The sequence below is a fragment of the Oncorhynchus mykiss genome, chromosome 1 (genome assembly GCF_013265735.2).
Source record: "Oncorhynchus mykiss isolate Arlee chromosome 1, USDA_OmykA_1.1, whole genome shotgun sequence".
Classification (NCBI taxonomy): domain Eukaryota; kingdom Metazoa; phylum Chordata; class Actinopteri; order Salmoniformes; family Salmonidae; genus Oncorhynchus; species Oncorhynchus mykiss.
The window spans coordinates 45209094-45322177 of NC_048565.1; the positions used below are offsets into that span (position 1 = coordinate 45209094).

Here is a 113084-nt window from a genome sequence, read left to right on the forward strand (position 1 = left end):
TCTTATGGACTTCCCTCTTCAATTAAACCACAGGTTTTCAATGGGGTTGAAGTAAGTTGAAGTCCTGAGACAGATTGCAAAATGTTAATTTTCTTTGTGGATTTTGATTAGTGCTTGGGGTTATTGATTGCTGGAAGATCCACTTGCGGCCAAGTGTCAGCTTCCTGGCAGAGGCAACCAGGCTTTTGGCTAAAATGTCCTGGCACTAGGTAAAGTTCATGATGCCAATGACCATAACAAGGGCCCCAGGACCAGTGGATGCAAAATAGCCCCATAACATCCAAGGTCCACCACCAAATATTACCATAAATATGACGTATTTTTCTGCATATCCTTCTGTTTTTCAATGCCAAACTCACCACTGGTGTGCGTGGCCAAAGAGCTTGGGACAAGACGGGATGGGATGGGATTGCAGGGATGGGACAAGACTAACTACCAATTGGATGTCAATTGGATCTCATAAAAGTACACAAAAAACAACAACAAAAAACAACAACTAAAAAAACACGCCAGCCCACATCAATCTTCTTCACCTGTGGGTTCGTCTTAGACCAGCCACCCGGACAGTTGATGTAAGTGTGGGTTTGCACAACTGAAGACTGTCTGCACAAACTGTCAGAAACCGTCTCAGGGAAGCTCATCTGCATGCTTGTCGTCCTCGACCTGACTGCAGTTCGGCGTCGTAACCGACTTCACTGGGCAAATGCTCACCTTCGATGGTCACTGACACGCTGGAGAAGTCTGCTCCTCACGGATGAATGCCGGTTTCAACTGTAGCAGGCAGATGGGCGAGCGGTTTGCTGATGTCAACGTTGTGAACAGAGTGCCCCGTGGTGGCGGTGAGGTTATGGTATGGGCAGGCATAAGCTACGGACAACAAACACAATTACATTTTATCGATGACAATTGGAATGCACAGAGATACCGTGGCGAGATCCTGAGGCCCATTGTCATGCCATTCATCCGCCGCCATCACCTCATGTTTCAGCATGATAATGCACAGCCCCATGTCACAATTCCTGGAAGCTGAAAATGGCCTAGTTCTTCCGTGGCCCACGTACTCACCAGATATGTCACCCATTAAGTATGTTTGGGATGCTCTGGTCACAAACAACAGCCTGATCAACTCTACGTGAAGGAGATGTGTCACTGCATGAGGCAAATGGTGGTAACACCAGATACTGACTGGTTTTCTGATCCACTCCCTTACCTTTTATTTTTAAAGTATCTGTGACCAACAGATGCATATCTGTATTCCCAGTCAAGTCAAATCCACAGATTAGGGACTAATGAATTCATTTCAATGGACTGATTTCCTGATATTAACTGTAATTCAATAAAAATCTTAGAAATTGTTGCATGTTGCGTTTATATTTTTGTTCATTGTAGTATAGTGTTCTACTGACAAGCTGTTCCATGTCATGTCTCCCTGGCAGACAAACAGGCCTCCGCCTCCCTCTCATAACAAAAGCATGTCGCACATCTTTGAGCTGGGCCCAGAAGTCTCAAATCAAATCAAAACAAATGTTATTTGCCGCTTGCGCAGAATACAACAGATGTAAACCTTACAGTGAAATGCTTACTTACAAGCCCTTAACCAACAATGCTTTAAGAAGTTGAGAAAAGAAATACAAATAAGTGTTAAAGTAAAAAAAATAGATAAGTAGAAAATAAAAGTAACAAATAATTCAACAGCAGCAGAAAAATAACAAAGGAGGCTATATACAGGGCGTACCGGTACAGAATCAGTGTGCGGGGCACCAGTTAGTTGAGGTAATTGAGGTAATATTTACATGTAGGTAGAGTTAAAGTGACTATGGATAGATTATAAACAGAGAGTTGCAGAGGTGTAAAAGAGGGGTCTGGGTAGCCCTTTGATTAGCTGTTTAGGAGTCTTATCGCTTGTGGGTTGAAGCTGTTAAGAAGCCTTTTGGACCTTGACTTGGTGCTACGGTATCGCAGAGAGAACAGTCTATGACTAGGGTGGCTGGAGTCTTTGACAATTTTTAGGGCCTTCCTCTGACACTGCCTGATATATAGGTCCTGGATGGCAGGAAGCTTGGCCCCAGTGACGTACTGGGCCGTACGCACTACCCTCTGTTGTGCCTTGCTGTCGGAGACCGAGCAGTTGCCATACCAAGCAGTGATGAAACCAGTCAGGATGCTCTTGATGGTGCAGCTGTAGAACCTTTTGAGGACCTGAGGACCCATGCCAAATCTTTTCAGTCTCCTGAGGGGGAATAGGCTTTGTCGTGCCCTCTTCACGACTGTCTTGGTGTGTTTAGACCGTGATAGTTTGTTGGGGATGTGGACACCAAGGAACTTGAAGCTCTCAACCTGTTCCACTACAGCCCCGTTGATGAGAATGGGGGTGTAATCGGTCCTCCTTTTCCTGTAGTCCACAATCTTCTCCTTTGTCTTGATCACATTGAGGGAGAGGTTTTTGTCCTGGCACCACACGACCAAGTATCTGACCTCCTCCCTATAGGCTGTCTTCTCGTTGTCAGTGATCAGACCTACCATTGTTGTGTCATTGGCACACATGATGATGGTGTTGGAGTAGTGCCTGGCCATTCAGTCATGAGTGAACAGGGAGTACAGGGGACTGAGCATGCACCCCTGAGGGGCACCCGTGTTGAGGATCAGTGTGGCGGATGTGTTGTTCCCTACCCTTACCACCTGGGAGTGGCCCGTCAGGAAGTCCAGGATCCAGTTGCAGAGGGAGGTGTTTAGTCCCAGGGTCCTTAGCATAGTGATGAGCTTTGAAAGCACTATGGTGTTGAACGCTGAGCTGTAGTCAATGAATAGCATTCTGACATAGGTGTTCCTTTTGTCCAAGTGGGAAAGGGCAGTGCTGAGTGCGATTGAGATTGCATAATTTGTGGATCTGTTGGGGCGGTATGCAAATTGGAGTGGGTCTAGGGTTTCTGGAATAATGGTGTTGATGTGAGCCATGGCCCACCTTTCAAAGCCCTTCATGGCTATAGACGTGAGTGCTACGGGTCGGTAGTCATTTAAGCAGGTTACCTTCGCTTTCATGGGCACAGGGACTATGGTGGTCTGCTTGAAACATGTTGGTATTACAGACTCAGTCAGGGACAGGTTGAAAATGTCAGTGAAGACACTTGCCAGTTGGTCTGTGTGCATTCCTGTAATTTCTCACAGGTCTCGTATTAGTGTCAAGTGGCTGAAACAAGGAGTGGGTCACCTGGGGTCAATGAAGGGATTATGCTAATTTGACACGAGATTACAGAGGGGGGACAGGGAGGACAGAGGGCAGATTTGACTCCTCTTTCAACGAGTTGCTGAAAAGGCACGTCAGCTTTTCAGCACTGACTAGGCCAGTCACCCAGGAGCTAAGGGTCAGTAGGGGCCTGGGGTGCTACAGCTGCTTTGACTGTAGCTGACACTGGTTTATGTATAGAGTCTCCAACTCTGTTGATCAGCTCTGTTCCTCTGATCTGAGAGTCAAATCAAATAGTCACAGCAGACTGCAACTCCCACCAGTAGAGTCCAATCAGTCATGAGCAGGAGATTGTAATATCGCTGTATCATATCTAGATTCATATCTGAGTTTTGATTTCAGATTGTGTGAAATGTTAAAGTTTATGCGGGAAAACAGTTAACTGTACTCATTTGTAGCTTAGTCAATAGATTGGCTTTTCTTTTGAGCTGCTAAAGACGTGTGGTGGTTATGCTGTGTTGTTCAATAGAGGTTATGGGTTGTATGCCTGGCGGAGGTTGACCTGTATAGAAGGTGTAGGTCAGGGGTCAGGCCCAGTCTGATGGATGTCCCAGGTCATCCCACTAAATACCATTGTCACATGATACATTTACCAATTTCACCCAAGAATATGGGCAATTTGATCCTTGTTTGGGTTTGTAGAGCTCACAATTAGAATCCATTATTAAGCTTAAACAGGTTTAAAACCATGACATGCATACATAAGGTATATTATTTCATAGACCTCGTGTATATCAACCCAAAGCAAAATACTATTATTTTGTTGTAAATTGTTTGTGTTAGTACTAGTTTGTATGGTGCAGTTTGCTCTTATCTAAAAAACATATTTGTTGGGTGACTAGCTGGCTCCGACCACCACCCCCACCGCCGGTGCTATTTGGTAAACCGGGTATGGCACAGGGAGGATATTTCCCCTCCCCCTCCCCCCTCCCGCGCAGCCCTGCAGGCGCTTTCTCTGCTAATGCCCTACACCTGTGGATAAGTAAAACCACTGATGTTTTATGACACTCACATCTTTATGAGCCAGCGAGAGAGTGGGAAGAGAGAGGGAGAGAGAGTGTCAACATACAGTGCATGTTTTTGTGTAGGCCCTGTGTCAGTCAAGTTTCACTCTGAAGGGACACAGTGTAAAATGGTTATCAGAGTTCTTGGCTTTTGACCTCTGGCTCAGCCTGAGCAGGGTACCTTTACTTACCTTTGTATCTTTGGAGCCTTTTCTATTATAAGACGTAGCTAGTCTAAATCAAAAGTTGTTCGTTTGTATTCTGTGTGGTGATATACAATGATCTTGTCAACAACGTTGGACTACATTGAACAGTGCACAGCTGAGTTGAACTGATCTATTAGCACTTGTGCATCTCAGATCGGGGATAACTGTGTTGTCAAAAGTGAAAATGGAATAACCATTATGTTTCTGTTGTGTTCCCAGCAGGCCAGAGCCAGCAGCATTAGGAGGATGGGTTCTGGTCCCGTGGGCAGGGTGGCCCGTAGATGCAGCAGCGCACACAGACCCCTCAGAGCCCATACCCAGGTAAGCTGGAACCTACTGTCTACATTATGGTCGTATAGATCAGGGGTTCCCAAGAAAAGTCAAATTCTTTTGACTCCTCGCCTTTGGAAGGTCGTATCTCAGCTTTTGAATGTCATAGATATCCCTATGTGCATCAGTGTTTTTTTTACCACTTATTTCTAGCCTAAAGCATCCCAGAGTAATGCGTCGTTATAGATCGGTATATACAGTCACACATTTTTTTTCAATATATATTTTTAAATGTACCCCTCAGATCAAGGCTTGGCGTTCCAGTAACTGGGCTTCTCATTCCAAAGTGTCTTCAGATCCTTGCTCTATTTGCTTTTGGCTTGATAGATTTGATACCTGCTGACAGAAGTGTGGTTGTCTTGTTATTTTTAGTTACAGGGATCACCACTCATATTTAGTCATCATGATATAATGATGGATTACCTCTGCTTCCAGGATGACAAACAAAGGAAAGTGTAAATGTGCAGTACCAGTCAAACGATTGGACACCTACTCATTCAAGGGTTTTTCTTTATTTTTGCTATTTTCTACATTGTAGAATAATAGTGAAGACATCAAAACTATGAAATAACGCGTATGGAATCATGTAGTAACCAAAAAGTGTATTTTATATTTGAGATTCTGTAAAGTAGCCACCCTTTGCCATGATGATAGCTTTGCACACTCTTGGCATTCTCTCAACCAATCTTGAAAGAGTTCTGATATTTGCTGAGCACTTGTTGGTTGCTTTTCCTTCACTCTGCGGTCGAACTCATCCCAAACCATCTCAATTGGGTTGAGGTCGGGTGATTGTGGAGACCAGGTCATCTGATGCAGCACTCCATCACTTTCCTTCTTGGTCAAATACCCCTGGAAGTGTGTTGGGTCATTGTCCTGTTGAAAAACAAATAGTAGTCCCACTAAGCGCAAACCAGATGGGATGGTGTATTGCTGCAGAATGCTGTGGTAGCCATGCTGGTTAAGTTTGCCTTGAATTCAATATAAATCACAGACAGTGTCACCGGCAAAGCACCCCCACACCATCACACCTCCTTCTCCATTCTTCACGGTGGGAACCACACATGCGAAGATCATCCGTTCACTTTGCGTCTCACAATGACACGGCGGTTGGAACCAAAAATCTAAAAACTGGACTCATCAGACCAAAGGACAGATTTCCACCAGGTCTAATGTCCATGGCTCGTGTTTCTTGGCCCAAGCAAGTCTCTTCTAATTGGTCTCCTTTAGTAGTGGTTTCTTTGCAGCAATTCAACCATGAAGGCCTGATTCACACAGTCCCCTCTGAACAGTTGACGTTGAGATGTGTCTGTTACTTGAACTCTGTGAAACATTTATTTGGGCTGCAATCTGAGATGCAGTTAACTCTGGGTCTTCCTTTCCTGTGGCGGTCCTCATGAGAGCCAGTTTCATCATAGCACTTGATGGTTTTTGCAACTGCACTTGAAGAAACTTTAAAAGTTCTTTACATTTTCCAGATTGACTGACCTTCATGTCTTAAAGTAACGATGAACTGTCGTTTCTCTTTGCTCATTTGAGCTGTTCTTGCCATAATATGGACTTGGTATTTTACCAAATAGGTCTATCTTCTGTATACCAATCCTACTTGTCACAATACAACTGATTAGCTCAAAAGCATTAAGAAGGAAAGAAATTCCACAAAGTAACTTTAAACAAGGCACACGTGTTAATTGAAATGCATTCCACCTCATGAAGCTGGTTGAGAGAATGCCATAAGTGTGCAAATCTGTCATCAAGGCAAAGGGTGGCTACTTTGAAGAATCTCAAATATAAAATATATTTAGATTTGTTTAACTTTTTTGTTGTTGTTTACTACCTGATTCCATATGTGTTATTTCATAGTTTTGGAGTAAAATAAAGAAAAACCCTTGAATGAGTAGGTGTGTCCGAACATTTCACTGGTACTGTACATCCCAAATCAAATGGGTCCAATTAATATTTTGTAATGAAGAGATGAACTATTAAACATTGAACAGTAATCTCTTCTTGTTGTGCAATCAACTGTAACAACACCTCCTGAAACGATAACCCTCACAGCCTCACTCAATTTGAATGTGTTGTTGTTCGCAGTGACATATTTATTGTCTGTAAAGGCAAGACTGGACCACTTAATGGAACACAAATAAACCAGAGAGCTGCCTGCCTATAGTGCCGACTCTGTCCCTGGGAATTAATTCTGTGTCTGTGGGCAGCTTGGGAAATCCGGAAGCCCTGAGCATGTGTGGAGGAAAATGACAGTTCCTCTTTCTCTGCATGCAGACCAGTGTCGGCCCCCTCCCTACTCACAAACCCTGCTCAGCACTACAGAGGAGATGTATTTATAATCAGGCACATCCCTGGCAGCCCCACAGAGCTCTGCCCTCTGACACACCAACCGACCTCACCCCCATTGGAAAGACCATCCATGGTCCGAGACTAGAGAGGATGAGTCACTCACTGCAAGTTTCAAGTTGTATTGTCACGTGCACAAGTACAGTGAAATGCCTCCCCTGCTTGCGCTTTCCCAACAATGTTGTAATCAATATCAGTAGTATTACAAAAAACGAATAAAAAAGGAAAGTAGAACAAAAACACACGAGAAGAACACAAGAAAGTAAGTAAGCTATATACAGGGTCAGTTCCTGGGTCAGTGCCAATACCATATTTACAATGTGCAGGGATACTGGAGTGGTAGATTTAGATATGTATAGGAGTAAGGTGACTAGGCATCAGGATACATGAGAAATGGAGTAGCAGCAGCGTGCGTATATGATGATTGTATGTGAATGTGTGTTTGTTATGTGTGCGCAAGCGAATTTGTCAGGAGCCCATAAAACGTCTGCTATCCACTGCAGCACCATCTTACATTGTGTGTGTGTGTGTGTGTGTGTGTGTGTGTGTGTGTGTGTGTGTGTGTGTGTGTGTGTGTGTGTGTGTACCGGGGCCCCCGAGTGGCGCGGCGGTCTAAGCCACTGCGTCTCAGTGCTAGAGGCGTCACTACAGACACCCTGGTTTCATTCCAGGCTGTATCACAACCGGCCGTGATTGGGAGTCCCATAGGGTGGAGTACAATTAGCCCAGCGTCGTCCGGGTTTGGCCGGTGTAGGCCGCCATTGTAAATAAGAATTTGTTCTTAATTAACCGACTCGCCTAGTTAAATAGAGGTTAAATGAAATAAAATGTTTTGGCGGCCGTTCAAGCCTTGTGTATAGAAATCCACATTGTTTGGGTGTTGTAACCTGATAGTGGATGCTGCTCCGTGGGATGATTGGTGCTGTCATGTGTTAGTCTGCAAGCATTTACTTTCCATGTGATCCAAGCCAACCTGACTGACAGACAAACATGTTTTGGTGATGGAAATCACATCGGTAACAACATTTGACAGCTTGCCAGGGACAACCTGACTGCTACTTAAGTGGCTAACTAGCACGACAGGTATTTTTTTAATCACCCATTCTTTGTATACTGAGCAGATAAATAGGGAGGGGAGAGTTAGTAAGATAGTAAATAATGTGAAGCTCATTTCAGCGTTCTATGTAATAACTATTTACATGACTGTTGGTTATTTTCACTCTGAACTATGTGAGAAAGTGTTTCATGCCAGGCGGCGCCTCTTCACCACCATGTGTCTCCGGGCTGAACAAGTTGTGCTTCTGGTTCATTCGCATTGTTTTGTGCTTCGCTACTTAACAGGTGTGCAAATAAGTCAAGTCAACCATCCCTCTCCAACAAACGCAATGTAATTACAGACACAGATGACTGTATTTAAGACTAACTTTATTCATGAAATATGCGTGACAGCTATAACCGCCATTTTAAATGCACAACTAACAACGACACAGGCGCCAAAGAGACTAGCACACTTGTTTGCCTTACTGATTCGTTTGCCAGCCCCACGATCACTCCCGCTTAACTGTACTCATGAAAGGGGGATTATTATGAAACATACGGTAGACTAACCCATTAGAGAGGCACAGAGAGTTGATGCATGGGAAGAAGAGACTGTGTGTGTGTGTGTGTGTGTGTTCAACAAGAGTGTCATATGATACAGCACTGCTGTGTGTTCAGAGAGGTGGGAGCCTGTCTCCTCTCCTGTTCTCTCTCCCCTCTGAGCACCGTGGGAGGAGATGTACAGTACAGGTTCACTGGGTCCACTGGGACCAGATTAGGACATGGCTAGCAGTGATGAGAAGGCTGAACACGCTTTAACTCTGGAACCTGATCACTCACCGTGTGTGTGTGTGTGTGTGTGGTTCGGTAGCACACTCATCCGAGCTGTAGTTATTTAGGGAATTCCTAATGTGTTCAGGTGTAAGGCTTATGTAACCAACACACAACAACAATAAAGGGGAAGACAGCAACATAGGGAAATGGGGGATAGGATCCGTGATCAGAGAGCTAGCTATTTTATCTCTTCATTGCAACAAAGGAGCAGCGGAGCTCGATGGGAATATTTGTTTATTGAGACGATACAAACTGCACAGGACAACCAGAGCTGTTTGCCAAGAGTAAAAGCCACGAGGGAACACACAGATAGCATTTTATGGATATTTATAAGTGTCTACCTCTGCGCTCCCATGACACCCTATACAACAGTTACCTTAATTCTTTATGACATCACTCCTGATTTCCCAGTATTGGCCTGCTGTTCAGACAGGCTACCGTCTCTCTGAAGACTAGGAACAGAGGGAAATTCAGACAGCGCACATTCTTGGAATCCATGATTCCACGTGAAGCATGGAGATAAGTAATGCAAATTGTTTCCTGCTGTAGGTTTTTTAGATTCAGGTGGGAAAAGAGGGAAGAGTCAATGAAGTGGACAACTTACCGATACTTTGGAAGGCCCCACTTGAAGAGAGCAAAGAGTAAATATCTGCCAATGGAAGGGCGTGTTGACTATCACACCCACCTGTCAATCCAGAACATGATCAGTGTCAACGACCTCCAAGCTGGTCACTGCAGTGGTAAAGGTAGAGCCCCTCTCAAAGGTCCTCAGACCTGCCTAGACCCTCTTCCCAGCACACCTGTAGTCTCACCTCCTCAACAAAGCCCTGTAAACAGGATGAGAAAAGAGCAACCTCTGTCCCCTGGGTGCTGTTACATACCACATGTCAGAGGAAAAATGGAGTACTTGACCATACACCTTTTCAGAGCTCAGCTAACTCATGGTGACTACTATCCCCTTCCCAGAAAAGGGACAATGTTTCTTATCAACTGCTAGATAGTGTAAATGTATTTTATTTTTTTGTAGCCATTTATTTGGTCTAACTTCAGCTATTTGGGGAAAGTCCTGCTGCTGAGTCAAAATCCCCTCCCTCTCACCTTTCGTGGTTTCTGCTGCAGTGCAACTGAATTGAAACGATGCATGCCGAGTGTGTTTTTGAGCATGAAGGTAATAATTACCTACTTTGTCTAATGTGGTGACGTGCTCCTCTCAGGGCTATAGGAAAACTGTAGCAACCACCATTATGCTCCTACGTAGCCTAAATGTTTAAGTAGATCCAGTAGCCACATTCAGCCATTGTGAATTGTCATACTATATGGATTTATGGCCAGTATTTTCTTGGCAAAGGAATGTCTTGCCCTTGGTGTTGTAGCTAACTCAGATGCTGTTGTAATGTTAGAGTACTGGAGTATCACATACAACAAAGCATAGATTCAGCTCTGGTAATCCTTCATAGTTGTCCCGGGAGCTGAAATGTAATATGGGAGTGAAAATTGCATCTCATCCCCACAGGTCTGTTCCACCTGTAGTTCTGCCCTGTCCTGCAATCGCTCCACCGCACTCTTACCCAGCCATTCACAGGCTTTCACATCCAGGTTACACACGGCCAGTGTTGCGCTAGAAAAGGCTTCTCAGTATCACTCAGTACCACTCACAAAGGTGTCTTTGTTCACAGCAAGATGCAATATTTGGTCCTCTGTGTGGCAGACTCTTTCAAGTCCTCAGGCCCCCTTGACACATGTAGGACTTTGTGCTGGAACATGTCCTGTCACATGTGTCATAAACACAAGGGGCTTGTTGTCACACCAGCTCCCGCTCTCCCTCCCTGGCGCTCGAGGGAGCCAGGCTGCCCAGCACTACACACTCCTGCCACCATCATTACGGACACCTGCTTCCCTCGTCACGCACATCAGCGATTCATTCCACTCACCTGGACTCAATCACCTGTGTCATCACCTCCCCTATATATGTCTGTTCCCCAGCTCTGTTCCCCGCTTCAGCATTAATTGTTGTATGTCGTTGTGTTACCCGGTTCTGACGCTGTTCCTGTCCTGTTCCATGCCTATGCCATATTAAATGTTCACTCCCTGTACTTGTTTCTCTACTCCAGCATTGGTTTTTACAGAATGCTGAAGCCATCGAATGAGGCGTCGTGGAGTGCTGGCATTTCAGGTAGATGGTGACGTCGGGTCCGAGGGCCGCCTCCGATAGAACCGGGGGTGCCTCAGCCGGCTCGCCGAGCTTCCACGCCCTGGCTGGCTCAAGAGGTTTCCTTCCCCCGGATGGCTCGGCAGGCGCCCATCTCACGTCAGGCCGCCGCTGGATTGTCAAGGTTTTACGCCTCAGCCGGCTCACCAGGCGTAAAGCCTCAGCCGGCTCATTAGGCGCCCACGTCCCAACGGGATCATCAGGCTCCCACGCCTCTGCTGGTTCGCCAGGCTCCTACGCCTCTGCCGGTTCGTCTGGCTTCTACGCCCCAGCTGGCTGGTCCAGCGCCCATGCCTCGGCCGCCTGTCAGGCTAGTCCAGGTGGGATGTCGGGTGGCGCCCCTAGGGGGAGGGGGTACTGTCAAGACAGCTCCCGCTCTCCCTGCCCAGGCTACCCAGCACTACGCACTCCTGCCACCATCATTACGCGCACCTGCTTCCCTCGTCACACGCATCAGCGATTCATTCCTCTCATCTGGACTCAATCACCTGTGTCATTACATCCCCTATATCTGTCTGTTCCCCAGCTCTGTTCCCCGCTTCAGCATTAATTGTTGTATGTCGTTGTGTTACCCGGTTCTGACGCTGTTCCTGTCCTGTTCCATGTCTATGCAATATTAAACGTTCACTCCCCGTACTTGCTTCTCTACTCCAGCATCGGTTCTTACAGGGCTTGCATAGTGACGAGGAAGAGAGCACAACAACACTCCTGTTTCCCTCCTCATTCTCAGGAGGTAGTGTCGCTGTCAAACACTGTTAGACTTTCTCTCATCTCATGTCTGTCAGCCCCGCATGAGGATCTCTGGAGCAGTGTATTTCTCCTCTTGCCTCTTATGTAGTGCTCTGGAGCGAGGCGGGCCAGGGCCCCTGCTATTCAGGATTAGCTGTCAGCTCAGACATGTGTAGGGCCCCTGGTCTCGCCATTCTACCAGACTGGACCAACCTGCTGTCTCCACTGAGGTCAGTGCTGCTTGGGCCTCCATTGTCTGCCGGGCCAGACCGACTCAATGGCACTGGCCCACTCTTATCACTTATTAGCGCCAGCACATGGCTAGCTAAATCCAGCGTGGCTAAACTGTTCAGGGTAATCTCTCCTCAGTCCGCTCTTCTCTCCACCCAAATGGATCAGCTCTGACAATGGGAGCTAGCCTAACGCGATGTGCAGCAGCTGTTTAGCACGCTGCAGGCCGCACATCAAAACCCAACTGTTTATCCCCTCAAATAAAGAGGTATTAATGACATGCAGGGGGAAAGCCAGGGCTCCATACTGGGGTGACAGAGCTTGAAAAAGGCATTGTGACATGAAGATTTAATTCCAATGTGTATGGAGCTTGATGCATTTGCTGTTAGTGTCATGTACAGTGCCTTCAGAAATTATTTTTTCCACATTGTGCTGTTTTACAGCCTGCATTTTACATTTATCTAAAAACCTACAGTAGAAAACTGATAGCCCTATGCGACTTCCACATTTCAAAGCTTCACATTTGTATCACTGATCTACACACAATACCCACTCATGTCAAAGTGGAATTAATTAAAAATGAAAAGCTGAAATGAAATGTCTTGACTCAATAAGTATTCAACCATTTTGTTATGGCAAGCCTAAATAAGTTCAGGAGTAAAAGAAGATGTGCTTAACAGGTCACATAATAAGTTGCATTGACTCACTCTGTGTGCAATAATAGTGCTTAACATGATTTTTAAAGGACTACTCCATCTCTGTACCCCAAGCACAATTATCTGTGAGGTCCTTCAGTCGGGGAGTGATTTTCAAACACAGATTCAACCACAAAGACCAGGGAGGTTTTCCAATGGTTCGCAAAGAAGGGCCTATTGGTAAATGGGTAAAAATAAATCAAATATAATTGAATACCCCTCTGAGCATTATGCAGTTATTAATTACATCTTGGATGGTGCATCAAGACACCCAACCACTACAAAGATACAGGCGGCCTTCCTAACTCAGTTGCCAGAGAGGAAGGACACCGCTCAGGGATTTCACCATTAGGTCAATGGTGACTTTAAAACAGTTAGAGTTTAATGGCTGTGATTGGAGATAAATGAGGATGGATCAACAACATTGTAGGTACTCCACAATAATAACAAAAATAACAGAGTGAAAAGGAAGCCTGTACAGACAAAAAAATATTCAAAAACATGCATCCTGTTTGCAATAAGGCACTAATAATACTGCAAAGAATGTGGCAAAGAAATTAACTTTTTGTCATAAATGCAAAAGTTGTTTGGGGCAAACACAGCACATCACTGAGTACCACTCTTAATATGTTCAAGTATGGTGGTGGCTGCATCATGTTAAGGGTATGCTTGTCATCGGCAAGGACTAGGTAGTTTTTTAGGAGAAAAACAAAAACGGAATAGAGCTAAGCCCAGGCAAAATCCTTGAAGACAAATTCAACTTTCAGAAGGACAATTACTTAGCGCACAAGGCCAAATATACACTGGAGTTGTTTATCAAGACAACATTGAATGTTCCTGAGTGGCCTAGTTATAGTTTTGACTTAAATCGGCTTCAAAAATCTATGACAAGACATGAAAATGGCTGTCTAGCAATGATCAACAACCAATTTGACAGAGCTTGAATATTTATTTCAAAGAATAATGTGTAAATATTGTACAATCCAGGTGTGCAAAGCTTTAAGACTTACCCAGAAAGACACATAACAGTAATCACTACCAAAGATGATTCTAACAGGGAGTTGAACACTCATCTAATCAAGATATATGATTGTTGTATTTTCCATACATTTTTACAAAATGTTACAATATTTCTTCCACTTTGACATTACAGAGTATTTTGTGTAATCCCACTTTTAACACAACAAAATGTGAATACTTCTGAAGGCCATGTGTGTATGTCTCTACCACTCTGAATATACCATTGACATAGATGTACTGTATGTGTGTCTCTCCATCCTTAATCATCTATTGGATGATGAGCTCTAAATATAGCATGAGCGGAGCCATATCAGGCTATGCTTTTCATTAGGTGCTTTTAATTAAAGCTTCAGTATGACACAGTTGTCCATGTCTATGTTCATTAACGTGGAGTAGACTGAGGATTCCTTTGAGGCATAGTTGCTGTATTTACTTAGTAGCAGGACTTGGGGCCCTGTGATGTTCTGTAATCCAGCTCCCACAGCATGGTTTCACCTGAGACTTGTTGAGAGCAGCTCAAGGCTCCATCTCCAGGCCCCCTCCGGACCACCACATGCCAACCAAAACCCCTACAGCGTCACAGGCTCCACCATTGTCCCCAATGCCCCCAATGCAGCAGCATTAAACCTTCATTATAATTAACGTCGCACAGCCATTGTGTTCTTCTTTTAGAGGAGTCTTGGGGACTGGGGGGCATTGTGTTGCTATCTGACACAAGTGTCTCATTCCCCCTCCGCTCTCTGATGCGTTGTGCGTCACAAATGGAGTGTGCCCTTCAGTGTTTTGGCATTCAGAAGTCTTTTGCGTGAGAAATGTAAAGTGCTCGTAGAGCCCGAGGACGAGGAGGGAGAGAGCTTCAGCAGCAGGCGTCTCAGTGCTTTTGATGCTCTCCTCTGGTTTGTTTTTTCGAATTCTTCCTCTGTGGAAGAGCGATTTCTTTTGCATTTTATTTTAGCATTAGGCTACACGCTCTGTGCAAATCTTTTCAGTCTGTTATGTGTCGGCGAACTCATTGTGTGTGTTTTGTCCATGTCTCTACATTAATACTCTGTGAACATTTTTGAAGGACGTTGTTAGAATAACTTGTTTCTCGACAATACACATCTCTTGCCTCTTTCAGCCTCTCTTTATCTAGACTTGCCGGCTAGCTTCTGTTGATTGTAGTTTGAAAGGGCAGAAGTGCAGCGCCACAACACCCAGTCCTGTCAGCCCCATTTACTCACTGGTTGAGAATGTCTTTGTTACTGATCACTCACTTTTCTCTTGTGTCATAAGGAGCTGTCATCAAGATATCATGGCCTGAATGAGACTACCAACCCCTTCAGGAACACTCGGGAGTCCCATCTCATCTGAGAAAGGGAGGACCTGCATTTGATGGTACTGTTGTCTATCACTATGCCCCCCCAAACTCAACACAGACTACTACAGATTAACACTACATTACCAAAAGTATGTGGACAACTGCTCGTTGAACATCTCAATCATGGGCATTAATATGGAGTTGGTCCCCCCTTTGCTGTGATGATGGGCACTGATGTTGGGCGATTAGGCCTGTTTCGCAGTCGGTGTTCCAATTAATCCTAAAGGTGTTCGATGGGGTTGAGGTCCGGGCTCTGTGCAGGCCAATCAAGTTCTTCCACACCGATCTCGACAAACAATGTCTCTATGGACCTTGCTTTGTGCACAGGGGCATTGTCATGGGAAACAGGAAAGTGCCTTCCCTAATCTGTTGCCACAAAGTTGGAAGCACAGAATCGTCTAGAATTTAATTGTATGCTGTAGCGTTAAGATTTCCCTTCACTGGATCTAAAGGGCCTAGCCCAAACCATGAATCTCCCTACGAACAGTTCTTGTGCTGACTTTGCTTCCGGAGGCAGTTTGGAACTCGGTAGTAAGTGTTGCGACCGAGGACAAACTATTTTTATGCACTATGCACTTCAGAACTCGGCGGTCCCGTTCTGTGAGCTTGTGTGGCCTACCACTTGGCTCCTAGACGTTTCCACTTCCCAATAAGAGCACTTGCAGTTGACTGGGGATGCTCCAGCAGGGCATACATTTTACGAACTCACTTGTTGGAAAGGTGGCATCCTATGACAGTGCCGCGTTGGAAGTCACTGGGCTCTAGTGTAAGGCCATTCTACTGCCAGTGTTTGTCTATGGAGATTGCATGGCTGTGTGATCGATTTTATACACCTGTCAGCAACCGGTGTGGCTGAAATAGCCGAAACCACTAATTAGAAGGGGTTTACACATACTTCAGTGTATATAGTATATATCCCATGAAAAAGTTTTAACGGCACATACAAGATCCAACCTAATCACCTAATCACTGCTCATAGTTCTGAATATCAATGTCCTAGGAAGGCCATTCTGACATGGGGGACTTCACTGCTCCATATCCCCTACCCCATGTTGTTTGTTCCACCACTGCTACCCAGTGATTCAGCACTCTCTGGGTAATAGAGCAGTGAGTTTTTTATCAGTCAACCCTCTGGTGTAATAACAAGGTGACAGTTGGTGGGATTTTCTGTGTCCCATATTCGCAAATACACATCCATCATATATTTTAGTACTGCATGTGGGAGTGTGTATTTAGTGCTAATCCTACTGCTGGATTTCATTGGTGTCGCTCCAGTGGAGTCGTTTGTTATTTTTGTGTCTCTTGTCTTCGTTCTTGTAGAGACATATGTTTTTATTGTATAAATACATTTTTTTTTTTGAAATAATAAAACATTAATAACCCCTCTAATGGTCAGTCATAATTTATTCACGAGGATGTCTCGATCTGAGGGTGGGCAAATGTGAAGTCACCAGCTGCTCTTCTATCTGTGGTTTGCATTTCTTACGAGGAGGATTCTCTTCTATAGCTCAACTCAATACAACAATACATGAGACTAGAAATGGAAAATCTCTACACGTATAAAGAGGGAACATGTTTTCTTATGCTGAAATGTGGTGAAAGTGCCACTGTTGGACTTCACAGATTCTGTAATAGGTTAAAGAGGAGTGGGGATTGGAATATGTAGAAAAGGTGTTAGTTCTGTTGACTCGAGAAGAAGGGCAGCCAGTCTGTTGAGCTAATGTGTCTTTAGGCAGCTATTTTAGGCAGCCATTTACCTCTAGACCCTGGATGTTTGACCAGAGGCTCTCGTTCTTATGTTTTCACTGCAAAAGCACAGTGTGGGTGGTAGAGTTGACTGTATGTCTGCCATTAAATGTTTGAAGAAAGGCAATCAGCCCCTGTAATTACCTGAGGTGTATGTAGGCAGCACTACACAAACACATCCACAACCATACAACTGCGTCACCTTGACGAAACAAACTGGTGACTGGCAGACAAATGCTATAGATTTAACCTGGGTAGTTTTCATTCAAACCTTTTAAGTTAGGTTTTTTTGTTTGTTATTGTGACAGTTTTATTGTGATTTAGTGATCCTTCCTGTCAGCCCACAAGAAAAACTAAGTCAACTGGAAAAGCTGCTGATTGAGGGGTGTGTGCTTTCAACACACTATCACAGCTTATTGTGCAATAGACACTAATTACTTATTTGACATTTGTGACAGGCACACGAAAACGTCCACCATTTTCTTAATGCATTTCGAGTGTGTTACACAATTTTCTTTCTTCATAACTCATTTGTGACTCACCACCTGGATTCTGTCTTATGTAGCAACATTTGAATCTGTTTATTACATTGGATTAAAGTAGAGACTCAGAGCTACAAAATGGTATATCATACACTGCATTTGAGGAAACAATGGGAACATAATTCTGCTTTGAAAGTTGATCAACTTGTAAACTCACTTTTGAGAAAACCGTCTTTCAATGTTTTGGTCCTACTATTGGAGAGCCCTTCTTTGTCTACACCCATTCAACATTGTTCACACCCTCTTAAGCCATAGCCCCACCCATCTCTTTAAGGGTTGATCCATGCGTTCTGTACAAACTTGCAAGCTACTTCCAGACATCTAAGAGAGCGAGAACAGCTCACTGAACATTACTCACCAAGGGCAGAGCTGGTTAGGCTGTTACAGTATGCTATCCAGAGCGTTGGTGACTGCAACTGTGCTGTCCGATTGTCAGTTCGTAAATTCAGAGCGTTTCCCGTTCAGAGCGCACACTGGATGCTCTGGCCAATAATAGGCTGACTACACGGCCCGAGTCGCGTGCGAGAGCGTTGCAAAAATAAATGTAGAAATCTGTATTACTCAATTATGGCATCCTCACTGCTCGCACGCGCCAACGAGCGTCTGTGTTGCCAAGGGCTAAAATAGAAGTCAGTTCTATTTCTGACACAGATCACACTGCAAGTCCTGCCTCTCCCATCTCCTCATTGGTTTATAGAAGCAGGTACCCACGTGCCATCTCCTCATTGGTTATAACCACGTGGGTGACTGAAAGACGAAATAGGTCAGTGGCGGTAATGCACCTAATTTATGAAAGTTGCCTATAGCAATATAAAGTCAAGAGAAGAAAAAGCCTGGAAGGAGGAGAGATGACTAGAATGATTTGGTTGACCGTTTTATGTGTGGATTAATTGGTGGAGAAGAGGTCCTTGTGCATTTCAGGTAAAATAACAACTCAATGTTTATATCCAAGGACAAATAAGCTGGCAACAGCCAGCTAGCTAAATAGGACAAATTAGCTAGCAAGTGCAAGCTAGCTAACTAAATTGCCATAAATGTTTAATGCTTTTCGACCTGTCCCCAAATTAATATAATTGGTTCAGAGTTTGTTTTGATATTTTAACCTGCGTGTCATGATCGCATTTGGTGTGGGGGGGACAAAATACATTCATGCACGATGGCGCACGATGACGCAAGTGCGCAGCCGGTTTGGGTTCCATGTTAGTAGGGTTGGTCCGAAAGCTCTGACCTCACAATGACAGTCATGCACCCAAGCTAACTGGCTAACATTGGCTAGCTACTTCCAGACACATAATGAGAGAACACCCCACTCTGACCATTTTACTCCCCCTATCAGAGCTGGTTAGGCAGTTTTCGTGTTATCCAGAGCTTTGGTGACTGTAACAGTGCTGCTGGCAACAATTTAATTATGCTTTGTTGCCGATGTTAACTGACACCAGACATATTCTACGGGTGTTGAGCTTTCAAAAATTCTTCAGTTATTCTGCGCTCTGGCACACTTAGACGAGAGTCTTTTGTTAAGAAATATAGCTAACTATATAAACAATTAATCCCGACGCATGATGTAATGTTAGTTAAAGAGCCAGCCAGCTAACGTTAGCTAGCTAGCTGACAGTACACTAACTTGAAAATTGAAAATTGTCAAAATTAGAGTGTAGTCTTTTGTTAAGACATGTAGCTAGCTAGCTAAACAATGGACCATAATCACAATTCATGACGTTACTACCCTGCATGAATCTGCAGGTAGCTAATCAACCAGGTTGTATGGCTATAACTAGTCAAGCAAATGTATCTGAGAAAAGAAGAATAAGATCACACACAGCGTTAGCTAGCTAACAGTACACGTGAAATGAAACCACTTTCTGTCTAAATTAGAAATGTGTAATATCTGAAAATGTAGTTAGCTAGACTATTTTACCAGTATACATCATGGTTGGTATACAGTATACATCATGGTCTGATGCCATGCATGGTTGCCTTTAGTTTGACGATGTAATCCAGACGGGTGTTTTCTCCATCTCCTTAGCTATCATATTTCAATTCCAAATCTCAGTCCTCCAAAAAGTGGAGAACATACACATAATGTTAGCTAGCGAGCCACCCAACTAACGTTAGCTTGCTAACAGTACACTTTAACTTGACATTAGGTTTATGCAGTTTTACTACGCAATAAAAAAAATGTAAAGACGTTTTTGACACGATTACCTAAACATACTGACCAGCTCCAATAGACAGACACACATATGGCAGAACAATCCAAACTCATCTCTCGGCATGCCCAGCCCACTCATTAACTCAGCCAGTCATGCCTAGCGGGAAGGTTGCTCTATTTGTCTGTGGCTAAACCAACTAGGCTCGTAATTTAACAATTTTATTTGTATTTACAGATGGCATACAAGTTTGATATTAAGGCACATGAAAGTTCACATGTTCGATAAGGCGTTTCTGCCAAAAAAAACGTGTTTTGATAAAAACATATTTTTTACGTTCAAACAGCTCTCCTGTGAAGTCGTGACTTGCGACATACACGTAGTTTCCTGAATTGGGTCACAATTGTGTACATTACACAAATTATAATTTGTTGTGGCTAACGTTAGCTAAGCTAGCTAGGTGGCTAACATTAGCTAGGGGTTAGGGGTAAGGGTTAGGGATTATGGTTAGGTAACACGGTAGCTAAGCATTTAAAGGGTTGGCTAACTAGCTAATTCGTTTTAAAAAGTATTAAGTTTTAGGGTGTTGCCCAGAGTGTCACTTAAATCTCGCTGGATTGATCTCACTGGATACTCTTGTGACTCTTTCAGACTCTTGCTTGTGCGTGTCGTTTTTTTGTTTGTTAACGTTACGAACACGGAAATGTTTGTAATGACCTGTCAAACACACCCCGGTAATGGCTGAAATGGGCTCAATGCAATACATTATCTTTCCATTGCATCTAGAAGAATGCTAAAGTTTCATTGGGGGTTTAACACTTCATCTCGATACTTCCTCACAAGAAAGGGAAGAAAGGTAACTTTATTTTGATGTGTGGAATTGAAAAATAGTAATAAATTGATACAGTTGAAATGTTTACAAATTAGATGCGCTGAAATGAAATGAACTTCCGAAAATGAACACTCGGAGTATAGTGATATTATGTCTGATCTCCAAAACAATGTAAAGTAACGAGTCTGGTGACCTGAATGATTTACTGCTCTCCCGAGAACAGGCCTAGATCCCCATGATTTGCGTGAAGAGAAGGTGGAGAAAAAGGGACCAAAGGGCGGGCTGCCTTCTGAGAATTTGAAGGCGATTCTATAAACCCCCACTTCCTTCCACTCTGCTAGTAAACATGAAATCTTTGGAACATAAAATAGACAACCTACGCGGAAGATTAAACTACCAACGAAGACATTCAAAACTGTAATATCTTATGCTTCACGGAGTCGGACGACGACACTATCAACATACAGCTGGCTGGTTATACGCTGTACTGGCAGGATAGAACAGCGGCGTCTGGTAAGACAAGGGGCGGCGGACTATGAATTTTTGTAAATGACAGCTGGTGCACGATATCTAAGGAAGTCTCGAGCTATTGCTCGCCCGAGGTAGAATATCTCATGATAAGCTGAAGACCACACTATCTACTTAGAAAGTTTTCATCTGTAATTTTCGTAGCTGTTTACATACCACCACAGACTGAGGCTGGCACTAAAACCTCATTGAATGAGCTGTTTTCCGCCATAAGCAAACAAGAAAACGCTCACACAGAAGCGACGCTCCTAGTAGCTGGGGACTTTAATGCAGGGAAACTTAAATCTGTTTTACCAAATTTCTATCAGCATGTTAAATGTGCAAACAGTTGGAAAAAAACTCTGGACCACCTTTACTCCACACACAGAGATGCATACAAAGCTCTCCCTCGCCCTCCATTTAGCATATCTGACCATAATTCTATCCCCCTGATACCTGCTTACAAGCTAAAATTAATGCAGGAAGCACCAGTGACTCAATCAATAAAAAAGTGGTCAGATGAAGCAGATGCTAAACTTCACGACTGTTTTGCTAGCACAGACTTGAATATGTTCCTGGATTCCTCCGATGGCATTGTGAAAAAAGTGCATTGATGACATCGACACCACAGTGAAAGTACATACATACCCCAACCAGAAGCCAACCAGAAGCCATAGACTATAGGCAACATCCACACTGAGCTAGCGGCTAGAGCTGCCGCTTTCAAGGAGCGGGACTCTAACCCGGAAGCTTATAAGAAATCTCGTTATGCACTCCGATGAACCATCAAACAGGCAAAGCGTCAATACAGGACTAAGATCAAATCGTACTACACCGGCTCTGACGCTCGTCGGATGTGGCAGGGCTTGCAAACCATTACAGACTACAAAGGGAAGCACAGCCGAGAGCTGCCCAGTGACACGAGCCTACCAGATGAGCTAAACTTCTTCTATGCTCGCTTTGGGGCAAATAACACTGAAGCATGCATGCATACATATCCACCTGTCCAAGTAAAAAACCAGGCTCATCAGTTGGTATGAGTACGCTGGTGGAACATACTGGGAGTCTTCTAACTCCTATTACTCATACCCCTTTCCATGTTATCCTGCTGTGGGGTGACCAATCTAAATCTCTCCTGGTGCTCATTGACTCTGGGGCTGATGGGCTGCTACTCTAGTATCTGAGCTGGGTATTTCCACACAACTCCTCTCTTTTCCCATGGATGCCAGAGCACTGGATGGATGCACCATTGGCAGGATCAGGCAATCACTGTGAGTCCTTACAGCTTCTACTTATTGAATCTCCCCATATTCCTGTTGTTTTTGGATTTCCATGGCTCCAGAGGCACACAAGCTCTGATTGACCGGACTACTGGTTCTATCATTTGTTGGAGCCTGTTCTGCCACTCACATTGCCTTAAGGCGGGGCAGCTTGCCCCGGGACGTTTTCCTATGGGCTCTGGAAAAGCCTCAGATTTCTCCACCGTTTCCCGTGGAGTACCAGGATCTCCTGGAGGTTTTCAGCAAGGCTCTCGCCACCTCCCTTCCTCTGTATCGTCTCTACGATTGTACTATTGATCTCCTCCCGGACACCACACCGCCTCGTGGGCGGCTATATTCCCTGTCTGGGCATGGAGGAGTACATTGAGGACTCTCTGGCTGCTGGGAGCATCCGTCCTTCTGCCTCTCCTGCCGGCACCGGTTTCTTCTTTGTGGAAAAGAAGGACAAGACCCTGCGTCCGTGTATCAACTACTGGGGCCTTGATTACATTGTAAAGAATCATTACCCTCTACCACTCCTCTGTTTGTTGCTGATTCGGCCCCCTCCCCGGTCCTGGAATGGGACCATTCCTCAAAGCTTACCTGTCATTCCGGCTCCTGCCGAACCCTGGCTTTCATCCAACAACGTTTTTGATGACCCACTATGGTTTCTGACGTCTCCACATTCGTCGCCGCCTGCACTGTGTGTACTCCGAACAAGACTCAGCGGCAAGCTCCGGCTGGCCTCCTTCAACCACTCCCTATGCCTCGCCTTCCCTGGTCCCATATTTCCCTTGACTTTGTCACTGGTCTCTCTCCATCTGATGGCAACACCACCATCCCTACAGTGGTGGATATGTTTTCTAAAGCTACCCATTTCATTCCCCTCCCCAAGTTACCTTCAGCCGAGGAGACGGCCCAGCTCTTGGTGCAGCACTTCCTGTCAACATGGTCTCCGATCGCGGTCCTTAATTCTCATCCTGATTCTGGAAGGCATTCTGCACCCTCATTGGGTCGTCTGCCAGCATGTCCTCCGGGTTTCATCCTCAGTCCTACTGCCAGTCAGAGCGTGCCATCTGGAGACGACTCTTCCGTGCCTCGTCTCGGCCAATCCCACCACCCGGAGCCAGAAACTTGTGTGGGTGGAGTACGCCCGGAACACCCTTCCCTTCTTGGCCACTGGGTTCTCGCATTTTGAGTGTTCCCTGGGTTACCAGCCTCCGCTCTTCCCAGACCAAGAGGAAGAGGTCACTATTCCCTTAGCCCAGATGTTCATCCATCGTTGTCGGCGTACCTGGGAGAGAGCCCGGTCCACTCTTCTTAAGACCACCTCCAGGAATCGGCGACAGGCGGACCGCCACCGGACCGCGGCTCCCCACTATCATCTCGGGCAGAGGGTGTGGCTCTCCACTCAGGATCTGCCCCTCAGGGTGAAATCCTGTAAACTTTATCCCCCACTTTATCAGCCCCTTTCCCATCTCTAAAATCTTTAGTCCAACAGCTGTTCGTATTTTGTTGCCCCGCACCCTCCGTACACATCCCACATTTCATGTGTCTAAGATTAAACCTTTGTCTCACAGCCCTTTGTCTCCTGTTTCCAGGCCTACCCCCCTCACTCGTCTCATCGATGGCCATCCTGCATACACAGTGAGACGCCACCTGAGTGTTCGACTTCAGGGCAGAGGTTTCAAGTACCAGGTTGACTGGGAGGGTTATGGCCCGGAGGAGATGTGCTGGGTCTCCGCTAAGGACATCCTGGAACCGGCCCTCATCACTGACTTTAACCGCCAGCATCCTGGTCAACCAGGTATGCGCCCGGGTAGGATGCCAGGTACCGCCTCTAGAGGGGAGGAGTGGTACTGTCACACGTTGATCTGTTTTACCTGTGTTGTGCTTGTCTCCACTCCCCACCAGGTGTCTTCCATTTGTTCCCATTATCCCCTGTGTATTTATGGTTTCTGTTCGTCAGTTGCCAGTTTGTCTTGTCTCGTCAAGCCTACCAGCGTGTTTTTCCATGCTCCTGTTTTTCTAGTCCCTGTTTTCTAGTCCTCCCGACAGAGTCCTTCCAACCTTTTCTGCCTGCCCTGACCCTGACCCTGAGCCCGCTTGCCATACCATTCTGCCTGCCCTGACCTCGAGCCTGCCTGCCCTCCTGTACCCATCTGACTCTGACCTGATTTACAAACCTCTGCCTGTACTCATCCTGCCTCTTGCCTGCCCCTTGTTATATTGGATGACTCTCATTCATATTCTGTTCACATGGTACAATGTAACAGCAATAGGTTTACAACCTAGCCTATGAATGAAAGTTTACAACGTAGGTACACACAGGTTGGGAGACAAAATGAGGCGACAGACAGTTAAACATGGACAGACAGTGACATTCAATACTGCCTTGCACACTTTTGACTGCATTTATCTGATATAGGGTGTAATCATTAGTCCAACAGTTGCAAACTATAGTTTTTATTGGACAAATTCAGGTATGTTTATCCCCATTTTGTTCCATTTGCTTCCATCTAAGAAACGTTTTTCAACAGAATCAGTGGAAAGAATACACCCCTGATCACACATAAAAACAGTTCACTTTCATAGCAGCAACGTTGTATTCCTTAAATGTGCTCTCCTTCTCTCACCTTGTTCCTCTGCTTGTGGACTTCAGTGCAAAACAGCTGTATGTGACCAGGTGAAAAAACCTTTCAAGCCAAACCGCTACACACAGCCTACATCGTTGTCACCATAGTAGCTAAAGTAACATCCTAGTCAGCATTGCTAATAGAACTAACTCGTTAATATACCCGTTACAATCATGCAGTAACGTTAGTGTACAGTCAGTGAGCAGTTACACCGGTGAGCACCGGTACAATACATTAGTAATACCAAAAGCTTACCATGGAAGAGTTCCAGTGTTGTGTTGGATAGTCATAACCAGCTAGCTAACATAGCATCCCTCTGTTTGAGCAGGGTGTTTCAGTAGGCTAAACTAGCTAGCTGCATTTGCTAGCTAAGTAAGTGAAACTGAAAGTGAAAAAAAGACAATCTCTTTCTCTATTTGTCTCTTGCTTCTCCTTCACTTTGGGAGAAATTTGTTCAAAACTGTTCAACTACTGTCTTTCTCTCTCTTTGAATCAACTACTCATCACATTTTATGCACTGCAGTGCTAGTTATCTGTATCTTATGCTTTCAGTACTAGATTAATTATCTGATCCTTTGATTGGGTGGGCAACATGTCCGTTCATGCTGACATGTAGGCTGGAGGACATCCTCCGGAAGTTGTCATAATTGCTGTGTATGTCTATGGAAGGGCGTGGGAACCATGAGCCTCCTACGTTTTGTATTTAAGTCAACTGTACCCAGAGGAAGGTCCTCCCGGGTGGCGCAGTGGTCTAAGGCCACCAGAGATTCTGGGTTCGAGTCCAAGCTCTGTCGCCGGCGGCCGCGACCAGGAGGCCCATGGGGCGGCGCACAATTGGCCAGCGTCGTCAGGGTTAGGGAGGATTTGGCCTGCAGGGATATCCCTTTCTCATCGCGCACTAGCAACTCCTGTGGCGGGCCGGGCGCAATACACGCTGACCAGGTCGCCAGGTGTATGGTGTTTCCTCTGACACATTGGTGCGGCTGGCTTCCGGGTTGCATGGGGCATGGTGTCAAGAAGCAGTGCGGCTTGGTTGGGTTGTGTTTCGAAGGACGCATGGCTCTTGACCTTCGCCTCTCTCGAGTCTGTACGGGAGTAGCAGCGATGAGACAAGACTGTAACTACTACAAATTGGATACCATGAAATTAGGGAGAAAAAAGGGGTTGAAAAATACAAATAAATAAATGAATAAATAAACTGTACCCAGAGGAGGACGGAAGCTAGCTATCCTCTGGCAACACCAGGGTGCTACCCTACAGAGTGCTATTGAGGCTTCTTTGCAAAATAGTGTTTTAATAAATTGTTTGGTGACATGATTATTTATTTTTATTTTTTTATTTCACCTTTATTTAACCAGGTAGGCAAGTTGAGAACAAGTTCTCATTTACAACTGCGACCTGGCCAAGATAAAGCAAAGCAGTTCGACACGTACAACAACACAGAGTTACATATGGAGTAAAACAAACATACAGTCAATAATACAGTAGAAAAATGAGTCTATATACAATGTGAGCAAATGCGATGAGATAAGGGAGGTAAAGGCAAAAAGGCCATGGTGGCGAAGTAAATACAATATAGCAAAAAAAAAATTAAAAAATAAACACTGGAATGGTAGATTTGCAGTGAAAGAATGTGCAAAGTAGAGATAGAAATAATGGCGGTGCAAAGGAGCAAAATAAATAAATACAGTAGGGGGAGAGGTAGTTGTTTGGGCTAAATTATAGATGGGCTATCTACAGGTGCAGTAATCTGTGAGCTGCTCTGACAGCTGGTGCTTAAAGCTAGTGAGGGAGATAAGTGTTTCCAGTTTCAGAGTATATTTAGTATAGTTTTATCTAAAAAATTATACATTTTTAATGTTTTACTATTTACATTTTTATGAAATTCACTGAGGAGGATGGTCCTCCCTGTCCTCCTCTGAGGAGCCTTGAGGAAACTTGACATTACACATTTTTGACGTTACACACTTTTGGGAAAAATGGTCCAGCCACTTGGTAGCTGGCTATCGTTAGTTCAAATAAAGCAAAAGGATGTACTAATTTGAAAGTATAAACCTACCATAGTGATGTCGGTTAAGAAGTTATAAATGAGGTCTCAGGCGGAGTGTTCTTGGTTGAACGTGGACGCGTATCGGACAGTCCTTGCACTTTGAAAAACAAGGCCACCGTGACATACTGTATAATACCGCCCACCAGGCAAAATGGGTTGAAAGAGTGTGTTTCATTAAAAGCTCAGAAATTCTTTGAGTGGACCCTCTGACCTTGTAATGGCTCTGACCCGGTAGTTCAGGATCAAATGTGATTCTCAGATCCTGGCCAGGACCAAGGGGAGGAGGGAGGAGTGAGGAGGGAGGGCTGGGAGGCACACATACTTTCCCATACCTGAGGCAGGGTGGAAGTTTGGACATGTGAGGTCACAGCAATCTGTTTACATTCCAAAAATATCTCCCCTCTACCCTGCTCTCAAAAAGGACATGGTTTAATGTTATAGCATCATTTTCAGATCAGCTGAAACAGTATGAGGCCTTGGTTGGTGCATTACACTTCAGCTCCACTGGAAGCGTTGTGTTGCTCTACCATCAGTGTCTTGTTAATGTGATGTTCTACCTGCTACACAAAGTGCGTTGTTTTGAGAGCGGAGAAGAGCAGAGGAGAAGAGCATCTTTATTCTATTTTCTATCTAATTACACATGTTGCTTTTGTTCACATTGTGACTTCATCAATCTTAGTAAAATAACCAGTGGTGTCTAGTGGAGGCCGTATGTAACCAAAAGCAACTTTATTTCTCATTATTTTAATTGTATTTTAATTCACAAGATAGTTTGTGTGTTCCTTTTGACTCACCTTATATGTCCTACGGGAGCCATTGTACCTGCCTGCGCTAAACAGGTGTTTGCTTGCTCACGAACGTGAGGAGAGTTGTAGCTAATGCACAGAGCAGCTTATAAAGAATTTAGCTAGTCTCGTTCTTTCTACATAACAGTATTCTCCCTTGAAATCAGAGTTCCTTGAGTTTCCCAGCCGTAGCCTGCCTAGGCTATATGCCTGTGATCGAAATCAACACAGGTAGGCATAACGTTATGGTTGTCAAATATGTATTATTGGCATTGGCAGTTAAACTTATCAACACAAGACACAATTCCAGATGTAACAATGCACAAATGTCTATTTTCTGGCAGTGTATCCGTTAATTTTACCAGCATTGCTTTGCATAAATGCGAGAAATATAGACCTGCTTTCTAATTTAACGGACTACGACGCCGTTGATGGCATTGGTGCTCTTAGCCTGTCTGTTTTCTCTCATTCACTCCTGTGCATTCTAATTCGAATGCTTTTCGTTTGAATTGGGCTTGACGGCAATGCCGGACGCCCAATGACTTTAGTGTAGCAGGGCCTTTAGGTGAGTTTAAACTTTTGAAATATGTTTTGTGAAACTGAATACAAAACCCACCCCCCAAAGTTACTTTTCTCACCCTCAAGTAGATCCAACCAATTGGAGTAAAACATTAACATAGAAACTAGAGTTATTTTTTGTCTTGTTTCCCAGAAGTCGTCTGGAACTCCCTAATCTAGTCTCCTATGCTGCGTTTTGGTTTCAATCGTCCTTATATCCTTACGTGTGATCACTCAACCTCATGTATCCATATAGCAGATACCTTTAGGAAGGTATATCCACCCACAGGAGGCAATTTGTCTTACCGTTGTTCTGGGAAGCTCTGTCAGCTCTTGTTTAAAGACATGTTTACATCTGCATGAGCTGGACAAGGAGGCACACACGGTTTAATTATTGACAGCACACTCTTTCACAAGCTCCCCTAGTCAAGGGACTACTGATGAAAATGAGCTATCTGGTGCAATGGCACGTTGTACATGGTCCCTAACAAATAAACAGAAAAAAAGGTCATCTACAATCCCTTTGGAGGAGAGAGTTTCTCAGAAATAGAGCTGTAGTCAAAACCTGTATTAACATTATAAGAAAACCTCTGCTATTACAAAATGTTACACAGCAGAGCACAAGAAGGACCTTATTGCATATTAATGTACTGGGAAGTGGTGAGCAGGAAAGGGAAAGGTACCATCTGCTTCCTGGCATTCATTTGTTGGGATGAGTGGGACTAAAATCGAAATGAACATCCAGCATATCTAAACTGAACAGACCTGACACACACACACACACGCACACACACACACACACACACGCACGCACGCACGCACGCACGCACGCACGCACACACACACACACACACACACACACACACACACACACACACACACACACACACACACACACACACACACACACACACACACACACACACACACACACACACACACACACACACACACACACACACACACACACACAGATGTACAGTTATGTTTTTCCTCCGTTTATTCTCTGGAAAAAAACAGAATTTGAAAAACAGTAACTGTTTATTATCTCTAAATTTATGAGAAGTGTTGAGTACAAATCAATATCAATGTTTCTCTACTAATAGCCATGTCACTATGTGGAAACCCTGACAGATGCAAGAAATCCACTTGGCCATTAGACCTCTGCAGGCTGTTCCACCCTTCAGAGAGAAGCTCTGCTCTTGTTCCAATTGAATAATGTATGATGTCATTAACCTATCCAATAATCCATTAAAAGGAGTTTAAGACACTCTCTTTGTCCCTTCTGACCTGCCTGGTGTGTCCACAGGGACCACACAGTAATGATGACCTACAGTAGCTTTCTCATCCATATAACAACTAATGAAAACATTGTGACTGGACGGACTGTAGTTATTCTCAGTTATTGTACTGTGAGGTTTTTACTGATGTACTACCTTAATTTAAACAGTTTCTCAGAGCAGGAAAATAATCCAGCAGTACTATGAAATATGAATTATTATGTGGAAAGTGGAAGTGACAAACAAAGTATTTTTAAACCTTGAATACACTGCAAGTTTGCATTTCCTGCTGCACAGGAAAATGATCTGGGCCAACAGTGATCAAATTAAGATGGTGTGCGATCTCTAGTATTAAGGAAGTCTTGAGGTTCTGCTTGACTGAGTTAGAATACCTCATGATAAGCTGTAGACCATACTATTTACCAAGAGAGTTTTCATCAGTATTTTTCGCAGCTGTCTATTTACCGCCACAAACCGATGTTGACACTAAGGCCGCACTCAATGAGCCGTATAGGGCCATAAGCACACAAGAAAAGGCTCATCCAGGCAAAGCAGCACTCATAGTGGACAGGGATTTTAATGCATGAAAGCTTAAATCTGTTTTACCTCATTTCTACCAGCATGTACATTGTAGAATAATAGTGAAGACATCAAAACTATTAAATAACACACATGGAATCATGTAGTAACCAAAAAAAGTGTTAAACAAATCAAAATATTTTTTTTATTTGATTTTCTTCAGCCACCCTTTGCCTTGATGACAGCTTTGCACACTTGGCATTCTCTCAACCAGCTTCAAGAGGTAGTGACCTGGAATGCATTTCAATTAACAGGTGTACCTTGTTAAAAGTTAATTTGTGGAATTTCTTTCCTTCTTAATGAGCCAATCAGTTTGAGCCTCTCAGTTGTGTTGTGACAAGGTGGAGTTGGTATACAGAAGATAGACCTATTTGGTAAAGGACCAAGTCCATATTATGGCAAGAACAGCTCAAATAAGAAAAGAGAAACGACAGTCCAACATTACTTTAAGACATGAAGGTCAGTCAATATGGAACATTTCAAGAACTTTTAACAAGTGCTATGATGAAACTGGCTCTCATGAGGACTGCCACAGGAATGGAAGACCCAGAGTTACCTCTGCTGCAGAGGCAAGTTGAGCCTCAGAAATTGGCAATTAACTGCACCTCAGATTGCAGCCCAAATAAATGCTTCTCGGAGTTCAAGCAACAAACACATCTCAACATCAACTGCTCAGAGGAGATTGCGTGAATCAGGCCTTCAAGGTCGAATTGCAGCAAAGAAACCACTACTAAAGGACACCAATAAAAAGAAGAGACTTGCTTGGGCCAAGAAACATGAGCAATGTGGAAATCTGTCCTTTGGTCTGATGAGTCCAAATGTGAGATTTTTTGTTCCAACCGCAGTGTTTTCGTGAGACGCAGAATAGGTGAGCGGATGATCGCTGCATGTGCGGTTCCCACAGTGAAGCATGGAGGAGGATGTGTGATTGTGTGGGGATGCTTTGCTGGTGACACTGTCTATTTAGAATTGTAGGCACACTTAACCAGCATGGCTACCTGTCACGTCCTGACCTTAGTTCCTTTTTTATGTCTCTGTTTTAGTTTGGTCAGGGCGTGAGTTGGAGTGGGCATTCTTTGTTGTGTATTCTAGGTTTTGTATTTCTGTGTTTGGCCTGGTATGGTTCCCAATCAGAGGCAGCTGTCGATCGTTGTCTCTGATTGAGAACCATACTTAGGCAGCCTGTTTTCCCACTATGATTTGTGGGTAGCTGTTTCCCATTTCTGTGTTTGCACCATACGGGACTGTTTCGATTTTCATTTCTTTCCTGCACTTTGTTCTTTTGGTATTTTCTCATGTTCTGAGTTAATAAAGTTATCATGGACACGTACCACGCTGCATTTTGGTCCGATCCTTCCTACTCCTTCTCAGAAGAGGAGGAAAATCGTTACACTACCACAGAATTCTGCAGCAGTACGCCATCCCATCTGGTTTGCGCTTAGTGGGACTATCATTTATTTAAAACAGGACAATGACCCAAAACACACCTCCAGGCTGTGTAAGGGCTATTTGACCAAGAAGGAGAGTGATAGAGTGCTGCATCAGATTTCCTGGCCTCCACAGTCACCCGACCTCAACACAATTGAGATGGTTTGGGATGAGTTGGACTGCAGAGTGAATGAAAGCAGTCAACAAGTGCTCAGCATATGTGGGAACTCCTTCAAGTCGGTTGGAAAAGCATTCCAGGTGACTACCTCATGAAGCTGGCTGAGAGAATGCCAAGAGTGTGCAAAGCTGTCATCAAGGCAAAGGGTGGCTGCTTTGAGGAATTAATATATATATATATCCTGATTGCCTAGTCACTTTTACCCCTACCTACATGTACATACTGTATTCCCTCAACTACCTCGTACCCCTGCACATCGACTCGGTACTGGTAGTCCTTGCATATAGCCTTGTCATTATTTTTGTTGTGTTACTATTTCCTTTTTAATTTATCAAATAATTGTCTTACTTTTTAACTCTGCATTGTTGGGAACAATCATGTAAGTAAGCATTTCCCTGTAAAGTCTACACTGTTGTATTCGGCTGTTGTATTCGGCTGTTGTACTCGGCTGTTGTATTCGGCGCATGTGACCAATACAAATTTGATTTGATTTGATGTATTTGCACCATGCCTGTTGGGAGCTGTGTTGTGCGGAGGCTAACATTAGCGCAGGCTCTAATTTAAGACTTGCATAATGGATGAGTTTTGTGGTGTGGCACTAGCACAACTCCCTGCTCAACGTGAGTGACGTGACTGGCTCCTGTGAGAACCAGTTTAAGTGCTGTGAGCCTGTTCTTTGCTTCACCCTCTCCTCCTTACAGACACACGTGCCAGCTCCAACCTGTTCACTCTGATAGCTCTGATCGCTGCATGGGAATATTAGAAGTAGTAGGACTAGAGCATACGGCTGTTGGTATTATATCATAAAAGCTAAATGTCACTATTAACTGGCCTACCAAACTGTTTTGCATTATTACTGTATGTAATTTTTTGTTATATCTACTTCAGTGCATGACACCTGCTCCCTTGCGTGGATGATGTGTGGGAAAGTTATGCCAGTTGGTGTGGAAGTGTACACACACACACACATAGGTATGTAGAGGAACGCTGTGTCCTGCGCTGAGTGAGTCATTATAACGGGTTGCCACACACGGGCGTGTTTGTCTTTGACAGGCCCGTGGAACGTGAGGTCAAGGAAACCTGCTGTATGTATTTACTCTGGTAAATGTTTAATCCACCGAGCCTTTCCACACTAGCTGGACGCCTGTTTGTCTACAGCTCTTTGTTTCCCAGTCCAGTGTAGCCCTCAGTCCAAATCCTGTGTGATGATCTACTCCCATGTTAAAACTGGACAAACGTACAGTTCATCCCGAAAGTATTCAGACCCTTTTGACTTTTTCCACATGTTGTTACGTTATAACCTTATTCTAATATGGATTCAATTGTCCCCCCCCCCTCATCAATCTACACACATTACCTCATAATGACAAAGAAAAAACAGCTTTTTAGACATGTATACAAATGTATTATTAAAAATACAAAACTTAAATATCATATTTACATAAGTATTCAGACCCTTTACTCAGTACTTTGTTGAAGCACCTTTGGCAGCAATTACAGCCTTGAGTCTTCTTGGGTATGACGTTACAAGCTTGGCACACCTGTATTTGGGGAGTTTCTCCCATTCTTCTCTGCAGATCCTCTCAAGCTCTGTAAGGTTGGATGGAGAGTGTCGCTGCGCAGCTATTTTCAGGTCTCTCCAGAGATGTTCGATCGGGTTCTCTGCATCATCATTGACCTCAAAAACATCTGATATATTTGTTGTCTGCTGTTTGGTTGTGTTAGAATCCAAGGTAACATTTTATTTTACAAACAAATCAATTTAAATGTTATTTGTTGCATGCTTTGTAAACAACAGGTGTGTACTAACAGTGAAATGCTTACTTAATGGCCCTTCCCAACAATGCAGTAAGAAAGAAAATAGATAGTCCAGGTAACTATTTGGTTAACTATTTAACAAACTATTTAACAGTCTTATGACTTAGGGGTAGAAGCTGTTCAGGGTCCTGTGGGGGAAGAGGTGTGCCGTGCCCTCTTCATGACTGTGTTGGTGTGCTTGGACCATGATAGATCCTTAGTGATGTGGACACAGAGGAACTTGAAGCTCTCGACCCGCTCCACTACAGCCCTGTTGATGTGAATAGGGGTGTGCTTGGCCCTTTGTTTCCTGTAGTCCACGATCACAACCTTTGTCTTGCTGACGTTGAGGGAGAGGTTGTTGTCCTAGCACCACACTGTCAGGTCTCTGAGCTCCTCCCTATAGGCTGTCTCATCATCATTGGTGATCAGGCCTACCACTGTCATGTGGTTGACAAACTTAATGATGGCGTTAGAGTCGTGCACGGCCACGCGGTCGTGTGTGAGCAGGGAGCAGAGGACGGGACTAAGCATGCACCCCTGAGGAGTGGGTTCAGGGTGGAGTGGGTCCAGGGTGTCTGGGATAATGGTGCTGATGTGAGCCATGACCAGCCTTTCAAAGCATTTCATGGCTACAGATGTGAGTGTTACGCGGTGATAGTCATTTAGACAAGTTACCTTGGCGTTCTTGGGCACAGGGACTATGGTGGTCTACTTGAAACATGTAGGTATTACAGAATGGGTCAGGAAGAGGTGAAAATGTCAGTGAAGACACTTGACAGCTGGTCACTGCATGTTCTGAGTACGGGTCCTAGTTATCCGTCTGGCCCTGTGGCTTTGTGAATGTTAACCTGTTTAAAGGTCTTACTCACATCGGCTACGGAGAGCGTGATCACACAGTCATCTGGAACAGCTGGTTCTCTTACGCATGGATTAGTGTTGCTTGTCTCGAAGAGAGAATAGAAGGCATTTAGCTTGTCTAGTAGGCTCGCGTCACTGGGCAGCTCGTGGCTGGGTTTCCCTTTGCAATCCGTGATAATTTGAAAACCCTGCCACATCCGACAAGCATCAGAGCCAATGTAGTAGGATTCAATCTTAGTCCTGTATTGACGCTATCCCTGTTTGATGGTTCGTCGGAGGGCGTAGTGGGATTTGTTATAAGCGTTCTTGAAAGCTGCAGCTCTAGTCTTTAGTTCAGTGCAAATATTGCCTGTAATTCATGGCTTCTGGTTGGCATATGTTCAGTGGGTATAGATAGTCATCACCCCCTTTCAAAACGTTTACCTTTTGTTGCCTTTCAGCCTGAAATGAAAACACATCAAATCCAACTTTTTACGGCATTATTTACACACAGTAATCCATAATATCCAAGTGGAGAAAAAAATTCTGAAAACGTATTAAAAGTAAACAGTAAAATACTAAAATATTCAAACTTGCTGAGGTATAACCAACCACCTTCCAGATCACAAATCAAGCTAATTGGCTTCCATCTGTGATCAATTGTTGTGACTTTGATTAGTTCAGAATAAAAGCAATTGTTCATAGAGAACTCCACTGCTTAGTAGTGCAATTCAAAGCAAAGAATCGAAAAGGTACTTTCAAAAGATCTACGAGAGGAAGTTGTGGAAAGGCACTAGGGATGGATATGAAAAGATTTCAAAGGCTTTGTCTATCCCTTGGAGAAGTGGAAGGCGTATGGCACCACGCAGATCCTGCATAGCTCAGGCTATTCCTCCAAACTGGATGACCGGGCAAGGAGGAGACTGATCAGAAAGGCTACCCAAGAAACCAATGGCAACTTTGAAGGTGTTTCGGGCCTTTATGGCAAAGACTCGTCAATGTGTGCATGTGACGACAATATCACGAGCGCTCCACAAATTTGGTCTCGATGGAAAGAATAAAACTACTCCTCAAAAAAAGCCACATCGAGTCTTGTTTGAGCTTTGCCAAAAAGCACATGGTACACTCCGAGGACAACTGGCAAATGATGCTGTGGTCAGATGAGACCAAAATTGATTTTATTTTATTTTTGTCCTGAACGCGAAACGACATGTCTGGAGAAAATCGAATACATATTTCCACCCAAAGAACACCAAGCCTACAGGAAAGTACGGCGGTGGCAGCATCCTGTTGTGGGGGTGTTTCTCTTCAGCAGGGACTGAAGCACTTGTCAGGATAGAAGGGAAAATGAAAAGTGCAAAATACCGACCAGATTATTGAGGAGAACCTGCAGCCCTCTGCTAGGAAGTTGAAAATGGGAAGATGGTTCATATTTTAACATGACAATGACTTAAAGCACACTGCCAAAGCAACTGTACAGTGGCTGAAGGACAAGAAGGTGAATGTCCTTGAGTGGCCTACAGTAGTCAGATCTCCGACATAAATCCCATTGAGAATCTGTGGAATGACTTGAAGAGTGCAGTCCATGAGCGGTCACCATGCAATTTGACTGAGGTCGAACAATTCCGCAAGGAAGAATGGGCAAATAATGAACAGTCTAGGTGTGCAAAGTTTGTAGAGACGTATTCAAAGAGACTCATGGCTGTAATTCAAGCAAAAGGTGGTTCCACCAAGTATTAACTCAGGGGGGTGTTCACTTATCCAAATAGGGTATTTTACAGTTTAAATTGAATGAATGTTCAGAGTTTTTTAGAAATGTTTCTTCACTTGGGTATTGTGGGTTGCTGTGTGTAAATAAAGCCGGAAAAAGTCTAATTTGATGTGTGCTCATTTCAGGCTGTAAGGCAACAAAAGGGGAACATTTTGAAAGAGGGTGGTGACTTTCTACACCCACTGTACGTATGGTCACTGTTGGGATGACATCGTCAATGCATTTATTAAGGAAGCCAATGACTGATGTGGTAAACTCCTCAATGCTATCGGATGAGTCCCAGAACATATTCCAGTCTGCGAAACAGTCCTGTAGCTTAGCATCCGCTTCACCGGACCACATCCGTATTGAGCGCATCACTTGTACTTCCTGTTTGAGTTTTTGCTTGTAAGCAGGAATCAGGAGGATAGAGTTATGGTCAGATTTGCCAAATGGAGGGCGAGGGATAGCTTTTTATGCGTCTCTGTGTGTGGAGTAAAGGTTTTCGAGAGTTTTTTCTACTTTAGTTGCACAGGTGACATGCTGGTAGACATTTCAGGATTTCAGTTTTCCTGCATTAAAATCACCAGCCACTACGAGCTCTGCTTCTGGATGAGCATTTTCTTGTTTGATTATGGCCTTATACAGCTCGTTGAGTGCAGTCTTAGTGCCAGCATCGGTTTGTGGTGGTAAATAGATAGCGAAAAGTACAGACATGTCACGTTCTGACCTTTATTTCCATTGTTTTGTCATTATTTAGTATGGTCAGGGCGTGAGTTGGGGTGGGCAGTCTATGTTTGTTTTTCTATGTTTTGGGTATTTCTATGTTTCGGCCTAGTATGGTTCTCAATCAGAGGCAGGTGTCATTAGTTGTCTCTGATTGAGAATCATACTTAGGTAGCCTGGGTTTCACTGTGTGTTTGTGGGTGATTGTTCCTGTCTCTGTGTTTGCACCAGATAGGACTGTTTAGGTTTTCACACATTTATTGTTTTGTTAGTTATTTCATGTATAGTTCCTTTATTAAAGAACATGAATAACCACCACGCTGCATTTTGGTCCGCCTCTCCTTCACCACAGGAAAACCCTTACAGAATCACCCACCACAACAGGACCAAGCGGCGTGGTAACGGGCAACAGCAACAGCAGCGAAAAGAGGAATGGACATGGGAGGATGAGTTGGATGGTAAAGGACCCTGGGCACAGCCTGGAGAATATCGCCGCCCCAAAGAAGAGCTGGAGGCGGCGAAGGCGGAGAGGCGCTGGTATGAGGAGGCAGCACGGCGGCGTGGATGGAAGCCCGAGAGTCAGCCCCAAAAATGTATTGGGGGGGGGCACACAGGAGGTGTGGCGAAGCCAGGTAGGAGACCTGCGCCAACTTCCTGTGCTTACCGGGGGGCTGGAGAGACCGGGCAGGCACCGTGTTATGCTGTGAAGCTTACGGTGTCCCCAGTGCGGGTGCATAGCCCGGTGCGGTACATTCCAGCTATCGGCCGGGCTAGAGTGGGCATCGAGCCAAGTGCCATGAAGCCGGCTCTACGCATCTGGTCTCCAGTGCGTCTCCTTGGGCCGGCTTACATGGCATGGTTTCCCCGGTTCGCCTGCATAGCCCAGTGCGGGCTATTCCACTTCGCCGCACTGGCAGGGCGACCGGGAGCATGCAACCAGGTAGGGTTGGGCAGGCTCGGTGCTCAAGAGCTCCAGTGCGCCTGCACGGTCCAGTCTATCTGTCACCACCTCCACGCACCAGCCCTCCGGTGGCAGCCCCCCGCACCAGGCTGTCTCTCCGGCTCATCCTTACAGGGGCTCCCGCCTGTCCAGCGCTGCCGAAGCCTTCCTCCTCTCCAGTGCTGTCGGAGTCTCCCGCCTCTCCAGCGCTGCCAGAGCCTTCCTCCTCTCCAGCTCAGCCGGAGTCTCCCGCCAGTTCGGCGCTACCAGAGCTCCCGCCCCTCATTCCAGAGGCACCAGAGCTACTCAGTCCAGCGCTGCCAGAGCCTTCCTCTCCAGCGTTGCCGGAGCCACCCGTCTGCCCAGCGCCATCTGAGCCACCCGTCTGCCCAGCGCCATCTGAGCCACCCGTCTGCCCAGCGCCGCCTGAGCCACCCGTCTGCCCAGCGCCGTCAGTGCCGCCAGTCTGCCCGGCGCCGCCAGTGCCGCCAGTCTGCCCGGCGCCGCCAGTGCCGCCAGTCTGCCCGGCGCAGCCAGTCTGCCCGGCGCCGCCAGTGCCGCCAGTCTGCCCGGCGCAGCCAGTCTGCCCGGCGCCGCCAGTGCCGCCAGTCAGCCAGGGGCCGCCAGTGCCGCCAGTCTGCCCGGCGCCGCCAGTGCCGCCAGTCAGCCAGGGGCCGCCAGTGCCGCCAGTCAGCCAGGGGCCGCCAGTGCCGCCAGTCAGCCAGGGGCCGCCAGTGCCGCCAGTCAGCCAGGGGCCGCCAGTCAGCCAGGGGCCGCCAGTGCCGCCAGTCAGCCCAGAGGCGCCAGAGCCACCAGTCAGCCCAGAGCCGCCAGTCAGCCCAGAGCCGCCAGTGCCGCCAGTCAGCCCAGAGGCGTCAGTGCCGCCAGTCAGCCCAGTAGGCGCCCCTGCCCCTCTGTCCCGAGCTTCCGCCCCTCTGTCCCGAGCTGCCCCTCAGTCCAGTGAGGTCATTTAGAGGGGTCGCCGTGGTTAAGAGGCCACGGAAGCAGACAATAAGGCGGACTAAGACAATGGTGAAGTGGGGTCCGCGTCCCGCGCCAGAGCCGCCACCGCGGACAGACGCCCACCCAGACCCTCCCCTAAAGTGCCTTGCGAAAGTATTCGGCCCCCTTGAACTTTGCGACCTTTTGCCACATTTCAGGCTTCAAACATAAAGATATAAAACTATTTTTTTGTGAAGAATCAACAACAAGTGGGACACAATCATGAAGTGGAACAACCTTTATTGGATATTTCAAACTTTTTTAACAAATCAAAAACTGAAAAATTGGGCGTGCAAAATTATTCAGCCCCTTTACTTTCAGTGCAGCAAACTCTCTCCAGAAGTTCAGGGAGGATCTCTGAATGATCCAATGTTGACCTAAATGACTAATGATGATAAATACAATCCACCTGTGTGTAATCAAGTCTCCGTATAAATGCACCTGCACTGTGATAGTCTCAGAGGTCCGTTAAAAGCGCAGAGAGCATCATGAAGAACAAGGAACACACCAGGCAGGTCCGAGATACTGTTGTGAAGAAGTTTAAAGCCGGATTTGGATACAAAAAGATTTCCCAAGCTTTAAACATCCCAAGGAGCACTGTGCAAGCGATAATATTGAAATGGAAGGAGTATCAGACCACTGCAAATCTACCAAGACCTGGCCGTCCCTCTAAACTTTCAGCTCATACAAGGAGAAGACTGATCAGAGATGCAGCCAAGAGGCCCATGATCACTCTGGATGAACTGCAGAGATCTACAGCTGAGGTGGGAGACTCTGTCCATAGGACAACAATCAGTCGTATATTGCACAAATCTGACCTTTATGGAAGAGTGGCAAGAAGAAAGCCATTTCTTAAAGATATCCATAAAAAGTGTAGTTTAAAGTTTGCCACAAGCCACCTGGGAGACACACCAAACATGTGGAAGAAGGTGCTCTGGTCAGATGAAACCAAAATTGAACTTTTTGGCAACAATGCAAAACGTTATGTTTGGCGTAAAAGCAACACAGCTGAACACACCATCCCCATTGTCAAACATGGTGGTGGCAGCATCATGGTTTGGGCCTGATTTTCTTCAGCAGGGACAGGGACGTTGGTTTAAATTGATGGGAAGATGGATGGAGCCAAATACAGGACCATTCTGGAAGAAAACCTGATGGAGTCTGCAAAAGACCTGAGACTGGGACGGAGATTTGTCTTCCAACAAGACAATGATCCAAAACATAAAGCAAAATCTACAATGGAATGGTTCAAAAATAAACATATCCAGGTGTTAGAATGGCCAAGTCAAAGTCCAGACCTGAATCCAATCGAGAATCTGTGGAAAGAACTGAAACCTGCTGTTCACAAATGCTCTCCATCCAACCTCACTGAGCTCGAGCTGTTTTGCAAGGAGGAATGGGGAAAAATGTCAGTCTCTCGATGTGCAAAACTGATAGAGACATACCCCAAGCGACTTACAGCTGTAATCGCAGCAAAAGGTGGCGCTACAAAGTATTAACTTAAGGGGGCTAAATAATTTTGCACGCCCAATTTTTCAGTTTTTGATTTGTTAAAAAAGTTTGAAATATCCAATAAATGTCGTTCCACTTCATGATTGTGTCCCACTTGTTGTTGATTCTTCACAAAAAAATACAGTTTTATATCTTTATGTTTGAAGCCTGAAATGTGGCAAAAGGTCGCAAAGTTCAAGGGGGCCGAATACTTTCGCAAGGCACTGTATAGGTTAAGGTTTTGCGGCTGGAGTCCGCACCTTTGGGGGGGGGGGGGGGGTACTGTCATGTTCTGACCTTTATTTCCTTTGTTTTGTCATTATTTAGTATGGTCAGGGCGTGAGTTGGGATGGGCAGTCTGTTTGTTTTTCTATGTTTTGGGTATTTCTATGTTTCGGCCTAGTATGGTTCTCAATCAGAGGCAGGTGTCATTAGTTGTCTCTGATTGAGAATCATACTTAGGTAGACTGGGTTTCACTGTGTGTTTGTGGGTGATTGTTCCTGTCTCTGTGTTTGCACCAGAGAGGACTGTTGAGGTTTTCGCACATTTATTGTTTTGTTAGTTATTTCATGTATAGTTAGTTCCTTTATTAAAGAACATGAATAACCACCACGCTGCATTTTGGTCCGCCTCTCCTTCACCACAGGAAAACCCTTACAAGACACAAACTCTCTTGGTAAATAGTATGGTCTACATCTTATCATGAGCTATTCTAACTCAAGCGAGCAGAACCTCAAGACCTCCTTAACATTAGAGATCATGCATCAGCTGTTAACAAAGAGACACACACCAACCCCTAGAGTTTACCCGACGCTGCAGTCATGTCCTGCCGATGCATACGATCAGCGCCAAAAAAAACACAAATAGCAGACTGGTATTTTAAAAATAGCAGACTGGTTTACATAGCATTAATTGGTCCTGCATGTTAGAGCAACCCAGTTGAGCTACTTTGCTTTAGATCTAGGAATGGAGCAAGACAAACGAACCCATCCCTCTATAATAGGCCTATAAATCAATATGGCTGAGTGGCTCTTCGGGTTGTGAGTGAGTTATGGCAGGGCTTGTGAGTGGCTCTGTCTGTGTGTAATTACTCTGTCAGATGGCACCACACAGCCTGGCTGAGTTGTCGTCATCAAATATTTATAAGTCCACGCCTTAGTCTGGATGTTCCATGTTCATCCAGCCAGACTGACTGATAAACAGAGCAGACAGGCTCATCAAGTTAATTAGACACTTTTCTAGGAGCTCTGACAGACCCCCCCCTTCTCTCTCTGTCTCTATGCTCTTCTATATCACCCTTTCAGGGCCACATTCAGTAGGAAAACATGGTCAAACGTTGCAGATAGAAATGTCATGAGCAGAGACTACATGTCCGAGAGGCATGTTCTACATAACATATTTATTCCTGAACGTATTTCAATGTTGTGCCCTGCTGAACATGCACCAGAGTTTGGTGTGACTAGAGGCTCAGCCACCCATCTGACAGGCCACTTGTGGAACACCTAGCTCCAGAGTAGAATAATCCCCTACTAGCCTATCTGGTACATGGGTACTCCTCTCTAATGGTCTGGACAGGGATGAGAGTGGTTGGCAGTAAGCACTTTGAGGTGTGTTATGTTCGGGCTGTCTGTCCGTCTGACGGAATATATGTTGGTTTTATTATATTGGACAGATTGTTTTCCTGACAGTAGTATTTCCTAACGACAGCCACCAGGGCCTATTGGATCCCATACGGATATTAACTGCTGGGCTCATTCCAGCGAACACATTATGAGCCTGGGTCATCTCATCTGAATGGTTTTGCACCATGCACGCATGGCATACATTTGAATATCACACAAGTCTCTTAAATTGGACTATTCATAAATATTTCTGTATGGAGCGATTCTCTATCACTTTGTCACGCATTGATGTCAATGGGAGACAAATGAACAATTCAGATGAAGTGGAAGTCAGGATTCTGCCCTAAATGTTTTAGAGGGCTGGTCCTATTCAGCTCGACATGGCGTAAGAATGACCCCGGCCTTACAGGCTGCTGCTCTTTAACTATTTATAGGTCCGCTATCTCCTGAGGTTGATGACCCATGAGAACATCGCCAGGGCATGGGTGCACTGCACTAAGGGTGCACTGCATGAGTGAAATAGGAGGTTGAAGAGTGCAGAAGGTCTCTCCGAGAGTGTCTTTTCCCTTATGTCTGCATTATGCAACTCCATTATGATAAAACCGTCCTGATAGTGTTATCATACAAAAGTAGCAGAAATGACTGCCTCCCGAGTGGCGCAGTGGTCTAAGGCGTCACTACAGACCTGGGTTCGATCCCAGGCTGTGTCACAGCCGGCTGTAACCGGGAGACCCATGAGGCGGCACACAATTGGCCCAGATTTGTCCGAGTTAGAGGCGTGTTTGGCCTGCTGGGATTTAGTGACTCCATGTGGCGTGCCCGGCGCCTGCAAGCTGATTTCGGTCATCAGCTGGATGGTGTTTTCTCTGACACATTGGTATTGCTGGCTTCCGGGTTCAGTGAGCAGTGTGGCTTGGCAGGGTCATGTTTCGGAGGACGCATGGCTCTCGACCTTCGCCTCTCCGAGTCAGTAGGGGAGTTGCAGCAATGGGACAAGACTGTAACTACCAATTGGATGTCACGAAATTGGAGAGAAAAAGGGGGTAATAGTACAACAAAAACGTAGCAGAAATGGTACAGGAAATCCCTGGCACAGATGGTTATGCCTAAAAAAAAAAAAATGTAAGTACTGCATATGGCATAGTGTATGGATACGTTTGAGGTGAAAATGCTGATTGAGGATAATGCAACAATGTTGTGTTTCAGTGTTAGGCTATCGCTGACTGATGGTTGCCAGGGTGCTATCCACTAAAACGCTTTATGTGTCTGTCTGTCTGTCTGCCTGTCTGTCTGCCTGCCTGCCTGTCTGCTTACTTGCCTCTCACTGGGATCAATTTCATACATATGGCACAACTAATATCAGTAGTTTAGAGAACCAACAGAGTATTAGTGTCACATCTGACACCTGCAAATCGTCAATCCCAGACATGAATGTTTTAGACAGAAATGCCTGGATATGAATAACAACCATTTGAAGGCATATTCCATAAGCGGAGTCTCCCCCTCTGTTGTCTAAAGTCATATTTAAAGCATCATGTGGCACTAGGCTGTTGGGGACTCAAATCCTCTGGATCTGAAACACAGACATCCCTTCTCACACAGTCCCAGTCCCAGCTCACCCCAGAACAGTAGAACATAAGGCCTGGCCCAGCCTTCATCTCTGACTTATGTAAACTCCACTGTTTTCAACAGAGTGAGCCAGGCTAGGCAGCTGCTCTCTGGCTGCTTTCATACAGCCCTGCTGCCCAGTGCCAAACACAGCCCAGGGAGCACACAGGGGGGGCACAACAACACATAACGCCCAAACACAAAAGCAGACTGGGTTGCATAAACAGAAACAGTCTGGGTTTTGACTTTGGGATGTTGTATGTTGTCTGTCTTAGCTTTCCCAGCGTTCATATACACTGCAGTTTCTATTACTTGTACTGACTCCTGATAGACTGATTAGATTAGAGCTCTCAAGTGGTTGTCCTGATATAAAGCATGCTGAGAACTACCGATCCATGAGGTTGATTGGCACAACAAATTGTACGGTAACTGAATAGGGCATTGCCATCAATAGGGTATTGGTATCATGCTGTCAAGCAACCGGAGAGAAAGTGAGGATCAACTACACGGATGAATTAAACAATTACTGGGTAAGGTGACAGCTAGTCTGGCCAATTTGCATTGGATTTGCATCAGCAGCCTGGCATCTGAATATGAAAGGTTAGTCATGCTGAAACAACATGATCAATTAACAAAAACCTCCCTCTGGAGAATGTATTTTGATATTTCTAGAAGTTACCCTCTGGGAAATGCTACATCTCGGCAGGTTTGAGCCTGGCTCTCCTAGGCAGATAGTGTTACAAAAACAACAACAGAAATCTGTAGGCCTAAAGATGGCCAGCAGATACTGCCTCCAGATGGATAGAATAGAGTTGCAGTTTAATGCACTGGCACCTATCCAACTTTTTGAACACCCACTTCAGAGTACAGTGAAAAGTTTGGCATGAAAGTTACAAACCTAACAGTAAAAATTCCCTCGCTTGGTTAATAGTGAACAGTTTGCTCTGTTAGTGAAACAGTTTAGTAAAAAGGCATGCATTTACACTAATCATCATTAATGCAGAAGTTCATGCTCTGCTACTCCACAGACTCCAATTAAAAACAGCAGAACATGACACGCACACATCACACACCCCCAAAGCATGGCCCCTAAAGGATGCAAAACATCTATCTACAACGTTTGACTTTCTCGTGAGGTAGGACTAATTCCAATGCAAATGAAATATGTGATTTGCATAGCCAACTCTTAAACCATTTGTCCTACTTATACATGTGCTAAATCAAACAGATCAATATTTGTTAATACTTTATTTCCACAGTAACCTGTATGTTTATCGTTGAATGCTCATAGTGATGTGGGTCTTTGCAGTTCAATGCAGTTGTTGTTTTCCCTAATTCTAAACATGTTCTGATAAATAGTACTTGTGACACAGAAACAGCATAGCAAGCTATATCCACTTTCCACAACTTTTGTCAGGATTTCAGCACAATTGGCATAATATGATCGTAAATTCTATTGCTTGTCTATACTGGCTGAATATCTGAGAGTGGCCTATTTAAAGACAAGCTATTGTGGAGTGAGTTGACTATCATACATATATGTACGGTGTCCATGCTGAAGCCTTTTGAAGGAAACGGAGAAACATATTGTTTAGTGTAGAGAATTCCACTGTCCCTGAGTTTGCGTTGCATATTTTTCAAAAGTTCAATAAAGAGTTAGCTACACCAGTGATTCACACACAGGTGTATTGTCAGAGTCCTGGCTATGCATGGAGCTCAGCCCCGTGTCTGAATCTTCGTCGTTCATGTCGCAGGTCTTGGACAGACCTCTGGTCTGCTCCACCCACCCACCGCTTTTCTCCAAGGAAGGCAACATGTCAGTCTCAGAGTGTTCTTTATCAGCCTCGAGTAACTTTTCCTTATTTAAATTCATAGAGTGCATTTTTGCGAGCAAATCCGTTAGTTCTTTTTCTTTCGCGTCCCATAGCTCCTGGCTTAAGTCCAAATCACCCTTAACAGCCTTTAAATCCGTGTTTAAACGAAGACCAATATATAAACTGGTATCCAGCTTTGATTTGATTATCTTCCCCTCTAAAACCAAGTCGTTATCTGATAGACTGTTCACATCTGGCTCTGGGGCGGCGGCAACTGACTGTGCTGCCGGCTGTGGAGCCACTGCAGCTACGGGGATGTCCACAGACTCCCCAAAACGTTCTGTGTCTTTGCCCGACAGCTCATCTTGCCGTCTTTTCATCCACCTTTGGTTTAGCTCCTCCTGAATTTCACCTGTGATGCATTCCATGAGAGCTTCGCGCTCTGTCAACTCCTCCTGAAGTCGCAGGACCTCCTCGCACCTAAGAGCGTACTCCTCAAACTGCGCAATAGCCTCCGCTGAACGTGGAACGTCCTCTATTGGATCAGCCTCCACGCTCGAGTCCACCATGTATGTGTCCTGCACATAATTGATACCATGTCTCTTAATTCTGTCAAAGTGCACTTTTGCCTCATACATCTCTATATCCCTATCCAACTCTTTGATCCTTTGGATCTGCTGGCGGATGGTGTGATCTTGCGAGATAACCAAGTGCACAAACGTTTCCAATTTCTCCACTGAGGATTTATCCTTAGGAAAAGTCTCTTCTCTCTTTTTGTTAATTTTGTCCAACTTTCTAAAAGCTTTTCTAACAATCCTCCGTTGCTTTTCTTGTGAGAAAGCCATTGTGGTCTTGGCTGCTCCCTTGAATACGCACGGATTGTCTTTGCTCTGAACGACTCGCGCCTCGGCGCTCCTGGGTCCGTTGTTCGGTAACGATGCCTCATTCTTCACCAACACAAACCTCACGTTTTCCTGCTCATCTCCCCAGGCGCTCCAGAGACGCAGGATTTTGGTTTTATTGGGTAACATCCTCTCAAAGCCTCTCCATTTCTCCACAATGCAGTAAGACTGGGGGGTCCCAGACTGCATCGCCGCTGACGCACCTTGCGGCAAGTTTTGGTCCTCCAGTAGAACTTTTACAACATCCGCGCAGGTGGTGCGTTTGGACAGCCCTGAGACCAGCTTCTCCTCCCGGCAGACCCATACTGATACCTTGCATTCTTCCTGCTCCATACTGGGAAGAAAAAAAACTCAAACCGAATTGCTTATCAAAGTTTCTGCTCCTCTCTCGACTCCTCGGTCCGTTTTCAGGCGTTAAGAGAAAAGTGTATCACACACCTTCGTTTGGAGCTGTCCTTATTCTTATGTAGGCATGTCATCATTCTCATGAAATAATCAGCTCAGTACTTCCCTCTATGTAGGATTATTCCCGTAGCAGACTCAAGAGGCACACTGGGAAGTTGTTCAGCAGGGGGGGCATTACATTATCCCCGCAGACTTCCTTTTGGAACACTGTGCGCAGAGGAGGAACGGACGTCCTTCCTCTCGGTCGGCACGCACGGCTGTGTGTACATTTCTATGCAAACACTAAAGTATACGCCCTCCGCTCGCAACGGGACTCTCCAGTGTCTGTTGATCACCACACTACACCGCCACACTCCAGACGTTTTTGTATGTAACATTACCCGCTCACTTTGTGCAAATTTTACGCACCAATTTGCTTACTGTACTTTGTTCAAAAACACCATCATTCTGACCTGAAAGATTAAAAAGTGAACACATTTTAAATGGAGTGTTATATATGTCATATTAAATTAATGCAGGCAAGGGTCAGTGTTGTTTCACTCCGTTATTTCACATCTTCATTACTTCTGATCGATATTCTATAGAAACAAATCAAGCAAAAAATAAATAAAAAATACAACTATTCATGGAGCTGCTCAGAATATATGTTCTCTGCCCTCAATAACACGTAGCACACTTACCATTCATCCCACTTGTCTACAGTCTTTAGGCCAAACTGACCCTGCTAACCAAACCACTCACCCGAAAGACATGTGAATGTGAACTAAGACCATATTTTCATAAAACAAAACAATTGTTTATCTGTGATTATTGCAGAGGGATTGTTGTAGTGGTGTAACATGTTAATGATCTGTCCAGAATCACAGGTTGTCATTGGTCCCGCCTGGTTTATCTTCCTCTGACCCTGACAGTGGATGACAGGCCACGTTTGTTGATGAAATAATTATAATACTTGTGGGGGAGGGGGGCTTACATTTGTCATTGTACAGCACCCCTGGAGCAATTAGAGCCTTGTGTGCCACTGTGACATATTATATATTTTTTCACCTTGTCGGCTCCGGTACGTCAACCTTTCGGATGCTGGCCCAACACTCTAACCTCGATGCTACCTGATACACCAAATACTACATAACACCCCAGGCTGGAGACTATAATAATGTCAGGCAGGTTATACTCCAACATCAACATGGCCAGGAGATGTATTCAAAGAGAATTGCCATATCCGGGCTCAAGGAAAAAAATCATTCAAGTTAATATTTACTCTCATGTGGGTGAACCGTTGCACGGTATCACTGCTCGCGAGGCCTGGTTCTTTTGGATATAGCTCCCCCTGTTGTGCATTGAGAGTATTGTACCGTTACAGAAATATCAAAGGCTAGTAGGCTAGTAAAGAAATGCAAATACTTAATTTGAGAGAAATTCATTGACGTTTGTGAGAAATTATGATTCATCATCAAATCAGAAACAGAATTGACCATTTAGTTTTATTGGATATTATATGCATATAAAGTTTCTAGAAAGCTATAAAATATCTAACACTTGAGCAATGAAGAAAAGGTTACAAAGCAAAGACCAGACCCTGCAGTAACAACACACATATTGTCAGTTTCTCTTTTTATATTCTTGTCTGAAGAATTCACAATCTTTAAGAAAATTAAAGATAACATTAAACATGTGTACCAGGACATCTCAGAATACATTCTTCTTTATACAAATCACCTTTTTTTAAAAATGTATTATCTGCACGCAATGCTCTAAGGATGCCATCCAAACCGAGAAAAATGAAAGCCAATGTTGAAAACAATAGACGAAAGTTACCAGTACCGATAGACAAAGAGCACATGGCCCCAGAGCTTTGCTGCTGATCTCAAAAATCTCCTTGTGCCCGTTTAAAATAATACCTTCAAAATACTCAAGTGTGAAATCTATATTCCAGGTTGACAGAACAGAGACACAGAGCCCAGCAGTGAAACCAACAGGCTTGTCTCTGGTTAAACTGGAGTCATCACAAAAGCATTGTAAAGTATAGCCTACATACAGCACATTCAAACAGAAACTACTGTGATGGTGGACACCCCCAGGATCTAGTAACAATTATTACTAAGTTAGAAAACAGGTCAAAGGTCTTCCAAACATGACATAAACCCTGATCCATTGTCTTTACCCACAGTGTAACATACAACGAAAATATGCATTATGTTTTCTGGACTTGAATAAGTTAGTGTGCATACGATATCATGATAACACAATTGATCTACTGTGACAATGATGCTATAAACCTCCACAGGGAGATTCACTGTGAACTGAACATGCATCTAAGGGAACAATCGTTTCCCAAATACTAATAATAATTGGGTGGTTTCTTATATATGTCCTGTTTGACACGGACAAGTACACGAACACTCGCACTTGACTCCCTTATTGAGGAAGAATGTACTTACTATGACTGAGAAATGTGGTTGTCCCACCTAGCTATCTTAAAATGAACTCAATAACTGTAAGTCGCTCTGGATGAGAGCGTCTGCTAAATGTCATAACTGTTGAGTGTTATGATCATACGCACGTGTGAATTGGAAATGTGTTGTTGTTGTTTTTTTCTTTCATTATCCCAACTCCCCGAGACACCCTCGGAGAGTGGGGTCACGGCCATGGGGCTGCCATTATCAACGGCGACCCTGGGTTAATTGACAGTAGGGTTAATTGACAGATTTTTTTCACCTTGTCAGCTCAGGGATTTTAACTAGCGACCTTCCAGTTACTGGTCCAATGCTCTAACAGCGGGGCTACCTGCCGCCCAGCAATAGTCAAATTGTTGTGGTAATGAATACAGTTCTACAGGGACATGCATTGGAAAAGGCATTCTGGTGATCTCTTCCACCATTTTCTTAGGCTTTTTGGTTTAGCTTCTGTTAAACCTTTTCTTCACTGGAAAGTCATGACCAAAGGCACTTTATGCTACAGTGCAAGGGACAATTGCACGTCTGAAATGTCTCCAGTGTTTTTGGTTTTTGAAAGGCAAGGCAAAGTTATTACTGCTATTACACACGGATTGTAATAATCTACGCATGATTTACCAGTTATTTTGTACAACACGGTGAAATAGGTGCACATGTAGAACCACTAATAGTTAACCGTGTATTTATAATGGCCGACATGACGCGTCACAAAATGTTATGTATTTTTCGATCCAAGCAAACCATTGGTGGAAAGTTACTCACTAAGGCACTGTACACATAACACTGGGATGTATGGAGATTACAAGGCTGTCCTCCAGCTCAGGAAAGATCTCACAGCTTGAGTGGTGGAGATACAGTATCTGTAAGGATCCCATTCCCTACCACCACGGTTAATGTGCCCAATAGCGTAGGTCACCGATTGACAAGCAAAATAAGGCTGAATAGCATTCAGAACCAGGGAAACACAGATTAATATATGGGAGTGTTTTTGACTTCTGTGTTCCTCAGTCACTAAAAAGAGCAGGTTCATTCAACAAGTCTACTCCACCCTGCAATAACCATACAGAGGAACTAAGTGCTTTGGGATGGGTGACGACGGTAGTAGAGTGTCCATTTTGAATGTTCAATATGTGTATTCTATGATTTCTTTGCTTCATCGTCATACAGGCTAAAACCTTAGCAGCTCAGAGAAAAGAGAACATAGGAGGAATCTCTGATCTGTACACATTGTCTTGCTGTGTTCTCACAGTGCTTTTCCTCTTCGAATAAAATCACGTTTTATTGGTCGCATACACATATCGTGCAGATGTTATCGGGGGTGTAGCGAAATGCTTATGTTCCTAGCTCCAACAGTGCAGTAATACCTAACAATACAGGTTTATTTTTAGTTGGGCACAGGAGATATGATGCAGATATGAGAGAGCTGTGCTGCAAAGTGGTACCTGAATCATCATATATTTTATTTATAGTTTCAAAGTGTCCCTGGAATTATAACTATTACTGGTCTTCATTATAGTTTAGTATTTGCGTTGTTATCCAAAATGTACAAAATGTAAAACCTACATATTTTTTCTTTGGAAAATGTTTGTGTGATAGTGATGTTCACCAAGCTACATGTACACTACATGACCAAAAGTATGTGGACACCTGCTCGTTGAACATCTCATTCCAAAATCACGGGCATTCATATGGAGTTGGCCCCCTCTTTGCTCCACTCTTCTGGGAAGGCTTTCCACTAGATGTTGGAACATTGCTGCAGGGACTTTCTTCCATTCAGCCACAAGGGCATTAGTGAGGTCGGGCACTGATGTCGGGAGATTAGGCCTGGCTCTCAGTAGGCGTTCCAATTCATCCTAAAGGTGTTCGATGGGGTTGAGGTCAAGGCTCTTTGCAGGCCAGTCAAGTTTTTCCACACCAATCTCAACAAAAAAAAATCCGTATGGACCTCGCTTTATGAACGGGAGCATTGTCATGCTGAAACAGGAAAAGGGCATTCCCAAACTGTTGCCACAAAGTTGGAAGCACAGAATCGTCTAGAACTCTAGAATGTCATTGCATGCTGCAGCATTAATATTTCCCTTCACTGGAACTAAGGGGCCTATCCCAAACCAGGAATAACAGCCCAGACCACTATTCCACCTCCACCAACCAAACTTTACAGTTGGCACTATACATTGGGGCAGGTATCGTTCTCCTGGTAACCGCCAAACCCAGATTCATCCGTTGGACTGCCAGAAGGTGAAGCATAATTCATCATCCCAGAGAACGAGTTTCCACTGCTCCATTGTCAAATGGCGGCGAGCTTTACACCACTCCAGCTGACGCTAGACATTGCACATGGTGATCTTAGGCTTGTGTGCGGCTGCTCGGCCATGGAAACCCATTTCATGAAGCTCCCTATGAACAGTTATTGTGCTGACGTTGCTTCCAGAGGCAGTTTGGAACTCGGTAGTGAGTGTTGCAACCGAGGACAGACAATTGTTACGAGCTACGTGCTTCAGCACTCGGCGGTCCAGTTCTGTGAGCTTGTGTGGCCTACCACTAATTTGATGGGGTGTCCACGTACGTTTGTATATATAGTGTATGTAGTAACTGTTTGTATAGTTTTTCTATTTATCTAATTAAGAAAGGCTATTATGATCTGTAATTGGTTGACATTGGTGATGACTACAGTATAAAACGCTGGAAACTGATAGTAGTTTCCAAATGTAATCCACAGAACACCTCCCTATGTTACGCAATGCCCCTTCATATGTACACTTTCTACACTACAGACCTGAACTAGTCTGGAAAAATGGCACATGACACAACTATACCACAGATTGACAGCTGCACTCATACAAATATACATTAAAAAGACAAAAATATAATGATAATATTATCCGTGATAGACTTCACCCACAATGTAACCAAAGGACATTGTGGGTGGGATTTGTGTAGAGGCACAGCCACTTTCCATACGGTTGTCAAGTAAGTCATTCTGAAGGCGTGTTTCACTGGGCGGTTGCCTTGTGTCCTCCCCCACAACCCTGACAATACTCAGGGTCTGTCCTTCAATGTCTTCCTTCCATCCTTCATAAGCTACATGTCCTTCAGGTTAGCGAGATCTATGTGATAGTTTGTCCCAGTTCTGAATGAAGCATGTTCACACTGAGTGTCAGGGCTAGATTCAATCAGATTGACATCCACATAGCGGTTGTTTTGGCGGTGTCAGGAGGTGGAACTGCAGAGAGCTGTCCAATCCACAAGCGGCTCGTTGCGTTATTTTATTGCGGACACCGCCAGTGGATGAAACGAAATCACACCCGACTATAATCTGACAAATCCCATACAGCCGCGTTGGAAGTTCATTCAGCAACGTTACAAGTTCAAACACTCGAAATAGACTGATAAGCTATAAATCCCCCCCATCCAAATTAACATGAAAACATGCGATTAGCCTAACATCAACGGTTTGACATTTGAGAGTCATTACTTCTAACATCGATAGAGTCTACACTTCCTTGAACTCCTAACGCGGTAGGGATATTAAGGAAGGGAGGGTTGCTGCCACACAAGAGCAGCCGCTCACCGATATTTCAGCTCATACCGCAGTTACACCTCCAACACCGCCAAAACATCTGCTATGCGGATATCGGTTAACGTTCGATCTGATTGAAATCTAGGCCTCGGTCTCTTATTCCTTGACTAGCCGGTAGATGTGATGTTGAGCTCCGTGGTCGCTGTTCGACACCTCAAACACACACGCCATGCACAGCAGCGTCTCCTGTGTCTCTCTGTTGGTCACCACCTGAAAACACAAGAGAAATGCAATGTGAGACACGTAAGACACATACACGGAAACACACACATGCGCAGAGAGAAAGACAGACAAGACAGCCAGACACACACTTGTTATAAGTATACAAACAGATGGATGACTGAGTAGGACATCCTTACCAATAGGATGGTGAAGTTCTCCAGGACACTGTTCATCATGTATTTCTCAGGCAGGTGTTTGAGTTTGTGGATGAAGTTGATCATGTATTCACACATGGGGGAGCGGCTTATCCTGTAGACAAAGCGTCCGTTCTCGAAGCGAGCATATTCCGTCTGAGGGGGAGGAAGAGAGAGAGAAAGAGAGATCACTGAGTGTAGCTCTTCACAAGAAAACAATTAAGTGATAATGCCCGAGAAGCCAGTGTTTGGAGGATATATTGGCACGGGTGTCGTCGAGGGCCGGCAAACCATGCCAATATATCCTCCAAACACTGGCTTCTAGGGCATTATCACTGTTAATCAACGGGTTACCAACGAAAAAAGGTTACTTTGCTGAATTTAGTCATTATATTTCATCCTTCTACATGATATAGTCCCGACACAAATCTAGGGTTGCTACCCAAGCCGGCTGGTCGGTTCGGTTGCCAGAGATGCGACCCAGTCATTAAATCTTTTTATTCTGTATCTGTGGATGCGACCCAGTCGTTCGTTCTAAATGTTATTTTGCCATTCTGGCTGGCAACGTTCTTTTCCCTAGCTTGCTGGCTAGCCAACTACAGCTAACTCACAGTCACGTCAAACAGTGCAGCCAGAATAACAACAAAGTAGCAGCATTTGTATTTGTTTAAGCTGTTTTCTAGTGACATTTATTTGGATACATCCATAACAATGAGCTAATGATTTCACCTGAGGTAGAAAATGTGCTCTCTCGTCAGGACACTGTTGTTCAGAGGAGCTAGCCAACAATCACTTAAAACTGAAGCTGGAAAGACTGCAAACTAGCTGCACCTTGTTTCGTTTGACCTGTTTTCTATTGATAGTTCTTTGTATATATCCATAAAAATGATAATGACTCATGATTTCAACTGGCTGAGAAAAGCTACCTGCCTGTCTGTCTCATCCCGACTCCTGACACGTTCATTACTATGGGACAGCTGGAGATCGAATTTGAATATTGAAACAATGTTGCAAATGTCAGAGAGACAGACAGCAAGGTTTATACAAATCTCTGCTGTTGAAAAGTAAATGTTAGTCTAAAATAAATGTGGGAAAATGTCTAGATGCTTTTTATAGTGGAGATTAAGTTTATAAATTGCCTGGCTGGGCTGATGAGACAGTGGAATATGCAGTCAGATGGAACAGATTAAATAGCCATTTTAAAGTCATAGACACGGGCTGGAATGCGGTTTTAACCAATCAGCATTCAGGATTACATCCACCCACTGTATAAATGAGGAGGAAACCATGTCCACCACAATCAAATAGGTGTTAAAACACTCATGTATGCAATTGTGAGAAACACACAAATATAAATGTAGGTAATTGTGAGTCATTTGTGTCGTTTTATAGTTGCTTCTCCACCGAGCACACAGTGGTGTGTGCAGGACTAGGACTCACCTCCACCTTCTCAACCACCTGCTTGCCGAAGGAGCACACCTTGGTGGAGCAGGTGATGGTCATGTTCTCAGAGCTCTCATACTGGCTGGTCACACCGTAGAAGGCCCCAGAGTCATCCTGGATGTTACAGTTCAGATCAGCCTGCATCGGGACAACATAACAGCAGAGGTTTAACTACACGGTCAAGCAAATGTTGACTAACAACGGCTAAAACAATGAGCTAAATGTTTACAACACATGCTGAAAATGTTTAAATTAAAAAGGGATTTTCTTTAAAATGTCAAGCTTATTTTGAGGAAAGCATCTCGATGTAAAGGTTACTAAGGCAGCGAGGCCCTCCAGTGGCTCATGACAATACTTGCAATTATATTATTTGGCATGTCTGTATGCTGAGAATGAGTTGAGTGGCTATCTACCGGTAAACACTGTTGTACAATAATCTTGTGCTTCTGCATCTCAAATGAGGCGGAAAGAGGCTTTAGAAATATCCAAATGGCACAAGGCAGATATGAGAAATGGCCTGAATGGATGTAAAAATAAACTATTTAATAACAGTCCTCTGAAGGGGACAGTCTGTTTTCAGAGAACACTGAGTTCATCGTGTGAACAAAGGAATAAATAGCTCCTTCATTAAGTCAGCTGGTTATTAAGGCCTGTAATGATCAGAGGAGGGCGATTGTTTAGAGGGCGAGTGTCCATGTTTGAAATTCAGATGCAGTGGCTCTTCACTAATGTCTGAAGAGAGACTCACCGTCTTGTTTGCGTTTCCCATTTGAATTTTGAATTGAATTGAATTCATGTGGACGTGAACTAATATGGTCAAGTCTTAAAACCTATTAGTTGTAGATCATGAAAATATCTTTGTGTTGAACAAAATAAAGGGATTTGACTGAGTATCTCAAAGCTAATAGAGAACCAGCATGTATGTAACAAACAGAGGAAACAGAGAGCTGAGGATGACATTATGCTCGAGTTGTAACATTGTAAATCAAGTAAAGCTTTTTTGGGGGGCCAATAGACTATATAGGATGTAATAGTAAGTAAAGCCGTGGAGAATGGTACCAGTAAATATTTGCACTTAGAGAGAAATGAGAGACAGAGACTCCATTGGTAGGGAGCTACTGCAATCTCCTTAGTTTGCCCCAATCTCTCACACCTGTCAGGGGGTAGGCAGGTGTTCAAACAAAGCCTCAATGCTACCACATCAGACCCTAGGGAAAAGCACATACACACACATTCAAACACAAAACCATATCCTCGGCTTCACTCGTGATGCGTGTACTTGAATGTACGTATCATTAAATTCGTTTGTTCAGATGTAAATCGTGTTTTTTGTGACGCCAAATTGTGTGGACAATAAAGGCCGGGATTCAATTCGAGACACGTTATAGAGCAGCGCATTGGACAGCCGACAATGCGCCTTTTAAAAAGCATCATCGTGTGAATGTGCCATTAAACTCACCCAGAACTTGACCAGGAAAAAGGAGTTGTGAGGGCCCTTTCCAAAGAGCTCCTTCAGTCCTCCCTTCTTCTCTGGGAACTTATCGTAGATCTGACGGATGTCGACAGCCTCCAGTAGGGCATCGCTGTACGAGTAGTTAGTCTGTCCGATGTGGGCAAACAGGTGCTTGTTGTACTGATGAGAGAGAGAAAACAACAGGTTTAAATAGATCCCTTCGATGGGCATTCTTTTATGACTTCTCCATTACCTGAAGGGCCAGTTTTCCCAGACACAGATTAAGCCTGGTCTTGAACTAAGAAAAGGTTTTCAACAGTTAATCTCCATTGAAAATGCATTTTAGTCCAGAATTAGAGTTCATCTATGTCTGGGAAACCGGCTCTAAAAGTTCTCAATCTCTCTTGACAAGGTTGTCATATCAAAATTATATATGAATATTTCAAAATGATTTTAGCACGTCATGTATGATCTGACAACCTCTGCAGAAGAGAAGATGTTCTTTTCAGGGTTGTTTAAAAGTCACAGATGTGCACAGGCATAGCAGTATAAATACTGGTCTCAGATAACTCACTACCCCAAGATAAATGTCCGCTGTCATAGAACACAAGCAAAAAAAAGCAATAGCTAAGAAATAGTGACAAAATGACAAATCGGCTGTGCCAAGGTAAACATAGATTTTCCAGAGTCACTTAGGTATCACTTTGGTATTTGGAGGGATTCTGCTTTGCTTGTGGCATTATTGTCCTTGTTTTACCTTTTCTGTCTGTGAGTGTGTGTGAAGACATGCCCCAGTTTGAGGCAGTACGGTTGACCTCAGGAATTGCCACTAGTTTGACCTGCTTTGGGACGCTGTCTGAGAAACAACTCCTGGTTTACCCGGGCGTGTTTTACTGTGCGTGGAAAGGAATACAGTAGGGCAGGTACTCACAGAGTCAGGGTCTCTCTGCTGCTCCAGGAAAGCAGAGAACTCCACCAGTCTGAGTTTGGTGGTCCCGATGGAGCGGCCCTGCCAGGCTGGAGCTGTAGGCGCGGGGGCTGTGGGAGGCTCGTACGCTGGGCAGGGTAACATATAACACCGTCAATTCACCATCCACCGTTTACCGACACTAACATCCCATCCCTCACTATCGTTATGGCCATTAGCTATAGCAATAGTAGCATTGGCTATGTAACAGTATTAATGTACTGGTAAATAGGTGCCATTGGAGTTTCCTTTTGAGTGTTGGCCTGAGAGGAATTCAAATGAGCTGATGGAAATAGTGTGGGTAGGGCAAAAGGTTTCTCACCTGAGATGGTGGTCGTTACAGCTGTCTGGATGGGGTAGGCCTGCTGGGCAAATGGCTTAACGCTGAAGACAAAAAGACACAGTATCAGGAGGTTGACCTGGGTAATGCAATAACACAAAGAATGAGCTGATCTTACATACCAGTTAGACCAGTGGTCACCAACCTTTTTCTGGGTCAAGATCACTTTCTGAGTGAAAATGCCGAGATCTATTGCTCTGATTTTTTTATTTACAAGCCTATGCAACATTAACCAATTAAAAACAGCTCTGTAGCATTGAGAGTTGTGTAGTAGGCTATAGGCCCAATACATTATCACCGCATACTGGCTTTGCTTGATTTTACCTGCCAATGCAGTGTTGTTCGGGACATTTAAAAAAAATGATATTTAAACATTTGAGGTAGGCTATATGATCACACCGGGAATAGATGGTTGTATTACTTGAGGCACAGCCGAGTGAGCAACATATAAATAATTTGCTTTATATTTTACTGGGCTGACGGTGCCTGCATCTGATGGTCAGTCTCAGCGGAGGGAGAGAGCAGCAGACTGAGGGTCTGTCACTCAACATCCCTCTGCTCTCTCTTTCCTCCGCTGACACTGACCAAGAAGGGCCACCGTCTTCCAGCTGATGGCGAAACTCGAGTCGCACCGCATTATTTCGGCGTCAGGCACAAAATCATGTTGTTACTCCTATGAACAGAGAAAGTGAAATATTCCTTGATATTAAAAGAGACCCAAGCCGCCAACAATAACAACAACGCAAACCTATAGATACACTTTCCTGCTCATTCATTACTGCTGCAGTGTTTGTTGTCGCGCTGGTTGGAAATAGGAAGAATACTCATTTTATGGCTTATACAAGTGTTGAATACAAAGTGTTGACAGAGCTGAGTAAGAACTTACACAGGAAGTCATTCATAAAAACAGCAGCTCTTTGCTGTATTTGTTGACATTCTCTCTCTAGTCATGGTTTTAAACGTTTTGAAATCTCACAGTATCCAATTTGCTGTAGCTTTCTTTTATGCCTGCCACGTTACTGCAGACTCGGTCATCAGCAATCTGATTGGCCAGCGGTAGCATAGTGCACTTGATTTCCACTCCAGGCCCACCGGGAAGGCAGAGTTTGTACCTTCAGACACATGAAATGGCAACAGTTTGCCTACCAGGCGTGCAGGGCAGCTGAATTGGCTGCACCTACTACCAACAGACAGAGACTTGTTTTTTTTACAGAAATGTTTGACGATCGACTAGAAAAGCCTCGACTAGAAAAGCCTCGACTAGAAAAGCCTCGACTAGAAAACACATTTGTTATTACTTATTACTTCATCATCTTCTATTATGAATAACAAGACAAGCATTAGGACTTCTTACTCTTGTGAGGATCCAGGCTGGCCAGTGGATATCATACCCTGCCAAAACTAGGGAAAAGGAGTAGATGAATGAATGGACAATCAGGATGGCACAACGCACTTAAAGTAATTTGTCAATTGTTACGAGGGATGTGTGTTTAATGACGGGTGTCTTACCCCTGCCGCACCAGGGAAGGTGGGTCTTGGGAAGCCTGGGAGGCCAAGCTTGTTGTGGATGGCGGTGGCAGAGACGATCTGAGCCGAGGACATGGAGGCCATACTCTGCAGTGCCTTGTCTTTCACACTCTGGTCCTTCAGCATAAAAAAAACACATTGACTCAGCCAGAGAGTGGTGGGCCAAACAACAAGCAACAACAGCCAAACACACACACACAACAGAACTCTTTACAACACCAGCAGGCGAGGACATGGATTATCTGAAAAGACCACAGGAACACCAAGACCGCCTATACACCTGAAAGGAATGTACTATTAAGAGTACAGATTTATATTGCTCTTCATACTTCTCTCTCAGACTGGTGAATAAAAACACAGAATACAGATTGTGGTGTTTTTGATCCTGTAATTGAATACCAGACCATTTCATGTATTTATCTTCTAAAGGCAGAGTTTCTCCTCTATGAAAACAAACAAGGACATCAGGGCAAGATTCTAGTGTACACTGAACTTTGGGGGGGGAGGCACTCTGGTGCTTGAGTTCTCTGTTAAGTGTCACATATGCTGCCATTTAAGTAGCATTTCTGTTCAATTTTAAAAGCATATGTAATATATGCCATTTAGCAGACGTCTTTTCCCCCAAAGCGACTTACAGTCATGATACATTTTACTTATGGGTGGCCCCAGCGGGAATTGAACCCACAACCTTGGGTGTTGCAAGCACTAAGTTCTACCGACTGAGACACACGGGACAACGTATGAATTCGTGCAAGCATGGGTTAATGGAATGCCTCACTGCCATTTGCGTGAAAGAAGACTTGGGAGAAGACGAGCATGCTGGCAAAAACAATACACTGAGATGGAGTGGATACAGCGAGATGGAGTGGATACAGCGAGATGGAGTGGATACAGCGAGATGGAGTGGATACACAGATATGGAGTGGATACACAGAGATGGAGTGGATACACTGAGATGGAGTGGATACAGTGAGATGGAGTGGATACAGTGAGATGGAGTGGATACAGTGAGATGGAGTGGATACAGTGAGATGGAGTGGATACAGTGAGATGGTGGATACACAGAGATGGTGGATACACAGTTGCTGCTGGTGATAGATACAAACACAGGACATACAGTACCAGTCAAACGTTTGGACACACCTCCTCAAGGTTTTTTATTTATTTTTACTATGTTCTACATTGTAGAATAATAGTGAAGACATCAAAACTATGAAATAACACACATGAAATCATGTAGTAACCAAAACAGTGTTTAACAAATCAAAATATATTTGAGATTCTTCAAAGTAGCCACCCTTTTCCTTGATGACAGCTTTCCGCCAGTCTATTCTCCATTGCTTGTGTTTCTTGGCCCAAGTCTCTTATTATTTATTATTGCTGTCCTTTAGTAGTGGTTTCTTTACAGCAATTCAACCATGAAGGCCTGATTCACTCAGTCTCCTCTGAACAGTTGATGTTGAGATGTGTTTGTTACTTGAACTCTGTCAAGCATTTATTTGGGCTGCAATCGGAGGCTGGTAACTCTAATAAACTTATCATCTGCAGCAGAGGTAACTCTGGGTCTTCCTTTCCTGTGGCAGTCCTCATGAGAGCCAGTTTCATCATAGCGCTTGATGGTTTTTGCGACTGCACTTGAATAAAATTCTTAACATTTTCCGGATTTTAACATTTATTTTGATTTGATTTAACTAGGCTAGTCAGTTCAGAACAAATGATTATTTACAATGACGGCCTACACCGGCCAAATCCGGACGATGCTGAGTCAATTGTGCTCCGCCCTATGGGACTCCCAATCATGTCTGGTTGTGATACGGCCTGGAATCGAACCAGGGTGTCTGTAGTGATGCTTCAAGCACTGAGATTAAGTGCCTTAGACCGCTGCGCCACTCGGGAGCCCTTGGATTGACTGACCTTCATGTCTTAAAGTAATGATGGACTGTTGTTTCTCTTTGCTTATTTGAGCCGTTCTTGCCATAACATGCACTTGGTATTTTACCAAATTGCCCTATCTTCTGTATACCAACCCTACCTTGTCACAACCCAACTGATTGGCTCAAACGCATTAAGAAGGAAAGAAATTCCACAAATTAACAAGGCACACCTGTTAATTGAAAGGCATTCCAGGTCACTACATCATGAAGCTGGTTGAGAGAATGCCAAGAGTGTGCAAAGCTGTCATCAAGGCAAAGGGTGGCTACTTTGAAGAATCTCAAATATAAAATATATTTTCATTTGTTTAGTTACTACATGATTCCATATGTGATATTCCACAGTTTTGAGGTCTTCACTATTATTATACAATGTAGAACATAGTAAAATGAAAGAAAAACAGTTGAATGAGTAGGTGTGTCCAAACGTTTGACTGGTACTGTACATTACACAGTATTTGGGCCTTTAGCAGCAGGACACTATGCATCTAAGAGCAGGGACACCTAGCTTTACAGACGGGCCTGAAGCATTGCCAACAGTACAGTATTTTGAGGGTGGTACTTACCATACATGTGACCTGAATGCAAAGAGATGAGAGTGGTTTTACTCTTACAGCCCACTCGTCACACTTTGCTATCCAGACAAAACGAACTACTGTCCGTATTACAACATAGAATGATTACGTTCAGATTGTTAGAGATGACATGTGAGGTATAGACAGTGGTATGTAAAAACATGACTTTGTATGCAAGCCAACCCTCAAGTTGAGCACACAAACACACACAAACAAAGAACAGCTTTAGTGTTAAACGATGATAAGGTCATAGCTTCTGGCTGACTGCTATCTCCAACACTAAGGTGCTCATATACAATGAACAGCGAACACGTCTTGCCAGCATGCTTCTCTTATTGGCTTGCTGTCCAAACATCATGCAGGGAGATATTGTAGGTGCAAGCTACCTTTTTTTTTTTTAAATCTACTTTCAAAAAAATCTACTTTCCAAAAAATAAAATACATTAGCATTTAAACATTACAGTACTTTCTTGCAAGTTGATGTAAGATATTTTTCTTGAGTAAAATATAATATGAAATATTATGAAACTGAACATGCAATTCAATCCTTGATCAGTGAAAGAGAGAGTAGAACTATCCCCTTGCAAAGCCATTCGAGTTCCGCTGAGCGGGTTGTACACTTTTGTTAGACACAGGAAGCAATAAGAAACAAGAGCAACAAACAGGGGGAAGCATGGGACTAGCCCATCGAATGCTAAACAGGAATATTGGATGTGTGGAATCTAGGATACTGGAGTCACAGCATCAGGCATCCCACCCATTACCACAGCAACAGAAACAGGAAGCTAGACAAACAGCGCTTAGAGGTCCAAAAGGCAGTAGCTCTTACCTTTAGCTTGGTGTGAAACTCCCGAGATTTCCGTCTGGCAAGAACCTGAATGTGACTGGAGACCTGTTGGTAGGGAGACAAGGGAACAGACAGTTACCATGGAGATGAAAAAGAAATAGGGCCTAAAGCCCGCCACTGCGGGCACACACTCCTCCCTTGACAACTGCATCCAGCGCTTTGTATCCTTCACTGTTTGACAGTGAAAAGTGCTATGCATCATGCAAAAACGACCTTCAATAGGAGACCTGTTTTGATCCTCCTACGCATGGCCACACAGGTCAAAGATCCTTCGCCTGGCCAGTAGTATCAGGTGACCTGCCCTCCAGCAACCTCTAAGGGCTCCAGAAAATGGCAATATGTCTCCCTTAGGGATTGGACCCGTGAGTGGTTTAGATTCCATTACAAGTGCACAGTATATCTGATGACTCTTCTTACCTGCTTTCTTGTCCTTGTCTTTCCCGTTCTTAGTTTGATGTATCTCGCTATCAACTCATTGCGACCTGAGGGAAGAAACAAATCACTCAGGTTTGTGTAGGTAGTGGCCTCCTGGCTTACGTGTCCACTCCAGACAGGTGTGTGTTTGGAGGGGGCCTGGTGGGTGATACTACCCTTGTTCACTTGGAGGGGACCATTTTGTAAAGGCAACACGGACTGGCGGATAACATGTGACCTCGGCCGAAAAAAACAGCATCTGGGGGGATTTAGTGGTGTGACCCTGCACCCAGCAGGCCCGCACTGTAATCTCCCGCCGCCCATGCTGGGGCCTCCCTACTCTCAATCACTCACACACTGTGTACACATAACATGACAATACGGGCATTCATGCAGACGCCCAATTCCCAGATCAAAGGCCCCCAAACGGCCAGCTGTAAGCATGCTTACTGCTGAATAATTCATTATTTTCACCAGCTTGCAAACACACTCAGCGGGACTTGGCAAGAGCAAGAAACAAGCGAGAGGGAGAGTGACAGAGCGAGAGGGAGAGAGAGAGGGAGGGTGAGGAAGAGAGGGAGGGTGGGTGAGGAAGAGAGGGAGGGTGGGTGAGGAAGAGAGAAAGGGCAGAGAGAAAGGGAGAGACAGACCGTGGGATGGAGAGAGAGAGAGCCAGAGAGAAAGAAAGAGGGAGAGAGATGAGAGAGGGAGTGAGAGAAAGAGAAAGGGAGAGAATGAAAAAGGGAGAGAATGAAAGAGGGAGGGACAGAGCGAGACAGGGTGAGAGAAAGCGAGAGAGGGAAGTTTAAAGACCCTCAACCTAACAGACCAAACCAAGAAATCCCTCCCCCATGATACTCATAAATTAGCCCACTATGAGTTGAGTAAGCTAATATCTATTTCCAGAGCTAAACAAAAGAGTGCACTGCCAGAAGAGAGACAAGAGAGAGAAGTTTCTGCACTGATGGACATTATTATTGTCAAATGTCTCATTAAGTTTCAAAGAGGTAACACTGCGCCATTTCCCTCAGCTTTCTTCAAAACCAGCTCCATCACATATTCCTGCTTTGTTTGTTGTCTCTGTAAAACCAGCCATTTAAGGGGGGGGGCTGAACTTCCTGATTTGGCCTCATTTTCAGCTTGGTCTTTAAGAAATGCAGCGGCCATGACTGAAGCCAAACGAGAGTCTGTTGTGTGTGTTAGCACGTGGCAAGTGTTTGTACATTCACTCTGCCAAAACAGTACACAGTTACAATTGCTCACCCTTCTAGATAACTTGAAACAGTCTAACCAGGTCTTATGTTTTGAAATTGCAGAGGCTAGCTAGTGCTAGCCAACTTCTTTCGCCAATTAGCTTCAGCCAGCTGGTGTGCAACCGTGGCAAAGTTGGTTTGACATTGGATAGATTATCTCTGGGGCTAGTTAGGGACCATCAATAAATTATACAATGTAAATGGGACAATATTTTCATGTTGCACATCTTTTAGTTGACTCATAAATACGTTCAATATTTGTAAATACATTTCTATAATTTATAGTTGGTTTGAGGTTTTTAAGTCAATTACATTTGGAGCTATTGACCTTTTAAAAATATTGTTTACATTGTGTAATTTACTGATGTTCCCTATCTAACCCCATAGGGGTATGGAATGTCAAACCAAATTGACCATGGGCATTACGATCTGGTCATTTGCAGCTGCGCTCTGAATTGATGATTACTTGGGTGCTGCCAGCTTTGGGCAGGATTTAAATAAACCAAACCCAATGAAAACTGTTACAGTAGTAACAGTACCCTTCATTCCATGACATAGACATTTTTCCTATCATCTCGCAAATCTCTGGTTTGGATGAGGCTGACTTTAAGACCAGAATAATCCTATTTATACTTTGTAGTCAAGTTTGACACTAGGATAAATGTTTCTGACTAACATCGATGCCACATAGGCTGTTTTCAAAATTCGAAGTTGCTTTTTAGGAGCAGTCACTCTTTAATATCATTATTGCATGTGCCAAGAAACACACATTCAAATGAGTTCTCTCTGAAATAACATCTTATTCAAATGCATTGCAAATCCTTCAAGCAAACTGGACAATATCTCCTTTCATTGGCTATCCCTTAAATAATAAAAATGACGGAGAACATAATGCAGCCTACAGCAGAGGTTAGAGCAGGGTCGGAGTTAGGGTTAACAGATTGGAGTTGCGAGTTCAGTAGGTCGACGAGATAAGAGTTTGTGTGTGGGTTGGAGATGTCTGACTATGTAGAGTTGGAGCTTAGAGCTCTCATTGCTATGGTTTGCCTGATCAGCAGACTGCTACAGTGCTACTTGACAGCTGATAGTGTGTGTGGGCAGTTTTGTGTTCCCATTTCAGCTCCCACTTACCAGGCTGACGGATGGAGCAAGACACTGACCCACAGTGACCCGGCCTCAGCCCTACTGATCCAGGCCAGGGGTTAGAGGTCAGGGGTCAGAGACAAAGGGGAAGTGACACAACACCACACAGTACACACAACATAACCAGAGAGAGAGGTAGTTTAGCACCCTCCACTGACACCAACGGACAACCGACACTGAAATTCCAGGATAACGCAGGTTAGTGTTTTCGTAATACACGTAGAAATGATTTTGTATTGGTAACAACAACTTTAAAATTAGATTTTTTGTTTGTTTTTGTTTGTTTTTGTGTTTGTGTGTGTGTGTGTGTGTGTGTGTGTGTGTGTGTGAGAAACTGCACGTCTCTTAACTGAGATCTTTTTAAAGCTCTCATTTCCTTTCCCGGCCCTCGTTTTAAGGATGGACTGACCATACCCCCACAAGGCACTGCACTGCAGCATCCAGGGTGATGTCAGAAGACCCTAGAGAACACTCTGGCATTCTGACAACCTGAGGATCACTCATACACTCACTCACTGCTCTCTTCATGTGGCTTTGCCATTAAACGCTCCTCCAATAAATGTCTATTGCCAGGCAATATGAGCTGTTTCCAACCTCATAACAAGGGATTTAAAGGCTTTTCTCAGAGATGGTTTCCAAGTGACATTGTGAATCACGGGCCATAAGGAAAGACAACTGTGACTTGCCCTGTTCTTGACATTACCAAAGTTGTGAAACACTGAAATGGAATAAAAACCAAACACTTTATAGGCAATGAAATGATCTTGAACCAGTTAAAGAAGCTGCCCTCCGTAATGTACGGTTCTATTCATTTTCCTGCATGTTGCGTTCAAGGTAGTGAGGCTAGCAACTTTAAAACGTATCAAAAGTATCAACTCCCAACATTACAAAATCCCACAGAATACGCACACGTACAACAAAATGCCTCATCTCTTGGTCCAGTGCTCAAACTTGTCGCAGGCACCCTCCTTTCATAGCCCTCTGACTAGCTTATATTTACACTGTGACGGGCGCCCTAATCCTTTCCGCTCTTTTACTCCCCCTTCCCAGAATGCACTGGGCCCCAGGCAAGCCCCTGACTCTCGGCGGAGCGGAGTGAGTGCAGGAGAGACCCAAATCCTCTGGACAATAGCCTGGCTGTCCCGCCGGCCATGATGGATGACTCAAGGGTCTCAGGCCTACATTAGCATCACAAAGGCCTAAGCCAACAATATGGAGCCTTTCAGTGGGAGGTCCCCTGGCTGGCTGGGGAGACGGGAGAGAAGCCCTATAACTACTACAGACTGGAACATTACCATGGCCAGATCTGCTGTATACTTACTCCTTCCCCAGGGCTCTGTCTGGTCCAGCCTCCATATTGTCACACACAAACACAGAGGGCTACCTTGGGGTATGTTATCGGAATAATAGCCCCGTCCAAGTGATTAGACCCCCCCCCCCCCCCACATGCGCATTTGTTTTTGTTTTGCTTTTGAAACAGGGAAGAGGAGGATTCTGCTGTGGTGAGAAAGAAAACAAAGATATCATAGGACACATTGCTGCTCTATCATGCGTGCAATGATTTACTATGATGTTAGAGGGGGGGGGGGGGAACGATTGTTGTTGTTTGAAGTAATGTCTTTGTTGTTGGAATGTCGTAAACAGACGTGGCAGTTTCACCGCTTCGGATTCCAACTTTAAAGCTCCAGAAACCAACTATACCTAGAATTTCGCGCCCTATGTGGAAGGAAGCTAGGTGAATTGCAACAGCACTAGGCTGTATTCAAAACAAAACTCTCTCCTCCCACGCATCCCATTTCCCTGTGACATGGTGGAGACTCGTGCTTGAGCCTTTTACTTTGGTCCAAAAACTATATTTTTGTTGTTGAAAAGATATTTCACAGAGATATTGGTGGTAAAATGATTCCCTATGCTATTCAGTGTTCGTTTTCCTCACATAAACTGAAATTAAGAGAACAGTGTAGAATTTTAGCAACCAGGAAAAAATTATTTCGACATTGGCCACTTGACCCAATTTCCACTAGATAACACAGCCAAAGTCAAAACAGCTTTTCCCATTTTGACAACAGATGGCGCTCCGGTGGGAGAAATCAATAGGCGAATATCACAGCCAATCACAACACTGGCGGATAAGAAATACTGTGAAACATTATCATTCCACTATGACTGCAGATACTGTATATTATGGACATTTTCTGAAATTTCAATGCAAAAATTCATGTGTAGGCACCTTTAATGCATCCAAAGAGGCTGCAATGTCACAGGCATACAAACTACAAGGTACAAACACACAGATAGAAACAAACAAAAATACTGCGTATTACTTCTGGACCTGTTTGAATGGAAATAGATCTAGCCCTGGCCCTGTGTCCCTAAACCAGATGGTGCTGTTCTGACCCATCCCTTAGCTTGGAAATAGGGAGCTTAGTCGGATAAGATCTACAGCTCCAATGCAGGTGTTTCCCTCAGAGCAGTCAATGGGTGCGGCCGTCACTCCCCCCTGACAAATAAATCCTCACACACTCACACGTACACACTCCTGGCAGGCTGACATCTGACTCCATCCCCGACCAGCTGCCCATTCTAGATGGCTTAACACAGTACATTATGACCCCCCCCCCCCCCCCCCCCCCCACACACACTCCCATTTAGAGAATGGGCCAGAGAGAAAGACTTCAAGGCCAAAGTCAGATGGTCTGAGGCCGTGACGATGGCTTTTCTCATGATCAACATACCCGTCCCCTATGGATGTATCCAGCTCGCCACCAAACACAACACACTTCATTACACAAAAGGAGCCACTGGCAAAGCCAAACACAGCAATCAGGGAATATCAAACATCACTTGCTGTTCTAATTGCTAATTTGGGGAAATCTTTGCACTGTAATGCACATGTGAAATGAATGGCAGAAACATCCAACATTTTGATTAAGGCACCCCGTAGTATGCAGCAGTGATTTTGAGTTTGTTTATAGAACCATTTCAGTGGTACTTCCAGAACACAAAGGTTTCAAAGTCAGAAAAACATTTTCTTAATGCATGACGTTTAGGACGGAAGGCTGATGTATGCCCGATGCCGATAGCCTCGACTCACAATAAAGCACTTCAGTTGTTTTAGAATGACTCCAAACGTCATCTTGAGCCCAGTCTCTGATGAGCTTGGAGTACACTGAGGAGTCCACAAACCACAACGACCACGTCTCGGTTTGGCAAAGGACCACTGTATTCATTCATCGCAATTTTTTAAATTAAAAAGGCACTGTGTGTGTGTTTAAGTGTGTATGTGTGTTTAAGTGTGTGTGTGTGTAAGTGTGTGTGTGTGTTTAAGTGTGTATATATATATATATATATATACACAGCAGAATGGCACTCTAAGAACCACAATTCACTCTATCCCAAAACTGTGGCCCACTACGCATACTCACGGCCTGTGGGAGTGAGTGTTGCTGGTTGGTTGCAGCCGTTGGTTGGTTTTAAGGGGACTAATTAGCCATGCTCACCTGTGTGTTCGAGCCTCAGAGTTCTGACAGAGAAGCCCGAATGGAAACATTACACCAGTGTGCTGGAAATCTCACATGAAAACATGTGAAATATCCTCAAGTGAACTCCACAGGCCCTTAAGCTGCCTGACGAAGGTATTTACCTTTCAAGATTTTCTTCAACCTAGTCCCAAAAAAATGGTGTGAAGCAAAATGTACTGTACATCGGAATTGTTTAGTCAACCCAAACAAGTACTGTACAGTATTGGTGAGAGAGAAAGAAAGAGAGAGAGAATGAGAGCGAGAGAAACAGCATTGAGTGTTGTGACCGCTCACATATTCTCCTTTCTCGACAACACTTTCTGTCATCATTACCTCTATCATTCTGTCCCTGTGTGGGCCTTCACACAAAGTACCATAAATCTATCATGTCTTTCAAAGGAACAAATTGTTCCTGGAATAATTACATCAGAAGGGAGTGCAACATAACGACCTACAGATGAACACCTAGTGCTCTTTTACGAACCAAACACTCCAGACACACACATGCCCTCGACGCGAGAGGCTCTGTTAAGAACACGTTCTACCCCTGAAGGCCACTGAGTCATTACGAACAAACAAAGATGTGCCAAGAGCCTCTTTCACTCCATTTACCTTGAGAGGAAGACAGAGGGAATACCACTGGATAATAATCTCTATGCCTTTTGTTTCAATGGTTATTGTATGAAGATCTCAAATTCTGTTATGTAAACATGGCAGATCTTTGTATGTCATGATATTGATATTTCTGTTTCGTGTGTGTGTGTGTGTGTGTGTGTGTGTGTGTGTGTGTGTGTGTGTGTGTGTGTGTGCGTGCGTGTTTGTGAGACGACAGGTACAGGCATGCCCTTCGTGGTCATAGCTCACACCCCTCTGGAGCCACACGGGAACACATTACTGCAGCATCCGGGGAACTCTCCTCTTTGAACATTTCCTACCATCCCACTTTCACCATAGCCATTCATTTTGAAGAGCGAGAAAAAGCGGAGGTCTGTAGTGTATCTCTCATTCAACAACAATACATTCATTATAAAAGAACATTCTTTGTTACAGTACAGCAACTGGCAACTGCAATTCGACTGTCAAGAGTTTCCCTGATTAGGGTTGGAAAGGTAAAGGTTTTAACCACTGCCACAGTACATCCTGACTGTTATAATGCTTCTCCGGGGCTCAGCACTATGGTGACAGCAGCCACTACTATTCAAATCCTCGGATGCCGTCTACCAATAGCACCCTTCGCTTTATCACAGGTGACAGTTGTGATACTCGCCATTGCATCCTGTATCAAAACGTTGTCTGGTCCTCATTAAAGTCCCGTAGATCACTTCACTGTTCCCTCTTTGTCGACAAAGCTCTACGACACAAGCTTCTGACTTACCTAAACATCGCTGTAGGAATATAAAAACATGAGATACCAAACTCGTTCACCAGGTTGGTTAACTCTTGAGGTTCCTCTGGTCTCCACTGAACTAGGTGAATTCACTGTATTTTGTAAAGCACCTCGTTGCTGGAACCAACTACAAAAAACATTACAGTTGGATGTTCTGGTGCCGCTCGGGCAATTTCAAATATTGATTTGGGACCCTCTTATTGAGGAATGTAATTGTTTTTCTTTAATATTTGTGTTTTGCTGTATTTTACTTGTTTTATATTGTATTTGATTTAGAGTTTGTCTTATGAAATTGGATAAGCAGAGCTCCCTTGTGAAAGAGACCCTGGTGATTCCCTGCTTAAATAAAGAAAAATGAAAACGTAAACATTTCCTAAGTCCATTTTTATTTTACACACCTTCAAAAAAAACACCCAGACCTTCAGTTGCACATCGTCAATAACCGGCCTCCCTCGCAGGACAAAGTCACGTCGCGCCACTCTGAGGTAGTAACATAACAGATAGTAAAATCAAAGCTACCTACCTAAAAACCCCTCAAAAAACAATCCCACCACAAAAGACCACTACTCTTAATACAAAAAATACAAAGAACATGTTGTTTTCTGGCTATACTTTTTTTCTCCTTCCCACAACCTGTGCAACCATATACAGCAGAATGGTTCTAAACAAAAAAAGAGGAGCAACTTCTGTGTGTCTCCATCCTTCGTTGAAGATAACGTGTGCAGGTCACACTCTTAACTCTCTCTTACGCATCATCTTTGCTCTCTAAGAGGCACAATACAATGTATGGGAAATACGTATAGTGTTCAGAGGAGAACTCGGAGGGGAAGTTCCTCGAGGTGTGGAGGAGGTGGGTCTTTCCCACGGTGCCATACAGGTCCACGCCAGGGAGAATGACAGTGGCTCAGTGCCAATACCAACTCTGCCCACACCACGGTACTGTACTGTAGAGAGCAAGCTGGTATGAGCATTGACTGACAAGACAGGTAGTCCATTAGCCGTTTGTACCGTCACTTTAAACCATCTCTTCGAGACTCGTAAGTTTCAGCAGCTAGTATTATAGTTGTATTATTACCTAGAGAGGCTACAACTATAAATGCTAGAAGCGGAAGTCAAGGCTCTGTACTGTACCCATCATATAGTGAAGCATACTGTCATATATTACTGTAGTTCCATGATACTGTATGTACCATACAGGGAGAATAGCCTGAGGGAAACCCAGACCCAAGGATGACTCAGACTCAAGCCACCCCAGCATGCTTCACCATTACCCTGAGGGCACGAGGACTATATTTCTCATCTCATACGGCCATGTTGTCAGCTTGGATGTACAGGATCTTATCCGCAATAGCTAGAAGGCAGCGACGAGATATCGTGTAAACCAAATCAATCCTCACGAGTACACAGCGTCCCATGACTCATTTTCAAAGCCTTTTCTTTCCTTTTAAAGAATAATTGAAAGTTGGCTAATCATTAGTGACAGTCACAATGTATCATAGAACTTCAAAGGGCCAAATCCAAACCTGATCCAAGATTCACTACCTATACCTCAGTCACGACCTGCTCCTGAAGCAGAGAGGGGAAATGGCCATGTCACCAATGGTGCTACAAAACTCCAGCCTGCCTCTGCTCTGGTCTCTTCTCCAGCTAAGCCATGCTGGGATATTTGGCCTGGCCAACAGAGAGACAGCAGATTGCTACGGTCTAATGATGATGAGGCATCATGACAGGCCTCTCCACTCACAGGATAAATGGTGGCAGAATGGAACCACCGCGGAGGCCTATCTGCTCCTCATCTAAACCAGATGGAGATTGTCAATACCATTTAAAAAAAACACTGATTTCTCTCTAGAATTTATCGCTCGGATAAAAGACGTGCAAAGTGGATGATACCTTAGCAGACATTGTGCCATTAGAGAGAAACAGCAAGCAATCGTACAAGTTGTGGTGGAGGAGTTATACGTTTCGTGATCAGTCAGTACGTGGGCTTTTTTAGGGCCGGGCTGAGGTCATGTCCCTTCCTTCCACCTGCTCAATCTAGTTCCTGTAGAGCAGCCGGCGCTCCACAAAGAGGAAAGAGCCTCTCCCCAGCCCCAGTCACCCAGCCCCAGTCACCCCCCCCCCCCCCCCCCCCCCCCCAGGCCGGGCTGGGCACCGTGCCAGGCCCCACTGAGACTCAAAGCACCCGAGAGCCCCACAGGTAAACACTGAGATAAGCTCCGCTGTAACAGGAAAAATAGACATTGTTTAGAAGCAATAGGCAGTTGCTATAGAGACAGTTGCTAATTAACTGCATTGAGTGGAGGGAGCAGAGGGCTGAAGAGGGCCACTCAGGAGGACCTGAGCCATACTCTTACTTCACTCCTCCTCCTCTAGTGACTAATCCAGGTCGCTCTGCGTCGTTCCTCCAGTCTCTCAGATGCCAACGCCAACGATGTACCGCACTGTCCCTCGTCAAACATCTGTCTCACATCTTGAAAGCTCAGCTACTGTCTGTTCAGGATGCGACCCGAGCGGACAGCAAATTAAGTTGTTATTGAATCCAGGCCAACTGTGTGGCTCCAGTGCTAACTAATGCAAACAATTGTATTTCTAGCAATCAGCCCACTTAATCAGCCTGGACCACCTCTCTATCAGTTTCTCATCAGCTCTGGGATGAGAGGGAGGGCCCGCAGCACAGTGGTGGCCAACAGGATCTGAGTGTTTCGTAAAGGCAAATCCATGGTCTGCTATGTGGAGGATATTAATTGTAGACAAGGGAGATATTAGGTTGTGCTACAGGCAACATGAGTCCACGGTGACTCACAGTTCAAGCACTAGGACCCAGTGGATCCACGGCTGGGAAGAGAGGTTGGAGTGAGTTCTTCCACAGTTCCAGTAATCACTGCTCATTACTCCAACTCCACATGCCTCTCAACCCCCTCTTTTGTTCTCCCTACCTGATACGCTGACATGCAGATCCCATCCATGAGTAACGCGTAGCGATTTGTAATACATTCTAATAAACTACAATGACAAAATGCACAAAAGGCCCAGTTTCTGGCTGATGGATGTGTGTTAGTGTCAAACCTACAGAATCAGGTCTTTAAGTGGTGTTTGAGTAAAACCCCAGAGGGATCATTGCTATGTTCTAGAGACGGTAAAGATATAAGCAGCTGAGTCTGGAACATGTTAAAATACCGAGGACCTCTGACCGACCCTGTGCTGATCCCACTCAATACATCACAACCAAGCAGAGATAACACGTCTGTCAACACGCTCAGACAGAGATTGATCTAGTCAGGGCGATATTCAATAAACATAAACTCAAACAATGTAGATGGTCTTGTTTGTGTGTCAAGAGTCTCCGAAACAACCTGAAGACATACAACAACATATAGAAGTATACACACTTATAACTAGCAAAAGTTCACTAGAAGTTCCCAAAGTGCAACAGTGCTGTTACATCCGACTCGAAAACGTTTTTCTAGTTTCTGTATATAATGTCTTTCTTACATCAGTTTTCTGACTCGGTAAGAGGCCTGAGTTTTTACACAGACTGTGAGCTTGGGTAGTGAGGTCGCACGAGAGCAGACACTGGTCATGTTTGAAAAAGGTGGGGGTTCACCTCTACTTTCATTGGATGTTGTGTTGTGTGCTGTGAGAAACTATGACACTCAGAGAAGGAGGAGGAGGGGGTTGTCCTCCCTCTCCCAACATCACCAGCCAAGCCCAAGAAGAGAGGGAGTGTGTGTGTGTGTGTGTGAGTGAGTGAGAAAGAGGGTAAGGGGGAGGGGGGAGAGTGTACGGCGCAGCTGGTGGCAGCCACACGACCATCTGTTCCTCACTAATGGTTCACACTGGCTTTAGTTCTAAACCTCTGCCTCCCTCCCTCCCACAGCACTCCAGCAGACTCAATGGTCATGTCTCTCACTAACTCACCACTCTTCCACTCTCACTAACTCACCACTCTCACCAACTCAACACTCTCACTAATTCACCACTCTTCCAATCTCACTAACTCACCACTCTCACTAACTCACCACTCTGACTAACTCACCACTCTCACTAACTCACCACGGTGCAGTATGTGTTGTTTCTAATAAAATAAATATTCCTCCCACTCTGTCCACTTCTGTGAACAATAGCCCAGTTCTAACTAACTGGAGCCTTTCTTGGAGTTGTTCTCTTCCTCCTTCCTCTGTACTTACCGTACATCTTGCCCTCGTCTGAGAGGATGATCTTCCTCCGCCCACAGGGCGGGTAGATAGCCAGCGCCTCCTGGAAGCTCTGGTCGATGTCGGGGCTCCACACCCCTTCGGGGTCCCCGTCCATGCCTTTCTCGGCCCCGTCACTCATCCTCTCCATGTCGTCTGCGGGGCTCTCGCTGCCGCTCCAACTGCTGGGGTCCATAGTGGCGGTGCGCTCGTCCATGCCCAGGCCTGGATCACACTAGGGGGAGAAACCTGGAGACCAACAGCGGAATAAACAAACAGTCAGTTAGTCAGGTACAGAGCAGAGTGTAAACCAGCTGCCTCCAGCACCACCACAGAGCGCAGCACAAAACAGAGAAGCGCAGACCTGGTTCACTCTGGCCTGGGCAGCAGCGGTAGCAGCAGAGCACGGGAAGGGAGCGAACACAAGCGAGACAACGAGGGGAAACTACTGCTATGTTTGCCCAGAGATTTGGCAGGCCGATGCCTGCTTGTCGTTTTTACACAAGTGCTACGTTTGAGAACATTCAAACTGTCGCCGGGACCTAGGCAAGAGGATTATTCCTATCAACATTTCTCCTCAGCCTAACAAGACATTGTATAGCAGGACAGATCGTTAATGCTGTATACACCTGGTGAGAGAATGTGATCCAATCCCAAAACAAACATCCAGATACAATACAAATGCTATAAAAGAACATGGAAGAAGGAAGCCACAAGCCGAGAGCGAATAGAAGAGAGGCCTTGGGTAGCATTCATCCACACCAGCTGCCATCTACTTGGAAACCAGTATCATAGTCAGTCACTACTCAAAGGCAGTCTGTCACCAAGCTCTTCAATATGGCTGGGGTTCATATAGGGGGGATCGGCGTACAAAGGCTTCGTGGAGCTCCAGAAATACGAGTCTATGTTCACAATATCCTATTCAAAAAACGACTTTGTCACTCCCGCGTCTAAATACAGCTACTTCGTCGTCTAAGTTTCGTAAACGACGTCCCACCCCAACAAGTAGAACGTTTCCCATTGAGAAAGTGTACAGCTGGAATATACTTTATTCCCCATGGCTTTGTGGAGATGGCCGCACAGCTGCCCCCCCCCCCTCCCCATCCAGTTGCCGGGCAGCAACTCCTTCCTCTCAAACAAGATCCTATTCATGGAGCACGCTTTGTTGTAAAGAGCGACTAGCAGCATATGTTTCCTCTAGAATGTCAGTACACTGGAGGATCTGTCTGTGTGTGTGTGTGTGTGTGTGTGTGTGTGTGTGTGTGTGTGTGTGTGTGTGTGTGTGTGTGTGACAGGGGTGAGGGCTGCTGGTAAAGAATCTGCCACAGAGCAAGCGTAGCTTTGACTGAATTTGGTTTTTGTGTGCTGAGTGCTGACATTGCACAACTAACTACTGCTATTGGTGGGGGGAAAACGTTCCATTCCAACCACTAAATGACTCTCCCCCGACTGATCTATGAACTGAGTTAGTAATCACTAACAGCATGCTGATAAATGTGGGTTATCAGAAGGGAGAAAGAGTCATTCAAATTTGAATAAATTTGGCTTCATTCAGCATCTTCATGTAAAATACCTTCTCCTTCAGTTAGTTCGACATAATAGCCTGATTTGAGACATAGTAGCCTCATTTGAGACATAGTAGCCTCATTTGAGACATAGTAGCATTATTTGAAACAGAGTAGCATGATTTGAGACAAGAGTAGCATGATTTGAGACAGAGTAGCATGATTTGAGACATAGTAGCATGATTTGAAACAGAGTAGCATGATTTGAGACATAGTAGCCTCATTTGAGACATAGTAGCATTATTTGAGACATAGTAGCATGATTTGAAACAGAGTAGCATGATTTGAGACAGAGTAGCATGATTTGAGACATAGTAGCATTATTTGAGACATAGTAGCATTATTTGAGACATAGTAGCATGATTTGAAACAGAGTAGCATGATTTGAGACAGAGTAGCATGATTTGAGACAGAGTAGCATGATTTGAGACATAGTAGCATGATTTGAGACATAGTAGCATGATTTGAGACAGTAGCATTATTTGAGACAGAGTAGCATGATTTGAGACAGAGTAGCATTATTTGAGACAGAGTAGCATGATTTGAGACATAGTAGCATGATTTCAGACAGAGTAGCATGATTTGAAACAGAGTAGCATGATTTGAGACAGAGTAGCATGATTTGAGACAGAGTAGCATGATTTGACACATAGTAGCATGATTTGACACATAGTAGCATGATTTGAGACAGAGTAGCATGATTTGAGACAGAGTAGCATGATTTGAGACATAGTAGCATGATTTGAGACATAGTAGCATTATTTGAGACAGAGTGGCATGATTTGAGACAGAGTGGCATGATTTGAGACAGAGTGGCATGATTTGACACATAGTAGCATGATTTGAGACATAGTAGCATGCTTTGACACATAGTAGCATGATTTGACACATAGTAGCATGATTTGAGACAGAGTAGCATGATTTGAGACATAGTAGCATGATTTGAGACAGAGTAGCATGATTTGACACATAGTAGCATTATTTGAGACATAGTAGCATTATTTGAGACATAGTAGCATGATTTGAAACAGAGTAGCATGATTTGAGACAGAGTAGCATGATTTGAGACAGAGTAGCATGATTTGAGACATAGTAGCATGATTTGAGACATAGTAGCATGATTTGAGACAGTAGCATTATTTGAGACAGAGTAGCATGATTTGAGACAGAGTAGCATTATTTGAGACAGAGTAGCATGATTTGAGACATAGTAGCATGATTTCAGACAGAGTAGCATGATTTGAAACAGAGTAGCATGATTTGAGACAGAGTAGCATGATTTGAGACATAGTAGCATGATTTGAGACAGAGTAGCATGATTTGACACATAGTAGCATTATTTGAGACATAGTAGCATTATTTGAGACATAGTAGCATGATTTGAAACAGAGTAGCATGATTTGAGACAGAGTAGCATGATTTGAGACAGAGTAGCATGATTTGACACATAGTAGCATGATTTGACACATAGTAGCATGATTTGAGACAGAGTAGCATGATTTGAGACATAGTAGCATTATTTGAGACAGAGTGGCATGATTTGAGACAGAGTGGCATGATTTGAGACAGAGTGGCATGATTTGACACATAGTAGCATGATTTGAGACATAGTAGCATGCTTTGACACATAGTAGCATGATTTGACACATAGTAGCATGATTTGAGACAGAGTCGCATGATTTGAGACATAGTAGCATGATTTGAGACAGAGTAGCATGATTTGACACATAGTAGCATTATTTGAGACAGAGTGGCATGATTTGAGACAGAGTGGCATGATTTGAGACATAGTAGCATGATTTGAGACATAGTAGCATGATTTGAAACAGAGTAGCATGATTTGAGACAGAGTAGCATGATTTGAGACAGAGTAGCATGATTTGACACATAGTAGCATGATTTGACACATAGTAGCATGATTTGAGACAGAGTAGCATGATTTGACACATAGTAGCATGATTTGAGACAGAGTAGCATGATTTGAGACATAGTAGCATTATTTGAGACAGAGTGGCATGATTTGAGACAGAGTGGCATGATTTGAGACAGAGTGGCATGATTTGACACATAGTAGCATGATTTGAGACATAGTAGCATGCTTTGACACATAGTAGCATGATTTGACACATAGTAGCATGATTTGAGACAGAGTAGCATGATTTGAGACATAGTAGCATGATTTGAGACAGAGTAGCATGATTTGACACATAGTAGCATTATTTGAGACATAGTAGCATTATTTGAGACATAGTAGCATGATTTGAAACAGAGTAGCATGATTTGAGACAGAGTAGCATGATTTGAGACAGAGTAGCATGATTTGAGACATAGTAGCATGATTTGAGACATAGTAGCATGATTTGAGACAGTAGCATTATTTGAGACAGAGTAGCATGATTTGAGACAGAGTAGCATTATTTGAGACAGAGTAGCATGATTTGAGACATAGTAGCATGATTTCAGACAGAGTAGCATGATTTGAAACAGAGTAGCATGATTTGAGACAGAGTAGCATGATTTGAGACATAGTAGCATGATTTGAGACAGAGTAGCATGATTTGACACATAGTAGCATTATTTGAGACATAGTAGCATTATTTGAGACATAGTAGCATGATTTGAAACAGAGTAGCATGATTTGAGACAGAGTAGCATGATTTGAGACAGAGTAGCATGATTTGACACATAGTAGCATGATTTGACACATAGTAGCATGATTTGAGACAGAGTAGCATGATTTGAGACATAGTAGCATTATTTGAGACAGAGTGGCATGATTTGAGACAGAGTGGCATGATTTGAGACAGAGTGGCATGATTTGACACATAGTAGCATGATTTGAGACATAGTAGCATGCTTTGACACATAGTAGCATGATTTGACACATAGTAGCATGATTTGAGACAGAGTCGCATGATTTGAGACATAGTAGCATGATTTGAGACAGAGTAGCATGATTTGACACATAGTAGCATTATTTGAGACAGAGTGGCATGATTTGAGACAGAGTGGCATGATTTGAGACATAGTAGCATGATTTGAGACAGAGTAGCATGATTTGACACATAGTAGCATTATTTGAGACAGAGTGGCATGATTTGAGACAGAGTGGCATGATTTGAGACAGAGTGGCATGATTTGAGACAGAGTGGCATGATTTGAGACAGAGTGGCATGATTTGAGACAGAGTGGCATGATTTGAGACAGAGTGGCATGATTCGAGACATCGCAGCATTATTTGACACATAGTAGCATGATTGGAGGAGTAGATGGCAGAAATAATTGGGGTAGATTTAGTAAGGCAAACAAAAAAAGAATGTTTACTAAAAGGGACTCTTTGGCGTTCCAGAATCTGTCAGCAGATGAATTCACGGCGAAAACAACAGTGACACTCAGAAGTGTTTTTGGAGATGCCTAGCTACTATAATTGCCACTGCCCAGCAGGATATCTGTGGCGCTGAGGTTTTCCTCCACACTCCCACAAGTGGCGTTCCCAGAACCTATCTCTCTAGGAAGTAGAAAGAGGCAAACCGCACCTAACGTGATGAAATATTAAGCTCTTCCTGTGGCACAGCCACATGCATATGTGGCACTTACTGAACCGTACTGACATGTGTGGCAACCATAGACCTACATATTACAGCACTGAGAGCGTCCACCAAAGTTCAACAAATAGACATTTAGGCACCGACAGTGATGGCTGCCTATATGCTGTTCAATCCGTTTTGTATAACATATGAGCAACATGCATTTGGTACTCAGGACAAAAATGAGAATTTGCGTGGGACATGTGTAACACGGGGATGTTTTCTGTATCCCTGTAGAGATAATAGGAAAATCCCTCCAGATTAGCATTGTGGTGTTGAATTGGCAAAGAGCAGAATCCTATCAGCGTAGCCGCTGCAGTGAAAACGGCATAATTAACTCATCTGTTGAGCTTAAATGTATCACCTCCCTAATCTGCATCCAGAGCCTTGATTATTTCCTGTTAGAGTGGGCCGCTGGGAAAGATTAAAGCACCCCGATACAAACCACATCACAAAAGGCTTTGCAGACAAATACATTTACCCCCCCCCCCCCCCCCCCCCATATTCCCATTTCCCAATTATGTAAACCTGCTGCAAAATTAAAGAGGAATCTGGAAGCAATACTTAGGCCCTATTTAATCAAACCGGTAACCTGATTTCTAGTAAACATCAAATATGCTTTTTATGAGCAACAAGAGGGTGAGTTTTAATAATTAACCTGATACATTTATTTCGTCAATGTACCTTTTTTTGTTGTTGAGTTGTCAATAACATTGTAGACGAGTGTATAAATGCTTGAGTTCTTTCAATGACAAGAAACAAAACACAATAAGAAGATCATCTGGATTTACTCATTTGGATCTGATGTTTGGACATGGGTTCTCCGTTATGTTATGCAATTGTGTACAATGCGGGGCAATGTCTCAGCTCAAGCAGCTTCTCTGCTCCACTGATTCTGTACTAATGTAGAGGAGGAGGGAGGGGCAAGGGAAGCCAGAATGTTGTGATTGGTGCAATATGGCCGTGCTAGATGCTGGAGTGGGGCCGCTTGTCCGAGGCCCCAGTGGCAGATGGGAGAGGGAGATTAGTCATGCAACAATATACTGTGGCTACACTTACACTGCACTTCATCCTCCAGGCAGGGACAGCCTTCCAAACAAACGCCATGGCATGAATGCAATTCCACAGAAACAGGGGGCATACATTCACACCAGGCATATATCTCTCTCTCTCTCTCTCTCGCCTGCTCTCTCTCTCGCTCCCTCTCTCTCTCGCCTGCTCTAATTCCAGCTCTTTTGGGGCTACCTCTGAGTTTGCAATGTGCATCGCTGCAGGGAGGGAAATAGGGAGGCCGACCAGACAGTGTGTCGTAATGAAATGTAATGATATGTATATATGAGCGCTTCCATCACTAGGGGGTTGACCATGTTATCACTGTAACAGTGAACACAAGCAGCAGCATGGTCCTCTGCCCCTCTGCCTCCTGGGCATCCTATCTCTCTCTCTTTCTCTCTCTAACTCTCTCTCTCTCTCTCTATCTCTCTCCCTCTATCTCTCTCCCTCTCTCTCTCTCTCTCTCTCTTGGAAGCTGCGTCCTTCTAAAATGCAGCCAAAACACAAAACACTGTGTTTTACCAGAACCTCCTTGGCATTCAATCTTCTGCCACGTCTAGGAAATCTGTTCCCCACAGGGGCAATGTGAAAACACCTTCACACAACACTACTAAATGGATATGGCCATGGCCTGAAACCTACAAAAGGGAGACGTATCATGGGATTTTTCTCTATTAACCTGACCATTAAACAAAAGCTGGACTCCAGTTACAAAGCCTGAACATATTTCTGACAACCGCACTAACAAGGCCATTCATAATGCAATTATGTATTTTGTAATTATGAAATGAGACCTGTATGAATAAGTACAGATTTAATACAAAAGGATTAATTATCTACAAGAGGCAACCATCAAATGATGTTCTTAGATCTTTTCCAACATCTTACAAGCAAATCTCGGAGTAAAAAAAAGGCTTTTATCCCCTGCTGTTCAGTTCATTTCTACTGATAACGTGAATTACTTAAGCCCTGCTATTAGTTTATGAGTCTATAAGGCTGGAAATTCAAATTCAAAGGCTGACAACGCCTCCTTTCATGCCTGCCTCTGTCAGATATCTCTTTGCATTTCAATAGCACGATGCATGAGTGGAAGACTGTGCCCGTCTTTTTCCGTTTGTCATTGCAGCATTGGGCTAAGTGAGACACGGCTCCTTTATCTCTCTGGGTAGGCCTCAGCATAATGACATTATTTCAATGTCCCTCCACCTGAACGGGTCTATTTATTGCCCTACTATGACGTTAACATTTGCACCTCCTTTGTCGCCGTCATAATTGTAAAAAAATGGAGAGGATGAAAAATCTAGAATATTTCTGAAATGCTGACTTCTGCCTCCACATTTAAATTAGCTAAAAACAAAACAAATTTGAGGATTAGGGTTGAATGGCAGGAACCCGGTTACCGTGAAAAATCCCTCCCTTTTCCCCCCGGGATAAATAACTAATCCCATCTCAGTATGGAGCGCAGTTCACAATGCATGTGTAGACCTATCATCTCATCGTGGTAGCTTTTTTTGTCTTGTGACAGGTAGGCCTACATTTGCTGCAGCGTAGCGTATGCTACAGCAATATAATTTACCCATCTCCATCTGGCTTTCGGGGGTCACCTTGTTTTTTCATTGTAAATCAAAAACGTTTCATTGCAGCTGCAGGGTTTTAATACAGCCTATCACTCAACTTGCTTTAAATCAGTGCACTCGCGAGCACTCTCTCACAGTCTTTCTCTCTCCATCAACTCCATTCAAATTGTATCCAAAATAGATCATCCTGTTCTAGATTGATATTTAGCCCTATATTTAGATGCCCTAGCCTACCTCTTTTAGGCAATACATTAATGGTGTATTAGCCTTACATTTAGCTAATTAATCATGGGTTATGTATAATAAGCTTCTAACTTATAGCCTCTATCTCTTGCGCAATATGCAAACACCTGTGTTCTGCTGGCCTCTCTTTAAAAAAAAAACACTCCTTAGCTCTTGGAGTCCCATGCAGGAAACATAGACTAGAATAGCTTGCTGGACATCATTTTTTTTTTGCATTTCTTATACCAACAGACTATTGGAAGAGGGACGCAAGCTCTTTGTTGCTGAATGTTAAATACAGCAACCAGTAGAAATCACAGGTAGTTTGAAAGAAGAGCGAACGCGCGATGGTGGTAGGCTATAGCAGTTATTTATTCAGACCCATAACCATTCAATCTTCGTAAAGAGAAGTGAAAGCCTTCTACATCTAATTTTAGTCCTATATTATTCAAGGTTGTCACTAGAACGATGAAGATAAGGACAACGAAACTTATTTCACTTAACTGTTGAAAGCGAGGAAGGACTGAAGCAACAATAGAGAGAGGCAGAGGAGGTCGGCTAATAACATTAGGGGAAATATTATTATTATACTTGTGCTGCACCAAAATTGGATGCTCTCTTCTGTTTTATCATAGTTTGAATGATGTGTGTAATTCCAGTCCATATAATACAGTATAATACAATACAGTAATATAGATTAGCCTACTGGAGCTAGTTTCATTTATTTACCCAAGAGAGCATAGCTAGCTACATCTACGGCCAGCTGTATGGATAGTTTTGGTGGTTCCAAACTTTTTCCATTTAAGAAGCCTCATCCTCCACATACAACACGCATTCTGTCAGTCACGTTCTGTTAAAGGTCCCCTAAGCACACACATCCCTGGGTTGCTCCTCTTTTCAGTTCGCTGCAGCTAGCGACTGGAATGAGCTGCAACAAACACTCAAACTGGACAGCTTTCTCTCCATCTCTTCATTCAAAGGCTCAATCATTGACACTCTTACTGACAGTTGTGGCTGCTTTGTGTGATGTATTGTTGTCTCTACCTTCTTGCCCTTTGTGCTGTTGTCTGTGCCCAATAATCTTTGTCCCATGTTTTGTGCTGCTACCATGTTATGCTGCTGCCATGTTGTGTTGCTACCATGTTGTTTTCATGTGTTGCTGCCATGCTATGTTGTTGCCTTAGGTCTCTCTCTATGTAGTGTTGTGGTGTCTCTCTTGTCGTGATGTGTGTTTAGTCCTATATATTTTTATTTTGTATTTTTAATCCAAGCCCCTGTCCCCGGGGCAGGAGGCCTTTGGCCTTCTGGTAGGCCGTCATTGAAAACTGACTTAACTCGTTAAATTAAAATAATAATAATAATGGAGGCCATTGCGTTTTTGGGGACCTTCAATGCTGCAGACATTTTTTGGTACCCTTCCCCAGATCTACAATTCCTTCGAACTCATGGCTTTGTTTTTTCTCTGACATGCACTGTCAACTGTGAGACATTATATAGACAGGTGTGTGCCTTTCCAAATCATGTCCAATCAATTGAATTTACTACAGGTGGACACCAATCAAGCTGTAGAAACATCTCAAGTATGATCAATGGAAACAGGATGCACCTGAGCTCAATTTCGAGTCTCATAGCAAAGAGCCTGAATACTTACGTAAATAAGGTATTTTTGTTTAAAAAAAAGTTTTCGCTTTGTCATTATGGAGTATTGTGTGTAGATTCATCCAATATAGAATAAGGCTGTAGCCTGTAACGTAACAAAATGTGGAAAAGGTCAAGGGGTCTGAATACTTTCCGAAGGCCCTGTATATGGCGCATCAGGCTCAGGTAGCATCAGGTTTGAATGTTCATGCTGATCAAAGCTCCAATCAAATCCAGATATTTATATGCTTTATAATGCTTTTGAACGACACTTCCGGTTTTGGCGGGAAATACCGGGTTACCGGGGAGAAAAGTGATTTATTCTCGGGATGGAACATTTGTAAAATACCGGGGAAAATATTCAACCATAATGAGCATGTCCTCCTTCTCCCAACACCAGACAGAGAGAGACATCCTCATTACCAGAAGAGACTGGTCCTTAGTGAGCACGGCTGGATGAGGCTCCAGTCCAATCACAGCTCCAAATGACATGACAAATGACAACACCATCCTCAGAGGTGTAGCTCTCTGCTTTTGCCTCAACACCACAGAGAGCACCAACCAACCCCAGTCCTAACCAGGTGACTCAGTCCTGTAAGACAGCAGTAACAAGACAGCAGTAACATGGTCATTGAGGTGTCAGAGGACTGTTGCCACACTTGTTAATAAGAGACACAGGCTGAGACCCGGGCTATTCACAGAGTCACTGAGTGGTGCTCCGAGGTTTCTATTGAATACAAAAACACGCTAGCTAATTATCACAGGCTGTGAGAGGGGGAAATGCCAGTGTCAATTCAACAGTCAAGTCTGAGCAGATTACGACATTCCACAAGCCCTGACTGAACGCCATGGAAATGCTCTTATTAGCGACATAAAGGTAGAGAGACCCAGGGTTTAGAAAGGGCTCAAGCTATGACCCTGCGTGATATAGGATCCAACATAGTATAAGGCAAGGATGCACGACCTATTGACAGTCACTCTGAAGACGAATCCATTTAAGTGAATTTCACAAATATTAGTCTCAGCATGTAGCTTCTTTTTGGAGTCTGATGTCTATCATTGTATAGAGCTAAATTGAATTCTACCCTGATGAGTCATGCAGTTCAAGTTCAGCCAATGCAGTTCAAGGTGGCCTGCACAATAGTGAAAACTTCAGATACATCCATTGTACGCTGGAAAACTGGGAACAGCAATATCAAATAGGAATCCTGTGTTCAATATAAAGATTGATTCAAAAATGCACATATTGTATTTGCCAACAATCACACACAGTGCTGAAACATTTCACTTTAATAGATGAAACGGATGCCACAAAAAAATGGTACCATTTTTGTTCGTGATGCAATAGCATTTTAAACGTGTAGTAGGGAAACCCAGCCATTTGAATGGTCTACTTATTGCTACATCACGATACAAAACACCAGGGCGCTGCATCTCTTTAATAAAAACAAACCCAACACACAAATTGGAAATCAATTTTGACTGCACTAAAGCAATAACATGTAGCTGTTTCCAGGCAACAACTCAATTGATGAATGGTTCATGAAAGAATTATGTAAAAAATAAATAATAATAATTATATTTTGTTGGGGGAAAATAAGATACAAATTCAGATGTAAAAAGCAACAGTACTAGGTGTCCCACTCATGCCTACACTAGCCATCCAGTTCTTTTGGCCTCCTTCTACGTTTCTGAACAGTTGACAAAATGTCCAGCTATCGGGCTCTGGAGGAAGAGTAATCAGTAAACCCAAGCTAACCTGGCAGCAGCATAACTCTGTTAGCGTTCAGGCCCCGATTGACAGCTACAGTATCAGGATACTTCACTAGTCCCACTACATGGGGAAGACAGGAGGGCGCTTGTTGTTTTGTCTGTCTCCCCTCCAGCAGTGTCATGCCCTCCCACCTAAGTCCTACTGGCATGGAGGTGAAACGCAACCCTCTGGAAACTATTATGTTCGATGTCCGACTGCCAGCCAGTGCAGATGCCCAATGGTTCAATTGGTTCAAGTGAGGCTCGTCTCTGTGAACTATGGAAAGGGGTCCACAGTAATACTGTATTTCTTTATTTAACTAGGCAAGTCAGTTAAGAACAAATTCTTATTTACAATGACGGCCTACCGGGGAACAGTGAACACTGAACTGCCTTGTTCAGGGGCAGAACAACATATTTTTACCTTGTCAGCTCGGGGATTCAATCCACCAACTTTTCAGTTACTGGCCCAACGCTCTAACCACTAGGCTACCTGCCGCCCCGTATATATATGCTGAACGGTTAACGTTCTGTCACGAGAATTCCAAACTATCTCCTGCAATTTTCAGCTTTAAGCAACACGTGGTAGTAGCAGCCAAAAAGACTCCGCTTCCCCCATGTATTGTCCATATATCTGTGAGCAGGCCCACTTCCTCCAGGTATTGTGTTGCTGCTGTGTTTCCTATATGCGCAACTCCTATTCTTCCTTTTAGGCGGCTATATTGCTGAGTCAGACCCCTCTGTTATCTGTCATCTTCCTGGGGCGTCACTCTCTCCCTCAACAACAGGCTCTACCAGGAAAGACAGGCCTGGATTGGAGTAATATCAACATGCTCCAAGACGTGTGAACTCCAGAGCAGCCTTCTGCGTGTAAGTGTATAATCCTTCCTTGACACTCCGCAGGATAGGAACATGTGGTTTCAAAGGGGGGATGTGAACCCTGTGTGTCCCTAGGCTAAACAGTGATACAACCTCTGTTAGAAAACAGTCACGGTGCTCAGGACCCAACAAAGAGACCGTTTCAGCTCCACCTAACGAAATGTACAAACTCAATTTAGCCCAAATTGTGTTTTCCTTCTCTTCTATTGAAATAGTCAGACACCTTTTTATTCACAGACAAAAGTGCAACCTAGTGTGATGGGGGGGGAATCTTTTCTTTAAATCCTCTTGCAAAGTATATTTTTGTCAAGAGAGCCTAGATATTCACTGAAGTATCATAGCTGTTAAATTCCCCATTTTAGCAGGCGCTCTTATTCAGAGACTTTCAGGAGCAATTCGTGTTAAGTGCCTTGCCCAAGGACACATTGACAGATTTTTCACGTAGTCGGCTCAGGGATTCAAACCAGCGACCTTTCGGGTACTGGACCAATGCTAATAACGGCTACGCTACCTATCTGTTAGTACTTAACCAACAGTAGGCCACAGTAATCCAAGTAAAGTAGTAGCATTGTGCCTAATGCTAAATAACATTGTAGGAACCAACAATTGTACTCAATTTATCAGCTATAAGGTATTTTTATTTTCTTGTGGTATAATCAGTACATGTTGCCACTACTACTGTATTGTAGTCAGTCCAGGGAAAGGAAGTAGTTGGAGCCTGGATTTCCTGTTTCAGCTGAAGCCAAGAACTCTGAGGAGGTTTGTTTGAGCTTCAGGTTCTGACTCATGTAATGACGGATGGGTTGCATATTGCTGTCGTGACACATCGGTCGTAGGACCCATCATCTGTAGCCTAAACAGCTATCAGGATTTTTATTTTGGAAAAGAGACTTAAAACAAAAAGGAAGATAGCATTTCAGCTGTCAGATGGTTCGAATTACGAAGCTGTTAATCGCTGATGCAGCTATTGTATATTTAAGTAATTTAAGTGGTATAATATGGTACTCATTTCGAAGGGATAATGAAAGCACCCTTGTCTGTCACCCTCTTTACATTCCTAACCCTGTGGTCTTGTGTGTCCTAACCCTAGAGTTACAGTGGTCCCATGGTTGGTGGACAGGGCCAAAGTGCAGCCAGAAGAAGCTGGCAGCCAGAGATTCCCCACGGCTGCAGCTAGCACTGCCATGATGTCACTGGCTGAGTGCCAGCTGTACGGTTTTGGTGGCACCCACCGTCTGCTTTGTGGGGCCGTGCGCGGCTGAAAGTGCAGCGCAGCAGACCGTGCTGAAATGCTCCCTTTGTGACACAGGGTTTACCTCAGGGCACGGAGGGAGGCCCGGGGAACAGGCCAGCAGAGCGGCCGGCCCTCCTGCAGCCAGGCAGCCATGCCCCTGGAGGACGCCCATTGTTCCCCTGCTCTCCAAACAAAGCCTGCCCCCCGTGCCTCTGCCCCAGTGCTGTGACACACCAGCCCACCGCACCACGCATTGTTGCTCTAACAAACCCACTCCCAAATGTCATTACATATGAATTTTCTTTCTTCTCTTTTACACTCCATTTACTTTCTGTTGAATTGGCTATCCCTCCCAAAAATACAGCCTTACTCTGTGGCCGCCGCACATTTTGTGTCCTGCGAGTATCAGATAACAAGGTAACTTATCAGGCCAGAGAAATGAGACATATTTCTCTCAGGCAATCTATCTCAGCATTCATTTTCACTCCTCTGAGAATAAGACACAGGAATGACAAAAAGGGACCAAATGATACACCGTTTCCGCTGACAACTTATTTAGTTTCCATGGCTTTTAGTTAGGATGGTCACTTCTAGTGTTTAAGACAAAGTCTCTTTTAGAATAGTAGAAGGATGATGATTTGCAACCAGATGAAGTGGTGAGAGATTCTTGTTACAGCAGTGTAGGCCTATCATTCCCACATTCAGAACGTAAATCACCTGTTGATTTGATAACATGCTGACGAGACCAATGGTTCTTAAAGGCATGTCAATTTAACATGTTGTTGTTTGGGATAAGTCCCGGTATTTAACATAGATTCAGATAGGCTGATGTAATTTAGGGAGTGACTTTCTAAGGCTGTGGATACTTCGGTGTGTCAGGCCTTCCCCCTTTTCCCTATACAAAGACAGAATAACAAGGAGAAAATAGCTGGCAAACTCAAAAATCTACCATATTGTAATGCCATTGATAAGCTAAATTAAGCAGATAGCACCGACTGGGCACACAGGAGCCATATGGTGCCTCTACTGCCTGTTGCAGGCATAACAATAGGCTGGCCTAGACAGTGAGGGGCAAACACAGCCGAACAAATGGTCGTTAGTCCACATTTCCACAGCAGGGAGGGGTAAAACCAAACGTCTGGATTTGCATATTTTTTTTTCTCCTCTACAGGTGCTTGAAGTACTAAACCAGATGTCAACGGACTGAAGAGTAGGACTGTTTGCCCATGGTGATTCAACAGTTTAGTACGCACTGGCGTAGCACACAATCCCTGCAGCCCACGCAAGGTGGGGTGGCCCACGAGCCTTTGGGGTTGGGGTCCGACCAGAGGTTGGGGAGCCCCAACAAAATATTTAGAATTACAGGAAATTAGCTTTAAAATTGGAACATTTTCTCAGACGCATGGAAAAATTTGAAAAAAAGCATGAGATTAGCTTTTAAACTGCAAATGTTTCTCTCTGGCACATGGCAAAAAAATAAAAAATAATAAAAAATAAACATTTTTGTTGCTCGGACCTTCCGGGGGCCCCGCGAAACTACGCTACGCCACTGTCCATATACTCTCAGCCTGAATCCAGCAAAGATAATAAAATACCCCATTTCCCTCCATCCATCCCTCCCCTCTTCCAAAGTTACCCACAGTCCTCCACTCCCAGAAGTAACTGGTGAGTTTTGCACCTCCCCCCACCCCTCTGATTTCAGAAGCGGTTTGAAGTCCCTCTTGGCTAGACAAAATATTTATTTCAAGCTTTATTTTCAATCTAAAAACTAAGTCCAAATTTAGGAAAGTGATAATGACATTAACGTTAGTGACATACCAATTGTCAGATTGAAAAACAGTTTCATAACATATCATATGAGAAAAAAAATAAAAACAAGTAAAGCAGAATACTTGAACACATTTGACTCAAGTCAGTATTTCACTAAAGAGATCTGTTAATTATCTAATTGAGATTAGATGTTTCACATTATTGTTTCAAAATCCGCAGGTTATTAAAATTTGATTTACACATGATCAAAACAAACTTCCAATCTAATCCATGGGCTCATGGAATAATTGCAGGCATATTTTCTTTGATGAGAGAATGGTGATTAAATTAAATGAAACACTGTACTTATCATAGCATTCATAAACCAAATTACAAAAGATTTCCATTTGCTTCTTGGACTCATGAAATCACAGGAGGGTTAGAGGCTGTATTACACACTTGTACCTAGTCGAATGAATCATTAACGAAGGCGACTTTCTCCTTCACACATAATGTACCAGTTAGTTAAAATAATGAAAATATGTTTGTTTTTTATATGAAAATCTTAAAATAACTTCTAAGAAAAAATCATTCGGTGGTGAATATGATTGGAAAACTGTTTACACATCCAAACACTACTGTAAACAGAAAGATATCACACAACAATAATTCCCCCAAGCAATAAGTTACTGATTAGGATACAATATTACATCATCGACATGTTATATTGTACGAATAAAATGTGTACTTACAGATGTCAAAGGGCCAAATGAAAACCCGAAATGCAACAAGTCCTCTTGACTTGTATGCTTTTTTTTGCGCTAGGAAAGCAAAATATCCTTGACGGCAACTCCCTCCCTATTGGGGGGAAAACACAATCAAAAGTGTCTGAATAACTTATATCATGTAAAAGCAACAATATGTGTTCTACAGTAATTATACGACGATGTACTGTGGCGCCGTCGGAATATACAAAGGAGTCTTCAGATTATTATTTTTATTTTTAAATGTCAAAGATTTTCATGCAATGCCGGACGACGTCTAGGCACAAAGTGAAAGCGACGGATCTCCGATGTATACTAGTTCAGCCAGCCAATGTAACACGCTTGCAGTTTCTACAATCTATTTCACCAGTGGCCTACTTCTATTAGATAGGCTACATATTTTTTTATATTTATATATATACTATAGTCATCCTTAAATATTTTCCAATTAAATCTGACTACTGATTTTCCAGTTGCCTACAAACGCATCACAATAAGTTATCATACAAAGTAGTTGGAAACTTACCTTAAACACCTCTATTAATGGTTAATTGTCACAATTTACGCTGTTTTACGATTTTGCTGTAAGAACTGAGATGTTTTTTTTCAGAACTGACAAGGTTTTTTTTCTCCAGACCAGCCGGCTAGTGCGTAAAATTCGCCGCGTATCTACAGGGATGCGAAGTATGCCCGGAATGGGAGCAGGAATGAAATGAACGCAAAGATTGAGTTTTCGGGGCGGGGCGTGAGTGGCGTCATTCTAAACTCTGAAGCCATTGAGCCAGACGGGTGGGAGGGACTGTACACACTCAACAAAAGAACAGTAGTGCGCCCAAACTTCCTTCAAAAGACAAAACGAAAAATCTGTGCATATTATACCTAGACTATCCACTAACTCTCTTTGATATTTCTGTTTAGAAAAAAAAGACAACTTTAATTCTAAGAATGATCCACGAACTAATAAGACTGTTGGTTGGCATTATACTATCAATAGGATAACTTTCTTTCCAAATTGACATTGTAAAAAAAACGTTAAAAAAAAAAAAAAAAATGTAGGTATTTATTGTGTAGCAGAAAAGAGAACGTTACCGTCAAAGCTGATTTTCAAGCTGCCCAGCAATGCACCTGAATTGTTATTATCATGGCATGTCTGTTGGTGTCAAGTCTATAACCTTCCATCCTGCAGCATGTGGATGGAACTGTACCTACAGCTGACCTGATGACCAAATCATTACTTTTGACCATTACAAAAGGCTGTAAGGTCATAAACGGAGAGGGAGTGTTTCACAACCACTTGTTTGCAAACGTGTAAAAGCCAACTCATCTTTCAAGGAGATAAATCATCACAATTAGATTAAGGACATCTATTTTTAGTTAAACGTTTATACCTCTATCTAATCATACCAACATTTATGAATTAATATGCACCCTTGCAGCACTGCCTCTGACTTTTAAGGAGTTGTTTTTTGAAACTCATCCCAGCTCAGGTTTCAGCCCTGGGGCACTTAAGCCATGTCTTCAGATGAGGAGGGTCTTGGCACAAAGCCAAGAGGTATTCCTGGGTCATGACCTGAGTCAGCAGCCACAACCTGACACCAGGGCATCCTGACCCCTCTCAGAGCCGGTCTCTTTATCCACAGCAGGGGACAGATAAGATTGTCCTCCCCATTTCTCAAATCGCTCAGCAATACACGCATGCACACAATCACGCTCACACAAACACACACGCAAATAGAAGCGCGCAGCACGGACGCACACACAGGCACAGAGGATATGACGCTGCGTTGTCAATATAATACACATGCAGAGCAATTTTCATGGAAACCAGAAACATGACTAAAAACAGTCATGATTAAGTAGAGAAACGCTTGCCTCTCCATCATAATAAGTGTGTTGTTTAATGTCTCTGCTGGCTTAAATTGACCCCTCTCACCCTGAGGTCAGAGGTTAAATTGGCCTGATTTACTACCCTATACCGGTGACGTATGATCTCTCCTAATCCATCTCCCAGAACAGCCAACAACATAATAGATCCTGGGAGTTAAATACTTAGGGGGATGGACAGGGGATGAAACACACGGAGAACATTATATATTGTATAATAAACATTATTTTGTATAAAATAAAAATGCTAAGGTGCTCTGCCTTCACTCTTCTCTGCCTCGGCCCGTGACAGTCCCTTGGCTGCAGTATCATGAACTGGCTACTTGTTTTGAACATCATTTGCCTTCGACAGAAGAGCTGGTCAATTAGATCTCAGCATGTGAGCAGTCGCCATCTTGTGGTCAGAAGAAAGCAGTGTTGATCGGGGTAAATAGAATGACAGGAAGGGATGCGGCAATGCTTGAGCATCCAAATGCTTTCAGGTCATTGGCAATTGAGCCTCTGGGACAGTCATTTGAGTTTGAACCATACAGTGATTGAGCATAGTTTAACTTCTTATTTTTTCCAGGCAGCATAAATTCACTTCATTATTACACTGTCGTTATACCACAAGGTCATCTGATGGGACAAACATATGACAGTTGTCAACGGGAGCAGATTTTATGATATTTAAAGCACGGGGTGGACTACGCAGGATTTATTTAATTGTTTTAAATTGGTCATATAATCCACTCTTTCAATAACTTAGATGGCACCTGCATTCTCTATGCACGTCCATGTATATCAAATGGTCTGATAAATGAAGTGTACTTCATTGAAGGGTATGTACATTCATGGTCATGGTTCTTCTAGTGGATTGTGTTAGAGAATAACTGGTTAGCTGCAGGCCTTTTCAATGCGACATTTGAAGGGGTTGATGTCACTATACACATACAGTGCATTCGGAATGTATTGAGACCCCTTGACTTTTAACATAACGTTTTAAAAGGCTTATTTAGTCAAATTGATGAAATTGTTCCCCCCTCATCAATCTACAGACAATAACCCATAATGACAAAGCAAAAACACTTTTAGTATTTTTTTGCAAGAAAATTTATGAAATATCATATTTACATAATTATTCAGACCCTTTACTCAGTACTTAGTTGAAGCACCTTTGGCAGCAATTACAGACTCAAGTCTTCTTGGGTATGATGCTACAAGCTTGGCACACCTGTATTTCAGGAGTTTCTCCCATTCTTCTCTGCAGATCCTCTCATGCTTTGTCAGGTTTGATGGGGAGCGTCTCTCCAGAGATGTTTGATCGGGTTCAAGGCTGGGCCACTCAAGGACATTCAGAGACGTGTCCCGAAGCCACTCCTGTGTTGTTTTGGCTGTGTGCTTAGGGTTGTTGTATTGTTGTAAGGTGAACCTTCACCCCAGTCAGAGGTCCTGAGAGCTCTGGAGCAGGTTTTCATCAAGGATCTCTCTGTACTTTGCGCCGTTCGTCTTTCCCTCAAACCTGACTAGTCTCCCTGCCACTGAAAAACATCGCCACAGCATGATGCTGCCACCACGTTTCACCGTAGGGATGGTGCCAGGTTTCCTCCAGGCCAAAGCATTCAATCTTGGTTTCATCAGGCCAGAGAATCTAATTTCTCAAGGTCTGAGTCCTTTAGGTGACTTCTGGAAAACTCCAAGCAGGTGGTCGTGTGCCTTTTATTGAGGAGTGGCTTCCGTTTTGCCACTTGGCCATTAAGGCCTGATTGTTGGAGTGCTGCAGAGATGGCTTTCCTTCTGGAAGGTTCTCCCATCTCCACAGAGGAACTCTGTCAGAGTGACCATCGGGTTCTTGGCCACCTCCCTGACCAAGGCCCTTCTCCCGAATGCTCAGTTTGGCTGGGCAGCCTGCTCTAAGAAGAGTGTTGGTGGTTTCAAACAACTTCCATTTAAGAACGATGGGGGCTACTGTGTTCTTGGGGACCTTCAATGCTGCTGAAATTTTCTGGTACCCTTCCCCCGATCTGTGCCTCGACACAATCCTGTCTCAGAGCTCTACAGACAATTCCTTCTATCTCATGGCTTGTTTTTTTGCTCTGACATGCACTGTCAAGTGGGGGTTCTTATATAGACAGGTGTGGGCCTTTCCAAATCATGTCCAATCAATTGAATTTACCACAGGTGGGCTCCAATCAAGTTGTAGAAACATCAAGGATGGTCAATGGAAACAGGATGCACCGGAGTTCAATTTCAAATCTCATAGCAATGGGTCTGAATATTTATGTAAATAAGGTACTTTTTATTTGGAATAAATTAACAGTTTTCACTTTGTCATTATGGGGTAGTGTAGGAAATTGATGATGAAAATGTTTTTTTTCCATTTAAAAAAAAGGCTGTAACATATCAAAATGTGGAAAAAGTCAAGGGGTCTGAATACTTTCCAAATGCACAGAAAATACATGAATGTTTGTGCAATCGTCTCTCTGATTCATAGTCCACAGGGCTGCTTGTGATGTTACGGGTGAATGCCTCAGCCTTTGATGTGGCCCTGCTTTCTTAGCAGCATGTGAAAATCCCAACACTTGAAGGAGAAAGGGCAGCCAGGTTACATGACCCCTAGCGAAACGGGCCTAACAGAGCGGACATTGTGTGCGTTTCTTTGGAGTTATTATGGTGTTTAGCCTACATGTGTTCAGCTTTTTTCAAAAAATGAATGATCAATCCTCACATGCAAATAAAGGAGGACAAATGTATCAAATTGTCTTCTTCACATCTCTGCCAATGGTCCCTTCTCTTCCTCTGCTGTACTCTCTATACTCTTATGCCTGCTAAAAGGTGAGGTACAAGAGGCAGAGACTCAGCAGATGCACAAGCACTAGCTCTGCTGTGAGGAAAAGTAATGAAAGGAATAAAGGGGAGAGGGATGTAGAGGGAGAGAGATAGGGGGTAATTACCCTCTAATGGGGGTAACACTACTATTCAGCAGTCAGGGCACCTTACACGACCAGTCAATTACTCTGCTGTCGTTTTCTGTTATTTTCTCTCTATAGGGCGGACGCGTACTCAAATGTACTGAAAGCTCTCTCCCTTAGCTTTAGTGATAATAGCTCAGTAGTGAATGTGTCAGAGGCAGAGCAATTGGAAACTAACGTTATGATGGTCGTAGTGGCTTCATACTAGCCGGACTGCCATCTGGCTTCAACTGAGAAATAAAGCACAGCTCTACCCTATTCTTACAGGGACAACCAACTATCATATAGGTTGCACTAACAGACACGACCTGGTACATTGGTGCACTGGTTTACTTTCCCCTTTAAAATGATCAAATACAGAAAGAACCTTGTTTTTCTGCCGTTTTCCCCCAACAGTGACCACCTGCTCCCAATCTTTAATAGTATCGCAGAGCTGACAATCTTTAATAGTATTGTAGAGGTCACTCAGCTCTATTGTAGAATATATGACAGGAAAGGCTGAGACCCGCTAGAAATACTGCTCTGATCAAACCTCAGGTTCCCAAAATATATCCTATTCTGAAGAGGGAAGTGAGGGCGCTGGTAACATTGCAGTAAAGGAATAACATTCAATCACCATAATATCCACAGACAATGTTTTATTTCAGAATTAACAGATGAGCAATAGAAACTACGGATGAATTAACTCAAAATACAAAAGCTTGTAGTGTATACCATTTGAAAAAGTGTTTGCAAAACCCCCAATTCTCACACATTTGACAAATCTTTAAAAGACCTCTGCATTAGTGAGCGAGGTCACACTTGATTTGGATAGTCCGGATTATCCATCTGTAGATGCTCTACAGATAGTATGACTATATGTTGATAAGGTTACGGTTAGGGTAAAGAATAAGGGTCAGGGTTAAAGGATATGATTAGTAGGTACAGTGCATTCAGGAAGGATTCAGACCCATTCCCTTTTTTCACGTTTTGTTACGTTAGCCCTTTTCTAAAATAGATAATTTGTTCCCTCAATCTACACACAATACTCCATAATGACAAAGCGGTTCTGAATAACCTGTTTTCGATTTGTCATTATAGGGTATTGTGTATAGATTGATGAGGGGGGGACCATTTAATCCATTTTAGAATAAGGCTGTAATGTAACAAAATGTGGAAAAAGTCAAAAGGTCTGAATACTTTACGAATGCACTGTAGTGGAAATGTTACTGATAGTCTATAGAGCAGTGATCTCCAAGGCATTCCTAGTCTAATCGCCAAACGTTTCTGTAAACAAAAAAAACAGCAGTAAGCCTTGTGTTCCTATTTTATTAATTCATCTTGCGCTGTCAGTGGTAGACGCACTCGATTCAACTGCCCTGTATGCTGGGTAGGCGGTGTTCCCATTTCATAAGTCTGAAGGTACAAACTATGCCTTCCCGGTGGGAGCAAATTAAGTGAAGTGTAGGTGTACCACTGGCCAATCGAATGGCTCAGATTAACATATCTGCAGTAAAAGTAGCAGGCGTAAAAGAACGGTACAGCAAAGTTGAGGCTGTAAGATTTTTAAACGTTTAAAAACCATGACCAGAGAGAGACTCAACAAATACAGCAAAGAATGAGTAGGAAAGTGTATCGATTGGCTTGCGTTATTATTAGCGGCTTCGGTCTTATTTAATATCGAGGAATATCTCACTTTCTCTGTTCATAGGAGTAGCAACATGATTTTGTGCCTGACACAGAAATAATGCGGTGCGACTCGAGTTTCGCCATCAGCTGGAAGACGGTGGCCCTTCTTGGTCAGTGTCAGCGGAGGAAAGAGAGAGCAGAGGGATGTTGAGACGGGCCCTCAGTCTGCTGCGCTCTCCCTCCGCTGAGACTGACCATCAGATGCAGGCACCGTGAGACCAGTAAACAGAAAAAAAGTGAATTATTTAAAATGTACGCTCACTCAGCCGTGCTTCACAAGTAATACAACAACTGATCTATTATTGGTGTGATCCTATAGCCTACATCAAATATATATATTTTTTTAATGGTCTGAAGAATAATGCATTGGCAGGGCAATTCAAGCAAAGCCAATATGCAGTGATAATGTTCTGTACAAACCTCATTAAATACAGTGCTGTTTTTAATAGGGTGATGTTGCATAGGTTTACGTTCAAGTTATTATTATTATTATTTTTTTAACACATGTTCCACAGTAGAGCTCGGCTTGCATTTTGACTCAGAAACTGATGGACTCCAAAAAGGTTGGTGACCACTGCTGTAGAACATCTACAGATGGACTATCCAAACAAAGTGTTACCGTGAGGGAGACCTTCCGTTCCTTTACAAAGATTGTTTTAACATTACAACATTTTAGGAATTTCAGTTTGGGGTTATTAAAACATTTAACATATATGAGACGTGCAAAGCAGTTTTGAGAATAAAGAAAAAGAGCATATTCAGTCACAGTCAGCACTTTAAGTGGTGTCTTCCTAATAAATGGCATGCAGTACAGTCTTTTTATTATTAAAAAGGCACTTATCCACTAGTGAAAGTAGAAAACAGCTAAGTGAATGAGAAGGCCAGGTGCACACAAAAGCACAATAAATGTAGGTTAACAAACATTTGTTTAGTAAATAAATGAAACTTTAGCGATGGACTTTAACTTTAGCGATGGAAACATGAAGAAATTTCATCACTATATCAACCTTTTGAAATATGACATTAAGAAAAAAAAAATGGAATTTTCATCTATTAAAAATATAATTAAAATACCAATCATACAATGACTGTTTTTACTTAGAGTAATATGCATTCATTTAAGAAACAAAAATACATACACTATGTAGTGTATTTTAAAATGTCAAACAGCACATACAATAGTAGAAGTTATTATTATAGCACATCAAATATTTGGAATAATGGAATCTATAAAAAAAATATTGATAATACCAATGCTGAATGTCCTGAATTGGTTCGTAGTGTTCTTTGCAAGGGACAACTTCCTTTGAAGCATGTAATTGGGGAAAAACGCTTGAAACTTGAATGTGATACCCCATAAAATGAGTCACCCCCAACACAGCATATTCACTCCACGTTTCTGTACCTGGTGAAGAGGTTGTACAGCACCCTCAGGGTTGACTTGAGGTCACAGTTCACAATATCTGGGAAATAAGGGAATTAATAACATTTAAATAAACACAGACAGCAATCTCTCTACAAAAATGTTTTGATAGAGTCAATACCAGTAAAATATTTTTTTTTAAATTGAATTCTATCAGGATATGCGGTATAAAGGAAATGTTTTGACCATGAGAAATGATTCAGGTACAACACTGCCAATGAAAAAGGTACACCGACCATGAATGTGTCTCAACACGCATTCACAGACACACTACTACATAATACTAAGGACAAACTAACAAATACGTCACGTAAACGCACAAACCTCAACAAGTAAACATATCCATTAAGGGGCTTGGTGTGTTGTGCTTTTACTTTAGCAAAGTGTGGCATTTAAGATTTACTGAATGGATTTGTACCGTAGAGGAGCATATAGCCCATTCTCTCGGAACAGTTTTAATGGAAGATACAGCAATATTCTCACATAAGTTTTGCTTTCAGGGCTTCTTGCCTGACAGCATTCTCACAAAAAAAATGCTGGACTTTAAATTAGGAGGCAAATGTAATTTCCAGAATGAATCTTCTTAAAAATAAGAAAACGGACAAAAGCAATACAAAAAATAATTGTCAATGGGAACTATATAAACAGCATCCTAAAGGAGAACACCTACCTTCAGGTCTAGGTTTGGGTCTCTCCAAACCTCCGTCTTGCATCAGCTCAAAAGAGAAGGACACGTTGTGCACCTGCATGAGAAACACAATGACAACAACATTACACAACAGAAGAGCAAGCCACACACAGAGTATGAGGAAACAGCTCCTAAACCATAACACACCTATACAATTCACACAAGTCATTACAGCTCCCCTACCACAGGTTCCTAGGTGTGTAAACATCAGCTCAATAAACCCATAAGCTCTTTACAGCTGGACAAACAGTCACTCAGCACCAGGCAAAAAGGAGGGGGGGAGGGGGGGTTCTATCAGAATTTGGTTGTTGTTTGGTTCATGTAAAAGTGTGGTACTGAGTGAATGTGGGAAGCCTTAGAACAGACCAGCTAGGAGGTGAAGGCAATTAAGGAAATATGGAGTGGATAATTAGTAGCCAAAGCTTAAGAGAAAGAGAGCGCTTGAGACAGAAGAAAGAGTGAGAGAGCAAAATAAAAGGAAGAAGTTAAAAATCAAGCAATACCAAGACTGACCATTGGAGGATTCCTTCAGGCGAGTACCAGGGACTCCTATATAGCAGCTGTCCCTGAAAAGACCCCTTGTCCCTTCTCCCCCCTCTCCCTGCATTAGCGCTAATCTCCTGGCCACTTATTGATTTTCTGTGCAGGAGCAGATTACAGATGCTGCCTGCCGGGTGCCCACTGCCTGGCACAGCACAGCCGGCTGGAGAGGACCCAGTCTCAGGCCTGACAGGGCGTCCCTTTAGAAAGCCTGCTAAGAATAGCCGTCAAGAGGCTTTGGGTTGCACATTGTCTGGCTGACAATATGGAATAATCTTCATGATAAATACTAATATCAGCAAATATAATTAATCACTGAGGGATTAGCCATCTTGAAGTAAAAAGTTATGCAAATGTTTGAATTAAACAATTAGGGCCTGAAAAAAAAACAATAATTTGCTGGAAATGTATGAAATGGAACAAAACAAAGACTAGTGTGTTCACTGTCATTAACGTGTACCACACCGAGCAAAGATAGAATTTGGAAAAATGGAGAGTAAATGTCAACATACCTGTTGTTCAAAGTTCTCAGGAGTCAGGAAGAAATTATAGAGTGGAACAAAGTAGCCCTCCAGCAATCCCATCAGCAGAACAAGGTACACACCGTCAGCAAACTAAAGAATAAAAAAAACATGCTTATTCATATCAATATACAAGAGGTATGATTCTAATTAGATACAGTTGAAGTTGGAAGTTTACATACACTTAGGTTGGAGTCATTAAAACTCGTTTTTCAACCACTCCACAAATTTCTTGTTAACAAACTATGGTTTTGGCAAGTCGGTTAGCACATCTACTTAGTGCATGACAAGTAATTTTTCTAACAATTATAGGTACAAAAGTATGTATATCCACAGTAAAACGAGTCCTATATCGACACAACCTGAAAGGCCGCTCAGCAAGGAAGAAGCCACTGCTCCAAAACTACCACAAAAAAAGCAAGACTATGGTTTGCAATTGCACATGGGGACAAAGGTCGTACTTTTTGGAGAAATGTCCTCTGGTCTGATGAAACAAAAATAGAACTGTTTGGCCATAATGACCATTGCTATGTTTGGAGGAAAAAGGGGAAGGCTTGCAAGCCGAAGAACACCATCTCAACCGTGAAGCGCGGGTGTGGCAGCATCATGTTGTGGGGGTGCTTTACTGCAGGAGGGACTGGTGCATTTCACAAAATAGATGGCATCATGAGGATGGACAATTATGTGGATATATTGAAGCAACATCTCAAGACAGACAGGAAGTTAAAGCTTGGTCGCAAATGTGTCTTCCGAATGGACAATGACCCCAAGCATACTTCCAAAGTTGTGTCAAAATGGCTTAAGGACAACAAAGTCAAGGTATTGGAGTGGCAATCACAAAGCCCTGACCTCAATCCTATAGAATATTTGTGGGCAGAACTGAAAAAGCGTGTGCGAGCAAGGAGGCCCACAAACCTGACTCAGTTACACCAGCTCTGTCAGGAAGAATGCGCCAAAATTCACCTAACTTATTGTGGGAAGCTTGTGGAAGGCTACCCGAAACGTTTGACCCAAGTTAAACAATTTAAAGGCAATGCTACCAAATACTAATTGAGTGTATGTAAACTTCTGACCCACTGGGAATGTGATGAAATAAATAAAAGCTGAAATAAATCCTTCTCGCTACTATTATTCTGACATTTCAGATTCTTAAAATAAAGTGGTGATCCGAACTGACCTAAGACAGGGAATGTTTACTAGGATTAAATGTCAGGAATTGTGAAAAACTGAGTTTAAACGTATTTGGCTAAGGTGTATGTAAACTTCTGATTTCAACTGTAATTCTAGTTCATACTGTACCTGTGTGTCCAGTTCAGCCACCTCCAGATTGAGCTTGTTCAAGTGTTTGTTCACAAAGGTGATGAGAGTCTGTGGAAACAGCAGTCATTTCTGTGAGGCACGCCAACAGTACAACAGAAAACTCTACTACTACTAGTATTAACACACACTACCTTTTTTACCACATTGAGCTTGTCTGGAGCGTGATCAAACAGGGTGTCGAAAGCATCTCGCTCTTAATGGACGGAGAGAACAGTCATACCGTTACTAACAGAAACGAGGTAAAAAGCATCAAGGTTGTCATATACTGAAAACAGCAATTTAAAATAAAAAATAAGTGTCAAATTTACTGCGACTGATTAAAAGATGCATTAGGAGAGAATAGACCAAGTAGAAGACATACCATGTCTGCCAGATAAAGCCCTGAGGGAAAAGAGAAAAACAAAAAAGATATAAAAGCGCCATTTGGTCAACAAGGACAGCTCACGAAGAACTTCATTAAAATGTTTACAATGTACATTTACATTTTAGTAATTTAGCAGATGGACACTCTTATCCAGTGCGAATTACAGTAGTGAGCGAGTACATTTTCATACTGGTCCCCAATGGGATTCGAACCCACAACCCTGGCGTTGCAAGCGCCTTGCTCTACCAAGTGAGCCACATGGGATTATTCCACAACTACTAAATCTTTCAAATTACTACCAATTCTACAAGGTATGACCCCAAACATCGAGAAAAGGCAACTCTCCTCAATGTAATCCTCACAAATATTCCTGATAGGCATCAGTCTGGAATTTTCTGTAATGACCTTAGTGATCACTGTTTTACAGCCTGTGTCTGCTGCTCAATGAAACAACCTGTCTTGATTGTCATAGACGCTTGCTAAATTTTTTTAAATGAGCAAGGCTTCCTTCATGAACTGGTCTCTAAAATGGTATAGAATCAGCTACATCCCTGTCGAAGACACTCTGTCGAAGACACTTGGACCTTCTTTTCTTGATATTTTCAGTGGTATTGTTAACAAACACGCTCCCATAAAGAAAATTAGTATTAAAAACTGGTCTAGCCCCTGGTTCGACTGGGATCTTGCAGAGTTACTCCACCTCAAGAACTGCATTTGGCGAAAGGCTCGGCACACGCATACTCCGGCTGACTGTTTCTCGTTCAGGCAAATGAGAAATAAGTGCACTTAGGCTATCCGGAAGGCCAAAGTTAGTTACTTTAAGGAGCAGTTCTCTCTCTGTGGGTCTAACCCCAAGAAGTTGTGGAAAACGGTTAAAGACCTGGGGAATAAACCCTCCTCCTCACAGTTACCCATGTCCCTTAATGTTGATGATGTGGTTGCTCAGCACAAGGCTGAGCTCTTTAATCACCACTTCATTAAGTCAGGATTCCTATTGGACTCAGCCATGCCTCCTTGCCCGTTCAACATTTCCTCATCTCCCACCCCTTCTAATGCGACTATCCCCGATTCTTCTCCTTCTTTTTCCCCTGCCCGCTACAAAGTTTCTCCCTGCAGGCAGTCACTGAGTCCGAGGTGCTAAAGGAGCACCTTAAACTTGACCCCCAAAAAACATCTGGGTCAGATGGTTTAGCCTCTTTCTTCATTAACGTTGCTGCCCCTGTCATCGCCAAGTCTGTCGCTCCTTTCTGGGGAGGTTCCCATTGCTTGGAAGGCAGCCACCGTTCATCCTTTATTTAAAAGGGGGAGATCAAGCTGATCCTAACTGTTATAGGCCCATTTCTATTTTGCCCCATTTATCAAAAGTGTTGGAAAAACTTGTCAATAATCAACTGACTGGCTTTCTTGATGTCTATAGTATTCTTCCGGGTATGCAATCTGGTTTCCGCTCAGGTTATGGATGTGTAACTGCAACCTTAAGGTCTTCAATGATGTCACCATTGCCCTTGATTCTAAGCAATGTTGTGCTGCTATTTTTATTGACTTGGCCAAAGCTTTTAATACGGTAGACCATTCCTTTCTTGTGGGCCGGCTAAGGAGTATTGGTGTCTCTGATGGGTCTTTGGCCTGGTTTGCTAACTACCTCTCAAAGAGTGCAGTGCATAAAGTCAAAATCTGTCTCAGCCACTGCCTGTCACCAAGAGAGTACCCCAAGGCTCGATCCTAGGTCCCCCGCACTTCTCAATTTACATCAACATAGCTCAGGCAGTAGGAAGTGCTCTCATCCATTTATATGCAGATGGTAGTCCTCTACTCAGCTGGCCCATCCCCGGATATTGTGTTAAATGCTCTAAAACAAAGCTTTCTTAGTGTCCAACAAGCTTTCACTACCTTTAATCTTGTTCTGAACAACTCCAAAACAAAGGTCATCTGGTTTGTTAAGAAGAATGCCCCTCTCCCCACAGGTGTTATTACTACCTCTGAGGGTTTAGAGCTTGAGGTAGTCACCTCATACAAGTACTTGGGAGTATGGCTAGGCAGTACACTGTTCTTCTCTCAGCACATATCAAAGCTGCAGGCTAAAGTTAAATCTAGACTTGGTTTCCTCTATCGTAATCACTCCTCTTCACCCCAGCTGCAAACTAACCCTGATTCAGAGGACCATCCTACCCATGCTAGATTACAGAGACATAATTTATAGATTGGCAGGTAAGTGTGCTCTCAAGCAGCTAGATGTTCTTTACCATTTGGCCATCAGATTTGCCACCAATGCTCCTTATAGGACACATCACTGCACTCTATACTCCTCTGTAAACTGTTCATCTCTGTATACCTGTCGCAAGACCCACTGGTTGATGCTTATTTATAAAACCCTCTTAGGCCTCACTCCCCCTTATCTGAGAAGTCTACTACAGCCCTCATCCTCCACATACAACACCCATTCTGCCAGTCACATTCTGTTAAAGGTCCCCAAAGCACACACATCCCTGGGTCACTCCTCTTCTCAGTTCACTGCAGCTAGCAACTGGAACGAGCTGCAACAAACACTCAAACTGGACAGTTTTATCTCAATCTCTTCATTCAAAGACTCAATCATGGACACTCTTACTGACAGTTGTGGCTGCTTTGTGTGATGTATTGTTGTCTCTACCTTCTAGCCCTTTACGCTGTTGTCTGTGCCCAATAAAGTTTGTACCATGTTTTGTGCTGCTACCATGTTGTTATGTTGCCTTACTATGTTCTTGTCTTAGGTCTCTTTACATAGTGTTGTCTCTCTTGTCCTATATTTATATGTACTTATTTTTAATCCCAGGCCCCCGTAGGAGGCCTTTTGGTAGGCCGTCATTGTTAATAATAATGTGTTCTTAACTGACTTGCCTAGTTAAAAAAATAAAATAAATAAATACTTTTGATACATTGATATCAACCTGATACAGAGGAATGTTGGTGGTGAATACAGTAATGTTGTTGTACACAAGCGATTAACCTTACTGAACATTAACAGAATGGGCCACTAGGCATTGTCACACATGTTGAGTCAAGGGGCTGCTGCAACATCCCAACAGCTATCACACAAAAGAGGGCCAACGAGGAATGGCTTAGACACGCACAAACACACGCACATACAACACCCTTTCTCTTCATGGTGTAATCACTGATGGCAGGGCAACGGTCCTGGTCATATGATAACAGCCCTGTGACCGTAACCATGATATGAGCGCTTTGCTCGCCCACTAATCTCCCCAGCTGCTCTGGACCTGCTGGTCCGCTCCAACCTCAGCTGGGGCAACGCTACAATGGCAAGGAACCCTCACGGCCCTGTTTATACAATGGTCGACTGTGTTCATACACACTGGTGAAATAATTGTGCTTGAAAAACGTATTAATAGGATGCGGTTATTACATAAAGGCTACAGAGGGGATTGCATTTGAGAGATACAAATCTATATCAAAGTACTTCATATTGTAAATAGGAGATCGCATTGTGTTTTGGGGAAGACAGTGGTATGTGGTTTACTGCTGTGGTGAACCCATCCCTATTTCTGACAAAACAGAGCTCTCACACTGAGTGAGAAGGAGTGTGTTCTCTCAATGACTGGTTCATCCCATCAGAGAAAAACGTGACCTACTCCGTATTGCCCGTGATCTCCTCCTGGATCTGGCGAGATTGCAGAATCCCCTCCCTTTTCTGAGAGAAAATAAAGAAAAAAAGAAACAGGAAAAGGAACAGAGTAAATAGGCATTTTAAGTCAGATTTAGCCAGAATGCGGTTTTAACCAATCAGCATTCAGGATTAGACCCACCCGTGGTTTAATTTGACAAAGTATTGTAGTACTGCAATTTATCGTAAAACAGCATTTATAAGCATGTATAGCGAAGTTATTATAACATGTAACAAAACAGGTGTATGACCTGAGACTTCTATCAAGTTTCATTCATGTGTACTATGCACCAAGCAAAATAAGAGGATTTACAGTACCTGAACCACCACTACTTGGATGGACACGTGATCAGGAAGTCTGATTGGTGCTCTGAAGTGCTGAGATAGCGCCACCAACAGGTGAAGAATGGCCACTATACTCTTAGCATGGACCGCTGGGCAAGAGACCGACAGAAATGGGGATTTGCTTTAGTTTTCATTGGTTGGAAGAACAATCAATGAAGGAAACAATGTTTTGATTCCCGCCTAATAAAAAGAAGCTAAATTAAAGGAGAGGTATCTAAAAGCCCTCTGATATCAGCCTGACCCTCTCAGCCTAAGAGGATCAGAACAGAAGTGTGTGGTACATCGCCCTTAAGTGTTTTCTTCAGCTTAAAAGAAAAAGGTTGAAAGCAGGGAACAACGCATTGATTTGGTTAGCACTTGGTTGACAGAATTCTGCTGTAAATTCGATAAAAAATGCCATCATATCATACAAGTGTTCCTCTTTCGTGATGTAGTCATGCATTTACCTCTTACCGTAAGCTGAGATCCACATTAGCGCCACTGGATACCCCAGGCACATTTGTTATGGTTTTTGAAAAGCAAAGTAATACAAAAAATAAATTGCACATACTCTGCTGTTCTATCACGTGCCATGATTAAAACAGTGTTGTTTTAAGTCACGTCTTTGTTGTTTGGAATATTGCAAACAGACGTGGCAGTTTTACCGCTACGGATTCCAACTTTAATGAATATGTATATTTCTGGACTTACTTCCCTCAAATCAGTTCATCCCTACAACTCCCTTTCCTTTTCTCATAGATGTACGCTAATGATAAAACACAAGCTAGAATGCTATTACCAGTGTTATCGTATTCTTGTTAAAAGCCTCATAAAATAGAGACATCACGGCAAACCTAAAGTGCTTTAACTAAATGTACTGTATGGACAGACATTCCTTCTCCATTAGAGACGGCTCAATGGGAAGCAGAGAAAACTCGACGACCAGTGTATGGACTGGTAACAAGCTGAAGCCCCCATGTATTCCACCTGTCTGACCACTTTGGCTCACTCAACAACGACTGTATGCTGAGTCTCTCTCACCAAAGAGAGGAAAATGGACTGAAACATGGAGGGACTGTCCAATAAGAACTCTTGTTATCATTTTCCGTTTGCCTAATGTCTTGCTACGGTGTGCCCTAATTAATACGACCAAGTTCTCAGCCTCTACTTACAGTCCACGTTCCATTTGATGCTCCTGGCAGAGACCTTGATGGAGTCGTTGATCCTCTCCAGCACCGTCTGTAGTTTCTGTTTCTGGGCGATCTCCGACTGGGTCACTTCAGCTACGTTTAGCTTCTCCCCCTCCAGCTTCTCTGAAACACATATACAAAGAAAACAGCATGTATTAAATTTGGTCGGGGGTCTTCTTTAGCATAAATACAGGCATTTGCACAATGAGAGAAAGGCCTGAGAGAAAATGGTCAGAGGGAGAAGGCGAGCGGTAGTACCATTAAATGGACTTGTTCCTCACCAAAGAGTTTCTGCAGAACCTGCCCGTCGTATAGATCCTCAGCCAGGTCCTTCACGATGATCCTCTCCCCCACCAACACATCATTGATCCAGTCGATCAACACCTTCTGGAGTTCCTGTAGTTTCTGGTCGTTCTTGGAGTTGGGGTCGACCATGGTGCGGACCTCATTCTCCTCTGTAGGAACAGAAAGCAAGATTAGGTATAGCCAGTGTCAAGGCGTCTCATCTTCTATGGCCAGGGATCTCAGATAGGGACTGCACTGTACTGCACTGCACTTACCTAGCATGGTGTCTTCTGGGTCCAGTTCGTATTGGGTGGGGCTCAAGGGCAGGTTGATGGCGTTCATCCCCTCTTCCTGGAGCTCAGACACTGTAGGGAGAGCACGTCACGTCACTCACAAGGCATCCTCTCAAACCGCCATCTTTGAGTGCAACAGCTATAAATTCACGTAGGTTGTACGTGGCTTACTGTTTGTGCCTCCTAGCTGTGATAATTCGGCAAAAAAAAAGAAAAAGAAGCTTTCTACAACTTAGGCTACTACACGTTTCATATTGCTCAGTACTTTGCTGCTCTTAGGACCAGCTAAGCGTTTGCCAGTATGGCAAATCCAGCAGACATAAGCACGGAGGGTCAGGGGAAATGAGAGGTTGTTGTTAAGGCGGGGGACAACTACTAGGATAGGGACCAGCACATGATAGCACTGTAATAGTGTTCCCACACCACTAACACACTAGCTAACTACTACCACAGCTATTTGGTCAACATAGCCTAGCGCTAACACAGGACCGGGCTTTGCCTTCTTTATCATGTCTAATATGGTATATTATTGAGGCGTAGCGGTTATTTCTGGAAGTGGTTTCACCCGTCAAGGAATATTTTCTTAGAAGCGGCTGCTCATTGGAAAAACACAGCAATTTTATCTCAAGTCCAGGTAATGCCCTTCTGTCCTCCAGACAGGCATTTCCTCATAGTCTACTACTTATTGGCCCTCATCCGTACACTCCTCCTCCCTAGGCTATATCTCACAACAGAGGAGACGTGTTCTAAAGGGGATGATTCTTATGTATTCTTAAATCAATAGCAGCAGCTAAAATTGATTCTTAAACCAATATCACGTTTTCTCCTTAGATCACTGCACCACCTCAGCTTTCTGTGTCACCGTTCCTAAAGTCAGCTTTATCTGATCTGACACTGTTCTCAGTTAATCAAGATAATGTACTTTCCCCACCTGTTAGTAGCCCATTTATCACACAGAACTTCCTGGTTTCCCATCAACCCCTGCCTTGCCCAAGCATGCTTTTCACTATACTGCTTCGTGTCAGTTTCAGTGACACCTGTAGTGGTGTGAACATCCTGTGCTGGTTTTCTCAGCCTTCCTTCCCAGCGAGGATGACATCCTCATAATCAACACCATCAGCAGCCCTAATTCGGACCGCTTGTGTAGCGTCATATCAAGACTAAGGAGAATATCCTGTGCCTTGACAGAACGACACACAGTGCCTTCAGAAAGTATTCACTTTTTCCAGATTTTGTTGTGTTACAGCCTGAATTTAAAATTGATTAATGGACATACAATTATCTGTAAGGTCCGTCAGTCGAGGCGTGAATTTCAAAAACAGATCCAACCACAAAGACCAGGGAGGTTTTCCAATGCCTCGCAAAGAAGGGGTAGATTGGTAGATGGGGGGGGGGGGGGGGGCAGACATTGAATATCCATTTGAGCATGGTGAAATTATTAACTACACATTGGATAGCATATAAATTCACTCAGTCACTACAATGATACAGACGTCCTTTCCAATTCAGTTGCCGGAGAGGAAGGAAACCGCTCAGGGATTTCACAATGAGGCCAATGGTGACTTTAAAACCATGAAAGTTTAATGGCTGTGAAGGGAGAAAACTGAGGATGGATCAACAATGTTGTTACTCTGCAATACTAACCTAATTGACAGAGTGAAAAGGAAGCCTGTACAGAATACAAATATTCCAAAACAGTTGTCCTGTCTGCAACAAGGCACTAAATAGTACGGCAAAAAAATGTAGCAAAGCAATTCGCTTTTTGTCTTTAATACAAAGTGTTATTGGATTTGCCCCAAACATATAACATTAGTGAGTACCACTCTGCATATTTTCAAACATAGTGGCAGTGGTGTGAAGTACTTAAGTAGCACTTCAAAGTATTTTTTACCTAAGTACTTTTTGGGGGTATCTGTACTTTACTATTTATATTTTTGCCAACTTTTACTTCACTACATTCCTTAAGAAAATAATGTACTTTTTACTCCATACATTTGTCCTGGCACCCAAAAGTACTCGTTACATTTTGACAGGAAAATGGTCCATTTCACACACTTATCAAGAGAACATCCCTGGTCATCCATACTGCCTTTGATCTGGCGGACTCACTAAACACAAATGCTTTGTTTGTAAATTGTCGGAGTGTTGGAGTGTGACCCCAACTAACCACCAAAAAATGTAAATAAAACTGTGCTGTCTGGTTTGCTTAATATAGGGAATTTGAATTGGTTTATACTTTTCCTCTTGATACTTTAGTACATTCTAGCAATTCCATTTACTTATGATACTTAAGTATATTTAAAACCCAAATACTTTAAGACTTAATCAAGTAGTATTTTACTGGGTGACTTTCACTTGAGTCTTTTTAAATTAAGGGTATCTTTACTTTTACTCAAGTATGACAATTGAGTACTTTTTCCATCACTGCATAGTGTTACGGGTATGATTTTAAATCGCTAAGGACTGGGGAGTTTTTCAGGATAAGAAAATAAACAGCGCTAAGCAGAGACAAAATTCTAGTTCAGTCTTTTTCACCAGACACTGGGAGATGAATTCACCTTTCAACAGGACAATAACCTAAAACACAAAGCCAAATCTACACGAGAGTTGCTTACCAAGAAGACAATGAATGTTCCTGAGTGGCTGAGTTACAGTTGACTTAAATCTACAGCAAGACCTGAAAATGGTTAAGGAATAATCAACAACCAATATGACAGAGCTTGAAGAATTTTGAAAAGAGTAATGGAATTGTGTAAATGTTGCACAATCCAGGTGTTGAAAGCTCTTCGAGACTTACCCAGAAAGACTCACAAATGCTTCTACAAAGTATTACCTCAGGGGTGTGAATACTTATGTAAATGAGATATATATGCATTACATTTTCAATGAATTAGCAAACATTTCTCAAAACATGTTTTCACTTTGTCATTATGGGGTATTGTGTGTAGATGGGTGACAATAACCTTTTTAATCCATTTTGAACTCAGGCTGTAACCGAGCAGTCACTTTATCCCTACCTACATGTACAAATTACCTCGACTAACCTGTACCCCCGGCCCCCCACACATTGACTCGGAACCGGTACCCCCTGTATATAGCCTCGTTGTCATTTTTAAGTGTTACTTTTTATTGTTATGAAAATATTTTCTGAACTCTATTTCTTGAACTGCATTGTTGGTTAAAATTATTCGGCATATAGGACAAATAAAATTTGATATGTGGAATAAGTAAAGGGGTATGAATACTTTGAGGGCACTGTATGCCTTCTCTCAGAAATAATTATATGACTGAAAATTGCATGCATCAGCGTGTCTACAAAAAAATAGAGGAACTGTCACTGCCCTCCCAATCCCACATTTAAATAATCTCCATAAACAATGTCCCCTTGACCAGCAGAGATTCACACACAGAGCATGTGATGCTATGAGTTGGGGTGCTAATCCTATCCCAGACCTGCTACAGACACTGGGTCTCCATTCCTCGTCTACTTTCCTTCATATGAACTGATGTGAAGGACCTGGATTGGTGAAAGCAAGTAACGGGTAGGTATCCACCACACATTGCTTACACCCATCCTGCAACACCATCTATGTGTAAATGAAGGAAGGGAAAGCAGCAAAGGACGCCACTTTAGATTGTTGAAATGCAGCCACAGTGTTTCTCCTTCCTCTCCTCATGCTCCAGCAGTGGGTGGGTGAATACTAACAGGCGTTCTTACCTGGTGGGCAGAGTGCTCCACAGCCCATCTCTCCATTCTCTGGGTTTCCAGCATCTTCCCTTCACTGACTCATCCTCTCCTCCAGCCTGCTTAACATCCACTGTCCTATCTCTAACACTCTCTGTCTCGCCCCTTTCCTCCCTCTCCCGCCGCGGTCCAATCAACAGGCTTGTTCAAGGCCGTGCCCCCTCTCTTCCTCCCCATCGTAAAATGTCAGAGAGCTTTAAATTAAATATACTGCCGCAACGCGGGACCAGAGATGCTTTCCATCAAATCACTAGGAACACACTGCGGACATCCTGGCCAGTGTGCTCCACTGTGGATGTGTATGAGGGAGAGACGGGATAGGGCTCAGCTGTGGTGTGTCAACCACTCAGCCCTGTGAACCCTGATTGATACAAACCAATCATAACACAAGTGCAGGGCCGGACAAACACATTTTGGGGGCCCCCTGGAGATCGGGGGCACTCTGAACAGGACAAACGAAGTGGGAACATTTCCACATAATGTGCAACTAATTCATTTGATGATGATCCTACCTCATTTGCACATGCTGTACATAGATTTTTCTACTGTATTATCGATTGTATGTTTGTTTATTCCATGTGTAACTCTGTGTTGTTGTTGTATGTGTTGAACTGCTTTGCTTTATCTTGGCCAGGTCGCAGTTGCAAATGAGAACTTGTTCTCAACTAGCCTACCTGGTTAAATAGTGGTGAAATAAAAAACAAAATCAAAAACGGAACTTGAGGAAAAACAATGGGCAACTCGTTCATTTTATAGGTGTGTTAATCTCGTAGCAGTGAAATAAAGGACATACACTAGCAGTGCAGCTGCTCCTGGAGTTGTGTTTGCTCTTGTCTCATTCCAGAGTAATTGCATCTGAAGTAGTAGCATACCCTACATGGCAACCATAGCCTGCAGCTACAGTGAGTAACTCTACCAGGCACTGCATGCGCTCCCAAGCTGCCCTGCAGGCCAACTCGGGTCAATACAAGAACGTTGAATTACAAGAAAGTGAGTGTGTACGCTAGTTTACCGATATTTATGTAGTCTCTTCAATTAATCTGCAGTTCGGAAAGCAGGCAAAGGCGATATTCCTTTACCAATAACGAATAGACAGAATCAGACAATGGTCGAGGCGTGACTTCATTACACAACGGATGAAACAATGTTGTAGCGACTAGCTAATTACAATGAGCTACACGGTCGTTCCATAAAATACTTATTTTCTGCTTGTGCTTTGCTGATGGTTTTTATTTGTTTTTTATACACATGCCACTTCACGCAAGTAAAGTTTAGACATGGTCGTGACAGTATTGTTTTGATCAGAAATGTACCTTCTTTTGCCTTCTTTCTTCTTACTAAAGTTCCTCCAAGTTTTCCCAGGAACGAGTCATCTTTCTTTCTGGAAGAGGGTGATTTCGGAGTCGTCGGCGACGGAGAGGATGGCGACTTTTGCGGCGAAGTAGCCATGATACAATTTATCCAAAAGTACAACCAATATTGTAAAAGTTGAGTGGGTCTCTGAAATAAATAGATTTTCAAGTCAAGTTCTGCTCAAATCAATTTTCACTCCCTAAAGCGGAAACGGAATATCATCCAGGCTTAAATCCCTTCCTTGTTCCCTCCCCTATTTCTATTGTAAATAAAACCCTACTGGCTGAATAGATTGTAGTTAGCAACTGGCCCCTGTTTGCTTTGACCAGTGTGCTATGTAACTTCTGATTTATCACAAACACATTTCCTCATTATCATATTTTTCTAGTGATATCAGTAAGGATGCATAGAAATTGTTATAGGCGTTATTCTAATACCACCAAAATAGGCTTTGATCCTCAAAAAGTTCAACAGATGCACCATTGAAAGCATCTTGATTGGCTGCATCACCGCATGGTATGGCAACCCAGCAAACATGTCCATATTGGTACGATGTGGGTCCAATGCAGGCTAAAATATTGGCTCCATGTAGGCTGCCCACAATGGGCCGTTGCGCCTTTGTCCCCAAGGGATTTGCCCAGTGTGGGCAGGCCATATCTGGTGAGGGTAGCCCATACTTTGCCTGTAATAAGCCCATCTTTTCCCAGCAAACATGCCCACATTGGCACGATGTGGGTCCAATGCGGCTTAAAACATTTGAGCTCAAGGGCCCGTGCTGGGTTTGGTGT

General features: G+C 43.6%; 3 protein-coding genes across 7 annotated transcripts; all 3 read right to left on the minus strand.

The window, feature by feature from the left end:
• Positions 1-40920: 40920 nt before the first annotated feature.
• On the minus strand, positions 40921-46956 carry LOC110523718 (ras association domain-containing protein 10). The gene has a single exon (XM_021602659.2). The coding sequence runs from the start codon at positions 46603-46605 to the stop codon at positions 45217-45219; it is 1389 nt and encodes a 462-aa protein (XP_021458334.2). The 5' UTR covers positions 46606-46956; the 3' UTR covers positions 40921-45216.
• A 1186-nt stretch (positions 46957-48142) lies between these two features.
• Positions 48143-90778, minus strand: LOC110523724 (transcriptional enhancer factor TEF-1). Of its 4 annotated transcripts, XM_021602672.2 has the most exons (14): positions 90613-90778; positions 90075-90180; positions 74061-74315; positions 62570-62634; positions 62135-62197; positions 61297-61308; positions 58782-58916; positions 58627-58673; positions 57255-57316; positions 56897-57021; positions 55972-56145; positions 54510-54650; positions 53073-53225; positions 48143-52923 (listed from the first exon to the last, which is right to left on the minus strand). In XM_021602672.2, the coding sequence occupies exons 3-14, from the start codon at positions 74281-74283 to the stop codon at positions 52810-52812; spliced, it is 1314 nt and encodes a 437-aa protein (XP_021458347.1). In that variant the 5' UTR covers positions 74284-74315; positions 90075-90180; positions 90613-90778; the 3' UTR covers positions 48143-52809. The 4 variants fall into 4 exon arrangements, with proteins under 4 accessions (XP_021458347.1, XP_021458356.1, XP_021458366.1 ...); XM_021602681.2 differs by lacking the exon at positions 90075-90180; XM_021602691.2 differs by lacking the exon at positions 61297-61308.
• Positions 90779-95544: 4766 nt separating this feature from the next.
• parvaa (parvin, alpha a) lies at positions 95545-112578 on the minus strand. 2 transcript variants are annotated; one of them, XM_021602711.2, is made up of 12 exons: positions 112257-112578; positions 107181-107270; positions 106902-107075; positions 106603-106743; positions 105425-105540; positions 105075-105133; positions 101443-101462; positions 101213-101274; positions 101061-101129; positions 99753-99854; positions 98683-98755; positions 95545-98052 (listed from the first exon to the last, which is right to left on the minus strand). In XM_021602711.2, the coding sequence occupies exons 1-12, from the start codon at positions 112390-112392 to the stop codon at positions 97976-97978; spliced, it is 1119 nt and encodes a 372-aa protein (XP_021458386.1). In that variant the 5' UTR covers positions 112393-112578; the 3' UTR covers positions 95545-97975. The 2 variants fall into 2 exon arrangements, with proteins under 2 accessions (XP_021458386.1, XP_021458396.1); XM_021602721.2 differs by lacking the exon at positions 112257-112578 and adding an exon at positions 110917-110959.
• Positions 112579-113084: the final 506 nt, after the last annotated feature.

Bases quoted from the DNA above. Each gene is read 5' to 3' on its own strand.
- LOC110523724 (XM_021602681.2), bottom strand. From the start codon at position 74,283: ATGGACGAGCGCACCGCCACTATGGACCCCAGCAGTTGGAGCGGCAGC. The intron at 53,226-54,509 runs GTGAGTCCTAGT...CCTCCCCCTCAG, and splicing joins AGGTGGTTGAGAAGGTGGAG to ACGGAATATGCTCGCTTCGA. The intron at 52,924-53,072 runs GTAAGGATGTCC...TTGTGTTTTCAG, and splicing joins AGAACTTCACCATCCTATTG to GTGGTGACCAACAGAGAGAC.
- parvaa (XM_021602711.2), bottom strand. From the start codon at position 112,392: ATGGCTACTTCGCCGCAAAAGTCGCCATCCTCTCCGTCGCCGACGACT. The intron at 105,134-105,424 runs GTACTGTAAATC...ATTTTCTCTCAG, and splicing joins TCCAAGTAGTGGTGGTTCAG to AAAAGGGAGGGGATTCTGCA. The intron at 101,130-101,212 runs GTAGTGTGTGTT...CTGTTTCCACAG, and splicing joins AGCTCAATGTGGTAAAAAAG to ACTCTCATCACCTTTGTGAA.
- LOC110523718 (XM_021602659.2), bottom strand. From the start codon at position 46,605: ATGGAGCAGGAAGAATGCAAGGTATCAGTATGGGTCTGCCGGGAGGAG.